Genomic DNA, 144179 nt, shown 5'->3' on the forward strand with positions numbered 1-144179 from the left:
ATTCATCTGATCCCTCATAGGTTGGACAGGTCATAGGCATAGATGTTACCTTTTGGAGGCCATGATTGGCTAGGATCTATGCACATCTTGATACACATACAAAAAACATTGTTTCAGCAACATCTCTCTCTTTTCTCTCTGTTCGTCTTTGAGTTCTTGCATAGTTCTTAAGACATGCAGTTCTTCTGCGTGTTACAGGCTCATAGGAACAAGTTGTGGACATAGATGTGTCAAATATCAAGACTCGCAGCTGCCATTTGCTGGAGCTCCAAACAAGATTCACATGGAGTACCCACTGATTATCAACCCTATCAACGGGTGAAGAATTGAAGCCCACACATCTATTAATGAAGCACGTGACAATTAAAAAGAAAACTAACCATGAGTTTAACTTTGTTTCACACAATTCTGCCTCCACAACATCGAACACCCGCTCCCAATTGGCCACTTTAGGTGGTAGAAATGGAAAGCATAAGCATAATAAATAAGCACTAGCCATGTTTTTACACAATTTCCTTCACCAAATAGCTGCATTCTGTACTCAAACTCAACCTCGTGATCCATACAATACTTTGCATAGCACACATGTACCGCATGAGTGTTTAGTACGCCATACAAAATGCACAAGCTTCTATATAAATTTGAAATTCCTATTTGTCCTAGACCTTACTAGACAGGCCCCTATTCCTCATTCAGGCATCCCATATGCTTTCCCATACCACATGCACACATTCAGTGTATACAATTGTATTCAATATACCATATTCTATACTTAATACTATTCAAATTAGAAAAATAGTGTCATACTTAATGTAACTTATCTTACCAGTACTTCCCATACTTGTGATATGTACCTATCGTTTTTTTAAAAATGGGAAGTAGGTATTGTATTACTATATCATATCATATCAGACTATATACATTAACACCCTGATAACATTAGGTATGACAGTTTTTCAAGTGCTTGATGGACTGTTGTAGCTAACGTTTCTAACCACCTTGCATCACCTACTCCAAAATAGGCAGTGCATGACGAGACTTTGCATGAAGTGTTGATCCCACCCTGTTTATTGGAAAATTGCCTGCCAATTATTGCTGCATCACAGATTGAGCAGCATCTGCATCCTACCATGTGGAACACATGGACAAAGAAAACTAACAGCTGCATTTCCCTTCAGACATTGATAACCTGTATAGGCTTGCCACTGCATTATGCTACTTCTTTATAACCCCCACTCTTACTACAAGCACCTGTCACTGATTTTGCTACCTTTGTCCGATAACCAGTATATTCATTATCACATTTTTCTTCTTCCCCCAATACTGCAGACCTGGCAAAATATGGTTCAGATTACAAGTGTAGGGACCTTGCTATCCCAGTGTAAACCAAGCTCCAAGCTCTGGGGTCGGAAAAGAACTATATTGATTGTAACAGTTAAAGGGGCATTGCATCATCATCAATTTGAAAAAAAACACTTTGTAAGTACCAAGTGAAGATGCTACCAAATGGTAACTGAACTGTTCAGTTTTGACAATGTGTCCCAAAAAAAGGTTGAAAGTAATAAGTACACCATGTCAAGCCTTATATTACCCACCTGATCATGCCCTACTAAATTGAATTTCTGGATAATCATGGCTAAATTCAGATTTGAAGCATAGAAAGGAAGGAAATCCAAGCTAATCTCGATAATAAATTTTTCCTAAACATCGTCCCAAAGATGAGACCACATAAGAAGTTCTTGGTAAGGCTGTCCAAAATAATACCCTCTAAACTCAAGATAGTTGAGTAAAGAGGAGATGATGATGTAGCATGTATTGGCCTAGAAATCTGGCCATATAGATCTTTTACAAAAAAAGAAAAAGCATAAGTTTGAAGCACAATGCCCTCAATACTGTGAGCATTAATTATGCATCATTACCATTGCACAATGATAAAATTCATACAAATGTCCTACATACCATGCTTTCTGACTCAAAACAGCATACATAAGTGAAAGGCTAGCTGCAAGGTCAATTTGAGCTTTTGACCACCTATTTCCTGGCACACATAGCAATGATGCGCTCCCCTCCTCACTCCCCTTAAAACAAGGAAAAGACCTCACAATTAATACCTGCCTCCTATGTGCAAATTTGATACCAGACTCAAGACTTATTTCGTCTGCTTATGCTGCATTGTAGCTCTCTGCAGTACAAAAAATAACAACTATACTGCAGAAACAACCAGGTAAAATCCTGGCACCTGCTGTGATACTCTAAACAAAGAAAAAAAGGAATACGTACGATAGGCAACATAAAGCATATATTTACAGCTCACACATTGTTTACAGGGTGTAACTGGTTACTGCCTTCGTTTCTTTAACTTGAAATGGTAAGGTCATATAAGTTCAAAGGCTCCAGAATGAGTGGGGACATGAGATCAGGGTCCCGAAACAGGGCGGCAGAGTCCTAGAGCACGGCCGGTTATTCGCCGCCAAGTCTAAACACTAGGAGCACTATGGAGTCACAAGAGAGGGCCCTAACTATGGGGATGCCATCAGCTTTCAAGTTTGCCACCAGAGGCCATGGAATGCAGAGCCGTGGAAGGAGGAGAACCAGAGGATGAGCTCCTCGACGAGCTCCTGCTCACGTCTGCGATACCTCCAAGTGAGGTCTTCCGAGATGAGGGAGGATCTGCAGAGTGGGCATGTGGTTTGTTGGTGGTCCAGCCATTTGTCTATGCAGCCTTGATGGAACACGTGGTTGCAGCGGGGCAAAAGATGGATGTCATCCCCTTTTACAAAATCCAACAGACAGACGGCACACTGTACGGCATGCTCTAGTGTTTCGTCGCTGTCGGACATAGCTGGATCGTAGCTTGCGACGGGGAGAGATGAACGGATTTCTTCCCACATGGACGGAAGGACAAGGCCGGAGCTTACCATGGATTCTTCCGGCGCAAGCGGCGTCAAGGCAGGGTCCGTCTCCTCTGTGCCGGAATCTCGCCTCATTCCGAAGATTCGCAGCACCGATTTCAGAGCCTCCTTGACGGCAGCCATGGAGAGGGCCGTGTTGATCATCAGAATGGCAAAGAGTCCGGCGGAAACGTTCGAAAAGCCGGGGAAACCCATTGCGAAAGGCCTGCAAAGGAAGACGGTTGCTAACATTTTCTTTCCGAAAGGGTGGTAAGGAAAGAGGTGAGGGTGTCGCAGAGATGAACTCACCTCCGTTGGTTGTCGGAGGGTGTAGCCGGCACTGGTTGGTTACAGGAGGCGTGCTCCCAATGATGTGAAGGAGCATGTAACAGCCCCAATTCTGCATGCGAAAGGACGAATGTGAGCTCCACAAACCCTAATTTGCACAGAGAAGGAGGTGGTCGAAGCTCAAGAATGTGTGTGCGTGTGTTGGAGCGCCGGGGAGGGGGAAGGGGGCGTGTGGAGAGAGGGGGATGGGTGTGTGTGAGAGAGGGCGCGTATTGAGAGCGAGAGAGAGAGAGAGAGAGAAGGGACGTGTGCGTGCGTGTGTGAGAGAGGCAGGGGCGTGTGCCTGTGTGTGTAAGGGACCAATTCTACCACCTTCCTTATAATAAAGTTCAAACCCATACATTTTACAATCACCTTACCTAAGGTATATCCTTACTACTTGGGGTGCATTCACCATCGAAATCATTGCCAGATATATATATATATCCATTCTAGACCCTCTGGATGCATCCTATGAACCTAACCTATTCCGAGTACCAAAATCTCTCACTGGTTTCAAAGAACTCGCAGAGCAATCATAATCCTTGCATATCACTTTGGTAAGGACATGCCTGTTTTTCAAAACACTTCCTTGATGCGTTCAAGCAAACTAAACCACTCAGTGTTTCAATCAACTTACATATACGAATCACAATCTCCAAATGCTATATTGATAAGGGCATGCAACACTTGATTTGGGGAGTTCACAATTTGCATCCTCTCAATCGCTTTGAATATAAGCGACAAATGGCATTAATTCCCTTTCTCTAAAGGTCTTATAAAAATGATATGGATGATAAACGTTATTACCAAAAGCTGGAATATTGAACATGGTTATACAAAATTTCTTACACTCAAAGACATATTGTATAAGTTTGTTCTATTGGCTTAGTTTCACAAAACAAGCACTAAAACAAAAAGATTCTAATTTTCTTCTATGCTATATTCAAAGTTAACATGAGGACACAATATGTGGATCTCCAAGTTTAAAGAAGAAATGTTTATTTTTTTAGTATACAACTATTAATATAGGGGTTGCTAGCATACTTTCACAAAGTATTTAGTTTAGCATACATACATATTTTCATGAATATGTGTGTGCACACGACGCACATGTGTGTGCATGTGTGTAAGAATTAGCAATAAGTTAATTTTAATTATGTTTCTTTGTTATTTTTACATTTGTAAAACTTTTCCATATCTATGTCCATTGGGATTCAATGTATAAATACTAACAAAATATTCACTAAAAGTGCACTTTATGCTTGATTTGTGGACACAAACATCACATGTGAGAAGTCAAAAGGTATTGATATTATTGGTTTTGGTTTATTAATTATCTACTAAATCAAGGTTTTTATTACTCATCTTGTTAAGTCCAATTGGTTTGAGAGTACGACGTATGCGGCATAAGTGGCATGAGTGCAGCACCTCTCACTAGTTCCAAATAAAAGCCTGTTAAAATTTGTGGTGATGGGACATTATGAGTTATAAAAGGACTATAGTCCTTGATGCTTGTGTGCTGAAATCTGTGGTGATGGGCATTCCTTGTACTGGATGCATGTGTATTGAAATTTGTGGTAATGGGCATTCCTTGTATTGTGTGTTGAAATTTGTGGTGACGGACATCTTGTGTTTTAGGGAGAGTATTGTCCTTATATCATGTGTGCAAAGATCTAAAAGGCCTAATGCTATTTAAAGTTTGGTGAAAGTAAGTCATGAAAGAAGGTGAAAAGGAGTACAGGTTCCTAATGTAAGCAATGATGTCATGGGCACATGGGTTGATGGTAAGAATCAAGGGATGCTTGAGAGAGTCGAAGAGATAATTGATGATTTAGATGCGTCTATTTGGAACTATAAAATGATGTATTTCCTTTCTCTCATTTACACACTTCTAAGTACGAGATTGGATATGCAATAAAGCTTTGATCATTTATTTATCATTGTGCTAGTTGTAATTAGTATTTATGAATATTTTCCTTAATCAAATGTGGAGCCATTCATTTGTTATGATTTACCTACCTAACATTTGAACAGTCTTACCTCACCAAGAGTTGTATTGAATTATGATAAGAGTTAAGATGTCACATCAAAACCATATTAGTTCTCTACATTAAATAGCTAAAGACTGATTTATAATTCAATAATTTTTTAAACTACATTAATTTCCTCAGCGTTCTTTTTAAAACCCATGTTACTTTTTGAAACTATATCTCTTTTTCATATGCAATTGTCCATGTAAAGTAAGAATACATGCTTTAAGAGTATATATAAGATCAAATAGGATATAAATGTAGGAAGGTGCATGCAAGTATTATATTAGGTTGATTGCTATAAATTTTACAACACTCCCAAATTGATTTCAAAACAGGACATAGTCCAAGTTCTATGTTATGCATGACAACCTCCCTTCCTCTCTCTCTCTCTCTCTCTCTCTCTCTCTCTCTCTCTCTCTCTCTCTCTCTCTCTCTCTCTCTCTCTCTCTCTCTCTCACACACACACACACACACACACACACACACACACATGAATGCACGTGCATGCATGCACATATGTAGGTGTGTGCGTGCGTGCCCGCGTGCGCGCGCGCGCGCACACACACACACACACAAAACATAAACAACCACATCCATAAATAATTATATTTGTAACCTATACTTCTTAGCATTAATCTTGATTATGGTTATTCAACATGCTTACACGATAATAATCATGCTATGAATTAAAAAGGTTCCACACCTAATTTATGTACTTGAGAAGTTCTTGCTACTTAATATTGATATAATTCAAGTTTGGAAACCCATTGGAGTTATTACGTAGGATTTTCCATTTTATGGACTTTAAAATAACAAACTAATTTTATGTTTTTTTATATCTATAATAAACATTGCCATTGAGATAATCTAGTTTATTAGTTTGAAGGTGTGCAAGTGACTAGTTTTATAAAACTGTTATGCTAATGAAGCATATACATGTTTCTCTTTAAATGTGTGAGAATTTCCTTAGCATAGATACAAAATGTTAAACTTTTCCACCCTAGTGGGTATGTCTTGGTCACCTTCTCACATTAATTTCTTTGTATGAACTATTTACTCATATTTATTCACATTTCATAAACCATTTTCTTTGCATAAAATGTTGATTCATGTTTGTTCACTTCATCCTTGAATATTTTTCTTCATTACATTTTTTCAAATAGCCTCTTTACTCAATCATGTTTTTGTAAATGAATAATTTATGTTTGAATTGTTATTCGATACGTGGCTAGTCTGAGTAGTTCTTGGCACACATTTTCCACGAGCAACCATCTCTCGCACTATCTGATCCTCCTCTAACAATTGAAATCTACCAACCCTTGAGGTCCATGCCTCACTAGACCCATCATATGTCTCCGAGTATGGGACTAGGGTTCACACCCTTGGTGACTCCTATTTTCCCAGTGAGAGTAGTCCTTTACCAACCACCGCAAGTACTCAACAAACCTTGTACCCTGTAGATGCTGAAACTTTAATAAAAATCTACTAGAAGCTCATGAACCAGTGTTATTAATCCTAAATACAACTCAACAAGTCCATTTCAGCATGTTTTCCACAATCAAAATCCACGGGGTGTGAGTTCCAAATGCTATGTAGGAGGCCCTAGAACTATATATCCAATTTAAAACAATGACCTAATACCTATTTCCAGACCAAAACACCTATACACTACTTCCCCCCCAAGGTAGTTGACTAGCCCTATACATAACCTGAATGCAGTCAATCTAGTCCCACCAAGCTAGTGTAGCAGTCTACTACCATGGTATTGCTCTCAAACAAGTCGACCAACTAGGATGCGCTTTCACAAGTAAGCAACTTTGTAGTTTCCCACAAGTCAATTTATTCTAGATTAAATTAGGGTTTCCCAATTAGGAAACTCATTTTTGGGATTACTCTTGCCAAATCGGGTTGTCTAGGTGGGCACCATGCACATATGTTCCCTTCTTCTCTAATTGTCCGATGAGCACCATACATATAGGTTCCTTTCTTCTCTAATTAGGTTGTTCAAGGGAACCATCCATAGAGGTGCCCTTCTTCTCTAATTGTCCATATGTTTTTTACAATTTGGTCCTAATTGTGTATAAGTTATCCAACCTTTTTTAAAGAATGTGTGGACCTATCAACAACAATCGACATGTCTATTTAAATAAAGTGTGGACCCATCAACCATTAACCTTATTTTATCAAAGATCTATGCACATCAACCATTGTCCCTAAGTTTATGAAAACACTTTTAATGTCCTACTAGCATGCAAATACCCTTTTTTTCATTCGCATTATCGTAAATATTAAAGGACCATTTATAGTTTATGTTTACATTCATAAAGTTCTTTGTTTACACAATACACAGTGGCATGTACATTAGAACAATAGAGTCCATGGCTACAAAGAAATAAAATAGTCTCAATACTATTTCAATGAGAGCAAAGCAAAGTATCTTATCTCAAGCATTTCTTGAGTACATTCTAATGCATGGGTGTGTGTGTGTGTGTATCACCCGTGCATTAGAATGTACTCAAGAAATGCTTGAGGTAAGATACTCTGCTAATTGTGATCCATCTAAGCTGATATGCCAACACACCTTGAAGGAATAAAGCAGAATCATGAATAAGACTCCTCAAAAGAGTTGCACTAAATCTATATCCCTAGCAGAATCATGAATAAGACTCCTCAAAAGAGTTGCACTAAATCTATATCCCTAGCAGTACTACTTAGCACTTGTATGTCTACACCACCATCTTATGGTACATATTGTAATACATCTGCTAATACACTGAAGTAAAAAATATAGCCATTGTTGATATAGTCTCTAAGAAATATTTGTAATGTGAAGACACACCTGTTGGAGTGGAGATAAAGGTAACAACATATACACAAATGATACAGCAAGTAAGTAGAGATACAAAGAAGCACAACACTCAAAGTATACTGATCAGAATGAGTGAATTACAAGTGAAGTAACATGATAAGGTCACTTGCACACTCACTCATAAGAGCATGTACACACGCTTAGGAGAAAAAACCTCATAAGGAGGGAAAAAGTGTCCTAGCCCATTATTAGCTTACGTCCACACATCGCTACCATATAAATGGCTACAAATATCCCCATATAGTGATGATGTGAACATGTACATATATCATGTAGCTGATCCCAAATGGAGAATAAGCCCAGAGCTTGGCAAAAAGCTTCTAACTTCTCTCATGAGAGAGCCTTCGTGAACATATTTGCCAGATTTTTGTGTGTAAAGACATAAGCTCGACTAATATCTCCTTAAATGAGCCCCTCCCTAGCATAATGATAATGCACCTCAATGCGGTTTGTGCGAGCATCAAACATTGGGTTCCTCGCAATGGCCAATGCACTGTGTCAATTAATGAAGATAAAGGTGGGGGATTACTCCAACGACAAGATCCTCCAAAAAGCGTCTAAGCCAAACACACTCCACAGTTGTTGTAAAAGCTGCTATGTACCCAGCTTCATAGCTTGAAGTGGCTGGCCATAATATGGTGCATGGAGGAAGCAATTCCCTCTCCCACCCATAAACCATAGCTACATCAACACCCTTTGGGAGCCTTTGGCCCTGCCAACTCAAAAGCATTCACCTTGGCAGCTCAAAATCATTCACCCTGCTAGCTTATAAGCATTTACCCCAAGATCCACTAGCTTCAGCCAAGAAGGCTTCATTGCAGAGACATCCAAAGTACCCCAAGATCCACTAACATCGGCCAAGGAGGCTTCATAGTAGAAACATCGAAATTTACCCCAAGATCCATTGGCTTTAGCCAAGGAGGCTTCATAGAAGAAACCCAAAGCATTTACCCCAAGATCCATTGGTGTGGCCAAGGAGGATTTAAAGCAAAAACGTCCATATTATTTGCATTGGGAGTAGGAGGAGATAAAATAAAGCATTTACCCCAAGATCCATTGGTGTGGCCAAGGAGGATTTAAAGCAAAAACGTCCATATTATTTGCATTGGGAGTAGGAGGAGATAAAATAAAAAATGTCCAAAGTATTCAATAGAAGGAAAAACTAAAAGCAAAAATGTCCGAAGTATTTGGACTGGTACTAGGAGGAGGTAAAGGAGTCCGTGCTCCCACTCTGTGGCATAAACTATTTAAATTTTTTAAGCTTTGGAGCAGATGCTAGAGCAGCTGGTGGAACCTCAGGATTTGTACCATTGCACCTTGGAGTTGAGAGATCTGGTAGCAGGCTCCTACCCCCTAGATTTCATCCATAGTGACAAGAAGTTTCAAAATAGGACACATCCTAGGGGGATCCTAACATCCTAGGGGGATCCTAACATCCTCTTTATGAGCCAAACCTTCATAGTTATTCTCCCTAGTATTATTTTAGCACCCCAGTTGGACATGTTGTACCTAGTCTACGCTCGAGTGCCATATCCACACTAAAGTAGTGGATTGAACCACGAGCGTAGCACCTTAAGATTTTTACTATTACCATGAGCGCCTCAAAATTTTTACTATTACACCTTGGAGCTGAACGCTCTAAGGAGGAGGCTCCTACCCCTAGATTTTATCTATGTTGAGATATCGAGCTCATCTAGTGAGGCGGTGGACACTGATGACCCGCCTGGGGGATAGGCCCCACACTTACACCACTGGCATGGTTGGTGAGATCATGGGTGATATGCGGCCAGTGGGATGATAGGCTGTGTGAGCCATTCTAGAGACTGGCATAGTTATAGTGCCAGCTCATTTAGTTGGGTTCACACTATAGAGAACCCTAGTATATATTTGGTTGAGTACCTTTTCATATGGTGTGTACTCTTATCTTTGTATATGGTGTGTTGAGTGTTGTGTGAAGAACAAGAAGATTTTTAGCCTCTCACCTTGTGTGTTCTCTTTTAGGGTTTTGTGAGTGTGTGTGTGTGCTTGCAAGAGCTCAAGCTCTTTTCTCCCTGTATCTTTTCATGGTATCAGAGCCTGGTTCATGCTAAGGGCTGTGGTGCAAGCAAGAGAAGCACAAGAAGCGGTATGAGGGTAAGAGCTTCAACTACACCCTTGTTGGGAGCTCTACGGAGGCACCTGCAAACGATCTCTGATTGAGGAGCTTTCTTGACCTCCGTTTTTCAGAAATTAGGTGATTTCGAGCATTGCGACGGGTAAGTCATCGATTCTCTGCAGAACTCTGTTTTAAGAACTGCAGGAAGACATATTGGTTGTGCAGACATTGTGTGTGCTGCAAGGAGGTCAACAGTTGGGTGTATGTATGCACATTGAGGTCACTGGGGTTGTGACATTTGAGTGTAGTAGTACAGTACCGCAGCAGAAAATACAGTAGTTTGTGCAGGAGAAACCAGAGTGCTGTTTCTGGTAAATTTGTGTGTTGTCTGGCAAGATGTCAAATGATGGCATAAACCAGATTGTTGCTGAGAAGCTTGATAAGAATAACTTCCATGCTTGGAGGTTCAGGTTGACAAATTTCTTGATGGGAAAGGGTTACTGGGACTACATAGAAGGTGAGCATGAAGAGGCATGGGAGATATCGGAGATCAATCCGACTGCTGCAGATGTGAAAGAGTTCAAGGATTGGAACCAAGGAGCCAGAAAAGTTATGTATTGGTCTCTATCAGTATACATCTATTAGTATACAAGACACCATGATTGGGCACATATAGGATGCCAAGTCCACCAAGGAGGCGTGGGACACCTTGGTAAAACTCTATGAAACGAATACCAAGGCATGAAAGATACAGTTGAAGAATGAACATATTATGGAGAAAAAGAGTATGTCTGTGAATGACTATGCATTGAAGATAAAGGGTATTGTGGAATCCCTTGCATCTATTGGTGTTTCAATAGATGATGATGATAAGGTGGAAGTCTCTCTACGTGGTCTCGGGCCACAATACAAGGTGTTCAAGACGTCTCTTCAGACTCGAGAAAACATTCCCAATTTCACAGATTTGGTGTCTATGTTGATTATAGAAGAGAAGAGCTTGGGTGAAGACTAACATTCTTCACAAAACAAAAACAGTTCAGAGCAACAGGCCTTCTACACAAGTTCAGGAAGAGGACGAGGTAGAGGAGGCTGTGGATGCGGCCAAGGAGGTGGCCGAACAGGTAATTAGAATTATGGTCAGTAGCAACAACAACAACAGTCCCAGAATTCACAACAACAACAACACACAGGTGGAAGAGGCAAATTCAGAGGCAAAGGGAGTCAAAGAGGTCGTGGAAATTGGCAAAGGTAGTATAATGATACACGTGGATGCTTTTATTGTGGTAAGCCTAGACATGTGCAAGGCAGATTGTTATAAGAAGCAAGCTGACATGCAAAATGGGAAATTACAGCAAAACAACTATGCATCCTCGAGCAGTAGAAACAATGAGGATAATGAAAGGTTGTTTGTTATGCAGCACATCGTTAATGCCATGTCTGAAAATGTTGAAGCAGCACATAAAGATGATGTATGGTACGTTGATTTAGGTGCTTTGAACCACATGACAAGTCATGGGGATGGTTCCAGGAGATGAAAAACCTTGAAATGACAGGTTTTGTGGAAACAAGGGATGACACTGCTCATCCAATTGCCCATGTTGGAGATGTGCCATTGTCTATGCAGGATGGCAAAGTGAAGTACCTTGTAGATGTACTTCATAGATGTACTTCATGTTCCGAACATAACAAAGAATCTGGTTTCAGTTGGCCAGATGATTGAGCAGGGTTTGCAGGTTCGGTTTAACCCTGATGGGTGTTATGTTGAAGATTTCAAAGACAAGTGCAGGTTAGTTGCAAAAGGCAACAGAGTGGGCAGAATGTTCACGTTGAATGTAGACATGCCTGAAATGAGTGCTGCGATGTTTGCAAATGGTTCAGGAATGGTTGCAGACACAGACATTTGGCATAAAAGAATTGGACATGTGAATTTGCAGAGAATGAAGTCTATGTAGACTAAAGGAATTGTGATAGGGTTGCCAAAGTTTAAAGTTGAAGGTATGCAGAAAATATGTGAATAATGTCAATTTGGAAAGCAAACAAAGCATGTATTTCCACGTAACAGAAATGTGAGCAGAAATGCACTAGATGTTGTGCATTCAGATGTATGGGATCCTACGAAGACCATGTCTATGGAAGGCTGCAGGTATTATGTGACATTTATTGATGACCACACAAGGAAAGTGTGGGTATACTTCATGAAGGAGAAGGGTGAGGTGTTTACTCATTTTCAGAATTTCAGAGTTATGGTTGAAAAGCAAACAGGGAAATATGTAAAGTGCCTAAGGTCAGATGGAGGGGGAGAGTACTTCTCCAATGAGTTCTCTGAATTTCTGAAGAAGAATGGTATTTGAAGATAGTTTACATGCAGATACACTCCGTAGCAAAATGGAGTTGCTGAGCGAAAAAACAGGCACATTGATGAGATTGCACGAGCATTGATGGAAGAGAAGAATATGCCGCATAGCTATTGGGCTGAGGCTGTATCTACAGCAGTTTACATCATGAACAGGACTCCAACTGCAGCCATACATGATGTAACTCCAGAGGAGAGGTTTACTGGCAGAAAACCTGATTTGTCTCATCTGAAAGTCTTTGGATGCATTGCATATGTGCATGTGCCAGATGAGCTGAGAACTAAGCTGGATCCAAAAGCTAAAAAATGTGTGTTTATTGGATATTCCCTTGAGCAAAAGGGATACAGGTGTTATAACCCTGCTACACGTGAGTTGAGGGTAAGCAGGGATGTTGTTTTTGATGAGATGACAGCTGGTATGCTGCTGAAAAAGAAACTGTTGGGGCTGATGTGAGTGGAAATGTGGTTGTACAGAATACAAGTCAGCAATCACAGCCTTTGAGTGGACCAGGAGAGTCCTCATCTAGTGGTTCAGTTGATAGACCATGGAGTGACAGGAGGCTGCGTCATAATACCAGTCCTGCAAATATGATTAGTACATCATCACATAAAGGCACAGAGAAAGTGGTTGAGCCCCTTAGTATGCCTGACATTTCTGCAGGGCATTCTCATGTTGATGGAGAGTCTAGTGGCTCAAAGATGAGCCTTGATGAGAGGAGCTTGGGATACCAGCTATGAGAACACCTGGTGTAAAGAAGGTTATGGAAGCCATGAATGTAAAGCTGGGAAGATCTGGAAGAGTGAAGAATCCTGTGTAGAGGTTTACCTATGATGGTTATGTGGCACATCACTATGCATACATGACAAAAGTTGTACAGGTTGTAGAGCCCACATGAATTGATGAGGCTGTTGACAAGCACCAAGAGCATGGTCTGACAAGATTTCTGAATATCTTGTCACTATTGGCTTTCATGTAGCTAATGCAGATTTCTCGCTGTATGTGAGACACAGTGATAGAGGAGTTGTGCTTGTTGTCATCTATGTAGATGACCTGATCATTACGGGGGACCATGATGTAGAGATCTTTGATGTAAAGATCTTGCTTAGACAGAAGTTTGAGATGAAGGATTTGGGGGAGCTCACATATTTCTTGGGTATTGAGGTGATTAGGTTACCACATGGTATTGGATTACTGCAGAGACAGTATGGCTTGGACATTTCCAAGTATGGTATGACAGGCTGTAAGCCTATCTCAGTGCCATTGGATCAGAATGGCAAGTTGAGTGCAGATTTTGGAGGATCTTACTATGTAGGCGCATAGTAGGAAGCTTGATCTACATGACGATCACCAGGCCGGATTTGAGCTATGCTGTTGGGTTGGTGAGTCAGTTTATGCAGGTTTCTCGGAAGCCGCATTTGGATGCATTGAGACGCATACTGAGATATGTGAGGTCTTCTTTGCATTGTGGACTATTTTATGAAACTGGGACAGAGATATGTGTACATGGGTACATAGATGCTGATTGGGCTCGTAGTATCTCAAATAGAAGATCTACTAGTGGCTTCATGTTTTCTTTGGGGAGTGCTGCTATGACTTGGAGAACCAAGAAGTAGCCTACGGTTGCTCTATCTAGTACTACAGAGGCCGAGTACAGAGGTACTGCTATGGCAGCCTGTGAGGCAGCTTGGTTGAGAAAGCTACTTACAGATTTGGGTCTATCAGTGGATAGACAAGTTGTCATTTTCTGTGACAACATTAGTAGTATATACAGTTGTCCAGGAACCCAGTTTTTCATGCTCGCACGAAGCATATAGAGGTCCACTACCATTTTGTCAGAGAGAAGGTTTTGGCAGCAGGAGACGACCTTGTTTTTGGCAGGAGACGACCTTGTTTATGTCAACACACAGGATCAGGTCACTGACATCTTCACCAAAGCATTGGGTACAAAGAAGCTCCACAGATTCAGGGTTTCGCTTGGTGTACATGAGATGGAGTTGAGCTCGAGGGGGAGTGTTGAGATATCGAGCTCATCTAGTGAGGCGGTGGACACTGATGACCCGCGTGGGGGATAGGCCCCACACTTACACCACTGGCATGGTTGGTGAGATCATGGGTGATATGCGGCTAGTGGGATGACAGGCTATGTGACAGCCATTCTAGATACTGGCATAGTTATAGTGCCAGCTCATTTAGTTGGGTTCACACTATTGAGAACCCTAATATGTAATTGGTTGAGTACCTATTGATCTAATTATAGAGTTCCAAGACTTCTTTTGCTTAGAAGTACACTAACATGAAAGGTGTCCCTCCCGAAGTGGTCAAGCATACATTTCAAGTACTCTTGGATGATGGTTGAGGAAATTGATAGGCCATATTCATTTATGAGAGAACATACAAAATGGGTACCCCCATTGTGATAGTGTCCAAGAAAAATGAGAAGATGAAAGCTGAAATTAATCTCAAGAAGATTAATGCAAAGGACCGGTATCCCTTGGCATTCACGGAACATGTTCTTGAGCGGGTAGTGGAAAAGGAATGTTGGATTAGGGCTATGGTGGATCGTGCTGCTCCATGGTTGGAGAAAAGAGAGAGAGAGAGAGAGAGAGAGAGAGAGAGAGAGAGAGAGAGAGAGAGAGAGAGAGAGAGAGAGAACTGGAAACGGTAGGAGAGAGAGATCACGACTTAAGATGATTTTAACGATTTGATTGATAGATCTTAAAACAAAGTACAAGGCCTTTGCATATATAGTCCTTTCAGTATACCAAACCCTTTGACCCTTATTAAATGTGAGCTCCACCTATAAGAGGTGGTTCACACGTGAATACTATAAAGCACACTTACAACCATTAAAGGGATTGTTCACACACATACATGCTCCAATATATCCTAACAATCCCCCCTTCATAAAGAGAAGGTGGTGAGACCCAGAAGCAAAAGAAGTTGCTACCACCTACCCCATCCTCCCTACCTCACCATCTGCACCTCCCATGCCATGGTGAGGCAGTGAGGCTAGCACTTAGTCGCCCCCCTCGCTCCTAACCAAGATAAATGAAAAACAAAAGAAGCCTTTCATAACTGAAGGCAAACACACATACCTACATTTAGATTTTAGGGGGGCTATCCAGGGCAGAGAACCCTCATTAATATACATACACACAAAGGCAGCCCACTCATCATTTTTGGGCTATAACCAAGTGGAGATAGACCTAAAGGATCAAAAAAATATGTTATTCACAATAGAAAAAGGCACATATATATATAGGGATCTGTCTTTTAGCTTATCGAATGCCCTTGGAAATTTTCAAAGATTGATGTGAACAACATACAAGGAATATCTTTGCAAATTCCTCAAAGTCTTCATGGATGACATTTGTGTCAATTCTAAATGAAAAAGCACATTTTTCTTTGCTTTGGAAGTACACGGACATGAAAGGTGTCCCTCCCGAAGTGGTCAAGTATACAATTCAAGTACTCCCAGATGGTTGAGGAAATCAATAGGCCAGATTCATTTATGAGATACAACATACATAATGAGTATCCCCCATTGTGTCCCAAGAAAAATTGGAAGATGAGAGTTCACATTAATCTCAAAAAGGTTAATGCAAAGGACTACTATCCCTTGACATTAGGGGACATGTGCTTGAGGGGTAGTGTGAAAGGAAGCCTACAACTTCTTGGATGGATTTTTGGGTTATAACCAAGTGGAGATAGACCTAAAGGATCAAAACAAGATGGTATTTACAATAGAAGGAAGCATATATATATATATAATATATATATATATATATATATATATATATATATATATATATATATATATATATATATATGGTTATGTGTTAATGCCCCTAGAAGATTAATGTACAAGGTAATATCTTTGAAAATTCCTTAAAGTCTTCATGGATGACCTTTGTGTCAATGTTAAATGGAAAAGCACATTTTTGGTGCTTACATAGGGTTTTAAAAAGATGTAGTCTCTCTCAACCATCTATAGTGCCAATTCTAGGTTTCACATCATGGAGTGATTTTGGGACATGGACTATCCACTGATGATAGCAAGGTTTGACTCTTTCTTAAGATACTACCATCAACAAACTTTAGAGGTGATTTTGGGACACCTTCTCATAGAATATGGAGTAACCCTTATCTCAAAACATGGAATATCCGTTTCTTGAGCTACCACCACCAACAAACTTTAAGGGTGATTTTGGGACACCTTGTCTTAGAACATGGAATATTGCTTCCTTGAATTACCACCACCAACAAACTTTAAGGGTGATTTTGGGACACCTTATCTTAGAACATGGAATATCCCTTGTCTTTATAGTGCCAATTCTAGGTTTAACATCATGGAGTGATTTTGGCACACCTTGTCTCAGAACATAACATCCATCAACAAACTTTACGGGTGTCCAACCTTTCATGGGATGGCTATTACTATAGAAGATTAATAATCTAATATGTTGATATAGCTAGACCCCTTTATTAACTACTCATTGCTTTTGAATGGACCAAGGAATGCACCCATTTTGTGAGCTCCCAATTGGGATATCATCTTTCATGTGTAGCTTTTACCTGAATGAGTGCTAGCCCAACCTAGAGAGCATAACATGGATTTCCCTATTAGCTTTACTAGCTGCCACCAATTGAATGACAGAACATAACTACACCTATAAGCTTACAAGGAAGGAGTTCCCATGGTTTATGTGGTGGAGAAGTACTACCATTATCTTCTAGTGGCAAAACAATTTTATTTTCTTTATAGATCATCAAGTCCTTCCATGGTTTATGCAATTAAGAAGTATTACCATTCTCTTTTAATGCCAAACAAATTTATTTTTCTTTGTAGATCATTAAGCCCTTCCACATGTAGCTTCTACCTTTGTGAGTGCTAGCCCAACTCGGAGAGCATAACATGGATTTCCCTATTAGCTTTGCTAGCCACTGATAATTGAATAACATAGAATAGAACTACATAACTTGAGAGGGAAAGAATTTTCATGGTTTATGTAGTCAAGAATTATTTCCATTATCTTCTGTTGGTAAACAAATATATATTTTTTGTAGATCATCAAGCCCTTTTATATCTTGTAAAGAAGCCTTGTGTGCGAAGGATCATCAAGCCCTTCTATATCCTGTTAAGAATCCTTATGCTATGTGATGGATCTCACCTGATGGATTATCAATGGGATCCTACTAGAGTTTGACTTCATAATAGTGACTATGGAGAAGGCCTCAAAATATGTGTATGTTGAACATGTCGCTCATCCCAAATGGAGAACTGCTAGAAGGAGTGAACGATGACAATATTCAAACTATATGTTGTTCTTGAATGGGTTCTCGAATGTGTAGAAGAGATAATACACTACCTAACCAATGGGTTTCTCGAGGTAATACCCTTAAACATGGACAGAAGGAGATGCCTTATCAAGAAGACAACCCCCTATCAAGGGAAATTGTATAAGTTAGGCTAAGATGCGGGACCATGAAACGATGCCATAAAAAATTTGAGTACATTGACATTCTAAAACAAGCTCATTCTAGAGTGGATGTAGGACATTTTGCCATAGACACAACCATGAAGAAATTTATACTATCAAGCTTGTGGTGGCCTACGCTATTTGGTGATGCTAGTGAATTTGTAGGATATTGCTATGAATGTCGAGTCACATATGCATCAAATTTGTTGGACTCATTAGTCTTGCAACAAGAAGAAGCACATAGGCTCACTACAAGATAGCTTCCCCATGAGCTTGTGGTGGCCTACGCTATTTGGTGATGCTAGTGAATTTGTAGGATATTGCTATGAATGTCGAGTCACATATGCATCAAATTTGTTGGACTCATTAGTCTTGCAACAAGAAGAAGCACATAGGCTCACTACAAGATAGCTTCCCCATGAACTATTATACATGTGGGTAGAAAATCGTGTGACCAAAAGGAACAATGCAAGATCCATAGCCAAAATCATGTATGAAAGCATAATTGCTAGACTTGGGTGTCCACTTGGAACTAGTGAGTGATAATAGAGGAACAGACTTCATCAATGAGGTGATAAGCTTCATGATGTAAAAAGTATTTTATGGTCATACACCACAAGTCTCCACCCTATTACCTTGGAGAAAATGGCCAGGCCGAGAGAACATATAAAATCCTTCTTAACCGAGACCATAGAGGCTAGATGTAATGACTAGGAAGAGAAGTTTCTGCAACAACCCTATTGGCCTACTTCCTACTACAAGGTGGTGCGACCATTAACACCATGATGTTCAACTTGACCTATAAAACCAATATCATTATGCTAATAGAATTTTTGGTAATTGTTGTTAAGGAGAGGTTTGATTGTGGTAATTCTTGGTGGTCATTGTTGTCAAGGAGAGGTTTGATTAGTAATTCTTGGTATCTAACATATAGAACCAATGCCACTATGACAATGGAACCTAAGAATTATTGTTAAGGAGAGGTTTGATTGGTAATTCTTGGCATCCATCATACAGACCCAATGCCATTATGCCAATGTAATTATTGGTACCTGCCAACCTAATAATTATTATTGAGAGATTGATTGGTAATATTCTTATTGACCATCTCTTTAAGTTAAAAAGACTACAATAGGCTAGGTTGTTTCTCTATTGGTAGCATGATCATAAAAACTATGTGGAGCTATTCACACTAAGGACTTGGAGGCTAACAAACCCCCTAAAGTGAATGGTGTGAACATGTATTTGTTGTATAGCAGAAACTAGGTAAACCCACCTACCACATTAGCCTGTGTAGGCACATAAATCAAGGAAAAATGGTGGTAGAAGAAGATTACCAAGAGCTGCCAATTGATGGCGGTAGAGCCATACACATTCTTGAATAGCTAAGACTCTGTTGTACTTAGATTTATAACATGAAGTGGCTTATGTTGGAAACAGTTACCACGGATTGACACGTGAGTGTCAGATCATCATGCCCAATAGCTATCAGTGGAGGCAACAAGCATAAAGAAAATGCATTTTTGCTTCACTAAGTGCTAATGCCAAAACTGGGCCGATGTAGAAATTTGCTCACTGTGACACTACATACTGAATTTCAAGATTGACACGTGAGTGTCAGATCATCATGCCCAATAGCTATCAGTGGAGGCAACAAGCATAAAGAAAATGCATTTTTGCTTCACTAAGTGCCAATGCCAAAACTGGGCCGATGTAGAAATTTGCTCACTGTGACACTACATACTGAATTTCAAGACGGGTACTACATTTGTAAATAAGGCATCCACCAGATTGCCCGATAAGGGGAAACTAGATGTCCCCCTAAATTGGTATAAATTGGATACCCAAATGGTTATGCAAAAGCCCAATGTTTGCAATTGCAAATGCATGATGTAACATCATGAGTAAATCGCTAAAATTATCAAGGCCAATTTCTACTAAATTTGTGGAATTTCAGCAGCAGCAGAGCAGAAGGCTAATTCAGAAGTTATAACCCGATTATCATCTTCCAAAGCAGGAAAAGAAGGAAATGACTCCTTATTTAATGCAAAACTAATGAGAACGGTATAAGCAGAATAAGATGCATGTCCAGAGCCAACGCATGTTCCACTGCTGTCACCTAAGGAGACACCGTTATTACTGCATCATATCCAACAAACGCATCACCCACCATGGCATTAGAGAAATATGGGAAAGTTGGGCTTTTTTATTGGCATTCAGTGGTGGAAAAATAACTTATCAATGTCCGCTGAATGCCAATACATATGAAAAATAACTATGTCAATGGCTAAGCTGACAAGGTGGAAACATCAATGTAGTGGGCTGACAGAACAAATCTAACAAGTGGGGATAGCAGGGCATACATCCAACCGAACCATGAGAGCATAAGGCAACCTCTCAGCATGGAAATGTAAAAAGGATACGAAATCCCACATAGATTGATGTAATGAAACTTGAATCATGCATAGTGACAAGGCACCAATATAATTAATGTAACAGTCTAACTCCATTAGCATCCATGTCAATGAGTTGCAAAGGTGAGGCGACCCAAACAAGGAGTTGGTTCAGCATAAGTAATACATGTCAACGAGTAAAAGAGCACTGCATATAGGTGTGTCCAAGATATAGCACAACTAACGAGAGTCAAACGCATAAGTGACCACATACATCACCAACATCAATACATATCATGTGTCCCCCCTCAAATGCAACTGCCAGAAAGACAACTCTGCTGACAACTACGATAAAGCAAAATCAGCTAAGGACTGATCATCATCAGGATTAATGGCAGGCATAGTACTAACTGAAAATCCTAATTCAAAATACTGATCATCTCTAGGACCAATGTCAGGCATAGTAGCATCATGCAATTCTACATCAAATGAACCAACACTAATTGATAATCCTGCATGTGACAAGTATTTCCCCCTTCACTGACAATGACATACAAGAAGTATAATCACTGCATCTGAGTGTTAAGTCATTGGACATTTTTCATAGCAAAGAAATGAGAAAATTGAAGTATTATCTTACACAAGCAATAGCTTCAAGTGACTAAGAGTACCTCAAACGTCTACTCAACAATGCATGTGCAAACTTACCAAATTAGCAATCTGTAGGTTGGAAGTTGCAAGCGCAATTAGTAGGTTGAAATCAGTTGACCAAAAGCTGACAGAGAATCAATAAGAATATAGCAAACTTGGAATCAACAGGTCTGATGCTGACATCATGGAGATAGTAGGCCCAATGCTGATGTAGAGACAAATCCGAAGTTGATGAGGAATCAGAAGATCTGATGCTAACATGGAGTCACCAAATCTGAATGCTAACCTGGAGTGAGTAGATCCAAAGCTGACATAGAGTTAGCAAGTTTGAAGCCAAAGACAGAATCGTCACATGATTAGCCTGATGGACTTAACGCTAAAGCAGAAAACAAAGTTAATCTGAATCGACTGACTGAATTAACTAATGGAAGCTAAAAGCCAAAGGCAGAAGATTAAAATTTGGATGCCCAATGCAGATGACTTAAGTAGAAAAGGCAATTGCTGAATGGGTAAACCTGACCAATGGGGTAATTTTGACCAAGGAAGTAACCCCGAGTAACTACTGAATGTTGATGAAGGACTGAAAGCTATCTGCTGATGCAATCAAATGCTGAACGCTGATGGCTAAAAGTTGAATGCCAAATGCCACAAGCATTTAAAGCTGACTGCTGAATTGGATGCCATAATCAAATGCTGAACACTGATGGCTAAAAGCTAAATGCTAAATGCCTTGGTTGAAAGCTGATTGTTGAAACCGAATGGTTACATGGCTGAAAGTTGAAGCGCCGAACGGCTAAATGGCTAAAAACTGAAGTCGAATGGATGAATAGCTGAAAGCTGAAGCTGAATGGCTGAAAGCTTAAAACCAAATGGCTAAATAGCTTAAGCCTAAGCCAAATGCTGAATGTCATAAGACAAGCGTCAGAATGCTCAAAGCTGAAGCCGAAATCGCTCAATAGTTGAAGCAGAATGCTGCAATGTGGAATGCCTGAAGTAGATTAGCTGAATAAGGAAAGCCAAACGTTGGCTGACTCGGAAAAAGCTGACTAAAATAGCTGATGTAAAGCACGCTGAAGTCAAATTCTTGAATGCAAAATGCCTGAAGTAGAATGGCTAAATGAGGAAAGCCAAATGCTGAACAACTGACTAGAAAAGTCGTCATACAACTAATGGATGAGGAAAGTCTGATGCCGATAGAGCTAAAAGACAAAGGTTCAATTGCTGACAGGGTAAAACCGACGAAAGCAGCTAAATATTTGATTAATCATCAAGTACAACTGAGGCTAAAGCTGAATGTTGAATGTGCAAGTGCTGACTCAGGGAAGCCCAAGGTTGATATGCTGACTAGGCCAAGCTAATAAACATAACTTAATGGCTGAACAAGAAGAATTGATAGGCACAGAAGTCCAATGCCAAATGGAAAGCTGAATGGCTTATTGGGCTAAATTAACGGATGCTGAAGTCCAATGTAAAAAACCAAAAGCTAGTACAACAACAACAATAGTAGAAACAACATAACTCAACGGATACCAAAATCCAATGCCAAAGGCTTCTGAAAGCTTGAGCTGAGTGTAGTGCTAATGTGTGGGGTTGGACTGAATGTACGATAGCCTAGAGGAAATTGATCAATGTACAGAGAAGGCAAAAATCCGAGATCAAGAGCTTACTAAGAAAACCAATAGGTGGCCATGCTAAAGAGGAAGGCATCAAGGCCATTAGCAAGAGTCAAGGTGAGAGCAAGCGTGAACGTTAGCGGTGATAAAGATGACAACTGAATGCGAACATAGTTAAACGTTGATGACATTGCTCTGATACCAATGTTGGATGAGGGAGAAGATGCTCTGCACATTCACATAGACTATGACGTAAAACCAAAATGGTAATAGAGCTATTCTATAGCCTAGGGATACTAAATGCTGACCTTAGCAAGTACAGTCTAGCCCCAAGTAGCAGCATGTGGGATGTCTCAGAACCATGAAATGGATATTTTGAAGGTTGGCATGCTAGGCTAAGAGAGCTCGGAATGTTGCCGGTTCCAGCAAATTCTAAAGCAGAAGACCCCCTTCCTTCTGAAATGTCATTGGAGAATGCGAATGCTCTACAGATCCTGGCTTTCCAGTATTTGAGGCGCTTGAAGGCAAGGATAGAAGCTTGCGATAGATAGAGGAGAGGGCAACGAATTTAAGGTGACATTGAGACCTATGGATAATAGGATATTGTACTTTAAAAAAAGATCGAAACGAGGCCGCACCAGCACGCCCTCGTTTTGGGCTATTTTAGACCTATGGACGATAGGATACTGTCTTTTAAAAAATCCTGGAAACAAGGCCGCGCCAACATGGCCTCATTCTGGGATTTTTTAAAAGACAATATCCTATAGTCCATAGGTCTCAACGTCACCTTCAATATACGTCAAAGACAATATACGTAGGCCTCGACGTCACCTTCAATTTGTTGTCCATTAGAAATTCGTCAGCTTCAATTCATGTATGATTAAATTAAAGAATGCCCAAGATCACTTGGAAAGAGGCTGCGTCGATGCTGCCTCTCTCCAAGCCTTGCAACCTACGCATGGCAAGTCCTGGAACTAGCTCTGTTGCGCTCATGGGCCTTTCTGCAAGCTTGGTCTTCTACTACTCTCTACTACTCAGACAATGACAACAATGTAAAGATATGTTAGATTTTGATGGAGAGGAAGGTGTTGGGTGGCCTCCCCTTCACCCAAGAGTTGATCGCCTATGACACCACCCACGGGAACTTAGATCTCTACTGCCTTTCCTCACATCGTGCCCCTTGCCCATCGTGTCAGCCTTGGGGGGGTTCCTGCTCTATTGGCCTTTACTGCCTAGTTGAATTCATGGTTGCAACAACAGCAACACAAGAGGCCTCCTTTGTTTCAGATGCCCTAGAGATGCTTGTCGTACTTTATGTCTACAACCTCAATGCCTACTCCCTGATCGTTCTTAACCTCCTCACACTGGCTCCCATAACCCCTTACACCTACACCCCAAACACTTTGATGAGTTGCGCTCTTGGAAATATTTCACGTACATCTCCATATAGGCCCTTCCTGGTGGCACCTACAGCTCTTGTCGTGTTTTTTTTCAATCCTAATGCCATTAGTTCCTAGGGCCGCTAGAGATTTACAACTCCTTGAGTAGGTCCTAAAAGGTTGGGATGCCTTTTTTGGGGCCTGCAAAGCTTGCTCGCGCACTCGACCTCCAAAGGGTAGACTTGCGACTTGCCCCAGTACATGGATGATACATGCATAGCATTTTCCTGTAGTAGTGTAGTGTTGACTTGGATGGATGGAGTCAAGTGTATGCACATCTTGCTCCTCATCCTATTCCATTAGGAACTTGAAATTTCAATTCCTTTAAAAATGGGCACATTCTTTGCATGGGTGCTCTAGCTGTGGGGGTGGAAAGTGCAGCTTCAGAGGGTACAACCACCATTGAAAAAAGCCATTTGCAAGAGAGAGAGAGAGAGAGAGAGAGAGAGAGAGAGAGAGAGAGAGAGAGAGAGAGAGAGAGAGAGAGAGAGAGAGAGGATTATCACAACTACTACAACTTACATGGCCATGAAGTGCATCCATTGATCAACAAGGCAGAGGATCTCATTAATGTCGGCATCATGGGGTTTTGAGGTAGGCCACCCATAAGCTCTAAGGGCAAGCTTTGTTGATAGAATACACATGATCACCATTTTACTATTATATAAAGTAGACATATAGCATGCATAACTACTATAAAGTCCTCTCTATTAGCATGGCCATGATGGCCATGTTATCATGGGCAAAATGCAATGTACACTCTGTTTGAAATGACGGGGTTTTCTCGGACTTTGTCTTGCTCGTTCCCGCCCGCTCGTTGTTTGGTATACCTCTACATTAATCACTTTCAATTTCCAATTATCTCACATATTGTGGTCTTTCTTTTATTCTAATTTGTTAATTTTCTCTCCAAATCTTGCATCATCTCCATACATTAATCACTTCCAATTTCCAAGTATCTCACATACTTTGTGGTCTTGCTTTTATTCTAATTTCTTAATTTTCTTCTTTGATTGTCAGCTAGTCTCCGCTCTTCCTTTTCTTGCTTATGTCTAGTTCTCTAGTTCTCTTGAGTTGGTCTCTATTTCACCATCTTTTAGTTTCTTCTTGTGTTGTCAAATTTTTTTTCCTTCCTATCAACCACTCTATAGGTTAACATGGTTTCACCCACCTGACCTATAATTATAAGGCGCTTTTCTATCGTGCATACTCGAATGGACACTTATCTTTTACAAGACGATGGTGGAATGTATAAAGTAGCCTTACCATATGCTTAATGTCAAATAGGGAAAGTCTACACATTTCGTATACATAGTTGCTTAAGACTAGTAATAGAGGCCGAACCATTTTTAAGTTTTGTTGGTCTAGTGTGAAAACTAGTCATTCATATATATATATAAGTCATTTTTTACAATAAGCACAATCCAACCATTCCTTGCTATAATTTTCTTGTGAACTCTCCTCTTCTTGCTTGATTTTATGCCATTGGATTCTTATATGCTAGAAGGATGCTTGTTTAGATAGGTTTGATTGTAGGTTTCCCTCTTCCATTAGCTTCTTCTTCCCCTGTCTTTTATGAGAGAGAACCATTACAAAGGACCATCTCTTGTTGCCTCCATTTAGGCATAGATAGACCTCCCTTCACCCCCCTTGGCAAAGGAGTATTTTTATAGACAACATATTGAGGACGCAACGAACAGGCTAGCACACCCACATAGGGAAGTTGTAGTCTGTAGCTTTAAGGCAAGACAAATGATTAAGCAGGGCTAGGGCTTAGCTCTATTTATCTATCCATTCCAAGCTATTAGGGTGACCTAATATTACCCGATGTAAAACATACAATTTTGGAGTCATTTGTTGCTTTTGATCCTTCATTGATGTTTATTTACGTTAGGGCATTCTATTTTCATCTATTAGTAGGAAAAAACCATGGTTCCTTTAGTAATTTGTATGAAATTGGAGCCTAAGAGGGTTAGATTTCAAGATTAGATTTCATTTCTTTGAGTCAAGGATTAGCTTAGAAATTATAATTAGGAGTGGAAACATGACCATTACACTCCATTAATTTTGGATTAGAGTAGGATAATCAATTTTTATTCATGTATTTCATATTTTTTAATGCATTATTTGAATTGGTAGCTTAGAAGCATGTAAAACCAATAAAAAAAATACTTAATTACTTATATAAAAACCATTAACTAGGATTAAGATTCTTAATCACTCCTTCTCCAATCTAAAAAACCTCAAAAAACTATAAAAACCAGGCCAAACGAGCTCTCAGGTTAGGAGCCCAAAACAGCCCCGCAAAAGAAGATGTGTCAAATGCACGAGTCAACACATGTAAGCCATGTACCTAGACATGTGAGTTGTGAGTTAAGAAACGTGAGCCCAAAGATATAAGCCATGAACTTGGACTTGTGAGCCATGAGCCATGAGCCATGTACCTAGACATGTGACTTGTGAGTCAAGAAACGTGAGTCAAGAGATGTGAGTCTAGAGGTGAGTATACCTAATATTATATTAACCAATTATTACTACCTTAAAGACACATACCTACTCATGTCCTTTAAGAATTTTCTTATCATATAAATTGTTGGGAATAAAGGGCCACCGTGCCCGCCTAGTGTCTGGGCACCCTTCGGGGTTGTACCATTATTCATATACCTATCTGAAAAACCTTAGAGGTACATCATCATTGTACCCACATATTGTGTCTCTGTCTCTGTCTCTCTCTCTCTACCTGCATTGCTGTATCCATTGAAGCTCTGCACTCCGTGGTCCGTGCACTTCAAACTCGTATCAGAGCGAGACATCTAGACAGAGGAGCTCGTCGGCATTGCTTCTGCAGCACACATTTCAAGGCTTACAGGACAATGGCAGTCATGGTCTTCTCTTCATGAGGTAGCCTTATCATAGCTTCACATTTTGAAGCTTTGTTTATCTCAGCTTGTCTGGAGCTTTGTTTGAGGGCTTCTTGGGACATTCTTCTTGGTCCCTACCTTGTCAAGCAGCCTCGCATGGCTTTCTTGGAGCAGCAAGCAGCTCACGCAGGTTGCGCCTACTATAAACAGCATCAAAGAATGTTTTTTTTCAGCTTTCTTAACATCTCCTCCATCAGGGCAGCTCAAGGACACTCATCTGCAGGTTTTGACATTGGGCAAAGGTATTGGAGTGGTTATTGGTTGTTCCTCAACTTCTACATAGCCAGGTGGTGCAGCCCATAAACTGTTCACATGTCTGCAACAACAGACTTACATCTCAGCTTGGCAGCTCATTGGTGACTCATATGCTCAGGTAGAAGACAAATTGGGTGCCTAGCATTGATCTTAGGTACTGTCATTGGTCTTTGGAGCTTTCCACTCTCAAGCATTGGCTGTAAAACAAAGGTAGCATGCTGGAATTGAGAGGGAAATCTCTATTTTGAGCTGTCATTGCTCAATGGTTGTGCTCATTGGATGCCACCACACATGCTTACATGATGCAAATACATTGGGAGGTGTTATGTCTTTGACCTGAGGTGCATTTGGCCTAATTTTAGCTAAGATTTTACTCAATTTACACAGGGTTTTGTATGCTATAATAACAGGGGCTGAATGTCATTTTGACAGTGAATGACATACCTATTGCCTTTGGATTAGATTTTGGATGCTACTAATGTATTGTACATGCATATCATGAATGCCAATTATCTGGAGATGACTTTGGGGATGTTTTAAGCCTAATTTGGAGCTCGGGAAAATTGTCTTGGTTGTTGGAAAATTGCAGGCAGTAGGTACCATACCTATAAGTGATTTTTGGTTGGGTTGTATGCTCTCGGTGAAGCTCATAAAGCCACGGTTTTGGTACTGACATTAAGTCACATGCTTGAGCAGTGATTGGATATGTGTTATGCCTCATTTTTGAGCTGAAAATGGATCAGTTTGTGCAGACATCTTGCTGTTGTACACTGTGAACAGCAGAGACCATTTGCAGGCAGTTTGTGCCTAGACTTGTCTGCTGCTATTTGGTGATGTCTATATGCATGTTGCTAGTCTGAAATGTCACTGTTATGCTGAAATATGATCAATAACCAGAACTAAGATCTGGAAGTATACTGCTGGTTGGTTTTCTGCATCTCTTCTTGGTCACTTGTGTGACAAGTTAGGTTTGTTTTGGGTTGACATCTCTTGTCATTTTGGGTTGTAAGTGACAGCAGCCATCTTTTTGCACATCAAGAAGCTTGAAGGGGCACATAACTTTGCAATTTGGCAAAAGTAGTGCTACAATGTCTTGGTGTAGAAGAACAGGTGAAGCCTATCAAGACGAAGGGAGTACGACCAGCCGACATAGCACAAGACGATTGGGATGATCTGGATGAGCTTGCACGCTCTACCATTGAACTGTCAGTTGTTGCAGACTCTTTGTTGTTTAACATAGAGGGATTGGACACTGCCTATGCTAGTGGACGAGACTGGAAGAGTTGTATGCTCAGAAGAGTGCTCCAAAGTAAAGTCTGAAGAAACTGATGGATTTTGTGCCTGGAATAGGGCACTGCCATGTCTACTCACCTCAGTGAGTTTAATTCTATTTTCAGCTAGCTGGCTGCCTTGAAGTTCAATATTGATGATGAGTTCAAGGCTACCTTTCTGTTATACACTCTACTTGAAAGCGGGGATACTTTTAGGACAGCTATGAGCAACTCAAATGCTATGCTGCTATACTCTGATGTAGAGAGTTATATGCTCATGGAAGAAATAATCGACAGAACAATGCATCTAGTAAGTCTTCCAGTGCTTTGCATACTAGAGGCAAATCACAGCAGAAAGGGAAATGTGATAGCAAGAGACACAGTATGTGGGTACAATGATGATGTCCCTCTAAGGTTTTCCAGATAGGTATATGAATAATGGTACAACCCCAAAGGGTGCCCAGACACTAGGCAGGCACGGTGGCCCTTTATTCCCAACAACCTCCCCCGTAAAGGCAACATGCCTAAAGAAAGAGGGAAAGAATCAGCTAAGTCTAAGTATGTATAGAGTTGAAAATCTATACCTCTCCAACTCCCATCATCTACCCCGGCAATGGGCAAACCGCTCTGCTGGAAGACCCTTCGTGAGAAGGTCTGTAGGGTTATCCTCATCAGTATATACCTTGACTAGCTCAATGCTCTTGCTGTCAAGTACTTCCCTGATGAAATGATACTTCACCTGTATGTGTTTTATCTTTGCATGAAAGATAGGGTTCCGTGCTAACATGATAGCACTCTGACTATCACAATGGAGGACAGGAACCTTAGTGATACCAAGCTCAGCAACCAAGCGTGACAACCATAAGGCCTCTTTGCATGCCTCACTGGCAACCACATACTCTGCCTCTGTAGTAGACAGTGCAACACACTTCTACACCTTGGATATCCAAGAGACAGATCCCCTTGTGAAGGTAAACACATACCCTGAAGTGGACTTCCTGTTGTCCGCATGTCCAGCATAGTCTGCATCCGTAAAGCCAACAACAGATGCGTTCTGCTTACCAAAGCAGATGCACAAATCCCTTGTGCCCTTGAGGTATCTCATAATACCTTTCACTGCTTCCCAATGCTTCTTGCCAAGGTTTGCCATGTACCTGCTAACCGCTCCCACAGCAAAGGCAATATTAGGACGTGTAGCAACCAACCTTGATATAGGCCTAGTACATAAAATTTTATGCCAAAGATAGTCCTATTTCATACAATTGTGATCCCAAGGTGGGCCTATTTCATATATAAAGTACGTGAGCCTACAGATGCGATCTTGGAGACCAAAATGTAAGCCTAGAGATGCAAGTCTAGAGACATAAGTCAACACACGTGAACTTAGTCAATGTGAGCAAACATACTTGATCCTTTAAAAAATCTTTAAACTCACAAAAAAATGTGAAAAAAATGCATTTTTGTAGTTTGAGTAGAACAAGCATGTCTAAAATGAGTTTCACACCTGCTTCAAGAAGCAATACCAGAAGGAAACCCTTGATATAAACTTGATCTAGACTAATTATTGGAAATGATAACATAATCAACTATAATGCATCAAATCACTGTAATTGCCTGCTTTGGCCTCTCCTAGAAACATATTCACAACCAAGAGATTACCTTAGCAAGTTATAACCGTCTTGGGGATTTTTCTAATGGCCGAGCTTGAGCAAACTGCTTCAAGAGCTCCACATCTCCTTGGATAGCAGTTTCCATCACCGTTTCTCCTGTGAGTGTTTTCACACCATTGCATTGGACTACGGATCCTCATCTCTCATTTCACCTTAAACCACTCATATACACTCACTAGCATCCATTAGAGAAGGTGATTTGTATCTACATTAAATTTCACAACCATAAAGATGAGAGGGGTGTTGAAGGTGATTTGTATCTACATTAATTTCACAACCATAAAGATGAGAGGGGTGTTGAAGTAAGTGTGCTAAGATTTGTGATAGATATCTCCCAAGTTGTTGGCTACTTTGGGAAACAATTAAAAGATAGTCTAAAGTCCTGCATGTTTACATGTCTAGTGGGGTGTAATCCTATATGCATTAACAAGCTTGGGCATGTGGATAGAGATTTGTATAAGCCGAATTTGGTGGACTTGGATGCTTGAGCATGGCCAATGGACATTCATGTGTGGACACAAATGTTACGTGGTCCACTTGTCTAGTTGATCAACCTAGAAAACTATAAATAGGCTCCCTAGGTCTTGTATTCCTGAAGTCGTATGAGGGACATTGTGAGGAGCTAAATTTGTCCTAGGTCTTGTATTCACAATTCACCCATGAAAGTCATATAAGAGGAGCTCATCCATGTTAACTAAAAGGCTTGATGCTAGTGCAGGTGGAGAAAGTGAATATCATTATAACTGCACTTAAATTCCATAATAAGGGCTTGCCGAGAGAGAGAGAGAGAGAGAGAGAGAGAGAGAGAGAGAGAGAGAGAGAGAGAGAGAGAGGAGTGAAGGAGGGAGGGAGAGAGAGAGAGTATTATCATATGTATTTTCAAATGGTATAGACTTGGCTTGATATTAGCAAACGTAGATCAAGGGCCATAAGAACAAATAAGTACACAAGGTAAGACTCATAACATCATAATCATAATGTTAATCATGGTGTTTACTCAAAAGAGAGAGATCCCAACAAGTACATCCTTTGAAAAGCTTCATGAGCTTTATTGCCACCACCACACATATCTTGTTGAAATATACAAGTGAATAGGGTGTGTGCGGGAACAAGCCCTTGGTTAGAGGCTGTAAAAGAGAATGAGTAAATGTAAGAGAACCTGAAAAGGTGAGAAGAATCTACTGGGAGAGAATAAAGGGTAGCATGAGAAGATTTAGGAAGTGTGGAGATATTCTGGGAGGTATTCTGGGAAGTGTGGAGGTATTCTGGGAAAAGTGAAGAGGTGGAGAGAATCAGGGAAAAGAGGTGGAGTGAATCATGGAGAAATCAGTGGGATTTGATGCTTGATGTAAGCTCTATAAATTGAGGCATTGCCCTAGTGAGAATTTGTTGGTTTTTGATTATCCATGCCTATATTAAGCTATTAGCTAATTACTTTAATTACATCTTAATTTGCTAATCACTTTGTTAATGATGTTAATTCTAGTATTTGATCCACCATAGCTCATCACAATGCTCTAATTTCAACATGGTATGAGAGCCATGCCTAGAATCCATCATTTTGTGAGCTCATTATCTTGCTAATTATTTTGGCTAATTAGGATTAGTAGAAAATTATAATTTTTCCTCTTTTTTCAACTAGCCTCTGTACCCCAGCCAGTGGAGGAGCTCCCTCTCCTTGCACACATAAAATTAGCCCAAACCCTTCTAGCCATAGATAACCAACTCATTGCTACTCTAGCCAATCAAATCAGAAGCGCAACCGCCAACCGGATGAAGAGAAATCGCGTTTTTATCAAGCTCCGTTTTTCTGCACAGCAAATCAGAAATCCCACTTCATCAAATCAAATTGCTCTAATTCCTCTTAGCCCCGGGGGTTTTCAAGCATGCTCTATAAGCTGGTGAAGACAGAATTCAATTTTATTGTCTACAGTGAGATCCAAGCTCTTCATCAAATCTACAGGTGACTTTGGTAAAACAGAGATTAAGCTTTCAATATTGTCAAATCTTGTGTTTCTTGGCTTAATCCTCTACTAGACTCATTGCTATTGATGGCTTTGAAAGCATTTGAGCTCATTTGAAGTCTAAGGCACCAGATCTGGACTCCCGCATACTCTATTTTTTGCACACAAAACAGTGGATTAATTTGCTAATCAGTGATTAATCAATACTAATCACTATATTTTGGTGCAATTGAGGGTTCAAATTAACCATTAGATATCTAATACAGATCCCTATAACTATAGATTGCAATTCGGAGTTGGTTTGATACTCCAACCATTCCATACAAATTGGTTACCCTTGATTTAATGTAATTTGTAAAATTATGCTGATAAAATTTTGATAATCATCATTTTGCATTTAACCCTTGGTTAATGCCTGTAAATCTCACTCGAAATCAAGATTATTCACAGCCAAAGTTGCATATGGGAATGTGCATAAGAATGAATGCTATACGCATTATGTATTGGGCACATTGCATCAGTGTAAATATGGGATCAGACACTGCCCTTGTCCAAAATAAGGCAAGAGGTAAGACCTCCTGCATAAATTTGGATTTGCATTGCATAATGACACAAGATAAACATCAAAAACCCAAAGGAACTATCAACAAAACATTTAAACATGCTGCTCACATGGAGCAAAAAGACCTGACGGACAAGCTCATGGCCCCAGCCATGAAAAAAACATCTCCTTCCAAGAGGAAGATCACACCAAGAAGATCTAGAAGAAAAGCTTGAGGAAGACATGGACGTGTCAAGAGAAGCTGCCACGACAAGAAGACTAAGAAAAGAGAAGATGTGAGGCTCCAAAGAGTGAGGAGCCATGTGAAAATCTATGAGAGAGAGAGAGAGAGAGAGAGACCCCACAACCCAATGTAACCTGCCCCAACAAAGTAAAACCACCTCTGAGCCACCGATGATGTAGGCCACGTGGTAGATAGATGTATGTGTGAGCACTTTAGTCAAGGTTGTTGCGGGCACTTATAGTAGCCTTGAACACATAGAGAGAGAGAGTGTCAAAAGGACTATGGAGTTTAGGGACTTGAGGCACTGGGCGCGGGCTATCAAGTAAGAGAAAAACTTGGTACAAGGTCCAGGTGTGCTAAGTTAACTTGAGGGGAGGTGTAGACACTGGTCGCGGACTATTAAGTAAGGGGAGGCAAACTTGGTATAGGGTCTAGGTGTACTAGGAGTATTCACTTGAGGGGAGGTGTTGAAATATACAAGTGAATAGGGTGTGTGCGGGAACAAGCCCTTGGTTAGAGGCTGTAAAAGAGAACGAGTAAATGTAAGAGAACCTGTGAAAAGGTGAGAAGAATCTACTGGGAGAGAATAAAGGGTAGCATGAGGAGATTTAGGAAGTGTGGAGATATTCTGGGAAAAGTGAAGAGGTGGAGAGAATCAGGGAAAAGAGGTGGAGTGAATCATGGAGAAATCAGTGGGATTTGATGCTTGATGTAAGCTCTATAAATTGAGGCATTGCCCTAATGAGAATTTGCTAGTTTTTGATTATCCATGCCTACATTAAGCTATTTGCTAATTACTCACTAATTACATCTTAATTATTTGCTAATCACTTTGTTAATGATGTTGATTCTAGTATCTAATCCACCATAGCTCATCACAATGCTCTAATTTCAACATATCTTAGACTCCATGGCATCTACGCCTTTTTCACATCCACTCTTGCTCCCAGTTTTAAAGAAAAATACCAATATAGAACTTATTCAAAAAACTATGCTCCCTCCATCACTGCATTTCTAACACTCCACGCATGGGGAATGATTCCCTTACGTTGGCACGTGCTAGGGCCTATGCTTCAAGCTCATGAGACTAAACACGAACCACCTAATGCCTTATGTCTCACACTAAGGTTGCCCCCAACATCAATCAGAGCTAGAGAATGGAACTATGCTCTGCACAACACATTTAGAACATATGCTTGCATTTTCTTCATTATGAAGAGATGCCTTTTCCATGTCTTCTTGCATGAAATTGGCACCAAAACCATATCCATTATTCATTTTCTATCAATATTTTACGAAGTGTCTCGCTTTCCCATAGCATTGACACTTTTGCTTTATCGTTTTAGTGTTTTTGTGGAAGAATGTCTTCTTCGAGGCGATGCAAAAGTTCCCATTGGGGATGCTGATCTCCTCACATATGAGCGTTGCTTGAATTCCATTGAATCTGGATTTAGTAATTTCTTGAGGGTTGATTCAACTTCTCCAAATTTAGTAAACTCTTGAGGGTTGATACAAGTGCTCCAAATCCTATTGGCATGCTTGTCAAGATTATTGTGCTATTACATCTTTAATATAATGGTGCATCCACACTTGCATGTTGTTACAATTACACAATACACAATACTTTTCATGTGTATTAATGATTTACATAGGAGGATTCATGAAATTCCATTTGTAAGCAAAAAAAAAAAATTTCTTTAAAACTATTTTTAAAGAATTTTCTTTAGCATTAAATGTTTTAACAACTTCCCCATGCCCCCGTGATTTGGTTTCAATGTGAAGTATAGATGCATTTGAGAGCCCTAATGAAATGGTTGATAATACTTTTCTATTACACATTTTCCATGAATTTTTTCACAATTGAGCGTTTTATCTCCCCCATTTAGAATGCCCCACACACTTTTTGAGCATTTCACCACCTGTCTCCCCCATCTAGAATGCCCCACACACTTTTTGCCATGGAAAAGAGCTTGATTTTCATTCACCATGTGTAGAAACCATCTCGCCTTAACTTTGGAAATAAAAGAGTGGCCATTATGAAGTGAGAGGTCTTATAAGGCACATGGTTAGGAGTCATCATCTATGGAAAGGCGTTATTATATAAATGCTGCACACGAAGGGGTAGGGTCTTAGAGGACAAAAAGTGGGGTGCTACAACTATTGAAAGAAACTAAGGGGGTTTGTCTTGTATTGAGGCTACCCAATGGAGATAAGGCAAAGCCCTTAGAGGTTGGTTGAATTTACTTATTATTGCCTCTAGGAGCTGACCCTAAGAAGAGTGCACAAAATTAGTGGTTATGGAGTTCTTCATATGTTGTTAGGCAACACGGTGCTATAAGTATTGAAAAAAAAACAGGGGGGTTTGTCTTGTATTGAGGTTACCCCGATGGAGATAAGACAAAGCTCTTAGAGGTTGGTCAACTTTACTTATTGTGCGCCCACTCTAAGAAGAGTGCACAAAGTTGGTGGTTATGGAGTTCTTCATATGGTGCTATCTTTAGAGTGTATTTCTTACATAAAACTTTGGGGAGTCTGAGCTACGTGTTAAGGTTGTTGATTTAAACAAGGTCACCAACTTTTTTTTTCCTCTCTCTCTTAGTCATCTGCTACATATGCTTAGGGGGTTTGGATCAAAAAGACTCCATTTATGCTAAACTTCCCTTAGGGTGAAATTTTTAATCTTAAGGTAACTCCTAATTTCACGTTAATCATTATAAAACTAGATCCACTACTAATCTCCTTATTTTTCTAAGTGTTGAGGATCATAAGAATTTTGGCTTTGATACCATGCACAAAATCATGGTGGATTAGACGTGAAATTTGCAAAACTAGATCAAGGCCATGAGAATGAATAAAGTACACAGGATAAGACTCAAAATATCATCCAATCATGCTTTCCTCTAAAAATATAGAGATCCCAACCCAAGTACATCCTTAAATAGCTTCATAAGAATTAATGATGCACATATCTTACACTCCATGGTACTACCCATGTGACTAGAACATAACAAGTGACTAGCACTTTCCATGTGAGTCTTGGACAGCTTTCTCACGTCTACTTTCAAGTCTTACTTCAAATTTATAAATAGCCTTAGTATAAATCAATTGTACAACATACAACTATCCAAAGGACTATGCTCCCCCTTTATCGCCACATTTCCCAAAATAAAGTGTATAGTAGACTCTAAAGTAATATATATAAATACACTTAAAAAAGTTCATGTTTATACTAATGGATATTTTATTTTGGTTTCTTGGATTCAAGCATTCCACCTAATGAATTTAGGTAAAATATACATATGTTGATGAAGAGCTGTTATAATTTAAGCTTTTAATTGGTTAAGTTGTACCCTTTACAATTGCTCTGTGTAGTTGTAATAAGTAGCTTGGCAAACATGTGTTCATTGTGTTTTAACATCTTTGTTATACAAACAAAGTCTAGTAGTGGTAGCAGTAGGGACGGCAATATGACCAAACACAAATGGGTGCATCCATTATTTTCAAGGTAATTTTGAGGAAAAAGGATTCTTATGATTTAAAAAACAGTCTTGAGACTTATATAAGAATCCCTCCATTACTATTAAAAGCTTGGAGAAAGTTCATCTCTAGAAAAAAAAGTGACTATAAAAATGCAACAAGGACATTATATTAGCCAAAAAATATATATTTTATTTTATTAAACTACAAATTTCATGTGAACTCTATCATTTTAATTTATGAAGGATAACAATTTTTAAACAAGGCCATTACATCATATTTTTCCCTTCACTTTTACGAGTCAAAAACTATACAATGTTCATTTCTACTAGAGAGGATTTTTTTTAAAATATTTGTAATAAAGAATTTTCTTCTCTACAAAGAGACCTAAGCATCTTTAAAATATTTTTTTAAAATGTAAAGAATCTGCTCTCTTCAAAGGGACCTAAGCGCCTTAAAAAATTATAAACTAATAAGAATAAGAAAGTGTGGTTTTGTTGATAAGCTTGAGGAGATTGAATGCATATTGATGATTATGATTTTGTCCTTCTAGACAAGATTGAGATTGAAAATGAAAATATGCATGAGGATTTCTTGAACTCAAATTACATGTTTGCCAAAGCAAAATCATGTACATGTTCTTAGGAAGTTTGAAAATAATGAAACATATTATATATTAACTTTTAACACTTTCATATAAATTTAAATATGAAGTGTGGAGAGGAAACCATTCAAAATTGTGGCTATCGTTTGAACACCTGAGTAAGAGCATACGAGTTAACAAAATTTTCCCACTTTGTCACACGAGGAGATAAATTAATTGTGGGTGGTAGAGATTAAAACTTTCTACCATAGCTAATGGAGCGAGTTGGTCGTCAAACCATTTGGCCCACAAACTACTAGTGATATGCATAATATATGTTAGGTCCGTCTAGCCTTTGTGAAAAAGGTGACAAGCACATCCCACAAGGGCTTGGAAAAAAGTAGTGAACAGGATCAAACTTCTATTCCCATGTTGTGGACCCCTTTAAAGGATTATGTCTCACTGCATTGGTTGCTATACGCAATCCAATTGTGGGCTCATATGAATGTGTGTAAAGTTTCACAGTGGATGTAACTCGTGCGCAATAGCTCAAGAACAAAATGGTATTTGAAAACATGTTATTGCACATGTGCATGGTTGGTAAGATTTGAATTAGTAACACCCATCTTAAAGTAGCATGTGACCAATGTAAGTGTGTGTGTGTGTGTGTGTGTGTGTGTGTGAGAGAGAGAGAGAGAGAGAGAGAGAGAGAGAGAGAGAGAGAGAGAGAGATTATTATAATAACATATGCTATATTATGGCACATGATGTAAACTTCGTCTAATGATATAGTCAAGAAAATGATTGGTGGTCATTGTAGTTACTAGCATGTGATGTGCTACATGGCCATTCTTAGAGTTACTTCCTGTCTCTTAGCAAGTTACAGACACACAAATGCACGCACATGTGTGTGCCCACACACACACACTTGCACCCATGTGCACGTGCACACACACAAGACATATGCACACATACATTCTCTATGTGCGTGTGCTTGTGTGTGTGTGTGTGTGTGTGAGAGAGAGAGAGAGAGAGAGAGAGAGAGAGAGAGAGAGAGAGAGAGAGAGAGAGAGAGAGAGAGAGAGAGAGAGAGAGTGGACATCTTGCAACTTAGGCACATTGTAGTTGTAGTACAATATATTTTTGATGAAAGTGTTTTGAAGATGGGAGTAGGTTTTGTTTGCTTGTAAAGTTATAGTGTTCACATGAAATTTGCATTTTACTAGATTTTAATAATTTTGTACTACATCATTTGCTTACAAACATTGCCATCCTTTGGCATTGCCTCTTTTTTCTTTTTTATTTAAAAATGATGACCGTAGCTTAAGAAATAGTAACGACGAGAAGGTTTGCTCAGCTAACCATATAATCACCGAAGGAATTGTGGTGGTGGTGTGAACTCAATGAAGCTAAGCATTATTAGTGAAGGGCATAATGTGAAAATTCTCTTTGATGAAGGCAAATAACTCCACTGATAGTATTTCTCGATCAATTTCTTTTCTAGAAGAACTCTCCAAGTTGTAAATTAGTGATACATGTGACCTTGGACTTCTTTTTTGTTTTTTTTGGGGGGGGGAGGGGGGGAGAGGCGAGGTGATATGATAGACAAGGACTAAAGACCATGTAAAAACGAGATGAATGCATTATGTAATTCACCTCTTTTTTTAATTGTTGGCAAAAAGTTAAACATGCATAGCTACTCAAATGGCATTAGAAAGAGGGGACCAATGCTTTGGCCCACTTACACCTAGTCTAAGTTTATACCATGTTTCGAGTGAGGGAAATCCCATGCATCACATAAACACTACTTTTCAACGTTATCATGAATAGCCATCTTTCAAGTTCAAAGCGACCCCAAAGTTTCACTCAAATGACCTGAAGGCTTTTTCCATCCATCCAAACTACAACCTTCTTCTCTTGAAGCTGAGCTTGTTTGCGTTCTCTTGTGTAATTGACAACTTATTCCATTACAAGTTGCAAAATTTCCCCACTCGGCCAATTGGCAAGGTCACCATTGAAAAATATCATGTCAGCAACCCAATTGCAAAATGGGTGCGATGTGACCGACTTTGCAATTTCTTCCATCCTGCAGTGTCTTCGTGGAGAGAGAGAGAGAGAGAGAGAGAGAGAGAGAGAGAGAGAGAGAGAGAGAGAGAGAGAGAGAGAGAGAGAGAGAGAGAGAGAGAGAGAGAGAGATTAACGTCTCCTAAAGGCCGAGATGGCCCATGAGACCAAAACAAGGTAATACTGATGTGTGTGTGTGTGTGTGTGTGAGAGAGAGAGAGAGAGAGAGAGAGAGAGAGAGAGAGAGAGAGAGAGAAGGGCGATTAATAAAACGAGCACGGCAATAATATATATATATTTATATATGATTGACTCTCTCTCTCTCTCTCTATATATATATATATAAAATGGGCACGATGACAATACACACAAACACACATAGAGAGAGAGAGAATCGATCGACACATGATGGCTAATAAAACGGGCACGACAATTGTCGACGAATGTAGCCCACATTACATGTAAGCTGGTAAAAAAAAAAAAAACATATGGAGGGGCCCATGTGTGCTACCTTGGGGTGGGGGGATACGAGGTTCTACCATGAAACCACGTTGGTTTGTAAAATGTGGGCACATTGGTATTAAAAAATGGGCCACAGGTTGATATTAAAAAAATGGGCCACATATAAAAAAATCACATAAAAAATAAAATGACATAAAAAATGAACACAGAAAGTCAAGAAATCAAGCCGCGAGATTCGATCGCAAAAAACGGAGTTCATGAGTGTGCTAATTATTATCGATTCTCGGCAATTGTTGACGTGGTCAGACGACACGTGGAAGGATATGATTGACAGTAGACCGATTGTTGATGTCAGACCCGCACGAAAATGGAAAATTTAATTCGGGTTTTTAAAGGAAATATATGAGGGAAAACAATTCCTCTTTTATTTAATTATTGGGTTTTTAAAATAAGGTCCAAAACGAGTGGAAAATATTATTGCATTTTGGAAACATGGTCTTTTAAAAAAATCATTATTTGGGTTCTTCAAGGGTGCTTAAATTGAAAAAAAAGGGGTATAAATTGTTTTGGGCAAGAAATAAACTTTAATTTTGGCGTTTCAAAAAAAGTGGAAAATATTACTGCATTTTGGGAGTTTTTGGAAACATGGGTCTTTTTTAAAAAACATTTATTTGGGTTTTTAAAGGGTGCTTAGATTGAAAAAAAAATTGTTTTGGGCAAACAGTATGGTGAAATAAAATTTAAATTTTGGTGTTTGAAAAAAAGGTGCGATTGGTGAAATAAACTTTTAATTTTCGTGAAAAAAGCAAAAAAAGTGGAAAATGTGGCATTAAAGTGTTTTAAAGAAATGGGCAATAGTGGGTATTTTATAATTTGCGGAAAAAGGAGGATAAATGAAGCCGAGATCGTCGTCGTCCTCTCGTCATCAGTTCTAGCAGGAAACAAAAAAAAAAAAGAGCTTGCCCGCCATAGCCAGGAGCTTCAGTTCAGCTTGGCCATGCTAGTTGGGGCTTCTAATTCTCGTTTTTATCTGTTGAACGCTGTTGGGCAATTCCTATCCGTCTGTTTTTCCGCCCGTTGCGCCCACCCAATTTCACTCTCTCAGTAGCAAGTAGACCCGAGAAGAGTTCTGTGGGCTTCTGAAATCAGCGTTCAAATTTCTGTTTTCGGTGCAGAAAAAACAGTTGCAAAACTGCCCGTCTTCTAGTCGCCCTCGGGTCTGCCCAATTCTGGCCTTTTCTCGCCACAGACAGCATTGCTTTAATTTATAGATCAAATCCGCTTGCAAAGGCCCAAAGGGTGAATAGAGAAAGAGCTGTCGTGTTCCTTTTGCAGCCCAACTCCACCATCGATCTTCACATCCCAGCTTGCACAGTGCCATCACAAGAAGCGAGAAGGCATGGTGGGGAGGTCCAATGGCTAATAGCACGCGGGATTTGGCACAACTGAGTTTTGGCCAAGGCATGCAGAGCTTTCTCCAACCATCGATGTAATGTTCCCTTCACTCAAATGTTTTTTAATTTACACGCTCATTGAACCCTTTCAATTGCTGAAATTTGTTGAGAAAGCTGCCAAAATAAAGGCAGGTATTACTGTGTTAAAGTTTAACCCTATATTCCTGTGAGCTCTTAGCTCTTTGTATATGAACTGTGGATTATCTAATGTGCCGACACTCATCCATGATGTTTTCTTAGACACTGTGCTGTGTGATGTCATGGATGTGTATCATACCCATTCTATGGTACATTCATATTACATGTAATCAAACTTGAGTTGTGCATCTGATCACGCTCAACCAGTATGGCAAAGTGCTTGCCATGCTAATATGTTCTGCTTCCATTTTCTCATGTCAAAACAAATCTTAGAGCAGAAATGTGTGTTTTGAACTTGTGAATGAACAGAGAGAGAACAATCATTATAGTCGTTGTAGTACCAGGATCTTTTGAAATATACTGTTGTGTTTGAATGGGGACTTAGCTGCAAAGTCACTTATGGTTTAGGGTTTTATTTTCTTCTAGGGCCCCTGGCCTTACATAATCCCTTTCAGTTCCATGGTCGTTAGGGTCTTGGGCATGGCGCCCCTTCGATATTATCTGCCTTAACACCATGTCTCTTGCTCAGATTATGTGAGAAATGCTCTGATCTAATGACTTTTTTCTGAGCAAGTCCAAATAAGGCTGCTAGCTCTTCTTATTGGTTTGCTGGCTGTCATCAGATTGATATCAAGTCTCTCTGTCTACTAGTCCAGAAGCACTGCAATGCTTATTTGGTTTGGGTGATAATGCATGCATTGTACTACTGGGAACTGAGATTAGGCAACTGTTGGCCACTTGTGAGCCCTATTTGATAAGGGACAAAGGCCTGAGTAACAACAATTGTTAGGCATGCACATAGGTAGATTAGAGTGCACACCTCTGATGGGAGAATCTGTGCCCAGCGTAAAATGATATGGTGCTGCATTCATATATGCTGACAAAATTGCTTCTGCAAGACGATCTGACAACACCAGACATAGCTTCATTCCTAGCTTTTCTTTGCTGGAGGCTTGATCGACACCATGTTTGCCTTCACATAAAACAATTTGGTGTTGCATTCAAACATGCCGACAAAGTTGCTTCTGCAAGACTAACTGACACCAGCCATAGCTTCATTCCCAGCACGTTGATTGTAACTTGGTTGAACACAATGCTAATCAATACACTTAAATACACTAAGATTTGATGGACACTTGCTCAAATACAAGAAGTAAATTGCTGAATTGACAAGAGACACACAATGAGCCGGAACGCCCGACCCCTCCCTCAAATAAAGTATATTGATCTTGGGAGAATCAAGTACATAGTGTCATGGGCATTTCTGACCAGATTTCCATACCAATGCATATGAATACAGTATTGCAAACAAGTGGTTGTCGATGTAGACTTGCAATCCACACTACTCTCTCAAGTGCCCATGTTTCCTACCATCTGCTCTCTATTGTTCCACCAACACATGGTAGCAACAACAATCTGCAAGAGAGCACGTAGGACAAGAGAACACTACACAGGGTATGTGATCTTGTAATTTGGTTCCTCCCTCCTGCTACTTGCTCCCATATTTAAGCATAAAAGCTTACCAATAGCAAGTAGAGTCGATTTGACAGCGGAAGTCTTCGCCATGGAAGTCCTTGGAGTGTTGAGATCTTCGATTTGTCGCATTTCTTCGCGCCGACAAAAGTCTTCAGGAGGATGAAGGAAACCTTGGGAAAGCTTCCCCTATGGTTCAACTTGAGAAAGGAGGGCTGAAATTAGGGTTTTCAGCAAAAAGACCAGAAATTACAGCAATAAAGAGAGCTGTTTTGCTGAATTTCAGTCATTGGGAGTTTGTATGAGAGTGATTAGCATCCAGAAACACTCTTGGAAGCTTGAGAAACACCTTAGCAAGCTTGGAAAATGGAGTTGGGAAGGAGAAAGTGCAAAAAATGCAGCCCAACAGTCGTCATGAAGGAGGTGCCAATCTCTAGAGAGAGGAGGAGGAGTGAGGTGGTGAGTTGTCCAGTGTAGGTGGTAGGCAGGTGCTTTGTGGAGCAAGCTAGAGTGGACACATGGCTGGTTACTTTCTTTGTACAAAGGGGATAAGGTCTAGGCGGTGGACATTGGGATATGTCCACCTCGGGACATCAATGTGTGTGAACACGAGGCTGGTTATAATTTATAAGTGAGTTTTGGTCGCCCAAAACTTAATGAAGTGTGTACACACTCACTTACAAATTAGTGCTAGCTCCTAAGGCCAGGTTTATGACCGATACTTACCACCTGTCACATGCCACATAACCTTGTCAGACAGCAGACAGTTTCACACACGGTTCGCGGCCGGGCGTCCCCTTACCCGGAACTACACATTGGTCAAGCAAGCATGAAAACAGCATGCAATTTCAAGCACATAAAGATGCTATGCAATGTAGCATTGGTATGGACAATCCCTCTTCATGAGATTGTACCAAAATAGATGTGCTCTAGGCACGTACACAAAGTACGAGACCCAATGGAACACCAATCCACCAGGCATTTCCGGGCATGTACACAGAGGCACAAGTCCCATCGGAAAGCCAAGTCCACAGTATCACATGGGTGGCATCAATCCTCGGCATATACAACTGCCATGTGTTAGCACATTCATCCCCAGTTTCTGCCCATTTATGGTGCCCTTTTGGTCCCTTTTGCATGGCCCTTGCTTGTGGACTAGCCACCCCTTTTTCTAGTATTTTTCTAGGATTTTTCCCAGCTCTTATGACATTTTCCAATCGGCCTTGTCCAGTAGCTCTAGTCGGCCTGTTTTGCAGCTCCAGTCGGCTAGCCTTCCCCTACTATAAATAGTGGGTGCTGGCCTCTCTTTTCTCATTCAGTCTTGTACATGTTTTGCTTCCTCACTTATGAGACTTTTAGTTTCTTGCTTGGGACTGTTTTGCTTCAGTATATTCAGCATAGTGTTCTCCATATCTCTCTCTCTCTCTTGCACTCTTTGTTCAGCACATTCTAGTGCCACTCTGCCTCCGCTCTGTGCACTCTTTCATGGTATCATCGCTCCCGGTTTAGCGACCCAGTTTCAGCACTGTTTTCAGCACCCTCTCCTCTGCGTTTTCTCTCGGATTTGCAGCCCTTTGCTGTTGCGTTTTCTGGACAGCACCTGCTGGTCTTTTCGCCTATAGTTCGGCTTCACCAACACAGCCATCAGGTACTCTTTGATCAGCGTTTTCTTTTCCACGTGAAGATTGGACATAGGCAGCCTGTTTTTTTTCAGGACAACAGCCTTCTGTGTGCTGCGTTTTCCTCTCCAGTGGGCTTTTCCCTTTGCAGAGGGGGTCTGTGGTGTTTCAGGCTTTGGTGGCACCCTTGGTACCTGTGGAGGATACTTCTTCTTCAGAGATTGTGCATTTTCTTGAGGAGAGCCCAAGCTAGTGTCCTTGTTGTTGCCTTTCCCTCTCGCACCCTCTTATAGCATATTCTCGGGTGCTGTCTAGCCTCTTAGGGCTACGTTTTGGTGGGAGAAAAGACCCTATATCAACGTTTTCTGATTTGGACAATTTTTATCTTATGAGGGTTGGTTCTATTGATTGGAACAATGATGACAACTTGAGATTTGGCTCCCGTACCACTCTCTTGTTATTTCCTTGACGAGGCAGACAAGTTGGATGGTGGTAACTTTCAGTCATGGAAGTTGCAGGTTACTTCTATTCTCAGGGAGTATGGTTTGATGGAGTTTCTCTCGTACAAGAATCGGTGCTTGTCGGACCTTGCCTCTGCGGAGGATGTGTGTCGGTGGAGGAAGACTGACGGACAGATCTATGGCTTTCTCCTCTTGAATTGTCAGGAATCGGTTCTTCGACACTTCATCTATGCTCCTGATGATGCTTCTACTTTCTATGTGTGGCAGTTGCTTTGTGACCTGTATGGTGATGCCAGTGATCGGCAGATGCTTTCTGCTTCTGGGTGCTCTGCAGCCAGTGATCTTATGGATACTTCTTTTGGAGATGTTCTTGCAGTGAAGGATAGTGGGCCAGTTTTGCTCACTTGTTTCCCTGCCTTCAGTTTCTGTGCATACTTCTCCTTGCCAGGATGATATCTCTGGTAATGTTTTTGAGGAAGATAGTGGGCTATCCTTGCTCACAGCTTCTTCTGAGTGGGATTTTTCTTCTATTGCTTCGCCTCCGATTCTTTCTTCGTCAACCAGTAACCAGGATGTGTTGCTAGTCCCTTCGCCTTCTATGGAGGAGCCTGCTTCTACGCTGTGTGATGCTATTGAAGAGGCTACTACTACTTCAATTACCACTACAGTGGATGTTCCTCTTCCTCTAACTTTGTGTGAGGATTCTGGATTGTGGTTAGGTGTGTTCGTGACCATGCCTGGGGCACAATGGTACTTCTAGGGATTGAAGGATTGGGATTTGGATTTGGTTGGGGGCCTGTGGAGTCCCGACATTAGTTTTCAGAGGGGGCAGTTGAGTTCTTACATCTGGCGATGCCGACCTTCGAGGAGGGTGCTATTATACAGCATTTGGCTACTCTTGGTACAGCGTTGGAGCAGATGGACTCTATTTCTTTTGAGGGTATTATCTTCTTGGAGCTACAGGCTTCTAGGGATTCCTGTGACACTGTGTTTATATTTGGGTTTGGCACTGATATTTGGAGCAGCACGACGCAACCTACGTGGTTGTTCTCTTCTAGAAGAACAGTGTACCTGGCAGCTTGTTCTGTTACTTTTGTAGCTGAGTTGCTATGGACATTGCTTGTGGAGCTTTCCTGGTACCTGTTGTTGCTGCTTTCTTTTGTCTTTGACAGAGGATGACTTCTTCGGCTTCTCGGAGTTATGTTTAGCTGTTAGCACATTCATCCCCAGTTTCTGCCCATTTCTGGTGCCCTTTTGGTCCCTTTTGCATGGCCCTTGCTTGTGGGCTGGCCACCCCTTTTTCTAGTATTTTTGTGGGATTTTTCCCAGCGCTTCTGGCATTTTCCAGTCGGCCTTGTCTAGTAGCTCCAGTCGGCCTGTTTTGCAGCTCCAGTCGCCCAGCCTTCCCCTACTATAAATAGTGGATGGTGGCCTCTCTTTTCTCATTCAGTCTTGTACATATTTTGCTCCCTCACTTATGAGACTTGTAGTCTCTTACTTGGGACTGTTTTGCTTCAGTATATTCAGCATAGTGTTCTCCATATCTCTCTCTCTCTTGCACTCTCTGTTCACCACATTATAGTGCCACTCTGCTTCCGCTCTGTGCACTCTTTCACCATGGACACCAGTCCAATGTACATACATGATGAGAAAGCACGGGTGGACCGATTGGGTGGCCAAATGGTGACATCCCCCCCGGCTTCTAAACAGTTGTCCGCAACTGAAAAGCATCCAAATATGTCTGTAGCACATGCAGGCAATCTTTGAAGAACTCTTCATCTATCCATTTAGCATCAATGGGAAGATAGTTCTTAAACTTCACAAGGTAACGCCTGACAACTTTGCCTATAGCAAGCTTGCGTTCCTTTGATACACAATCTGCTCTGGCTGCAAGATCTCCTCAAGCTCATCCACTTCTGGTGGATCCTCAATGACTGTTTCACTGGAATCCGGTCTTACATACTTGCAAAGGAGACTCACATGAAAAGCATCGTGTATGTGCCAATGACTAGGTAATGCCAATCTGAATGCCACTTCATTGATCTTCTCGATCACTCGAAAAGGCCCATAGTACCTGGTTGCAAGCTTAGGATATGCACCCTCTTTGCCAGGCCTCTTTGCAAGTCTTGCTTTCTCAAATTTCAGCAATACCTAATCATTCTCTTTAACATCCAATTGCCTCTTTGCAAGTCTTGCTTTCTCAAATTTCAGCAATACCTAATCATTCTCTTTAACATCCAATTGCCTTCTATGCTTGTCGGAGCCTTTTTATGCTTGTCTTGTGACCTTGCAATGGCTGTCCGCACCTGAGCAAAAGCAATATCCAAGTCTCTTACATACTCATCAGCTGTTGTAAATATCTCATCCTTTGTGCGAAGGATGGGTGGCAAAACCACTTTACCATAAACAATCTCAAACGGGGCCTTTCCCGTAGATGCATGTACCGTGTTGTTGTATGCAAATTCCACAAGCGGTAAGTACTTCTTCCAAGAAGACTTCTGATCCGCCACATAACATTTCAAGAGATCCAACACGGCTGAATTTGCAGCCTCACTTTGCCCATCTGTTTGAGGGTGATAAGCTGAAGAAAAGTCCAATTTGGTGCCCATATTATCAAATAAGGCCCACCAAAAGAGACTTGTAGTCCTGGGATCTCTATCCCCCACAATGGACTTCGGCATTCCATGATGCTTAAACACTTGTGCAAGATATATTTTAACCATATGCTCAGCTTTGATGGTCTTTTTGACCAGCAAGAAGTGAGCTTGCTTGCTAAACCTGTCCACAATTGTCCAAATTGCATCATTACCTTGTTGGGTCCGTGGCAAGTCCATAATGAAATCCATTGTAATACTTTCCCATGGCTGTGTGGGAATAGGCAATGCTTTCCGCATACCTGGCCAAAAGAAATACCGCTCAATCATGTGCGTAGTAGGCATTATGCCTTTATGACCAGCATATGGAGGAGCATGGCACTCATCCAAAACCTTTTGCCTCATGTCAAACGCCACACATAGGCAATTATCTTTCATGAGATAACCCTCTTTGTTCACATATGAGGCATATGCATGACCAGCCATCAAATCAGTCCAAATAGTGGCAAAATCAGCATCCGTATGATACAAATCACGCATGGCAGACAAGTCCCCATGAGAGGCAACCGAGATAGCTGCTACATATAGCTTTCGTAACAATGCATCGGCCACTACATTCTTCTTTCCTGGGGTGTGCAAGATCTGAAAATGAAACATAGAGAGGAAATTGGCCATCCTCATATGCTTCTTTGAAAGCTTAGTTTGGGTAAGAAAATACCTCAAACTCTGGTGGTCTGTCTTCACAGTGAAATCAGCCCCAAGAAGATAATGTTTCCATATAGTAAGGGCATGAATTATAGCCAAGAGCTCTTTCTCATAAATGCCAAGAGATAGCTCTGCATCATGCAATCTACGGCTCTCATAAGCCATGGCATGTCCCTCTTGATTAAGAACAGCTTCTATACAATTTCTAGATGCATCACATTTCACACTAAAAGGCTTTTGCAAATCCGGAATGATCAACACTGGACTATGAGTAGTTGCATCTTTCAATTTGAGGAATGCATCCCTCTCTACATTAGTCCATTTGAACACGGCCTTCTTCTTTGTCAAATCATGCAAAGGAGAAGCAATCCATGCAAAGTGCCGAATGAACCTACGGTAGTAAGAGCATAATCCAAGAAAACTACGGATCTCATGCACCGAACTCAATTGGGGCCAATTCCGAATTGCATCAATCTTTGCAGGATCCATCCGCACTCTATCTTTGGACACAATATGCCCAAGATAATGTATCTCTGACAAGAAGAACTCACTCTTCTTTGCATTTATGAAGAGTTTATGCTTACAGAGTTCTTCAAAAACAATGGCCAAATGAGCTCTATGCTCTTCTTCAGTCTTCGAGAAGACTAGGATGTCATCAAAGAAGACACCTGTAAATTTCCTGTATCCACGGAATATGCGATCCATCATTCTATTGAATGTAGCCGGGGCATTTGTAAGACCAAAAGGCATAACAAGATACTCATAAAGCCCAAATGCTATCCTGAAAGCAGTTTTATGTACATCCTCAAGCACTACACGCACTTGATGATATCCACTCTTGAGATTAATTCGGCTAAAGCATGCCGATCCATCCAACTTGTCAAGGATGTCGTCTATGCGTGGAATCGAAAACCGATTCTTGATGGTAAGCTTATTCAAAGCTCTATAATCCACACACATACGAAAGGATCCATCCTTCTTTTGAACCTAGAGGACGGGTGAACAATATGGGGAAGAGCTTGGCTGAACCAAACCCTTCTCAAGAAGCTCATTCACCTGGTTCATAATCTCCTCTTTTTGGGATGCACTTACACGATAGGCTGGCCTATTAGGTGGTGGGCTACCCGGCACGAGATCAATGCAATGATCTTCCGGTCGTACAGGTGGCAACTCATCAACAAAACAATCATTGTGCTTTTGCAAAAATTTCAGCCTATCATTACTAAGAGTGTTTACATGTACATTATTTTCCTCAACATGATATCGTGTACAAAAATCTAGTACGCAAAAACACTCTTTTTCATTACTTTCTTAATTTGTACATGAGATACAAGAGGAATGGTATCACCCTCTTCACCAGCATCAATTACATGCTCTCGGCCTTTATGCATGAAGGTGATCCTGTTGGTCTTGTAAGCCTTGCACGGATCAATACGTGTATGCCAATTCTTTCCAAGCAATACATCACAGCCATTCAAAGGCACCACAAGAAAATCCTCATGATCCACATAGCCTTGAATGTGTATGTGCAACTTACAAAAAATAGTCATGACTTGCACTTCTCTACCAACAAAGGCAGCCCCTGCTTTAATTTGAGGACGCATGTCCTCCACTTCAATACCTAAAGCAGCTGCCATCTGTGTGGATATGAAATTCTCAGATGCACAAACGGGCTGATCCTTGAGCCGTCCCCAAGCTTTACATACAACCCTGTCTTTACTATCATGTGAAGTGTTGCCCTGCATATCCGGAACCATATGCACATTAGGCTTTGATGCATTTGCATTATCACGCTTCTTCTTATTTGGGCATGCCTTTGCAATATGCTCGGTGCTACCACAAATAAAGCATTTCCCCTCGCTCATATATTACTTTTTCTGCTCCGGAGTGAGACCATAGTCTCTCAATTTGAAGGGGCGCTTCTTGGTAGTGTTATTTTCAGCCTTTGGACAATTTTTATCTTGGTTTTGGTCCTTTTTAGGTGGCTGTCCATTATTTTGTAGGTTTTGGACAGCCCTCTCTTTGCGTTGAAATGAGGGTTTAGCTTTATTGGATCGACTTAATTTGAGTTCCAATTGCTCGGTGGCGGCGGCGGCGGCGATTAGTTGGTGTAAGGTTTGACCAGGATACATTTATAGTCTCGCTTTTTACACGGGTTGCAATCCCGATTGAAACCTTCTCTTCCTTTCCACCTCGGTGACATGTATAAATGGAGACACCTCCAAAAGCACTTTCCAAAACTTTTGTACATATGCATTTACCGATTCCCCCTCATTTTGCTTCACCCAATCCCACTTCATTGTTATATCATTCAATGCATTGGGAGGCAAGAATTGAGCATAGAACCTCTCCTTGAACTTTCCCATTATCTAACAGGATTCGGTGAGAGCTTCCCCATGAGCCACCAATGGGTAGCAGTGCCTTTCATGAACATGCTTACATACCGGATCATGGATTTCTGAGTGAAATCCTCATCACTGAAAGCAATATCAAATTGGGCGATAAAAGCAAGTGCCTTTGATGCATCATATTCCCCATGATATACGTCAAACTTCATAGATTTGTCTCCAGCTTTGAAGTCACGAGACTTTGATGCATGTGCCTGCATCTCAACATGTTTTCCCCCATGTTTGTCCATTGGGACAGCCCCTGTGACAACTGGCATCATTTTAGGACCAAAAGGTGATGCATAAGGCATAGATACATGTGTCCTGTAAGCATGAGGCATGGCTGGCCCCTCAACATGCATTGGTACATTTTCAGCCATAGCTTCTTCCTCACGAGCACACTCGAAGGCATGAGTGGCATGAGAGATTTGCGGAATACCTGTACCAACAAAAAATTACAGCCCATGTTGCATGTGTTGTGCGTGCACATTTTTAGCCGGCAATGGCATTTGACATACATTTTGACCACTACCATAAACATTGTATCCTTTCACGGGCTACATAAGGTATTCCTGCATGGCGTGACGTCACTGATTGTTCCTCTCCCATAGCATGGGCATTCATCCTCTTAGACATAAGTTCTTGTTCGGGCACCTGTGGGGATTCCAAGACATGTGGGATGGTTGCCTTTTCTGCATAGGCATCCTCGGTACGAGCCAAGTATGCACCTGCTGCATCCCTTGGTTGCATGTGCAACTCTTGAGCAATCATTGCCATTGCTTGATCCATATAAGATTCAGCTTTCTTGGCCTTCAAACGGTCATGTACCAATGGATTCTCGCGGCAGTAGAGATTCAATTCTTCTTGTTGTGCATGGAGAAGAGCCTGCATACGAGTAAGTTTAGTCCTCAAGACTATGGACTCTTCTTCTTGCATCTTCTCTTTGCCACGGGACGGCTGTCCCCCCACTTCCCTATCGTGCACCACATGAGTTTGCTCATCCTGTAAAGCATTGGAGGCATGCATTTCATTCTCCTTGCCTCTTGTGTTAGCATCTCCAACATTCACTGTATGGCTGTCCATAATGTTCTAAGTGTAGAGATAGCTAGTGTTCACGGTGATCGTCTCTCACGATGGAAGTGAAAGAGAACCGTATGCTCTGATACCAATGTAACGTGGTTGAACACAATGCTAATCAATACACTTAAATACACTAAGATTTGATGGACACTTGCTCAAATTCAAGAAGTAAATTGCTGAATTGACAAGAGACACACAATGAGCCGGAACGGCCGACCCCTCTCTCAAATAAAGTATATTAATCTTGGGAGAATCAAGTACATAGTGTCATGGTTTCCATACCAATGCATATGAATACAGTATTACAAACAAGTGGTTGTCGATGTAGACTTGCAATCCACACTATCCTGTCAAGTGCCCATGTTCCCTACCATCTGCTCTCTATTGTTCCACCAACACATGGTTGCAACAATCTGCAAGAGAGCACGTAGGACAAGAGAACACTACACAGGGTATGTGATCGAATCTGGCTCGGAGGAGCTCAGATAACTATCTTTCTAGCTCGCCCTCTAAAGTCTTGGAAAGACAATAGGGGAACATGCTAGGAAGTTTTGATCCAGGGACCAAGTCGATATGATGGTCCTCAGGACGTGATGGAGGGAGATTGGGCGGAAGATCGTCCCTAAGCATAATGTCCTGATGTCTTGACAGGAGATCTGCTAACTGTGGGACTAAAGATAAGATAGGTACTACTGATGAGGTAGAGGCTGTCTGAGCACGAACATGAAGTAGTGCTCCTTCCGCTCCCTTGCAGATAGCTCGTTGGGCCTGGAGGTGTGAAATCAATGGGATGCCAAGAATGCTTCTATCCCCACGAATCATGACGGGCTCAAGAAAACCTTTACAGATAGTAAAAGTGCCTTGCTCCCAATCGGGAATAGGCTCATATTGACGAAATAGTGAATTTCTAGGATCATGTCACACCCCAAAGAGGCGAGACAATGATATCTTGTTGGAATGAGACCTTGTGAACTTCAAAGGCAAACTGCTGTGCCTTCTGAGATATGTGGCTGTGGAGACCAAGTGTGAACCCGTCCACGTCCAAATGATATGGCACTAATGTGTAGCTCATCTTGTTAGCCAACTGGGGAGAGATGGCAGCCTCAGAGCTGCCCATGTCAAACAGGACTACAAACTGCCAGCCCTTGGCAGAGCCATAAGCTCGGATGAGGCTTTTCTGTGCAGCATCGTTCTCACCCTCCTGCTTAGCATCAAATACCACGGATGGCATAGGATGCATAGAAGGTAAAAGCTGAATTGCATTGGTGGTAGTAGGCGGGACTGGAGGAGCTGGAGATGCTATGGCAATTGTGGCAGAAGGTGCTTTGGAGGCTTGCTCCGCTTGCCATTTGCTGAAAACGCAAGGGGTACTAAAGGCTGAATGATGTAGATGCTGCGTTTTACTGCATAGAGGCTGAATTGCTCAAGCGTTGATGCTCCTAGATGCTGATGAGGAAAACGCTGAGGTATGAGGTGCTGAATTCTGCAATCGCTTTATGCTCCTTGTGTTGAAGGCTCCAAGCGATGAGGTCTTCAATGTTGATTATGATATGAATGAATAAATGGATGATATGCTGAGCTATTTATATGGACATGGGGTGCTGGTCGGCTGGCTACAAGGCTGGCTGACTGCACTCGTCCAAGCAAAATATATAAATGATGTAAAACATGCCCAATAAATGCTAAAAAATATTGGAACAATACTGGATAAATACTGATGACTGCTAGATGATTTCTGAAGGCTTCTGCAATGGTCTAGATGGCCTACATGCATATGGGATGAATGCTATGCATAAATGCACACATGTCTTGATGCAAACTCTAAGGCTTCTACTGACTCTACATGCATGAATGCATCTCTTCAAGTGGGTTAAGGGATTTGGACTGATTGACTGACTGTCTAAGGCTAAGAATGACCTACGTAGCTCGTGCCACTTATCCTGGACTGAGGATTACAATGGGGTCACAACGTACAACAATTATCATCCTAAAAGGTACTAATAATGTACAATGTTGCACTGATGATGATGAGCCATCTTGTCACCATGCACTATAGTGTAGAGTGCATGTGACACTTATTAATGTCCTCAAATGGAGGAGCATCTTTGTTAATCCAAAATGGGATTAATAGTGATACAATAGTGTCCATGTAATTGCATCATGGTACTCAAGAAAACAAAGACTAGAGCTATGAGCTGGGAATGTCAAATCCGAGCCATATGATACAAAGTGGGACCATCATCATCATACAACCTCTGGACCTAACCGGAGGGGGCCGTTGAGGATATCGAGCATTGGGTTAGCCTGTAGAAGGCTCTACAGATGAGAGAAAGAAAGAAAGAAAGAAAGAAAGTTTTTGTTAACGTCTTCCAAAAGACCGAACTTGGCCTATGAGACAAATCAGTGTACGTGTGTGGGGTATCCTCTGTCATCCCAACAAAATGAAAAAGTACTGAACTAAAAAAGCTGAATCTGGGTGTGCAATAAGTACAATGAGTGGGGGAGGTGATGGAGCTCTACTACTAGGAGAATGCAAAGCTATATGCATGGAGTATACAATCATGATATGCAACCTAGCTAGCTCCATCCTATACCATACTGGGGGTATAGAATGGTATACATCAATGAAGGGGGTGTCCACAGCTCCCTGAAGAACATGCCTGGGTCTGCTCTGAAGCGAGCCAGTCGCTCCGCACCCTCTATGTGAAACTGAGCTCTGATCTCTGTCATCTTCTGTGGTATAGGCGTGGTGTCTGAAAGCCAGGTGTCCTCTGTCTCCTGCGGGCTTTGAGTGTCTCTGCTCTCTGGAGAGTAATTCCCTGCTGTGTAGGGGCTTGGAGTGGGGTGGATCTCTGAAAAAATGTAGTAATCTGTGTCTGTCGTCCCCCCTCTGGAGCTGTCTGAGCCTGTAATGATGTCTCTCTGTGACGCTGTATGTCTAGAATGAATCTCCCCAGTATGCGCTGGTATGCTACCTCAAAGAGCTAGCGTAGGGAATGTGGCTCTCTGAATAAAATGGGATCTCTCTCTCTGATGGCTGTATATGCTCTGCATCTGCATACATAATGCTCCTCACTCTCCACCTCCTCTCTGCACAATCTGCATACCCTCTCCTCTCGGGGGATCCGTGCTGCTCTGCCAGTCTCGATCTCCAATCGATGTGATGAGACTCTAAGCTGACCAATAGCTACTCGGGAGCCGTGTGGTAAAAAGCCCTCCATGTATCTAGGCCTCTCTATAAATCCATCATCAGTGATACTCATGAAGTGATCTCTGTAGTATAGCATCTTCGGTGGAAGAGGCTATGTAGGTGATATCCATGTCTCTCGTGTATAGAGCTGCCATAGGTCTTGTCTCAATACTCTGTTCCTCTCACTATGAGAGAGACAGATATGTGGTGCATCCCTGTCATACTGGAATGGTGGTAGATGATCCATGTCTAGGCCATGCTGTGAGAACCAATGTGACCTGTGCATACCATGATCCTCTGTCTCCTGCCTCAGCCAGCTGTCTAGATGCCTCAAAAGCTCTGTATGACAATCTGTCCTGGGGCATCTCTCTGAATCTGTCTAGCAGGCATATAGTCTGGAATATGGCCTCTACCATCATAGGAGGCGCAACAAACTCTGCTCGGATAATGTCATGAGGTACTGACGGTTTACTGCGTATCATGCGTGCCATCATGAGGGCATGTGGTCTCTCTATCTGTGTCCACCAATGGGTAGCAAGTCCTGGCGCCCATACTGCTGCTCCATACATCAGTGCCGGTGTGACTAATGTGTCAAAAAGCCACCCTTTCGTCCGGGGCTCCTGAAAATGCGCCTGGTGGCACTGTCTCTCTAGCATAGCCAATGCTGCATATCCCTGTGTCAATCTGGCTCTGGCTGCTGAACCCATGGTGAAGCGCGTGGCTGCTGTGCAGAGAAGGTAACCCCTAGGTACACGTATGATGTCACCACCTCCACCTGGCGTCCTGCAAGAGTGAATGTCAGCTGACTCCTACCCTGTCTCGATGTATGAAAGACCATAACCTTGGTTTTCCCAAGGTTCAGAGTAAGACCCCTCTGTGTGCAGAAATCATCGAGTGCATGTAGATGCTGCTGTAGACCTCCTGGAGACTGAGACACTAATACAATATCATTAGCATAAAGCATAATATGTACTGAGGTACCTGCTAGATCAACTCCATCTCCGCCTCCCCGTGTAATGAAGTCAGCCACCTCATCAATGTATAACCCAAATAGCGTGGGGGAAAGTGGGCATCCTTGCTTCACACCAATGGTGCTAGCAATAGTCTCGGACATACCTCCTGGGCATCTGACTCGCCCAAAAACCTGCTCATATAATGCATAGATGCCCCATGTCATATCTGCTGGTATGCCAAGAGATTGCAGGCGCGCTGAAAGAGCCTCTCTCGTGGTACTGTGTCAAATGCCTTGCGAAAATCCACAAAGCAGCAATAGAGCTTTCTCTTCCTCACTCTAGCCTGATCAATCATACATCTCAAAGTGAATACATGGTCAGTGGTAGAGAAAGCTCTCCTGAGGCCTGCCTGCCCTGATGAGCGTAAACCTACTCGCTCAGCATATAAGCTAAGCTCTTGCTCCAACACTGCACCATAGAGTTTGGCCAACACGTGGCCAACCATAACCGTCCTGTAGTTGCTCGGATCGAGCATATCCCCTGTTTTGTGGATCGGCACAATGGTGTGCATCGTCCACTCCGTAGGCAAACCCTCTGCTAGTGCCCTGTTAAACAGGTGTGCAAGAAAAGGAGCCAAAGAATCTACTGCATATATGAGATGCTCACCCTGTAGGCCCATATGGTCGGCGGCCTATCCAGGCTATAAGCGGCGGATAGCTTCCTTTACCATCGCGAGTGGGTAAAGAAGCTAGCTGTGGTAGGTCGAGGCTCCTGTTGGCTGAGGTATAGGTGGCTACTGTGGGGCATGGTATAGGCCCTCTGCATATGTGTGCCATGTCTGTGGGTCTGCAATGGGTGTCGGTGTCCGGGGCTCTCTGAAGTGCCGCCATGAGATAGGGCTATCTCTACTCATGAAGAAATGAAAGATCTCTAGCTCCTGTATCTTTGCGAAGGCCCGCCTTTTGTGGCGAGTAAGTCTCCTCATCTCTCTCCTCGACTCCTGCTTTGTGATGGCTCCCAAGGCTCTCTGTATGCGGAGCCGTGAGTATAGGGCTCTACACTCGTCATCATACCATCTGTTTTGGGGCATAGTCCCAGATCTCGCAGGCTCTCCTGAGTGGACACGATGTGGGAAGCTCTGTAATGCAGCCGTGTGTAGGAGTGATGCCAGCTGGGCTGTAATGGTTTCCATAGGTGCCAGGGGATCCATGAGTAGGAGCCCATCCTCTACTCTGCCAGTGTATATGTCTTCCATGTCATGTGTGAAGTAGATGGTAGTGTGTGGCGTCGGTATGTGGGGGGCTGGTGGTACTGGTGATCCGGCTAGTGAAAATGCCAAGTATGTATGATCTGCCCCAATAGGACGAGGTGGGATGGAGAATGAGGTGACATGTGATGCCTCCAAAGATCCCATAATGTAGTCCACCACCGTGCCTCCGGTCCGTGTATGACCCCCATGTGGGAAGCATGTCAGCCCTCCTGATCCCGGCCACTGTAGCATCCCGTTATAAATAACGAGACGATGCCTGGCTCTCCTAACTCTAGTAAGTGGTCCCCATAATGTCCTCTGTCTGGTCCAGTGTCCTCTGATGCCCGACTAGCCCCTATCTCCTCTGGATCCACAGGGTGGAGGATCTCCATGTCATCATAGTCATACACCTCACACTGTCTGCTCTGTGTGTGGGCATTGAAGTCACCCGTAAAAAATACTTCCCCTAGTGTAGAATAATGCATAATCTCCTCTGAGAGACAAGTGAATGGCGAGGCTCCTGTCTCCTCCTCCTGTGGCATGTCCTCTGTAATGACATAGGAGGATCTTGATGGAGGAAAGTAACATAGGGCTATGTATATAACCCTGTCCTGTGAGAGCTGTAAGCTGATCCACATGTATCTGGCCTTTGGATCCTGTGCTACCACTCTCAGTCTCCCCTGTAGCTCCCGTCTGAATAGAACTGCTACTCCCCCTGACCCTCTTGAAGTACCCTGGCGTGTGGTACTCCTGTATGCTGACTCCCACTGGAATCCCTCTACTCGAGGTAGCCCTCTCTCTGGGCTCTGATGTGTCTCTGTCAGAACTATGATGTCTCTCCCCACCATAACATGCTCCAGTCGTCCAGGCTGCACCCATAGTGAACCATTACAGTTCCATACTGCCATGTGTATCCTTGTCAGTGGCCTGGTCTGTGTCCCATAGGCCCCAAACCGCTAATCCATGGGCCGGCCATCAATGATGACCTGACCATCTCGATAGAAGGCCTTCTTGCCTTCTCTCCTCGTGTGTAAGACTCGTGGCATGCAAGCTCTCCTATGCTCTAGCTGCATCCTCGTGAGATCATCATCCAAGAAAATAGGAGCTCCCTCTAAGCCTCGTAGTATGACCCTCTTCCTCATGAAGGTGACCCTCTCCGTCTCTCCTGCAAACTGTAGGATGAGGGCTCGCTTGCGTGTTGAGTCTTTCCCGGCTCTCCATGCTTTGGTGAAGGGGAGAGGGTCCTCTTCCCTGTAGCCTAGCTTCATGCTATACGTGTAACTCGAACGTTGAGGCGGCGGGCATGCCTCATCTTCTCCTCCTCAATGGTGGTGTGAATGATTTGATGTTCTTCCCTCTGAGTCTCCTCCCTCACTTCTTTGTGGATGTTCTTCTTCACCACCTCAACCCATCCTAACTGCTTGGCTTCGAGTTTTCCCTCCATGTCCTTTGTGATCTCCTTGGAGATCTCTTCTTTGATGGCCGCCGTGAGAGTGTTCTCATTGATCTCCCCTTCTTCCTTCTCGGTGTTCTTGACGGCTACCAGTTCCACTTTCAATGCACTCACCTCCTCCTTGAGTGCTGTGTTCTCTTATTCAAGGCCCGTGACCCGTGCTTCGAGGGCCATGATGTGCCGGTGTAGTTTGTTCTCCACCTCATTGAGGTTGGAATCGGATGTCTTCTTATTCTCCTTGATTAGTGCCTTCATTGTCGTCTCGAGGGCCTCGAGTTTCTCTTGGAGACTAGTGGCCATTCCTCGAGATTGAGGAGAGAGAGAGAGAGTTATGTTGCTGCCTTGGGGGCTTGAGCAAGGGTGGGTAGGTGGGTGGGGAAAGGGGGCCCCAGACCCTAACGGAGAGGGAGGCGGGCCAGCATATTGCCAGCAGTACTAGCCGCGAGTGGCGAACAGAGAGGGCGGCTACGCACAGAGGCGCGAAGCGAACAGGAAACAGCGAAGTGAAGCAAGCGGCAAACAGTTGCGGGCGGCGAGTGCAGAGGCGAGGGATGTCAAGAGAGAGGAGCAGCGGGGAGAAGGCGGCGGAGAGCAGGGGCGGCCCAGGGGGAAGGCGACGGCAACAGTAGCGAACAAAGAGCAGCGGGGAGAAGGCGGCGGTGAGCAGGGACGGCCCAGGGAGAAGGCGGCGGCGTCTGTGAGAGAGAGAGAGAGAGAGAGAGAGAGAGAGAGAGAGAGAGAGAGAGAGAGAGAGAGAGAGAGAGAGAGAGAGAGAGAGAGAGAGAGAGAGAGAGAGAGAGAGAGAGAGAGAGAGAGAGAGAATCTACTAAAAGCCAAATGGGCTTATGAGACTAAAGTGATACAATATTGTCCATGGGATATCTCATCATGAAATGGAAAATAAAATAGAACAAATCAAAACTATCTCACTGAAGTGATACAAAACTGTTCATGGAAATATCATCATGGAATACAAGGAACATGAAACATGAAACATGAGAGGGACATCAGCCCCCAATAGATGGTATACCACTCTCCAAAGTATCAAGCATGGGACTAATGTGTGTGTGCGTGTGTGTGTGTGTGCTTGTGTGTGTGTGTGAGAGAGAGAGAGAGAGAGAGAGAGAGAGAGAGCGAGAGAGAGAGAGAGAGAGAGAGCGAGAGAGAGAGAGAGAGAAATGAAATGATATATTAACGTCCTCAAAAGGCCAAAATGATCTATGAGACCAAAAAGGTTACAACAATTGGTGGATCTGATACAATGTCTGTGTAAGAAAAGCTAAAACAACTAAACAACTAACTGAAACTGAAACAACAACTATGAGGAAAAGTAAGGTACTAGGAGCTCCTAATGGATAACATCTGGGAAGGAAAACCCCAGCAACAAAGGTAAGCATCATATACATCACTATCCAAAGATGTCTCTCATCGGTCGATGGCAGATATCCTCAATGTCCTCCATGGTGAGTACTGTGACTGGACGTCTCCCATGCCGTGCTAGTATGGTCCTGATCCTCTGTTGTAGTCTCCGCCGGTGTCAGGATGGGCCTCTCATCTTGGGGCGCCTAGACCGCCCTAGCTCTATAGCCTGATCAATCAGTGTACCTCTGGTGCGGCTATACTTTGGGGCTAGCTGCAATGCTTGCTGGCCTGATTGCTCAATCTCTGGTCGAAAGAAGTCTGTAATCTGCCTCTGTGGGTGTCTCTGCCTCTCTGATCCCCTCCCTCTCAAGAGACCCTCTCTATGTCTACGCAGCTCCAGCAAGTATAATCCGAGGCATCTCTGATCCTGGTATCTCATGACTCTGGGAAGTGGTCCGAAACCCTCTCTGAACAGGCAGTGAAAACGGCCTCGTATCTCATAATATACTGGATAGTGACATATGTAATGTAACTCTGTCTCTGGCTCCATCTGGCACAACTGACAAATCCTAGCCTTAGCTGGTACTCCTCTGAATCTGCCAGTCTCAATCTCTAGCTGGTGTGAGGATGTGCGCATCTGACCAATAGCACACCGTACCCCATGAGAAAGATGAGTATCCATGTAGCTGGGTCTAATCACAAACCCATCCTCCGTGAGCTGGAGAAGATGATCTCTATAGAAAGCCATCTTCGTACCAAGCTCGTGTGTCGGCTGTATCCATGTCCTCCTAGTGTCCAGCTGAGTCAAGTCCTGCCTGATAAGTTTGGTAATCTCAGCCCGTGTGAGGGTGCATCCAGGGAGTACTGAAATGGAGGTAGCCTGTCCATACTAAAGCCATGCAGTTGGAACCAAGGTGTCATCTGTGCATACCAACATGATCCGTCTCCCTGTGATGCCAACTGTCGTGAAGACTCCAGGGCTAAGCGAGCATATCTGTCTCTAGGGAGAGCCCAACTGCTATGTATAAAGGAGACTGATCGAGTGAGTGCCTCTACTACCAATGGGGGGGCAGCCATCTCTGCACGGATAATATCATGTGGTACGGAGGCCTTGGCCCTAATCATCCGGGAAATCATAGAAACCAAGGGCCTCTCCATACATCAGTGCTACCAGCTCGGCTGTGGTGATCCACTAAGGGTCCCCATATCTCCACTCCATACTTCATGGCTGAAGTGACCAAAGTGTCAAAGAGCCAGAGCTTTGTTCGAGGTTCTTGAAACTGAACTTGCGAACACATCCTCTCTAGTCTCCCCAATGCTGCATAAGCTCTGGTCAATCTGGTCTCCGCTGCTCTCCTCAAGGAAAATAGTGGGCCACTAAAAACCACACCAAGGTAAGTATATGCATGTGTATACTCCACTGTCCTCTTGACCATATGTAAAGGTGGGTACTGACCTCCTAACCCACTGTGCTGTGGTGTTAAACACCAGCACCTTGGTTTTACCAAGGTTAATAGACAATCCACTGTCCTGTGCAAACGTGTGCAATGCATCCAAATGACGGCGCATCCCCTCTGGAGAATCTGAGATCAGCACAATATCATCAGCATACAATAACAGCGCTCTCCTAGTCCTCATTGTGTCAATAGCTTTCCTTACCATCTCAGCAGTAAAGAAAGCACATGTCTCTGGGCATGGCTCCGATGGGTCTAGCAGGGGCGGCTGTCTTGGTGCTGTGTACAGGGATGCTGCATACTCACCCCAAAGCTCTGTGGAGGTAATGGCTGGTGATGGTGAATGCTCATGGAATAGTCTCCATGCCTCGCCTGAGTCCTGACTCAGAAATAACTGATACAAATCCCTCTCTAACTGAGCAAGATAAGCCCTCTTCTTCCGTCGCACTAGGCGCCGGAAGATAATCCGTGACTGTCTGTGAGTGGTAACACCCATGAGCACCTCTCTCTGTAATCTGATCCTCATCTCTTTGCACTCCTCATCATACCAGCTGTTCTAGGGCATGTTCCGAGATCGTCTCCGTGTAGGCTGACTATGGGGATATGCCTCTGATGTTGCAGCATGAAGCGTCTCTATCAATATCTGAGTGAGCTCATCTAATGGCCGTCCCGGCCCCTCGGCACATAAGCGTCTGTATATCTCATCCGTGTACACGGTGTCAGTCTCCCTCGTAAAGGTATAACGAGTGTGTGTGGAGACCTGTCCCAATGGAGCGGTGCTGAACTGTATTGTGAGAGTGAAGGACAAGATAGCATGATCCATTGCTACTCCAACCGGCCTAGTGCCTATCTCAGTGGGGTGATACAAAACTGTCCCTGGAAACTCATCATGGAATACTAAGAACATAGAAACATGAGAGCAACATCAGCTCTGAGTAGATGGTATACCACTCTCCAAAATATCAAGCATGGGGCTAATGAGTATGGCCGAGAGGTCTCCCTCAGCTATGTCATGTGGAACGGTGGCTCGATGGCGGTGGAGCATGTCCGGGATCTGGAGCTGATGAGGTGATCGTGGCCGACAGGGGGGTCGAGGGCGTCGGGCATGCTGGAGTGCAAAGGCTCGGTCTGAGGTAACTCCTCTCGGCAAGGTAGGTCCAGAGCAGCTCGTGGAGGGTCCACAAGATCCACTATGTCGGTGTCCTCCACCTCCTGGGTCTGGAAGAAATTGGTGATGGTTGGCTGGCGAGGGAGGGGGCAGGGTGGCTAGGGCCGAGGCTCTCTCAAGAAGGTGTCCCTGTGTCTGCGAAGCTCAAGCAGGAAGAGGCCCAGGCAACGTTGGTCCTGGAAGTCAATGATCTTGGAGAGTGGACCGAATCCCTCACGAAATAGACAGTTAAACCTCCCGCGGATCTCATAGTATACTGGGTAGCGGCATATGTAATGCTCCTCCGTCTCAACCTCTGGGGGGCACAGTCGGCAGATCCTCTCCTCTCTGGGTCTCTGTATGAGCTTCCCGGCTCTGAAGATGCGCTCAGCTCTACCTCTCTCCACTCTGAGGTAATTATTAGTGTCTTTAAAAGACCCAATGGGTCTATTGTTGGGTATTTTGTCTGGAGTCTGAGAGAGAGAGAGAGAGAGAGAGAGAGAGAGAGAGAGAGAGAGAGAGAGATGAACGCAAAGGTGTGACATCCAACAAACGAAGAGTTGGAATAGTGTTGGCCCTTAGCCTGTGCCACGGGCCAGAGCCGCAACAACAGTCGAGTAACCGCCCTGCATGTCAGCACTGCCAATTTTCAGAGGGACCAGCCGAATGTTAGCTAGGGTACTTGATTACAAGAACGGTGCTTTCTTAACACCCAGTCGGCGCACCTTAATACCAAGGGAATCAAAGTACCAATGGATACTTCAAGCAGGCAGTATAAAAGGATGGGTCTTGAGCTTTGCAAGGCTGGTTGCCAATTGTATCATATTTCCTCTTTGAAATAAAGCGAGACTATTCTTCTGTTTCTTCTTTTTTGTATATGTGCTTTTCCCTGATTGTGCCTTTGTATAGTCATCTCCGGTTGTACATATATGTTATCGAGTAAGATTGTCTGTTAAGTCATCGTGTCTTCGTTCTTCTTTCAGTAGGTGATCATTGTAGCTTGCGGGCAGTGTCTGTTTTTGTGTTGTGTTTGTATCCGCCTGGTGTATGCTATGCGCATAACCAGAGATTCTGAGCAGATTGCTCGGGGGAATAAGCTATCTTAAGGCATATGTGGTCGGCATCCACATTCACATCTTCATCGAGCACATCCACTTTTAGGTATTCTGCGCTGGCCCATGTGCTTAAAATGTTGGGCCAAGCGTCAATAGCTTGGAAATGATGCTGAAAGATGATGCCTACTCTTCACCCACATATGTTCGAGGGGGGATCTTCATCTCTCCATAATTATCTATTTCTTGTTTTATGTTATGTCTTGGGTTCTTTGCCGGGTTGTCCTCCAAAATCTGAGTTATATATTTTGGATCCTTTTTGAATTTGTGACGCCTTTTTTCTATAAAAGGCTCCTCTCCATCATTCCCTTTTTAGGTGCGCGCGTAGAGGGAGGGGGTGGGTGGGTTGTGTCACCATTTGGCCACCCAATTGGTCTACCCGTGCTTTCTCATCATGTATGTACATTGGACTGGTGTCCATGGCAGTTGTATATGCCAGAGATTGATGCCACTCATGTGATACTGTGGACTTGCTTTTCTGTTGGGACTTGTGCCTCTGTGTACATGCCTGGAAATGCCTGGTGGATTGGTGTTCCATTGGGTCTGGTACTTCGTGTACTTGCCTTGGAGCACGTCTATTTCGGTATAGTCTCATGAACGGGGATTGTCCATACAATGCTGCATTGCATAGCATCTTTATGTGCTTGCTTGCAATTGAAATTGCATGCTGTTTTCATGCTTGCTTGACCAATGTGTAGTTCCGGGTAAGGGGACGCCCGCCCGCCCGCCCGCGCGCCCGCGAACCGTGCGTGTGAAACTGTTTGCTGCCATGGTTATATGGCATGTGACAGGTGGTAAGTATTGGTCATAAACCTGGCCTTAGGAGTTAGCACTAATTTATAAGTGAGCGTGTACACACTTCATTAAGTTTTGGGCGACCAAAACTCGCTTATAAATTATGACCAGTCTCGTGTTCACACACACTGATGTCTCGAGGTGGGCATAACCCAATGTCCACCGCCCAGACCTTATCCCCTTTGTACAAAGGGAGTAACCAGCCATGTGTCCACTCTAGCTTGCTCCACAAAGCACCTGCCTGCCACCTACACTGGACAACTCACCACCTCACTCCTCCTCCTCTCTCTAGAGATTGGCGCCTCCTTCATGACGACTGTTGGGCTGCATTTTCTGCACTTTCTCCTTCCCAACTCCATTTCCAAGCTTGCTAAGGTGTTTTTCAAGCTTCCTACAGTGTTTCCGGATGCTACTCACTCTCCTACACACTCCCAATGAGTGAAATTCAGCAAAATAGCTCTCTTTATTGCTGTAATTTTTGGTCTTTTTGCTGAAAACCCTAATTTCAGCCCTCCTTTCTCAAGTTGAACCATAGGGGAAGCTTTCCCAAGGTTCCCTTCATCCTCTTGAAGACTTTTGTCGCGAAGAAATGCGACAAATCGAAGATCTTAACACTCCAAGGACTTCCATCGCGAAGACTTCCGCTGTCATCGACTCTACTTGCTATTGGTAAGCTTTTATGCTTAAATATGGGAGCAAGTAGCAGGAGGGAGCAACCAGATTACAAGATCACGTACCCTGTGTAGTGTTCTCTTGTCCTACGTGCTCTCTTGCAAATTGTTGCTACCATGTGTTGGTGGAACAATAGAGAGCAGATGGTAGGGAACATGGGCACTTGAGAGGGTAGTGTGGATTCCAAGTCTACATCGTCAACCACTTGTTTGCAAAATACTGTATTCATATGCATTGGTATGGAAATCTGGTCAGAAATGCCCATGACACTATGTACTTGATTCTCCCAAGATCAATATACTTTATTTGAGGGAGGGGTCGGCCGTTCCGGCTCATTGTGTGTCTCTTGTCAATTCAGCAATTTACTTCTTGTATTTGAGCAAGTGTCCATCAAATCTTAGTGTATTTAAGTGTATTGATTAGCATTGTGTTCAACCAACTTACATTGGTATCACAGCATACGGTTCTCTTTCACTTCCATCGTGAGAGACGATCACCGTGAACACTAGCTATCTCTACACTTAGAACATTATGGACAGCCATACAATGAATGTTGGAGATGCTAACACAAGAGGCAGGACAATGAAATGTATGCCTCCAATGCTTTAAAGGATGAGCAAACTCGTGTGGTGTACAATAGGGAACATGAATATGTGGGACAGCCGTCCCGTGGCAAAGAGAAGATGCAGGAAGAAGAGTCCATAGTCTTGAGGGCTGAACTTGCTCGTATGCAGGCTCTTCTCCATGCGCAACAAGAAGAATTGAATCTCTACTGCCGCGAGAATCCATTGGTACATGACCAGTTGAAGGCCAAGAAAGCTGAATCTTATTTTTTTTTTTCCGGAAAAAAGATCCTTCTATTAGTTAATGAGAAAAGGCCATAAGGCTACAAAGCTCACCTCGCAAGGAGGGATAAAAACACAGTGAACTCCTGAGCTCCACCCCCGTGGTGGCTGGCCGCTCTCTGGGGGGGGCTACCTAGTATTACATGTGGGAGGTGAGAAAAGCCAAACTGGAGGCCTGTAGTGCCAAGTGACATCCTCGCCCCTCGTGGTGAGGAAAGGGCCAGGTTGCCAAGTGCGGAGGAAAGCCTTGCGGCGCCCTCTCATGCGATCCGAGTCGCCCTGGAGTTTCCCCCAGTGTCCTCTCAAGGTGTGAATGATGTCCACCCAGAGGGCCTGTATGACCCTCGCCGGTGGAGTCGCCTGGCGGTCAATGGCCTCCCTGCATCGGGCTCTCCAAATGTGCCAAGCCGTCATGCTGCTGATCAACTCCCATCTGTGCCCGACCCCCTCCTGAGGGGCTGCCGAAGAGAAGTCTGGCGTCGGAACCACCGCCATCACCCTGTCAGAGACCTGGATGGTCGCACTACCAGGGATGTCCTCATATCCAAGGGCCGGGCCGCTGTCCGTGGCCCAAGCCACCGCACCCCACGTCACCAGCATCTCACCTGGTGAGCCTGCAAAAACCATCCTGAGAGCGCGCTGCCAGACCTGCTGTGCCTGTGGGCAATCCCATAAGCAGTGCCGCTGTGACTCCTGTGCATGGCCGCACCGAGGGCAGGACGCTGGGTGACTGCCGAAAGCTAGCCAAGCCCCCACAGCCAGTCCTCTATGCGCTGTGAGCCAGAGAAACAGCGTCACCTTCCGGGGCCGGAAGCTGGCCCAAAGGCGCTGCCAGAAGTCCCGAAGAAAGGCAGGGGAGAGCCCCTGTCGCCGCCAATGCTCGGCCGCCGCCGGGGTGCTCGCTATCCTGTGTCTCTGAATCCGCCGCCCCAGCCTCGCTGTGTACTGAAAAAAGGGGATGCCTGGGCTGGTAGGGGCCAAGTAGGGATCTCGCCAAAACCACTCACCTGGATCCCACTGAAGGCGAATAAGAGGCCTGCTGTCCCAAGCCCATAATCTCCAAGAACAGTCCTCCCCTATCGAGGCCGGTGAGGGGTCTACATGCCACTGTCTCTGATGAAAGCCGACCACCCGCACCCTCTGAAGAATACATCCCTGGAGCCCATCCAAATCTAGTCGTGTCCTCTGAAGCTGGCCACCCTCTCCCACCTCGAAAGTGAGCGGCGCGACTCTCTCCGCTGTGCCGCAGACCGCTAGAAGGATCTCATGCCGAGTAAAGACACCCATCCACTGTGGAGGTGGAGGGTCCTGTACTGGGGTCCGCCACTCCCGGGGGATGGCCGCCTCAATGTCCTGTCTCATCAACTCTCTGCCCCTCATCCCACTGAGTCTCCTCTCCTGAGCCTCTAGAGGCAGCTGCTGAAAACCTATCCAGTCGTCTAGGGACTGGGCTGGGCCTGAGCTCAGCGGGCCCCACGACACGTGAGACCGCGATCCAACCATATGGCCACTGGGGAGACGAATCAAGGGGTTCCAGATCAAAGGCTGCCTCAGGCGCTCCTCATCGGTGCCCGGGGGAGTCTGGAATAGTGACGGCCTCAGATGCGACCAGGCCCTCAGAAGGCTAGCTGCAAAACGCTCCTCGAAGCCAAGGCCCACTCCTCTGGATCGCTGCTCTGTAAAGATCCACCTGATGCTGGGGGTCTAGGGGCCGCTAAGAGAAGGGGTGCGGCTGAGCATCCTGGAAACAAGAAACTCCTTCCACGGCTCAGCGCCTGGCAGGAGGCCACGAACTACCAACTTGCCAAGCAATGCTCGGCTTTGGCAAATAGGATCAACAATGCCCAAGCCGCCTCTCTCCCTCGGCTGAGTGATCACCGCCCATGCCACCTTGGCCCTGGCGGGCCGCCCGTCGCCACCGGACCAAAGAAAGTTCCTGATGAGCCTCTGCACCTGGCCAATGCACGCCCGAGAGAAGGCCCAGCAAGAAGTGATGTACCACATAGTAGCAAGCAGAACCTGGTTGGCCACAACTACTCAGCCAGCCAGAGATAAACGAGCGGTACTCCAATACAGAAGCTTCTTCCGAATGCTCAGAAGAAGGGGGGCTATCTGCTGCTCCGGAGATATGTCAATGCCCACATAGCATCCCAAATAACGCACTGTAGTGCCGGGGGGCAGCCACTGAAAACCGTCAACTGGCCTCCAAGTCGGGGGGGGGCATAGAGCTGACCCACAACCCACACGACTTGTGCCAGTTGATCAAAGCGCCCGAAGCTCTGCAAAACCTGTCCATGGCTAAGGCGAAGCGGCGGAGGTTCTCCTCACCTCCCTGAAGATAGACAGCAGTGTCATCCGCAAACTCCGAGTCTAGGAGCTCCTCCGAGGTGCGGATGGGAAGCTGGAGGCCCCGCAAACCTGTATCCTGTGCGGTCAAAAAAGTGCTCATGGCCTCCGCCACAAAAAGAAAAAGAAAGGGCGCCAAGGGGCACCCCTGCCGCCGCACCGAGCGCGAGAGCTGGAACCTCTCTCCGCGCACGCCCTGTATCAGCACCTGGCTATGAGCCGATGTGTAGAGTGCAGAGACCCCACGGATCCACTGAGGGGGGAAGCCCATCCTCTCCATAGTGCCTTCCAAGAAGGCCCAGTCCACCCGATCATATGCCTTCTCGAAGTCGAGAAGGAGCACTGCCAGATCCTCCTGTCGAAATCTAGCTAGAGCCGTAGCCTCCCAGAAAGAGAAAATGTTATCTAGAATGCTCCTATCCTGGATGAAGCCTGTCTGCGTGGAGTGGATGATGTCCGGAAGGTGAGGCTGAAGCCGCCTGCTGATCGCCTTAGCTAGGACCTTGTAGGCCGTGCCTAGCAAGGTGATCGGTCTCCACTGTCTAATCTCCAGTCTGTCTCCTCCCTCTTTGGGGATCAAGTGGATCAACCCCTCTGCCATGCTGTCCGGCATGACTCCTGACTCCATAATCTCCTGGAATGCCAATCTGAAGCCCCTATGTAAGAGGCCCCAGTACCTCTGGAAGAAAGCCACCGAAAGACCGTCCTCTCCTGGGCATTTGCCTGAAGAGCCTCCTCCAGTTCCGTATTCGAGAAGGGGGAGAGAAGGGAGTGCTGCAAATGGGCCGGCACAACCGGTCTCGTGAAGCTCCAGACTGCCTCCCGAGCCTCTCTCACCCTGTCATCTGCTGGCTCAGCAGAGAGAAGGTCCCTGTAAAAATCTGTGGCTATAGCCCGAACCCTGGGGGGATCCACCACAACCTGGCCATCAGCCTGCCGAAGACGCCTAAGACCCTCTCGTCTGAAGCGAGGCCCTGTCGCCTCGAAGAAGTCTCGAGTCACTCTGTCTCCAGCCTGTGTCCAAAAAGAAGCCCGAGCATGGAATCGGAACTCCACCCTCCTCTCCTCGATGGATCTGATCTCAGTGCGAGCTGACTCCATCTGCTCTGAGATCCAAGGGCTCGTAGGATCCCTCTCCTGGAGTCTCTGGAGGGACGCTAGACTCCTCCGTAGGCTCCTCTCCTGCTCTCTGAAGGCCTCCAGCCGGTCCAAGGCAGCCTGTCTGAGCATCTGGCTGATCTCCTGCAAGCCACTGGCAAGATCGCTGGCTGCCGATCCTCTCCTGAACTGCAGCTCCTGCCAGACCTGCTCAACTCTGATCGCAATCTCGGGCTCCTCTATGAGACAATCTGGAATCCGGACGCTCTGGCCCTGCTCTCCTCTCGTGGGGTCCTCGATCTGGAGAAGCACTGGAAAGTGGTTTGAAAACGAGGAGCCTGCAAGTATGCCCACTGTGCCACCTCTATCACAGGCCCACTCATCAATGTAAAACCTGTCGATGCGGGAAAGGTTAACTCCTGTGGCCCGTCTATCCGAGCGCGAGAAAGATAGACTCCCCTGCAACCTGCCAAACTCCGAGAGAGTCCACGGATCCTGGCCTCTCACCTGTAGCACTAGTTCCTCCCAGGCAGCGAGCTCCGGCCCATGAATGGTCTCCTGGCTGCCCCCCATCCTGTCCTCTGCATCCTCCAACATGTTGCAATCCCCTCCGAGGCACCAGTGGTCTGCCAAGGGGAGGGACTGCCTAATGGTGCTCCAGAACTCGGCTCTCCCGGTCGCCCCATTAGGGGCGTAGAAGTTGAGGAAGCCAATGCGGTCTTCCCCAACCCGAAGGATGATCCACTGCGCACGACCCTGGACCAGAATGCCAGAGTCCACAACCTCGGATAGAAGCTGCTCGTTGACTGAGATGCATACTCCACCCTGGTTCCCCTGGGAGCCATATGCCGGTGACCAAAAAGTGTGACTCCTGCCTGGCAAGATCTTCCCGCAGGTGCGGGTACGCCCGGCAGAAAGGTGGTGCTCCTGGATGAAAAGGATATCTATGGGTCCTCCAACGAGAGCCCTCTGGATCTCCTGGCGAAGTCTGCCCCGACCAATGTAGCAGCGATGTCCACCGAGACCCTGGATGTTCCATGAGAGGATCCTCATGGATGAGCTATGGCAAGTGAAGCAGCCTCCACTGGCTCACCCCTCTCAGCCGGCCCGGATGATCTGCCCTCCACTCTGTGAGTCTTGGGCGCCGGCTTGGAGGGAGAGTAATCACTGTCTGTCCGGGTGCGGAGTCTCTCCAAAAAGAGGGTGACCTGTCTCTGTGTCCAGCCCCACTCCGCCTTCGCCCTGTCCAGGGCATAGAAAGCTGAATCTTATATGGATCATGCAATGGCAATGATTGCTCAAGAGTTGCACATGCAACCGAGGGATGCAGCACGTGCATACTTGGCTCGTACCGAGGATGCCTATGCAGAAAAGGCAACCATCCCACATGTCTTGGAATCCCCACAGGTGCCCAAACAAGAACTTATGTCTAAGAGGATGAATCTCCTTGCTATGGGAGAGGAACAATCAGTGACTTCACGCCATGCAGGAATACCTTATGTAGCCCGTGAAGGATACAATGTTTATGGTAGTGGTCAAAATGTATGTCAAATGCCATTGCGGGCTGAAAATGTGCATGCACAACACATGCAACATGGACTGCAATTTTCTGTTGGTGCAGGTATTTCGCATATCTCTCATGCCACTCATGCCTTCGAGTGTGCTCGTGAGGAAGAAGCTATGGCTGAAAATGTATCAATGCATGTTGAGGGGCTAGCCATGCCTCATGCTTACAGGGCACATGTATCTATGCCTTATGCATCACCTTTTGGTTCTAAAACGATGCCAGTCACAAGGGCTGTCCCAATGAACAAACATGGGAGAAAACATGTTGAGATACAGGCACATGCATCAAAGTCTTGTGACTTCAAAGTCGGAGATAAATCTGTGAAGTTTGACGCATATCATAGGGAATATGATGCATCAAAGGCACTTGCTTTTATCGCCCAATTTGATATTGCTTTCAGTGATGAGGATTTCACTACGAAATCCATGATCCGGCATGTTAGCATGTTTATGAAAGGCATTGCTGCCCATTGGTGGCTCTCGGAGAAGCTCTCACCGAATCCTGTTAGATCATAGGAAGAGTTCAAGGAGAGGTTCTATGCTCAATTCTTGTCTCCCAATGCATTGAATGAGATAACAAGGAAGTGGGATTGGGTGAAGTAAAATGAGGGGGAATCAGTGAATGCATATGTACAAAAGTTTTGGAAAGAGCTTTTGGAGGTGTCTCCATTTATGCATGTCACCGAGGCGGAAAGGAAGAGAAGGTTTCAATCGAGATTGCAACCCGTGTACAAAGCGGGACTACAAATGTATCCTGGTCACACCTTACACGAATTAATCGCAGTCGGCACCGACCCTGCCACCTCCACCGAGCAATTGGAACTCAAATTGAGTCATTTCACCATGTCACCATCTTGGAATTCCAGCCTTTCATCATCCACGCATGACACCAACGCTGGATTATCATTTTGCTGATGGATGCAATGAGCAAGCTTGCGTTCCTTGTGATACACAATCAGCTCTGGCTGCAGGATCTCCTCAAGCTCATCCACTTCTGGTGGATCCTCAATGATCGTTTCATTGGGCTCCGGCCCTACATATTTGCGAAGGAGACTCACAAGAAAAGCATTGTGTATGTGCCAATGACTAGGTAATGCCAATCTGAAAGCCACTTCATTGATCTTCTTGATCACTCGAAAAGGCCCATAGTATATACTCTTTAACATCCAATTGCCCTCTATGCTTGTCGGCAACCTTTTTATGCTTGTCTTGTGACCTTGCAATGGCTGTCCGCACCTGAGTAAAAGCAATATCCAAGTCTCTTACATACTCATCAGCTGCAAATATCTCATCCTTTGTGCGAAGGATGGGTGGCAAAACCACCTTACTATAAACAATCTCAAACGGGGCCTTTCCCGTAGATGCATGCACCGTGTTGTTGTATGCAAATTCCACAAGCGGTAAGTATTTCTCCCAAGAAGACTTCTGATCCGCTACATAACATTTCAAAAGATCCAACACGGCTGAATTTGCAGCCTCACTTTGTCCATCCGTTTGAGGGTGATACCAATTTGGTGCCCATATTATCAAATAAGCTGATAAAAAGTCCAATTTGGTGCCCATATTATCAAATAAGGCCCGCTAAAAGAGACTTGTAGTCTTGGGATCTCTATCCCCCACAATGGACTTCGGCATTCCATGATAATTGAACACTTGTGCAAGATATATTTTAACCATATGCTCAGCTTTGATGGTCTTTTTGACTGGCAAGAAGTGAGCTTGCTTGCTAAACCTGTCCACAATTGTCCAAATTGCATCATTACCCTCTTGGGTCCGTGGCAAGTCCATAATGAAATCCATTGTAGTACTTTCCCATGATTGCATGGAAATAGGCAATGGCTAAGGCAAACGTGGTGCCTTTTGCCTATCAAATTTCACCTTTTGACATGTGATACATGCACGTACATGTGCCTCTATGTCATTCCGCATACTTGGCCAAAAGAAAAACCGCTCAATCATATGCGTAGTAGGCATTATGCCTCTATGACCAGCATATGGAGGAGCATGGCACTCATCCAAAACCTTTTGCCTCATGTCAGAAACCACAGATAGGCAATTATCTTTCATGAGATAACCCTCTTTGATCACATATGAGGCATGTGCATGACCAGCCATCAAATCAGCCCAAATAGTGGCAAAATCAGCATCCGTATGATACAAGTCAGCATGGCACACAAGTCCCCATCAGAGACAACCGAGATAGCTGCTACATACGGCTTTCGTGACAATGCATCTGCCACTACATTCTTCTTTCCTAGGGTGTGCAACATCTGAAAATGAAACATAGAGAGGAAATTGGCCATCCTCATATGCTTCTCTGACAATTTAGTTTGGGAAAGAAAATACCTCAAACTGTGGTGATCTGTCTTCACAGTGAAATCAGTCCCAAGAAGGTAATGTTTCCATTTAGTAAGTGCATGAATTATTGCCAAGAGCTCTTTCTCATAAATGCCAAGAGAGAGCTCTGCATCATGCAATCTACGGCTCTCATAAGCCACGGCATGTCCCTCTTGATTAAGGACAGCTCCTATGCAATTTCCAGATGCGTCACATTCCACACTAAAAGGCTTTTGCAAATCCGGAATGATCAACACTGGACCATGAGTAGTTGCATCTTTCAATTTGAGGAATGCATCCCTCTCTACATTAGTCCATTTAAATGTGGCCGCCTTCTTTGTCAAATCATATAGAGCAGACGCAATCCATGCAAAGTGCGGAATAAACCTGAGGTAGTAAGAGCATAATCCAAGAAAACTACGGATCTCATGCACTGAACTCAATTCGGGCCAATTCCGAATTGCATCAATCTTTGCAGGATCCATCCGCACTCCATCTTTGGACACAATATGTCCAAGATAATGTATCTCTGACAAGAAGAACTCACTCTTCTTTGCATTTATGAAGAGTTTATGCTTACGGAGTTCTTCAAAATCAGCCAAACGAGCTCTATGCTCTTCTTCGGTCTTCGAGAAGACTAGGATGTCATCAAAGACGACACCTGTAAATTTCCTGTACCCACGAAATATGCGATCCATCATTCTATTGAATGTAGCCGGGGCATTTGTAAGACCAAAAGGCATAACAAGATACTCATAAAGCCCAAATGCTGTCCTGAAAGCAGTTTTGTGTACATCTTCAGGCACTACATGCACTTGATGATATCCACTCTTGAGATCAATTTGGCTAAAGCATGCCGATCCATCCAACTTGTCAAGGATGTCGTCTATGCGTGGAATCGGAAACCGATTCTTGATGGTAAGCTTATTCAAAGCTCCATAATACACACACATACGAAAGGATCCATCCTTCTTTTGAACCAAGAGGACGGGTGAACAATATGGGAAAGAGCTTGGCTAAACCAAACCCTTCTCAAGAAGCTCATTCACCTGCTTCATGATCTCCTCTTTTTGGGATGCACTTACACGATAGGCTGGCCTATTAGGTGGTGAGCTACCCGGCAAGAGATCAATGCGATGATCTTCCGGTCGTACGGGTGGCAACTCATTTGGTAACTCATCAGCAAAACAATCATTGTGCTCTTGTAAAAAATTTAGCCTATCATTACTAAGAGTGTTTACATAAACATTATTCTCCTCAACATGATCTCGTACAAAAATCAAGTACGCAAAAACACTCTTTTTCATTACTTTCTTCATTTGTACATGAGATACAAGGGGAATGGTATCACCCTCTTCAACAACATCAATTACATGCTCTCGGCCTTTATGCATGAAGGTGATCCTGTTGGTCTTGTAAGCCTTGCACAGATCAATATGTGTATGCCAAGGCTTTCCAAGCAATACATCACAAACATTCAAAGGCGCCAAAAGAAAATCCTCATGATCCACAAAGCCTTGAATGTGTATGTGCAACTTGCCAGAAATAGGCATGACCTGCACTTCTCTACCAGCAAAGGCAGCCCTTGCTTCAATTTGAGGACCCATGTCCTCCACGTCAATACCCAAAGCAACTGTCATTTGTGTGGATATGAAATTCTCAGATGCACAATCATCAAACATGAACAAAGCAGGTTGATCCTTGAGCTGTCCCCAAGCTTTACATACAACCCTGTCTTTGCTATCATGTGAAGTGTTGCCTTGCACATCCGGAACCATATGCACATTAGGCTTTGATGCATTTGCATTATCACGCTTCTTCTTGTTTGGACATGCCTTTGCAATATGCTCGGTGCTACCACAAGTAAAGCATTTTCCCTCGCTCATATATTGCTTTTTCTGCTCCGGAGTGAGACCATAGTCTCTTAGTTTTAAGGGGCGCTTCTTGGTAGTGTTATTTTCAGCCTTTGGACCATTTTTATCTTGGTTTTGGTCCTTTTTACGTGGCTGTCCATTATTTTGCAGGTTTTGAGCGTTAGCTTGTGAAGTTTAAGAACTATCTTCCCATTGATGCTAAATGGATAGATGAAGAGTTCTTCAGAGACTGCCTGCATTTGCATCAGACATATTTGGATGCTTTTCAGTTGCGGGCAACTGTTTAGAAGCCGGGGGGAATGTCACCATTTGGCCACCCAATTGGTTCACCCGTGCTTTCTCATCATGTATGTACATTGGACTGGTGTCCATGGCAGTTGTATATGCCGGGGATTGATGCCACTCATGTGATACTGTGGACTTGGCTTTCCGTTGGGACTTGTGCCTCTGTGTACATGCCCGGAAATGCATGGTGGATTGGTGTTCCATTGGGTCTGGTACTTCGTGTACTTGCCTGGAGCACGTCTATTTTGGTATAGTCTCATGAACGAGGATTGTCCATACCAATGCTACATTGCATAGCATCTTTATGTGCTTACTTGCAATTGAAATTGCATAGTGTTTTCATGCTTGCTTGACCCATGTGTAGTTCCGGGTAAGGGGACGGCCTCCCGCGAACCGTGTATGTGAAACTGTCTGCTGACATGGTTATGTTGCATGTGACAGGTGGTAAGTATTGGTCATAAACCTAGCCTTAGGAGTCGGCACTAATTTATAAGTGAGTGTGTACACACTTCATTAAGTTTTGGGCGGCCAAAACTTGCTTATAAATTATGACCAGCCCGGTGTTCTTACACACTGATGTCCCGAGGTGGACATAACCCAATGTCCACCGCCCAGACCTTATCCCCTTTGTACAAAGGAAGTAACCAGCCATGTGTCCACTCTAGCTTGCTCCACAAAGCACCTGCATGCCACCTACACTGGACAACTCACCACCTCACTCCTCCTTTCTCTAGAGATTGGCGCCACCTTCATGAGGGCTTTTGGGTTGCATTTTTTGCACTTTCTCCTTCCCAACTCCATTTCCAAGTTTGCTAAGGTGTTTTTCAAGCTTCCAAGAGTGTTTCCGGATGCTAATCACTCTCCTACACACTCCCAATGACTGAAATTCAGCAACACAGCTCTCTTTATTGTTGTAAGTTCTGGTCTTTTTGCTGGAAACCCTAATTTCAGCCCTCCTTTCTCAAGTTGAACCATAGGGGAAGCTTTCCCAAGGTTCCCTTCATCCTCTTGAAGACTTTTGTCGTGAAGAAATGCGACAAATCGAAGATCTCAACACTCCAAGGACTTCCATCGCGAAGACTTCCGCTGTCATCGACTCTACTTGCTATTGGTAAGCTTTTATGCTTAAATATGGGAGCAAGTGGCAGGAGGGAGGAACTGATTACAAGATCACATACCCTGTGTAGTGTTCTCTTGTCCTACGTGCTCTCGTGCAGATTGTTGCTACCTTGTGTTGGTGGAACAATAGAGAACAGATGGTAGGGAACATGGGCACTTGAGAGGGTAGTGTGGATTGTAAGTCTACATCGACAACCACTTGTTTGCAATACTGTATTCATATGCATTGGTATGGAAATCTGGTCAGAAATGCCCATGACACTATGTACTTGATTCTCCCAAGATCAATATACTTTATTTGAGGGAGGGGTCGGCCGTTCCGGCTCATTATGTCTCTTGTCAATTCAGCAATTTACTTCTTGTATTTGAGCAAGTGTCTATCAAATCTTAGTGTATTTAAGTGTATTGATTAGCATTGTGTTCAACCAAGTTACAGGTTGGGTTGGGAGATTTTGTTTTGGTATGCCAATGTAAGCGGTCTTTGTTCCCTGTGCAGGACTTGAACTCTGAGTCCTTTGCACCGAGCCATGCTTTATGAACCTCTGAGCCATGCTTTCAGCCTCTGAGCCATTTTCATGAGCCACCGAGGTAGTTGCGGTGTCCATGTCTCGACTTTGCTTCTGTTGGAGTACGAGACTATTGAAGGTTATGCATGCAACTCCACCATCACTCTGAACTTCGAAGGGGGGCTTTTTGGGTATTTCGGAGTTAGTGTGGAGTCTAGTCAAGTGTCATTAGTGGTGTGAACACGCTCTTATTTAGGGTCAAAAGATAAGGCCCTTGTGCCTATAAAAGCATTGTATATGGTGGCTGTTTTATCAATCATAATACAATCATTCTTGTGTGGTGCAATCTTGCTCTGTTGGCTTGAGTATCACTCTCCCTCTTCCCTCTCTCTTCTACACACTCCACCATGATGATGATATTTCATCCTCCAGTCCATCAGTGATCTCTTGTGATATCCGATATCTATGAGACCAAAAAATAGTACAATGAAGTCATGATAATACTGCGGAGGGGCAACATCAGCTTTGTGTGCAGGGGAACAGAGGGGGCACACAGCAACAGCACGAACAACAGCAGCAGCAGCAGTTGTGCGCAGGGGAATAGAGGGTGCGCGCAGCAGCAATAGCTGTGTGCAGGGGTACAGAGGGTGCGTGCAGCGACAACAGCTTTGTGCACAGGGGAACAGAGGGCGTGCGCAGCAACAGCGCAAACAGCAACAACAGTAGCAGCTGTGCGCAGGGGAATACAGAGGGCGCACACAGCAGCAGCGCGAACAGCAACAGCAGCCCTGTGCACATGGGAATAGAGGGCGCACAACAGCGCAGAGAACATGGCAGAGCAGAAGGCAGCGCAACGCACCAGAGGGTAGGGGGGCAAATAGCTGTGAGAGAGAGAGAGAGAGAGAGAGAGAGAGAGAGAGAGAGAGTCTACTAAAGACAAATGGGCCTATGAGACCAAAGCGATACAATAATGTCCATGGCATATCTCGTCATGGAATGGAAAATAAAATAGACTCTCAGACACAAAACTGTTCGTGGAAATTGTCAAAAGTGCGCAGCGGAAAGTGTGAGTCATAGGCACAGAGAGAAAGAAAACGAATTTGCATAATGATGAAGAAGCAATGATACAATCAGCCCTGTGCAAGGGGTGGTCCCCGTAAGTGAGGGCATGATGAACAACTACTCCCGTAAGGGAGGACCCGGGCGTGGAAGCCCCTGTCAAGGTATCTACAAGTGAGAAAGAGCCTGGCCTGATATAGCTCCTACTAGAGCTGACTGACTGGCTCTGAAAAAGACCCACGATTGGACAAAATAAATATGTGAGAAATGGGTGGCCAACCCTACAACCAAGGGCCTAAACATGAGGAAAAAAATATGGTGCTGCCCGGGATAAATCTTGGCACCCTTGATACACAACTTGGACACACTACCAGGAGATGAATAATGCTAACACCCCCTCTCAGATCCTGGGAGAGAAACCGGTCCAAGGAGCCGGAAAAGGAAACCTCCAAAGCAAGTCGAGAAGTCGAGCTGCTCCCGCCTCTGCCACTTACTCCAAGAAACTGCTCCTGATCCAGAAGTCCAGCAAAATCCAAAAATGAACCAGCAGATGTCCATATCTCCAACCCAATATGTATCACACCAGTCCACACAATGTGCTCCCTCTTCAGCCCAAGAAAGGATGTCGTCTGACTCTCTACCTCCAAGAAAAAATCTGCTCCTTAGAGAACACCGCCAAACTATCTCCCTGTTGGCACTCCGTCTAGACACCCTAGAGGCCCACAATGTCTACATCAGCCCTGGTACTCAAGCCTCCAACTCTGAGCTTGTTGAGCACCAATCTCCAGATACTTGGTTTCTGGATCTCCATGTATCCCTCGATCCAAGAATGCCTCTCTATCCTGCTAAGTTCTAACACTCCAAGTGGAAGAAACATACCTCTAGCACTGTAGAAGCTGACAATCTTGTTGGCACCTGACCTTTAAAACCTGTATCCATAACTCGCCGTCGCGTGATGGGACTAATACTCCCACACCCCTATGAGTCACCCAATCACATGGCAACACCCTCTGAGCTCTTTGGTGTTAACTATGGCACTGAGCTCAAGAAAGCTCTCCTGCCAAAACCTCACACCCCTAGATAGCAAGCTCCCAACCAACTATTCACGTGTCCATGTGGAACCAAACATCCACAACTCACCATCCCAAAGCACAATCTGATGTCAATCATCTGCACCAAACTACTGCTCCACTGGTACCTACCTGTACCCAATGAACTTGTACACCTGCCATGCATCTTGTTCCCATCCTGCAACTGAGCAAGTACCTGTGAACCTTGACAACAGTTCTGTCACCAAATGACCTAGCCTGCCTCTGCATGAATGCCGATATCAACCTGTACACCAAGCTCCCAAATCAATCAATGCTCATCCTAGGGATGAAGACTCCTGTACCTGTACCCTGTAATCCAGAAGGCCATCTGCTTGGGGAATAGGAGTGGCTCACCTTGCCAAGTAACCACATCCCCCTCTCAGAGTGAACACCGTGAGAACCTAATGAAACACCTGTACAACAGCAAAACTATGCTGAACTGGCACAAACTCATAGACCCCCTCTGCTGTCGAGAAAGGACTACACACACCTCGAGGATGTGAATCCAAGTGTGCACCCATGAGTCTGAAAACTCTGACAAAGCAAAGATTGGCCGAGCAAGGGCTCAAGGCCATGTGGGAAGGCACCATTCCTGGAAAAGAACACTTGCCCACTGCCTCCAAAAAACGCAGATGAGATGATGCAAAAAACGCTGCTGTAAACAGCCGGCAGCACGTGTACCAAGAAGAAGAGAGGGACCTCTTCACAAGGTCCCATCACTTAGCTTTAGGGGATGCCGACAGCACCTTCTCCAGAGAAAAACGCAGCCAGCATGTCAGTACCTCCTCTGGCTGCCCCAGACCTGCAGAAAACGCAACCATCACAGTTTCTTCTCTGGCTGCCCCAGACCTGCAAAACGCTACCATTGGTGGCTGCCCTTCACCTGCTCACAAGGGCAGAAAACGCAGCCTTAAGGGTACCTCCTCTGGCCGCCCCAGACCTGCAGAAAACGCAGCCAGTAGGGGCTGCCCTGTACCTACTCCAGCCGCCCCAGACAAGGTCACAACGCTCCCTCCTCTGCAACCAGCAGTATCAAAAAACGCAGAAATCCTTCTCTCTCAGAAAAAACGCCAGAACACCTTCTGTAGAAGAGCCTCAACCCGGTGCTCTGATACCATGTCAAAAGTGCGCAGCGGAAAGCGTGAGACATAGGCACAGAGAGAAAGAAAACGAATCTGCATAATGATGAAGAAGCAATGATACAATCAGCCTTGTGCAAGGGGTGGTCCCCGTAAGTGAGGGCATGATGAACAACTATTCCCGCAAGGGAGGACCTGGGCCTGGAAGCCCCTGTCAAGGTATATACAAGTGAGAAAGAGCCTGGCCTTATATAGCTCCTACTAGAGCTGGCCGATTGGCACTGAAAAAGACCCACAACTGGACAAAATAAATATGTGAGAAATGGGTGGCCAACCCTACAACCAAAGGCCTGAACATGAGGAAAAAAATATGGTGTTTCCCGGGATAAATCTGGGCACCCCTGATACACAACTTGGACACACTACCAGGAGATGAATAATGCTAACAGAAATATCATCATGGAATACAAGGAACATGAAACATTAGAGGAGCATTAGCACCAATAGATGGTATACCACTCTCCAAAGTATCAAGCATGGGGCTAATGAGAGAGAGAGAGAGAGTATTATTAGCGTCTTCAAAAGACCCAATGGGTCTATGAGACCAAAAAGTAGTACGATGAAGTCATGAGAATACTGCGGAGGGGCAACAGCAGCTCTGTTCACAGGGAAACACAGGGCATGCGCAGCAACAGCGCAAACAGCATCAGTAGCAGCTGTGCGCAGGGGAACAGGGGGCGCACGCAGCTGCCAGCAACAGCAGCAGGTCTGTGCGCAGGGGAACAGAGGGTGCACACAGAAACAGCGTGAACAGCAAGAGCAGCAGCTGTGCCCAGGGGAACAGAGGGTGCACGCAGCAGCAGTGCAAACAGCAACAACAGCAGCTCTGTGTGCAGGGGAACAGACGGCGCACAACAGTGCAGAGAACAGGGCAGAGCAGCAGGCAGCGCTGTGTGCCAGAGGGGAGGGGCGCGAACATTGTAGTAAGAGAGAGAGAGAGAGTCTACGAAAGACCCAATGAGATTATGAGACCAAAGTGATACAATAATGTCCATGGCATATCTCATCATGGAACGGAAAATAAAATAGAACAAATCAAAACTATCTCGCTGGGGTGATACAAAATTGTTCATGGAAATATCATCATGGAATACAAGGAACATGAAACATGAGAGGAGCATCAGCCCCCAATAGATGCCAAAATATCAAGCATGGGGCTACTGAGAGAAGAAGAAGAAGAAGAAGAATGTATTATCGTCCTCTAGGAGCCGATAAACGGCCCATGGGACCTCCATGAAATTATTACAAAGCTGTAAGAAACAAAAAAAACAAAGCCTCTCCCTTCATTGGAGGGAAATACAAAGCCTTCTCCCTTCATGGGAGTGATATGGAGCTTGTCGTATGGTCGCATTGTGCTGTAAGGTAGCCATGATGTTTAAGAATCTTGGTGATATAAATGCCTACAGCAGCAAGCTTGGCATGTGTGTGTGTGTGTGTGTGTGTGTGTGAGAGAGAGAGAGAGAGAGAGAGAGAGAGAGAGAATTATCAGTGACTTCAAAAGACCCAATGGGTCTATGAGACCAAAAAGTAGTACAATGAAGTCATGAGTATACTGGTTTAAGAAAACTGAAAAGAAACCTTTACCCTGATAATATGTGAATACAAGATACAGATACATCATGGGCTCGTGTGGGTAGAGAGAGAGAGAGAGAGAGAGAGGCTTAGGTGTGTTTTTTTTTGGATAACAGAGACATCCCAGAAGCTAAGTGTTCAGAGATCTTTGGCCTTGGAAAGGCCAATCAACAGGTCAACCTAGGGTTGACAGGAGGAGTGGGATTTTTCGACAAAGGTGAGGAAAGTTGTTAAATTTGAGCTTTGTTTAATTCGTATTATATTTAACTATCGCGATCTTGTGTAGGTTTCTTTCAGAACCATACAGGTGCTCCCAACGTACTGCCTGCCATTCCTCTTCAGTTTGACGCACGGCAGGAGGTAGTGTTTGTTGCCACCTAACATCTTGACCTCCTGTAACTCATGTTCATGGGGTTTGTATTTGAATCTTGTGGTTTTGTTATGTTATAATGGTGGGCAGGATAATCGTCAGGCCTCTCAAGTTACCTCGTTGTCTGAAGCAAGCACAGAGTCACACTCTGCACAGAACACACTTGTTGTCAATAATAATAGCTGTATGGGCTTTGAGTCACCGCCTAGCCATCGCTTCCAGAACTGGGCTGATCGTAGTCCTAGAGCAGAGACCTCTACAAGTATGGAAGGAGAGGCTAAGGACGATAACAGGGTAAGTTAAACATCAGTTGATGGTGCATTCAGAATCTTTAAGAGTTACCACTATTTTGTGTATCAAGTTACCTGCTCTTTGACTGAAAAACTCGTTTCCTTCTACCTACTTTCAGCTGGAGAATGGGGGGCGTGGTGACCTGGTGATAGCATCAGGGTCTTCTGATCATGAACGTGGCAAGATTACAGACTCCAAGGTAATTTATCTTGGACACCCACTGTAGGGTTTCCAAGGTTCATTTCTTGATAGATGCGATGCATATATCCAGAATTGTTTTGTGCTTATTGTTAGTGACTGACATTGATTTGTAATGCGAAGATTGAGTCAAGAGGTTTACTTTAAAGAGCAATAAATGATGTACTCTGTAAAGGGGAGGGAAGCCTAATTTAAGAGGTCACCACATCCATTGAATAAGGGTGAAAGCAAGGCAAAAAGCTTCTTGTAGGAGGCATATTTGGCATATAGAGCACATGAATATCTGGTCAAATGGAACGATAGGCTTGAAAAAAGGTAAGAGATACGCAGTAGAGGTTTTTTGACTAATGTGAATTGTGGGAAGGAAGGGCTGGATATCGTGGATGAATTGAATCCTTGTTGCGGATGGTTAGACAAGATGTAAAACCTATAGGGCTAAGGACTGTGGATGTTTGAGCAAGGAGAAGTATCCAATGCTTCCAAGAGGAAGTATTGGTGCATTGTGATGCCCATGTAAGAATGCCTGCAGCTATGGGCAATGTGGGCTTTGGCAAAAGCAGGGCTAGAACCTTCTAGTAGGAGGCATGAGATTGTTTGTCAGGTTTTTGCCAAGGCTGGAAGGTAAAAGAAAAAGATTGCATGAACTGCATTTGCCAAGCATCTAAAACAAGGGGGCAAGAGACTGACGGCTGTATAGGCTGTATAGTTAAGATTTCAGAAGCACTGCAAGGAGAAACCTTAACTGTGACATGCTCTTCTGGATCTCATTTCTTCTTGTAATGCAAGGTTGCTCTAGGTGGCTGTTACGCATGGAGTGTTGGGATTTGGAGTCTCTTGTGTGTGAACACTCCCTATGAATGATTTAGATAATATCGAGATATTATACCTGCTGGACATAAGCAGTGATGTCATCCAGGAGAGCCTCTAAGGCTATAAAAGGATTGTACTTTGTGAACTTTAAATCATCAATCATAAGCATATCATTGTACCGGGCAATCATCTGCTCTTTGACTCTCAGTTAGTCACATCTCTCTCTCTCTCTCTCTCTCTCTCTCTCTCTCTCTATGTATATATATATATGTATATGTATATGTATATACATATACATGTGTATGTATATACATGTACATGTATATATATATATATATATATATATATATTATACTCCTAAGATCTTCTATCCTCCTCCTTCGCTTAGGCCTGTGTAACCCTAAAGGTCAACATTTGGTATCGCCCTCGTGTGGCCAGCCGACAGTACCTGTCCATGCTCCTCGTCACCGCTTCTCTGCCTCCTATGCTGGGCGGCACTAGTGTTCACAGCTCCACCGCCACCCAGCCTGGCTGATGGCTCCTCCCCATCTGGGCGGAGCTTGTGATAGAGCTGCCCCGCCTAGCCCAACCTATCCGGCTGAGTTGCGCGGGGGGGTGTGTGGCATTGGGCTGAGCTTCCCACTCTTGGGGCCTACCCGGCTGAGTCGCCCACTGGGAAGGTTTTTTCTTCGTGACTTTATTTTCTTGTTGGTCCTCATGCACACCTGTTCTTGTGTAGGAGTCGAATGCTGCAGGCAGAACAACGCACCTCCACCACCAGCGCTGTCCTGTGCCGCTTGTACACCTCTGCTTGCACCAATTGTGTGCCGCTCTGGCTGGCCCGCCAAACGCGCTTGCTTCTGCTACTGAGCATCGCCACCAACACGTCTGCTTCCCATGGTCTGTGGTCGCCACCAGCTTCCATGTCTGCTATACGTACAACCTTTCCAGTGGATGCTTCCACGCCTTTTTCATCTAATGCTTCTACACCATCTTGTTGCTGCTACTTAGAGCTGTCATTAGTCTTTTCCTACACCATGAACCTCAACAGAAGCAACATCTCTCTCTAAAGGTTCTGTGGCACGAATTTACCGTCATGGCAGACAAAAGTCAGGCTCTTGCTCATGCAAGATGGAGTTTGAGTGTTGTCAATGGGATGGAAGAGAAGCCTGAAGGTGCAGCTACTAAACAACACCTGTAGTGAGAGTTTGGGCAGAGAAGGATGATCGAGCATTGGTTCACATCGGTCTAGGACTTGTCGACGGTCTCATTCATCACGTCAACTTTAACAAACTATCTAATAGTTTGGGTAGCCAAGTACATCTCCAAGTCAATGTTTTCCATTAACGCCCAGAGGAGGACAGTAAGCATGGGGACAATCTCTCGAAAATCTATTCAGGAATAAGGTCACAAATTCATAAGTATTTTTGAAGAAAAAGTATTATGGTTTAAAAATCAAAGAACATCACACACTGCAAAAGCACCTCAGCTCCATAGGTTCCCTCCTCCAACAACTAGCTGCTTTAAAAGAGTCAACATTGATAAAGATGACAAGAAAGCAGTACTCTTGTGTGACTTGGTTGAACACAATGCTAATCAATACACTTAAATAAACCAAGATTTAGTGGACAACATGCTCAATACAAGAAGTAATTTACTGAATTGACAAGAGATGCACAGTGAGCCGGAATGGCCAGCCCCTCCCTCAAATAAAGGATATTGATCTTGGGAGAATCAAGTACATAGTGTCAAAGGCATTTTTGACCAGATTTCCATACCAATGCATATGAAAACAGTATTGCAAACAATGTAGTTGTTGGTGTAGACTTGCAACTCACACTACCCTGTCAAGTGCCCATGTTCCCTACCATTTGCTCTCTATTGTTTCACCAACACATGGTAGCAACAATCTCCAAGTGAGCACGTAGGACAAGAGAACATTACATAGGGTATGTGAACATGGAGTCCGGTTCCTCGCTCCTGCTACTTGCTTCCATATTTAAGCATCGAAGCTTACCAAATTGCAAGTAGAGTTGGTGATAGCGGAAGTCTTCGCGATGGAAGCGTTTGGTGTGTTGAAATCTTCGATTTGTCGCGATCCTTCATGACAAAAGTCTTCAAAAGGATGAAAGGAACCCTGGGAAAGCTTCCCCTTTGGTTCAACTTGAGAAAGGAGGGCTGAAATTAGGGTTTCAAAAAAAAGACTAGAAATTACAACAAAAATAAGAGTTGTTTTGTTGAATTTCAATCATTGGGAGTGTGCGGAAGAGTGAACACCACCTGGAAACACACTTGGAAGCTTGGAAAACACATTAGCAAGCTTGGATATGGAGTTGGGAAGGAGAAAGTGCAGAAAATACAGCCAAAGAGGCCTCATGAAGGGGGGCGCCTACTTCTAGAGAGAGAGGGAAGAGAGAGATGGGGAGTTGTCCACTCTAGGTGTCAAGTAAAGAGGACACGTGCTTTGTGGTGCAAGCTATAGAACGAACACTTGGCTGGTTGCTCCCTTTGTACGAAGGGAATAAGGTCTGGGCGGTGGGCATTGGGTTTTGTCCAGCTCGGGACATCAGTGTGTGTGAACATAGGGCTGGTCGTGACTTATAAGTGAGTTTTGGTCGCCCAAAACTTAATGAAGTGTGTACACACTCACTTATAAATTAGTGCTAATTCCTAAAGCTAGGTTTATGACCAATACTTACCACCTGTCACATGCCACATAACCATGTCAGCAGACAATTACACGCACGGATCACGTGCATGCGTTCCCTTACCCGGAACTACACATTGGTCAGGCAAGCATGAAAATAACATGCAATTTCAATTGCAAGCAAGCACATAAAGATGCTATGCAATGCAGCATTGGTATGGACAATTCCCGTTCATGAAACTATATCAAAATAGATGTGCTCCAGGCAAGTACACAAGGTACCAAACCCAATGGAACACCAATTCTCCAAGCATTTCCGGGCATGTACACAGGCACAAGTCGTAGCGGAAAGCCAAGTCCATAGTATCACATGAGTGGCATTAGTCCCCGGCATATGTAGCTGCCCCATGGACGTCAGTCCAATGTACATACATAATGAGAAAACATGGGTGGACTAATTGGGTGGCCAAATGGTGACATCCCCCTTGGCTTCCAACTCTAAAGAACTCTTCATCTACCCATTTAGCATCAATGGGAAGATAGTTCTTGAACTTCACAAGGTAACGCTTGACAACTTTGCCTGTAGTAGCAAGCTCGCGTTCCTTGCGATACACAATTTGCTCTGGCTGCAAAATCTCCTCAAGCTCATCCACTTGTGGTGGATTCTCAATAACCAGTTCAGTAGGCTCTGGCTCTACATGTTTGCGAAGGAGACTCACATGAAAAGCATTGTGTATATGCCAATGACTAGGTAATGCCAACCTGAAAGCCACTTCATCGATCTTCTCGATCACTCGAAAGGCCCATAGTACCTCGTTGCAAGCTTAGGGTATGCAACCTCTTTGCCAAGCGTCTTTGCAAGTCTTGTTTTGTCAAATTTCAGCAATACCCAATCATTCTCTTTAACATCAAATTGCCTTCTATGCTTCACGTCGGCAGCCTTTTTATGCTTGTCTTGCAACCTTGCAAAGGCTATCCGCACCTGAGCAAAAGCAATATCTAAGTCTCTTACATACTCATCAGCTGCAAATATCTCATCCTTTGTACGAAGAATGGGTGGCAAAACCACTTTACTATAAACAATCTCAAACGGGGCCTTTCATGTAGATGCATGTACCGTGTTGTAGGCAAATTTCACAAGCGGTAAGTACTCCCAAGAAGACTTCTGATCCGCCATATAACATTTGAAAAGATCCAACACGGCTGAATTTGCAGCCTCACTTTGCCTATCCGTTTGAGGGTGATAAGCTGATGAGAAGACTAATTTGGTGTCCATATTATCAAATAAGGCCCGCCAAAAGAAACTTGTAGTCCTGGAATCTCTATCTCCCACAATGGACTTCGGTATTCCATGATGCTTGAACACTTGTGCAAGATATATTTCAACCATATGCTCAGCTTTGATGGTCTTCCTGACCGGCAAGAACTGAGCTTGCTTGCTAAACCTGGCCACGATTGTCTAAATAGCATCATTACCCTGTTGGGTCCGTGGCAAGTCCATTATGAAATCCATTGTAATACTTTCCATGGCTGCGTGGGAATAGGCAATGGCTGAAGCAATCCTAGTGCCTTTTGCCTATCAAATTTCACTCTTTGACAAGTGATACATGCACGTACATGTGCCATTATGTCCTTTCGCATACCTGGCTAAAAGAAATACCGCTCAGTCATGTGCAGCATATGGAGGAGTATGGCACTCATCCAAAACCTTTTGCCTCATGTTAGACACCACACATAGCCAGTTTATCTTTCATGAGATAACCCTCTTTGATCACATATGAGGCATATGCATGACCAGCCATCAAATTAGTCCAAATAGTAGCAAAATTAGCATCCGTATGATACAAATCACGCATGGCAGACAAGTCTCTATGAGAGGCAAGTAAGATAGCAGCTACATACACCTTTCGTGACAATGCATCTGCCACTACATTTTTCTTTCCTGGGGTGGGCAAGATCTGAAAATGAAACATGGAGAGAAAATTGGCCATCCTCATATAATTCTTTGACAATTTAATTTGGGTAAGAAAATACCTCAAACTTTGGTGACCTGTTTTCACAGTAAAATTAGTCCCAAGAAGGTAATGTTTCCTTATGGTAAGTGCATGAATTACAGCCAGGAGCTCTTTCTCATAAATGCCAAGAGAGAGCTCTGCATCATGCAATCTACAGTTCTCATAAGGCACGGCATGTCCCTCTTGATTTAGGACAACTCCTATGCAATTTCCAGATGCATCACATTCCACTCTGAATGGCTTTTACAAATCCGGAATGATCAACACTAGACCATATGTAGTTGCATCTTTCAATTTGAGGAATGTATCCCTCTCTACATCAGTCCATTTGAAAGTGGCTGCCTTCTTTGTCAAGTCATGCAAAGGAGAAGCAATCTATGCAAAGTGCCAAATGAACCTACGGTAGTAAGAGCATAATTCAAGAAAATTACAGATCTCAATTCTGGCCAATTTTGAATTACATCAATCTTTGCAAGATCCATCTTTGGACACAATATGCCCAAGATAATGTATCTTTGACAAGAAGAACTCACTTTTCTTTGCATTTATGAAGAGTTTATGCTTACGGAGTTCTTCAAAAACAGTAGCCAAATGAGCTCTATGCTCTTCTTTGGTCTTCGAGAAGACTAGGATGTCGTCAAAGAAAATTTCCTCTACCCACGGAATATACGATCCATCATTCTATTGAATGTAGCCGAGGCATTTGTAAGACCAAAAGGCATAACAAGATAGTTATAAAGCCCAAATACTGTCCTGAAAGCAGTTTTATGTACATCCTTAGGCACCACATGCACTTGATGATATTCACTCTTGAGATCGATTCGGCTAAAGCATGTCGATCAATCCAACTTATCAAGGATGTCGTCTATGGGCGGAATTGAAAACCGATTCTTGATGGTAAGCTTATTCAAAGCTCTATAATCCACACACATACAAAAAGATCCATCCTTCTTTTGAACCAAGAGGACGGGTGAACAATATAGGGAAAAGCTTGGCTGAACCGAATCCTTCTCAAGCTCGTTTACCTGCTTCATGATCTCCTCTTTTTGGGATGCACTTACACGATAGGCTGGCCTATTAGGTGGTGAGCTACCTGGCACAAGATCAATGCGATGCAACTCATTTGGTAACTCATCAGCAAAACAATTATTGTACTTTTGCAAGAATTTCAGCCTATCATTACTAAGAGTGTTTACATGCACATTATTTTCTTCAACATGATTCCGTACAAAAATCAAGTACACAAAAACACTCTTTTTCATTACTTTCTTAATTTGTACATGAGATACAAGGGGAATGGTATCACCCTCTTCACCAACATCAATCACATGCTCTCGGCCTTTACGCATGAAGGTGATCCTATTGGCCTTGTAAGTCTTGCACGGATCAATGCGTGTATGCCAAGGCTTTCCAAGCAATACATCACAACCATTCAAAGGCGCTACAAGAAAGTCCTCATGATCCACATAGCCTTGAATGTGTATGCGCAACTTGCCAATAATAGGCATAACCTGCACTTCTCTACCAATAAAGGCAGCCCTTGCTTCAATTTGAGGGCCCATGTAAGAAAAAAAGAAAAGACCCTTCCGTGAGTTTCGAAAATTACATGCGAAATGACCCAATCTCTCTTTCTCGCTGGCTGGCTGCTCTCGGAGGAAGGCTATCTCATACAATGGGGGGGAGGGGGGAATAGCCAAACAGGTGGCCTATAGAGCCAAGGAACTAGTTGTCTCTGACACTGAGGAAAGGATCGTTGCTCCAAATCTGCAGAAAAGCCCATTGGCACTTCTGTTGAGACTCCCCCGTTTAGGGTTGAGCACAATCTTGCCTTACACTTAAGCAATTGACACAATTAAACAAGTTGAAAATGGCACCACAAAATGAAGCTTAACAAAACTGAAAATTGAAATCACTTGGACACTGTATTAGGGCCAGAAAGGGCCGCTCCCCTTGTAATAGATAGGTTCCCGCTACAAGCTTCACGGGCATTCACATTCCAAACTGTCCATAGGCATTCATGCAAATGAAAGCAACATTACAAACATGATTGTTGATGCAGGTGATTGCTTCCATAGCTTCCATTTGATTTCAGAGTCTCACTTCTCGATCCCTTATAGCTAATCAAATGCAACTATGCTCCATTGGCATCCATACACAAACATTGTGTGTGCCAGGACCGAGACATAGGACCATAATGACTAGTATTCGGAACTTGAGTAAGTGAAAGAGAGCTTAAATGAGCTCTTACCACAATTCTGCTTCTTGCCTTTGAGTACAACCATCGTATGGTTGATGTCTACGCTTGCAAGGGTCCATTTTCACTCTCGGCTGAAATTAGAGTTTATGTAAATTAAGGTTTTCAGCAGGTATTCAGACTCCAAAATTGTGGCTTTTGGGTGCAAAAGATGCCCAAAGTAGAGGGCTATAGATTTACTATGGTTGCCCCAAAATTAGGGTTTCTGACAGAATTAGGTTTTTTGTGAATTAGGGTTTACAGAAGACTTGAGGGCGATAGAATACTTAGGAGGCTCCATATTCATGAACAGGAGAGAAATTTTACAAATTGGTGATCATATGGAGACTAAGTGCCTGAATATGTGCTTGGCCGATCGGGAGTGGAAACTGGTCCAACCTCTTTATGAATTGTCCGCCTGAACTTTAATGAAGTGTGGACGTCCTCACTTATAACTTGGGCGGACACACTTATTAAAATGTGGACCTGTAAAACAGAAAAAATTACCATTTGCTCATAAAATAAGCAACATAGAGTAAAGTAGTATACTTACCCCCTGTCTACATCCCACAAGCGAGGTCAGAAGACAGTTTCACTCGCACGGCTCACAAGAGGGTGTCCCCAATTCATGAACTATACGCACAATTCACGCATGCAACAAAATAGTTCATGCGAAAACAGGTTCAAAATCTTACACACATAAATGCAATGCAACCCTTTTTCAAAAATCACACTTGGGAACTGGTAGTCTTGCCTGATGGTAAGAATGTGATTGGCACAAAGTGGCTTTACAAAGTGCAGAGAAAGTCGGATGGATCTGTTGATAGATATAAGGCTTGAGTTGTTGCAAAGGGTTACTCCCAGCAAAAGGGGATTGACTAAGAGGAGACCTTTGCACCCATACCAGAATGACTACCATTGGCGGCTCATATGGGATGGAAGCTGGATCGGCTGGACATAAAGACTGCCTGATTTGCATGAGGAAGTTCTCATGTGGATGTGCACATACCATGCCTAGATTCTCCATGGTTAATCAGGTTGGGGTCTTGTGTTGGGTCCACACATGTCACCTCCCTATAGTGATCCATTTTGTGTCGATTGATTCAAATTGCAAGTAGGATGCTTTCTATGTATTTCAGGCAAGTTCAAAATTGTGCTCATGATGCTGGATTCTTTTTGCTCTTGATAGCCACATGCACTGTTTTCTCACATTTAAGCTCCAAAATTTTGTTTTGGGACACCATGATTTTTGAACGTACATGTCTGGGTGTGACTAGTGTCTTGCACTCATTTATGGCATTGTGAGCTGCTCTAATTCTATGTCATTGTGGTTTGAGTGTTGGAGTGACTCGACTATCCAATATGTTTTCCTAAAGTAGATGCAAGGTTAAACCTTAACTTTATTTTGGGGGCGGGGCATGTGGGGGGGGGGGGGGGGGGGTGTTGTGTTTTTATTAGGTCCTTCGACGTTTGGCACAAAATCGCGAAGCAGCCCGCAAAAGCCGCTTGAGGAAGAAGGTAAGCAAGCTTGCAATGCTTTTGTGCAATACATAGCTTATTCTTTTTAATTTTACTGACCAAGGCATTTTCTCTTTATGCAGGCTTATGTGCAGCAGCTAGAGTCAAGCCGTGTGAAGCTTAACCAACTTGAACAAGAGCTTGAGCGACTGAGGCAGCAGGTGAGATGGCCTAAACCAGCATGTTAACGCCACATGTTTTCAACAGATATAATGAGATTCAGGATTTTAGGTATGCAGGTATCACTTTGCTCACCCTGTCTTTCATGTTAATTACAGGGAATGTATATGGGGGGATCCTCAGGAGATCATAGTCATCCAGGTACATGGCGGCTTCTTGTTGCCTTGATTAGTTTCCTTGACAAGCAACCAGTCCTTGACAAGCAATAGAGGATGCTTTTTTTGCCTTCCACAGTTTTTTTTTCTTCCAATTTTAAGAGAACATCATATAGTGTAGGATTGCATACAGCTGGACACATCAGCCTGTAGGTGACCAGTCATGCTTAATGCTATATATACTCCTCTATAATTATGTGCAAAAAATGCCAGGTAGAGTTGGGCTTCTCAGTGAGCACATAATTAATTTTCTTGCTTTTCTCAGCTTGGGTTGCTCTCAGGCCTGCGCTTGCTATAGTGCTGAGATGCTTAGTTTCTAGGTATGTGTTGGCATAGAGGATTCACTGGGCATGAGCAAGGTGGAGAGTGCTAAGACAAAAACAGTGAATGGAATAAAAGAGGAAAGGCACAACTGGGGCAAAACGTCACACATCAGCCTAGGCTGTGAGCCCTAACTATGAAAAGGGACCAAAGAGGCTATGGATGAATGAAGGTAATGCAAAATGCAGATTAACACAAGTAAACACAACTAACACATTTACACAAAGTAAGCTGGTTAGTTGGCTTACTTTTTCTAGAAATAGGACCTCTTTATTTCCATTCTTGACTTCTTCTGGCAGCAGCCAAGAGGGGGAGAAGGTCTAAGTCATAATGAGTAGTAGATTCAGTTCAAACAGCAGCAGTTAACGAAAATCAGTCCAAGGTTTCTGATTCAGCAGGCTGGGAGAAGGTTTTTTTGCTCCAAATTTGGAGAAGGTTTCTTGCTCCATTCAGAGAGAAGTTAGTAAAAAGTTTCGTTTTTGTTAGATCTAGCAGATTCTTTGTAAACATTCAGCATTTGTTCATTCTAGTACGTACAGTAGGTTAGGTTGTGAGAATACAGTCTTTTGCTGTCATTCACTTTCCTTTCTTCCTAATCTTTGTATCTTTTGAGTTTTGTGCTTCAAAATAGCTTGACGAATCACGCTTTCGTGAGCGCCATTGTGACATAATGTTCTAAGCAAGTGGCACACATCCCGTAATATGTATGTCTACACCTTCCTGGTGATTTTCCCCCAAATGTCACATGCACGCCCGTGCCATGGCTAATCTTCGGCATGAACTGGCTTAATCCCTGATTAGTGCAGCAGTAAAGATAAGCATTTAGGTCACCATTAGTAGCATAAGCATCAAAACCATCATCTTCATCATCATGGTAAGCATAAGCATCAGAAACATCAGCACCATCATCACATCATCCTCACCATCAGCATTGACAGCTTGGGAAGGGGCTTGAGAACCTGTCGGCAGCCTCCAGGACTCTGTCGGCTGGCAGCAGGGACTTCAAGACAGCAGGCGGCTAGATCTAGGCAGTGGCCAGCTCAGGGTACAATATAGAATAAGAAGCGCAGCAATGAATAAGATATTTATGGAGTATTTCAGGTCTTGCAATAATAATTCTTTCTATTTGTTATGATCCTTGGTGCTAGCCTTCATTATGGCTGAGTCTACCTTGTATCTCCAGAGCTCTGATAGAAACTCAGTTCACAGACCTTTGTATGAACATATGCTGTCTGTGTGCATGGGGTGTGTGTGTGTGGGAGCATATATTGATACCAAGCTCTACACCCACTATTGGGCACTGATGATGTTAGTGGGGATGTCGTAGTATCTAGTCCATACTATGCATGATGGAGTTGATGGTTTATTATCTTGTGGATGACTACCATGAAGTTATAAATTGCACTTTCTTATAAGGCGAATTTGGGCATGTTCCTGGATTCATCTAGGTATATATTTCAGGTCTTGCAGCAGGCCGACAATTGCTGTTCTGGCCGACCAGCAATTTTCTCACATATATAAGCATCACTTATAACTCAGCATAGATGATTCAGTCATTAAGTCATTAGCTCATCATTCATTCATTCCACATTCAGTAGAGCATATGTAGAAGGGGCCTAGGTCACCCCTATGGGGCTGACCATAGCCCTACATCATGTACAAGCATCAAGTTACCTTTTTGTACCATAGTAATACAAGAAAACCTTGGCACCTAATCTCTCTCTTCTTCTCTCTCCCTTTCTTAATCATGTGTTAATTAGCATCATTGTTCTTAATCATGCTTAGGGCTGTGTTGGGAAGGGTCTTGAGAACCTGTCGGCAGCCTCCAGGACTCAGTCGGTTGGCAGCAGGGACTTCAAGACAGTAGGTGGCTAGATCTAGGCAGTGGCCAGCTCAGGGTACAGTATAGAATAAGAAGCACAGCAATGAATAAGATATTTATGGAGTATTTCAGGTCTTGCAGCAGGCCGACAGTTGCTGTTCTGGCCGACCAGGAGTTTTCTCACATAATAGAAGCATCACTTATAATTCAGCATAGATGATTCAGTTATTAAATCATTAGCTCATCATTCATTCATTCCACATTCAGTAGAGCATATGTAGAAGGGGCCTAGGTCTCCCCTATGGGGCTGACCATAGCCCTACATCATGTACAAGCATCAAGTTACCTTTTTGTACCATAGTAATACAAGAAAACCTTGACACCTAATCTCTCTCTTCTTCTCTCTCCTCTCTCTTAATCATGTGTTAATTAGCATAAATGTTCTTAATCATGCTTAGGGATGTGGATTAGTACAACAAGGCTTCCGCGCATGCAACACCAGATAGCGTACTTAGATTTTTAAACAAATCCACATGACTGCCATGAATTTGCTTGTGTTCCTGCTCACCTTGTAGAAGTGCTTAATTTCTGAGTCTATCTCACAACCCCATCAAAGTCTTGTTTGTACATCTATAGAAGTGAATTGGCAAAACCCACTTAATTTGGAACACCCCTCTCCTCAATGGGATAAAGTGTGTATAACACATGCATAGTTACAAGAAATGTTTCGAGGTTTTGAAGGTGTTTTTTTGAAAGGTTAAAACTGTATAGTTCGAGAATACATACATAAAATGTGGAGAAAGTGGAAAAAGGAGGGAAGGAGAAGAAGAGGGGAAAAGGGGAGGAAGTGGAAGAAGTGAAGAGGAGGAGATGAAACAAGAAGGTGGCTGCCCTTAGCCTGTAGGAGGGGGCGATGGACAAGGCAGCCAGGGCTGTAGGAGAGGGGCAAGGCAGCTGCATACAAAATTCAAACTTGCACCACTTCTTCACCAAAGGAATAAGGTGTCAAAAATGGGGAGGAAGTGGAAAAAGGGGGGAAGGAGAAGAGGGGAAAAGGGGAGGAAGTGGAAGAAGTGGAAGGAGAAGAAGAGGGGAGAAGGGGAGGAAGTGGAAGAAGGGAAAAAGGTGAAGAAGAGGGTAAGGAATGGGAGGAAGAGGACGGAGAAGAGGAGGAATGTGCACATCCAAAGGTGGGAATCAGCAGGAGATTGCCAATGATTGAGTGAAATCAGTGTTCCCCATAAACTTGGGCACTTATTGTATTGTTGATCGTTTGTATTTCCCACACAGCATTGTACATTATTCTTGTATGATTAAGCTTGGGTTATCTGGATTTACACCATAATCAGCGTAGAGAGTTGTGTGTGCATAAGTGTTCAGTTGTTTTTTACTCTTTGTTTGCACTCTCACAGCACCAGTCGTCTAACAGTCACAACTCCATTTTTATGATGGTCATCCGATATGGTAAGTACCATGTAAACTAGCCAACAAACTGAAATAGAGTTTCCACAGAGAAAGCAATGAGTTTCAGTCCTGCATTGGTCTGGGGCTATCGCCAGGGTTCCTTTTTTGCCAGCTTTCCTTCTTCACGAATATTGAGGTGATCACTTCAAATAAATATAGTATTGTGATGTGAAATATTAGTCTGCGACTGAGTTATCTGCATATAATTGTTGAATCTGAATTTTTCTTTTTTGGTCCTTTTTACTAATAGGAGTTGCCGCATTTGATATGGACTATGCACGCTGGGTTGAGGAGCAGAATCGACAAATAAGCGAGCTGAGGAATGCTTTGGCTGCACATGTAACTGATAATGATTTACGTTTGCTTGTGGACAATGGTGTTTCTCATTACGACGAGCTTTTTCGGCTGAAAGGAATTGCAGTGAAAGCAGATGTTTTCCACATTGTATCTGGTATGTGGAAGACACCAGCAGAGCGTTGCTTCATGTGGATGGGTGGCGTTCGTCCTTCTGAACTTCTCAAGGTCTCTCTCTCTCTCTCTCTCTCTTTCTCTCTCTCTCTCTCTCTCTCACACACACACACACACACACACACACTCATGTGCAGGTGCACGCGCGCACACACAAAAACATAAACACAGAGTGACACTGCTGATCTCACTGTGCTGCACAGATACTCATCCATACGCATGCACATATACCCCTCCTCTCTCTCTCTCTCACGGTTTCTTGCACGCGCGGGCAAGCACATGTTTTTTTTGGGGGTGTAAAACAACTCTTTCTATTTCTTTACTGTATAAAGAGAAGAGCCCCCAAGATGAGGGCACTTCTTATACAATGTACAACTAAAAGCAGTGAAAAAACAAGTCCAGTTGCAACTGATCTAGATGTCGTAGCTGAACACAGTCATGTAAAGATTGACGCCATGATTGACGGAAGTACTCATACTTGTCAATTTGAGACGACTAGAAAACTAGGTGATTGTGACCAATCTAGATTTTCCAAAGTGCCCAAAATCTTGTCCATGCAAAGGAAGGAGCTTTTTCAATCAATTTCCTTGCCGATTTGCCAAAGATCCAGAAGTTTCTAGAAAAACATACCCCTGGAAATTTGGCAGTTAAACACACTAATAGGCGATGTAAGAACTCCTTGGAATCTGTGCATTCCATAACATACGTGGAATAATCTCATTCAGGCACGAGCATCATACACATTTAGCAGTAGCAATTTTTCCTTTTGCCAAATATGTGCCAACTGGGAGTACTGCAATACATCTCCATAGGAATAGTCTGTGTTTGAGGAGTTTACTATTCCATATAACTTAAATTTTGCTTCCACCATTTTCAATTGCCATATCCCATTTGCATGCTCTGAAAACCATGGGTGAGGGATGATCAATCTGTAAATCATTGATGTTGTAATTTGAGCAAAAGGAATTGTACTAGACACATGAAGCCCTACTCTATGTAATGTCCAGTCTTGAAGTCTGTTCTCTTGAGGGTCAAGGGTTGCATTTGATTGTTTATTTACTGCCATGTAGTCCTATAATGCATATCCAATCCCCGTCTAATTTGTGCTTGTGGAAATGACAAGACCCTTCCATCATGAGATATCACAGCCTGCTTAGTGTCTATACCTTTAGTAGATAGAAAATAAGCTCTTCTAGGAGTTGTAATCGGCAACGGAGCATTAAAGACTTTACTCCAATGTATATTTTCTTACCTCAAAGAATTTCCTATTTGTCAAGGTCTCCCAGATCAATGTAAGTATTGCAACACTTCTTTCCAATTAGCAATCAATTTGCTTGTGTATGGGCAACCTGAATCTTACCTTGCACATGCCCAAAGACTCTCCTAGTATTGTAGCTGCCATTTACCAAAGGAAGATGCTTTAAATTTTTTACACATTTCCGCTACCATGAGCATCCAAGGTTGTTCCTCAGGCAAGAAAGAAATTATGTAACATTGTTGCTTTTCTTGCCAACACTTGATAATGAATATTTAGGACATTCGGTCCACCATGTATTGTAGGTGAGCAAACCTTGTGATACCTTAGTAGTCTCAGTGCTTTTTTGTGCTTTTTTGATCTCCATAATACTTCCATTGTCTGTGACATGAAAGAAGAAATTTCCTTTTTTCACCATATCAATAGTGGCAAGAAAAATTGGATTTTTGCCATGAGAATGGATTATATAATGCGAAGCTTGACTTTAGACAATTTTCGATAATCTAGCTTCATTTCTATTGTTTGCATTACCCATTTAGTAGCATCCCGATGAGAGACATTCCAACCCAATGGATATCCCAACTGTTTGACAATTACATTAGGTGGGAGAATTTACCTAGGCCATAAGTCTTCTTCCTTTAAAGGCAACAATTTTGACTTCTTGAAGTTTATAAACAGCCCTGTAGCCTCTCCAAATAGCTCCAGATCCTGCATAAGTATACATAGATCATTTTGGTTATTTTTGGGAAAAAAGGAGTCATCAGCATAAGACTGAGCAACCAAGACACGGCCATGTGGCAATTGCAACCCATGTAGGAGTCCATTGTCAGTGAGTTTATCTATATAAAGCAAAAATGGATGAGTCGCTATCCGATATAACAAGGCACTCAAAGGGCATTGTTGCCTGACTGGTTTTCCCAACTCCCAGGGAGAGGACAATCCTTTTCCCAACATACATCTTTCCGTGCTATCTTTGTATAGCCGGTAAATGACATTAGACATTTTTTTTCCTAATCCAAGTTTTGTTATTACCGGTGCAATATAATCCCAGTGAATAGTATCAAAAGCTTTAGCCACATTAACTTGCATTAATAGTACATCTTGCTCTGTGTATTTTGCATATTGAACCAAGGTTGCATCCGTACGTACGGACATTATTATAAGGTACGTTTTAGTGTACAGTATGGTATTGTACCGTACTGTACATAGCAGTCCCTCCCTGATTGACCTTTGGCCCAAGATCCTCCCGTAATTACTGATTTTTTACCGCCCGTAGGCGCCCCTATAGCCACTTATTTATCCACCCATAGGCGATGCCGCCGAGGAAGCACCAAGGGGGGTTCCAAGACCTCTTGGTCCTAGGCAAACACCTTCATCACTTGAGCTATCACCTTATTGGCAAGTACGTGGCAGTTTTTAAAAACATTTTGGGCCAAAAAAAACCCTAGGCCAGTTTGTCGTCACCGATTTTAGCCGACTTATGCAAAGTGTGAACATAGCCATTCCTCTCATTGATACATACATTGCAACGAGAGATAATGATGATGTGGTGCCAGCTGGAGCGGTCATTGCCATTCCAGAGCCAGAGCTGAGAGTATGATAGCGACGGAAACATGTTGACAGATGGAGCTCTCATTTTGGTAATTGTGTTGTTGTTGAATGTTCAGAAATGAATTGTATTTTCATTCATTTTTCTGTATATATATATGTACACTATATAGTATATTTTTTATGTTTTTATGGACCTTACGTATTTAAGGTACCTCAAAATCTCAACCCGTTCCTAAGTGCGTACCTTACCGTACCTTTCCACCTTACCGTACCTTTCTATCTCCATATATACATTGGACATATTGTCTGTGATTTGTCTTCTAGGGACAAAACCGTGTTGTGCAAGATCCATATTTTTGATTGTATGGGTGATAATTTTAGTAATAATTTGTAGACCGCCGTCATCAATGTAATAGGTCTCCAATTTGCAATATTTTGACATATTTGTTTTTTTTGCACGAACTTAACTAGACCCTCTTGCCATGAGGATGGCATAATTCCCTGTAATCGTGATTGATTGATCATAAGCAAGAGCGGCTATCTTAGAACTACAAAAAGAATTCAACAATTAAATCATTACATCTTGAGGATTTCCGTTTGCACAAAGATTTAACTGCTCCAATTCCAAAAAGAAAGTTCAAGGTCTTGTGCTTCTTGTGCATCTATAATTCCTATCACATGAGAAAGTAGGTCAGCATGAGCAGTAGAAGCACTGTTTGTTAATGGAGTAGGTGTTGCAAAAGCATGTTGGAAATGAGTCACGCATTCTTGTTCTAACTGCATGACATTATGTGTTCATTCACCATTTGTCATGCGTTGTTTTTGCCTTGATGTATGCAAGCTTTTGAGAAACATCCTTATCGGATCTGCCACTTTTCCAACTTTCTTTGATTATTTCTTTGTAGGTCATGCCTAGCATGATGCATTCTTTCTTCTTCTTAAGGGGATAACATACAAATATGGGTGAGTTCTTCAAGAGCTTGCAATTGTCTTTTCAACCCATAGATTCTCTCTCTTTCTTCGCCTTAGTACCATTTTCCATAATTAGTTATAACTCCTTGCATGCGAACAACAAAATGATACCAAGCAACATCAATATCCTCACAAATCTCTGCATTCAAAGTAGGAACAATATCACCCACCATATCCTGAAACAGAGGGTGAGTGAGATAGCTATTGTTTATCAAACATAGCCTCTTTACTGGCAGTTGGTCATGAGCAATATTAGCAGCAAAATAGAGACCCTTCCATATAGGAGCATGATTTGAGAGTTGTACATTAATCAGATGCATTTTGGACATACTCCTCTGGATCAATACACGTACTTCCAACGCTTGTTGAGAGAGTCTCTACATGACTACCGAAACTTGCACCAAATAGACGATCAGCAATACATGGCCTTCTTTGACTGCTTCTAGGCAGTCAATTCCATGGGCCCTATATGGGAAAGCATGTGCATCCATGCGTGGGAGCATAGATGTTAAGGCGTCCATGTGCACACGCACACACACTCTTTTTAACTGGCTAAGCTACATGTTCAGGTTGCAATGATAGCAGCTCGTCTTCTTTATTCTTGAAAACACCCCACTTATAGAGGATATCTTGGCTGAAAGAACAAATGCAGCCTTTAACATCAGTGTTTCTTGAAGCAGATCTTAATTCCTCAGCTGGAACCACTCACTGAGCAGCAGCTATTAGCAGTATGTAATCTGCAGCAGTCCTCACAACAGGCTGAAGATGCATTGTCTCAGGGAATGGAAGCGTTGCAGCAGAATTTGGCTGATACCTTGGCTGCTGGCTCACTTGGATCTTCGAATGTTGCAAATTATATGGGACAGATGGCCATGGCCATGGGTAAACTTGGGACACTCGAGAATTTTGTGCGCCAGGTTCACATTTTCAGTCTTATTTTGCATGACTATATTATGCATGATATCATCAGAAATTTTAATGGTTTTGTTTCCACAGGCTGACAATCTCCGGCAACAGACTCTTCAGCAGATGAATCGCATTCTCACAACACGCCAGGCTGCACGAGGCTTGTTGGCTATAGGAGACTACTTCTCACGTCTTCGTGCTCTGAGCTCCCTTTGGGTAGCTCGGCCACGAGAATGATAGAATAGAGGACCATGGAGTAGGGTTAAGATCACTAGGTTGGTGGTTTATGTGAGTTCAGAAAGATGATGGAATAGAGTGGAGACCAAAAGGTGGTTAGTTGATGTAGCACTGGTTCACGTGGAACATTGCAGGAACTTTATGATGTGATTAGTTTATCTTAGTAGCATTGCTCACAAGGAGGTTTATGGTGTTGTTAATAATGTTGCTAAAATTGATGGGCCAAGCCAACGAAGCTCTTGGATGACAGCAATTCAAATGATGAGGAGCGACTGTTAGTTGGATCACTGCAGTGTTGAAAATTGCCTCCTTTATTGAATGGATGATAAACCTATGTGGTAGGTGCTTAAGGTAACTCTGTGCAACGATTTGCCAGATTGTAAGACTTTTGTAAGGCTTTAAGTTAATTAGGATATTTGTCAACATGTGTAGAAACTAAATAATCAGAAACACGTTGGTCCTCTTTGTGGCCACTGGCATACAGTGGTGCCACTTTTAGATCAGAAACACTTAAGGTTGTAAAAGGCATGTGCATGTACCATGCTCATATAGCTTGATTGTGTACAGTTTATTCTGGGGCTTCTGGTGTGCATAATGATCCTTTAGGCCTTTATTGAAGTCACCCTCAAGATGATAGCATAATAGATTGTGAGAATTTGGGGTCAACTACCCCCAAAAAACTCACTCACACGTCCTGGGTTTTTAACAATTAGGGCATACCCCTGGGTATATACCACAAGCAGATTTGATTTTGTTGGATTAGTGTGTTGCATTTTGGATGTGAATGCAAGGGCTGCTTGTCCAGTTATATAGAGGCAGTGTTCTGGCATGTTCCTGGATTCATCTAGGTATATATATAGAGGCAGTGTATCTGGCATGCCCAGTAGCTGGTTTTTTTAGGGCGTGCACATGTCCTGTGTGAACATCCACAATGGGATGCATTAGAAAGGTTTAAAGGGTTGAGGACAGTGCAAGTTTAGGATTATGCTAACCAATTCAGTGTGTCAACAATAGGGGCTAACCAGAGTCAAGAACTTGTTGTCAGTGTCCTAGAGTGAAAGCTTGATAGACTCGAGTGTCTGCAAGAAGCTGCTCCAGATTGAAGGTAGGTTGTGGAGAGCAGAATGGCATGTGCTTTGCTGCCTGGATGTGTGTGTGGTGATGCTGATCTCTGCACCTACTACCCAAATCACATTGACTTAATCAAATTTGAAAACACCAAACATAATTGAAATTGTAAATTTTACAGATTTCAAGGCTCGCAATGCAAATATTAAATGGATGGCGGAGGGTGAGGTCTCTGTTTGTTCCCTTGTTTGGCTCAATGTCTTTGCATGTGACTATCTTTAACTTATGTGAAACTACTCTACTCCACTGAATTGTGGGCCATTTCTTATGCCATTCCCATTCCCATTCCCATCTAGGTCTAAGAAGGAATGGAGGATTTTGATCCAACTTAATGGGTGCTTCTATTTTGATTCACACTTTTATGGATGCGCCTTCATATATAAGTGATGCTTACCCTCTTGGCAGGTTATTTTGACATTATTCCACACACAAAAAATGCTCAAGCTATTTGATCTTGGGAGAAACCACATGGATGATCAGTCTTCTATATTTCTAGAAGTTGGAAGTACGAGTCCTCTAAATTATTAACCCCTAGTTGCAAAAGTTGGAAGTATGGATCCTCTATATTTCTAGAAGAAGGAAGAGATAAAATATTGATAAAAGGTTTAACAACGAATCAGTTATGGCTTCCAAAGCCACCTTCACAATCTCCTACTCACAACAAGCCACCAAGAAGTCAAATAAAAACAAAGAAAGGCCATTGATTGCTAAAAATAGTGAGAGCAAACCGAAGTTTTCCTTCATTATGTCAATTTATTATTAAAAATGTGTCCTTGAGGACAATGCAACTATGGTAGCTATTTAGTGATCCCTATGCAAACCATGGGTGTGTTTCAAACACATTGATGGATTAATCTCTAAATTAGGTTGTCATCAAGAAGAAACTCGCAATCATCAGAGAAGCCTCTTTGCATAGAAGAAGATGTGAGGAACCACCTCTGCTTCCAATAAGTCACACATTAATTAACACACCTTTTTAATTATCTTTACTATATAAGGTAACCTCACACAAATTACTATCCCTATAATTATCCTATCCATACATGTAGTGATAGCATGTAAATGAGTAGTTATATATATTTTGGTTTGATTTGCATCAATGATGAGGCTTGGGTCTTCATGAGAGGGGCTACAGATGGCCAAATCACTTGGATGGATTTAGCTTTGTCAGATGCAGTGATGACCTTTGGTGTCGTCATCGTTGATGATTTAGGATTATTTTCAAGAGGGGCTATCGATAACAAAGAGGGGCTATTGATGACCTTTGGTGTCGTCATCGTTGATGACTCGAGATTATTTTCAAGTGGCTATTGATGACAAAGTTTTTGTGATGGATCACTGACACGTTCCCATTATTCCTTCCCTTGCGAGAACAGAATAAATTTTCTTTTGGGTCTTAGTTCTTGTGCATGGTGTTGCATTTACCTCCCTTGGGTTGAGGCTTTCTTTAGGGATGTTTCCGTTGTCTTGACATTTAGTCTTAACCTCTTTAGTTTATGTGGCTTTGGCTTTCTTGAGTTTAGGGGGTTATGAATCTTTTTTTGTTTCATGTTTCAAGACATTCTCCTCTACTCCTTGTGTAGTGTGTGCTTTTGCAGGCTTTTTGGTTTTCATTTGCACCTTAATGGAACTGTGGATAAGTGTTCATTCTTCACACACTCCAGATGTTGTGTTGGGTATTGTGAGGCATCTGTAAAGCATTAGGACAGTCTATGAACATGTGATCAAGAGCACATTGGTCACACATGGGTTGTGTGGTCTAGGAATTGTAGGTGCATTCCATATTGGGTAGTCTATAACATTGTGCGGTCCACATTAATAGAAGCACTGCATTGTTTGTCTAACTACTTTCTTAACAGTTTCTATCCCTAGTTTTGTTTTTATTTGAGTCAAGGAGACGGAATGTGTGCATGGGGCTCCTTGGTTTTGAGATTGTGAGCTTGGTTCATGTCGCAACATCGATTCGTCCATTGTATAATAGTAACACGTGTTCCAATTGCCATATCAATGATCCACGTGCAAATCATCAACACAAATAAATAAAATAATATTTTTTATTTAGTAAATATTAAAATTTACTTCAAAAAATGCTTAAAAATTACAATAAGAAAGAAAAAATAACAACTTAACTAGAGATTGCTGTAATACCACTGTTAAAACCGTAAGATCTCTCTAGATAATTGTTATGCATAAACATGACCACCCCCGAGTCCAAGGGATGCACACATGAATTATAATGAAATACATTATACCTTTACCTTGATGTCCCATACCATCAAGAGGTATAACTCCAATCCAGTAGCATGTAGCTATAGTGTGAAATGGAAGGTGAGTAGTTATGATCCTCTACACAAGAGAGCATAGCATAACCTAGCCTCAAGATAACATCAAGATACCATAGCATAGTCTTGGCCCCCCTTGAGTGTGCCCCATGTCCCTATTATATAGGAGAGCCCTCAAGTGACTCTTGACTCTCCGTTTCCCATGTGTGACCCTTTGGATGCCTGACCCTAACCTTAACCCTTAAGGTTAGTCCTAACCCATGCTCCACTTGTTCCCATGCTCCCATGCTCACAAGCCTAATGTGGGTTAGCCTCCTAGTATATGCACACATAATGTGCATATAACACCCCCTACCTGATGTAGGTTCTATCCTTAGAACCTTTTACCTAGGTCAAAAGACTTGGTCGCCAAACTAGGATTGCGTGCTCGGATGAAGCCCTTGTACTCAATTGACAAAGACTCAAGGACATTTATATCACTAAAATCTTGTATGTCATGTTGAGGGTGAAGGTCATGTACCTCATCGAGCAGTGTTAGTGGAGATAGAGTTGGTGCCGACATCTCCTCGAGGGCGAGAGGGTTAGTGGGAAAATCAGCGAGGCGATGAGAGAAAGTACAATCGACCTCGGTTTTGTTTGTAGGAGATACACTAAGAAAAGGATTAAGTAATTTAGTGGCAATGGAAGTAAACACTAGATAAGTAAAAGAAGTGGAGGATCTCGGTGTTTCTTCTTAACCCTCTCTTGAACTTGTTGGAGGTGGTTGGGTGGGGTTGTTAGTTTTCATAAATTCTTGGAGGTCAAGTATATCTATTGTGGTTATATTAGGATATTCAATATGCTCCTTATCCAAATTATAAACCATGTTAGTGAGCATAGCCTCCAAATGCTTATGCATGTTTCTATAGAGTTTTATAATACCAAACGGATGATATAATGTGGATTCATAGATATTTAGATGTTCATAGGTATTATAAACTTTAATCCACCCTTGGCTAGTTACCCATTGGTAGCTACGTGCAACAACTTCATAGTTGGCCGGTGTTAATGGTATGTCATCTGGTAGAAATAGGTCGAGTTTATCGACACTGTCATCCAGGATGTTCGATTGTTTTGCAACACTTGACACCAACTACGAAGGTTGAGCACTATGGGATGTAAGGGGAAGAAGAACATATTAAGGACTATATCCCCTCAAAGGATTCCCATTACCACGGTTGGGTCTACATCCCTTTCCGTGTTCTGATTAATTAAGGTCTTCGATGAGTAGATAAAAACAATGTTAGAGTCTGCGGAGGGGCCCAAGGAGTTACTGGTAATGAACCTATCTTCGAAGCACGTTTGATGAGTTGTCGTAATTCATTAGGTCTTCGATGAGGTTAATTTTGTATTGAAGAAGAGAGAGGGTTAGTGTAGATAGAAACAATGTTAGAGTCCCCGGAGTGGCTCGAGGAGTTATTGGCAAAACGCGCCTATCTTCGAAGCGCATTCGAAGCGCATTCAATGAGTTGTCATAATTCATCAGGTTGATCAATCCTTTGAGATCGTTGCAAGAGGGTGAGCTATCATTCTAGTTCTTGAATCTTGGAATCTTTGTTTTTAAGGAGTCCGGAGATAGCTACCTCAGGCACATCTTGAGGAGTGGGCCAACTCTTCATAACTTCCTCTTGTGCCATCCTTGAAGTGGTGGCTTGAGCATTAGCCTCTTCAACCTACCTTAGTTGCTCCTCTACCAAGATTTGGCTACTGGTTAGTTGTTGGTGTACATGTTCAAGTACCTGTTGATGGGGTTGACATCTGATCTATCTCCATTGTCTTTGCATTGATCACCTCATTGAGGGCTTTCAACTTTTCACCATGTGCCTTCTTTAGTTGTTCACGCTTTGTCTGGAGGCTTACCACCTTTTGTTCTAAGTCAACAATTATTTCTTTGTGCTCATTGATTTGTCCTTTGAACCCCACTTCCTTGGCTTGAAAGGTAGCGTATGCATCTCTCAATTGTTGTGTGTGCTGCAGCTCCTTTTCTCTGGTGGGTCGCCACTTCTTGCTGAAGTTGTTCTTTTTCTTGTTCTAATTTGGCCTTGAGCTCCTCATTCTCCTTGGTGGTACAGACTATGGTTTTGCTAAGAAGTTAATTGTGCCCATCCAAAGTTTGGAGCCTTGTCTCCTCCTGTTCTTTGGCTACCTTTAAACCCTTCAGGATTACCTCTCTGTGTGTGGCAGCGGCTGCTACAATGTGTTCCTTAAGAGCCTGCACCTGTTCAATGGTATCCTGGACTAGACCTCAACATTTCTATCATCATGCTACATATGAGTAGTGAGCAAGTGATAGTGCCATACCTGTTGTTATTGTTGGAACCATATTCCTGTAATTGTGGAGGCTGAGCCTTTTGTTTCATGAATTTGGTGCTATAGGAGGCTGTTGAGTCCTTTCATGGTCTCTTCTAGGAAACTATCGGCCTGTAGATTGTGTAAGAAGAACCCTTCCTTTATAGTTTCTTCAGCGTCCATTCTCCTTTACTTGCTGGGGCTTGGAGTTTCATCAATTCTCTTTCGCTTTATCAGCTTCTTGATCATTTTAAGCAGCCGCTGTGGGTGTGCTAAAGTGGCTTCCTCATTATTTTCACCCACATCTTTTTGTGGCAATTATTGTTTGTCTTTAGCTTTTGTGGCACCAATCTCCATTGAAGTGGTCAGATATGAGATTACGGAATCGCAGAGTGGCGAGAGGTTTTTGAAGAACAAATGTGCAGGGCTGGAAGGTGGTGTATGTAGTGTCGACTCTGGAGCGGCGCTCGCTGTCAAGCTTATATTCTCCATTCCCCTTGCTTCCTATTCTTCCAGAACCTACTAATAGGACACGATGTCCTGGGCAACCTCTTCTTCCAAATGCTATGTCTTTGATTGGAGGCTAAGTCACCAGTCAAGTTTCCCTTATTAAACTCCAGGTCGAAGGTTCCTAAGGATGCCATCTGTAACATTAGCATTAAGGCGTGTTATTGTTGAGCTCATGATCTTAGTATTGTGTTTTGTGCATGTGTGTGTGTGTGTTATCTTCTAAACATTGGTGCACGAAGGGAAGAGTGTTAGTGTGGTGAGCAATGAAGCAATAAAGGATGGGTGTGAATTAGTGTTTGTCTTATGAGTTAGTGTTATTCCATGAATTAACATGGCTAATTTCGTAAACTGGTAGAGTGTGAAGTGTTAACTTGTCAACTAGCTAAGCTGTGAAGTGTGAAGTGTTAACTTGTGAACTAGCTAAGCTATGAAGTGGAAGTGTGTGAACTGTTAAGTCGTGAGGGGTTAAAGTGTGAGATGTTAACCCGTGATCTCTTAAAACATGAACTAGCTAATTTGTGAAATGTTAAATCGTGAAGCTTTATATCGTGAAAGAGCAGTTTGTGAATCAGTTAGTTCGTGAAGTTTTACAACGTGAACTGTTAGGCCGTGAACTATTAGGCCATGAAGTGGATAAGCCGTGAACTAGTAGGTGTTAATTCATGAAGTTGTAGAGTGTGAAGTAGCTTAGCCGTGAAGTAGCAGTGCGTGAATTGCTAGTTCATGAACTGGAAAGGCATGAACGATTAACACGTGAACTAGCAGTCCATGATGTGGTAGTTCGTGAAATAATTTTAGGTCACGACTAAAAGTGTGTTATGTGTGTTTGTGGTTTGCACTTTGGTGTGAGCAATCTAACACTTAGAAGGTAAATTGGAGGATATCTATTCATTATCTACAAAACCAAGATTTTAGTTTTGACACTGTGAAATAGCGGACTGCTATTTCCCGTGTCCAATCCCTTATGCTTTTGTGAGTAGGTGTCATTTTTAAGAGTGCAGATGGGAGTGATGATGATGGAAATGGGAAGATAAAACAAGAAAGGAAAAGAACAAACGCAATCGTAGAGGTGTGTGCTACTATCGCACAAGCAATGCATTATAACCAACGATTGAAGCAATCGAAAGTGTGCTTTGAGCTCCTACCTGAGAAACGATGGTTGCAAGCAAGGTAGACGATGATGGTGCAGTGTTAGATGAAAAGAGCGCTAACAATGATCGCAATTGAGCAACTTGGAGAATGACACAGAGAATGTGTAAAAAGGAAAAAATGACGTATTTATTGTCAAGTCGTCGGCACCGGCGGCCATCTTAATTGGGTATGCCACATGTTTGACTATGATTCGTGGAGGCTTTTTGAACATTTCACGATGTGAACTAGCATGAGTCAGTTCACGAGTGAACTAGCTTGAAGTGTTTCACGATGTGAAACAGACTAGAGCGATTCACGATGTAAACTAGCATGTTCCCTTATGTATGAAAATATTGATACCCTATGGATTCCTATATGCTCAAACATTCTAAGGCCACACATTATGCATTCAAAGGAGTAAAAGAGTACATGCGAAACGAAAGAACATGTTTTGTGGCATGAAAAGCATACTCCTTTACCTTGTACCCACTTTCTTGGAGCTAGGTACCCCTTGTCATCCACCTTCCTTTTATTACCACCACGGGAACCAATGTTGTACTTGGGAGCTTGTGGGTATGTGCTGTAACCGCTTTAGTTCGGATTGAGAATTTTTAAGCATTTAGAATTCTAGACATATGGTATGTCAAAACATGTGTTCCTTTCCTTACCTGTGGTGACCATAAAGTCAAATTCCAAGAGTAAAAGCAACCAGCGTGTGATCTTCCCCGTGGTGCAAGGCTTATTCACTAGATATAATAAGTCCTAGTGATCAACAAAGAATACAAACTTGTTGGCCAACAAGTAATGTCGATATTTCTTTACAGCATAAACCATGGCCAACCCTTCATGCTCAATTGTGGTGTAGTTTATCTCTACATTATTCAGTTTTGACGACTGGCAAAGCAAATTGGGTAATCCAATTTAAATTCCCCAGGTTGTGCCAATACGCATCCTATAGTAAAATTTGATGCATCGATGCCCACATGAAATACAAGATTCCAATTGGGTGGTCTCAAAATTGGTACACTAGCCAGTGCTTTCTTCAACTTATCATATGCATTTTGATATTCCTCAGTCCATTCGAAGATGATGAGTAGTCTATACAATGGCTTGGCAATTTCAGCATAGAATATGATGAATCGTCGATAGTACCCAATGTGTCCCATAAACTGCTGTACGCCCTTGTAGTTTGTTGGTGGGGGTAATTCCAAGATCAACTTCACTTTGCTCTCGTCAATGGAAATACCATTCTTGGACACAATATGCCCTAAGATTACATCATGCTTGACCTAGAATTGACACTTTAAAGGGTTTAAGTATATACGATATAATCAACATCTCTCAAACACCTTCCTTAAGCAAGCAAAGTGGTCAGTCCAGCGTGAGTGTACACATAGATCATTGATGAATACCGCCAGCCACTTTTGCAAGTAGTCTTTGAAGGCCATGCACATTAGTCGTTGGAAAGTTGCTGGGGCATTGGTGAGGCCAAAAGGCATAACCTTATAAGCATAGGTTCACCACATCATGTTAAAGGCCGTCTTGTGTTGGTCTTTTGGTGCTATGGACACCTGATTGTTGCCTGAAAACCCATCTAAGAAGCTGTAGGCTTCCTCACCTGCTACTCATTCTAACACATGTTCCATGGATAGTGGTCTTTTCGGGTGGCTGCATTGACCTTTTTGAGATCAACACACACTCTTAGCTTTCCATTCTTATTTGGCACAATCATGATTGGTGAAAGCCAATCTGTGTACTCAATCTCATAGAGATGAAATCCACAACTGAGTTTATCAATTTCCTCCTTTACAATCGCCACATATTTTGCATTGACCTTTTTGAGATCAACACGGACTCTTAGCTTTCCATTCTTATTTGGCACAATCATGATTGGTGAAAGCCAATCTGTCTCATAGATGAAATCCACAATTGAGTTTATCAATTTTCTCCTTTACAATCGCCACATATTTTGGATTCATCTAATACGGTTTCTACTTAGACGGTCTCGATCCTTCCATGATCAAGATAGTGTGTTGAACCACCTCGGGTGATATACCCTTCATTTTTGTGTATTTCCAAGAAAAACAATCCTCGTACTCTTTGAGGAGAGCAATGATCTCTTCTTCTTCAGCAGTTGTTAAGTCTTTTGCAATGTAGATAGGTTTGGTATCCTCCCATGGCTCTGCAATGTCTACCTCCTTAACTTCCGCTGGTGGATCATTGTAGGACGTGGATTGGCCATTTTCCTTCTCTCTTTTGGTTGCGGTTAATTGGACCACTCTTTAACTTCCGCCGCTGGATCATTGTAGGACGTGGATTGGCCATTTTCCTTCTCTCTTTTGGTTGCTATTAATTGGACCACTCTTCGTTCATCAATGGTGTGGGTTTTGAAATGGTTCGGCACTTTACCCTTTTTTGGCCTTAGAGAGAAAATGTCTAGAGAGAGGTAATTCAAAATTGAGATATTTTTGGATACAAAAATTCTCCTGATATCTAAAATTAATTCCCCTGAAACAGAAGTTCAAAATGAACTTTCCAATGTACATTAGGAATTAATTAAATATGTGTAAAAGAGACCTTAGCCTAAGGGTCCACATTTTTAGAAATTTTTGGATTAAGGTCCAAATAAGGTTCCAAAGGGCCAATAGGATTAATCCAAGTGTTGGGATGATAAAAATGCAAAGAATAAAAGAAAATACCCCAAAAATGAGTAAATGCTCACATAAGATGAAGAGTTGAATGAGTACAGGGTTTATTAGTTAAAAATTAAGGTATAATAGTAAAAAAATGAGATATTTTGGTAAAATGATGCATTTTTGACCCCTCAGTAAGGAGGGAAAGCCACTTGAGGTAGGCACCTTTTTTATCATCATTTCTTGATATTTTTAATTCAAAAAAATCAAGATATTTCATCCCCTGCTCTCTCCTGATGCAAACTAAATCAAAAAGGGAGCCAAACTGATCCAAATCTTGTCCAAATTGGGTCAAACTGAAGCTGGAAACCTATAGAACCCAATTGGACTTGGTTAGTGACCTCCCTCACCTATAAGTAGACCCCCATTCCTTTGTATTTTCATATTGGAGTAACTTTATGCTAGTGTAATTTTTAGTCTAGTATATTTCTATTATCTCTCTACCTTGCCTCTTCATTGTGAAGCCTGGGGCTTCACGAAAACTCTTCTTTCTTGAAGATTACCCTATCCCCTTGGTGGCCAAGCCTCTTCCATGAGGGCTACACAATTTTTGCAAGGTAAAGAATCAAGCAAACCAAGGGTAAGCCTAAACAATGTTGTTTATGCTCTCTTTTTAATGTTATTCTTCTTCCCAACCTCCATCATGCTTGGGCAGTATTTTATTTTGTGGTTTTTCTCTTAAAACCATGCTTCTCTTGATTATGATGAATTAATGTTTATGTTTAAGCTTAGGTTTATACATAAACTAATTCTTAGGTTAAAAGTGTGATTTTACCCATTCTCAATTCATAGAAATTACAGAGAAGTTATGGCAAAATTTTCTTATTAGAAAATGAAGGTTTATACATAAATAATTTTATTATAAAAGAGGAACTTTGAGTATTATCATTTCATAGAAATTGCGGGGAAGTTATGGCAAAATTTTCTTATTAGAAAATGAACGTTTATACATAAATAATTTTATTCTGAAAGAGGAACTTTGAGTATTATCATTTCATAGAAAATGTGGGAAAGTTATGGCAAAATTTATAGCCTTAGATAATGAAGTTATACATAATAATTTTTATGCTAAAAGTGTAATTTTAATCAAATGAATTTATGCAAAATAAATTTTATGTTAAAAAAGGAGTTTTGAACATTATTCAATAGTCAAAAAAATAAAGAAGGTTATGCATAAATTTTATAGAATCATTGAATGGATGTGAATGGATGTGAAATGATGTGAATGGATGTGAATGGATGTGAATAGATGTGAATGGATGTGAAATGACGTGAATGGATGTGAAATGATGTGAATGGATGTGAATAGATGTGAAATGATGTGAATGGATGTGAATGGATGTGTCTGGATGTGAAATGATGTGAATGGATGTGTATGATGTGAAATGATGTGAATGGATGTGAAATGACGTGAATGGATGTGAAATGATGTGAATGGATGTGAATAGATGTGAAATGATGTGAATGGATGTGTCTGGATGTGAAATGATATGAAATGATGTGAATGGATGTGTATGATGTGAAATGATGTGAATGGATGTGAAATGATGTGAATGAATGTAAAATGATGTGAATGGATGTGAATTGATATGGATGATGTGATTGGATGTGAGTTGATGTGGGAATGATGTGATTGGATGTGAATTGATGTGATTGGATGTGAGTTGATGTGGAAATAATGTGATTAGATGTGAGTTGATGTGGGAATGATGTGATGAGATATGGATTGATGTAGAAAAATGTGGAAAGATGAGAAATGATGAGGAATAATATGAAAGGATGTGAAATGATGAGAAAAGATGAGGAATAATGTGAAAGGATGTGGAGTGATGAGGAAAGATGGGAATTTTGTTTGGAACTGTATTTGTATGTGAAACCTATTTTTTAAAGATTGTTTTATGTCAAGAATGTTGGGGAAGCATTTTGACCATCTTATGGATGAGGTTGTGGGGACCTAAGTGAAAATATGATGGTAAAGAAATAAAAAGACCTAAAGCCAAATATTTTTCAATAGCCCTAAAGGTTTTGAAGATGTTCCATTCGCCATCTTGATGAGATCAGATCTGTCCTTTCTAATTCTGGTTTTCCCCAGCTCTCCCAGCATTTCTTGGTGATCATGCTCACACCTGCACCTCCATCCAGGATAGCAAGTGCTTGGTACCCATTATGGTGAATTGGGATTGTGCCATTCTTGTCATCACTCTCATAATACTGGCTAAATTTGACAGGTATTTTGATGAATCTGGGAGCTCCCCTACCTCAGGCACACTAGGTTCTTTTCTGCTAGAGGTGATTGAATCTCTTCTATATTGGACATTAGGTTTATTCTTCCTTCTACCTAGTTCTTGACATCTGTCCATAATGCCGACGTGTTATGTAGCAATGGTCCCAGCGGCATTTTGATAGTTATGGACAATATGGCTGCGAGATTGCCTATGTTTCTAGGTTCTCTGGCAAGTGAGGACTCCTTCCATGTGTTTGTTGCATATTCAACCCTAGGGAATGAATGGATCGACAAATCTTGATTTACCTCCTTAAACATTCTTGCCATGAGGTCACTATGAGTCCCCTGTTCAAACTCCACTGGTATTGGAGTAGGCACATCCAACTTCCTTTCTTTAAATAGCTCATTTTGTGGATACACTGTATCCTTAGCCCTGTTAGCCCTCAATTTAGCTTCATTGCGTTGACAATCCTCAACAAAGGCCTTAGCTTCTTCCAGCTTCCTTATTTATTCTTTGGCATTTGGATATTCTCCAACACCTTTGGGGGGTTGTTGGTTCCTCTTTCAGTTGCTCATCTAGTTTTGGCACTTGGTCATCTCCTTCCTTTGATTGGGTGGATCCAATGTCAATGGTATCTTCCTCGGATCCATCCTGAATTATGACCATGGTATCACCCTTGCCCACCTTTTTCACTCTTCTCCTTCTTCCGGTCTTAGAGGTTGTCACACCTCTTGGATTTTTCCCTTTATCCACTTGTTTTGCTTAAGAGCGTGTCAATACATTCAGTGGCGTGATGTTTCAAGGCTATACACTTATAGTCATGATGGCGGCGTGGTTAGAAGTATAAGCAGGGCCATTGGCATGATATGGGTAGTCTTTGATCAAATGATCAACACCACACTTAACACATGAAAGTGTAGGCATGACGTTGGTCTATTGGCTGGGTTTAGCCAGCATTAGCCACATACTTTAGAGGACACTCCGCTACTCGATGAGGTCCATTACAATGAAAACAATGTATGGGTCCCCATCTCATAGTTAAGTTTATGTCTTTTCCTTTCCATTGTACCATGGTTTGAAACACTGGTACCGGCAACTTGTTTTGCAAGACATAGTACTCCGGTGTGATCTCCATGGGCTCTTCGTGGTAGTCGTTATTGACTTTTACCTCGCACATGATTTCTCCCTCTTCCAAGGCTTCCTCGATCAACACGTGGTTGATCTTGGCTTGTGGAGGCTGTGGTGGTAGGACAGGTGGCAGCAATGGTGACATGTCCTGCATTCTAAACATACCCCTTGGTAAGTAGGAGGTATTCGGCTCCCACGTAGCCACATTGGTTTGCATTAGAGAGGCTTCCTCGATCAACACGTGGTTGATCTTGGCTTGTGGAGGCTGTGGTGGTAGGACAGGTGGTGCGGCAATGGTGACATGTCCTACATTCAACATACCCCTTGGTAAGTATTCGGCTCCCACGTAGCCACATTGGTTTGCATTAGAGGGGCTGGTAACACTAGAGGCACTCTGGGTGTTGGTAGTTGTGCTAGAGGTTGGATCCTCGGATATCTACACATGGCAGTGTCATGGTTCCCTAGTCTTTGACAAATGAGCACAATAAAGTAATTGCCTTGGTCTTAGTTGAGGGCATTCAGTGCTCGTGTGATTTTGTCTACAAATAGAGCACCAAATCAACTCTCTCTGGGGATAGAGATGGGCATTCCCTGATGCTTCTATCCCATCCCTGACCTTTAACATCTCCAAGGTGGCATTACTAAGTTCCTCGATTGTCATGTTGCCAACTTTCTTTTTCTTGGATCCCGCGTCGGTCCTGATGCCTAAACACGTGATGTTGCCACTACCGAATCTGCCTTGGCGTCTTCTGGTTGTTGTGGCAACTCAAGCGTGTTATGCTCATATTCAATTGCCAGCTTACAACATGTGTCTAGAGTGGTCAGTCGAGCTAACACCAAATAATCATGCATCTTATGATCTCAGACTCCTCTCTGAAAGCAAGGCAATAATTGATCATCAGTTAGCCTTTCTCTCATTTTACATCTTGAGTTCAAGTGTTTGAGCCAAGAAACATAATCTCACATGGACTCATTGTCTTTTTGCTTGATGTTGTGGAGCTGTGCCACAGGACTCCACCTATAACAATTTTGATGTGAAGCTCGGTATGAACACATTCTTAAGCTGAGTGAAATTGACTTTATCCTTGGGCTTTAGGGTTCGATACCATTGGTGGGCTTTCCTTTCTAGGGTCAAAGAAAAAGCATGTATCTAGTTACATTGCTCACTGGCCCACATGTTTCGCAGGTTGACTCAAAGACCTCTATGTGTTAGATAGGGTCCCCATCTCCTGAAAACTTTTGCACCAGCTTTGAAATGATGTGTGGCTTCATTTGAGATGGTATGGATTCAAGGACAGTGCTTAGTTCCCTAATGTTTGGGCTACCACACCTCCAAGAAGGAACTCAATGCATTCACCTTTGGAAAGAGCAATAGAACACAACTGTGTGGGGCACTTACCAATGCTTTGAGCTCGTGTCCCTTGAGGTCTCCAAGTTCACTTTTGAGAAGCTCCAATCCTCAAAACTCCACCTCCACGCTGTCACCGTAGAGTCGATCACACCACCACACAAGGCAATCACTCTCTCTCACTCCTCCATACAAGCATACAACATACAAGTATAGAGAAGGCACATGTGGTAGAATGCTCTCTCTCAAGACAAAAGCAAGAACTCTCATAGCACAAAGGGGGATTGTGTCTATTCATTTTATGAGAAAATGCCTTATATACAAGTGGCCCTTATTCACACTTGGGCGCCCATAGATTACTTAACTAAGGCCTTGGGTGGCCAATATTTCACAGTGTACAACTTTTATAGTTCCTTTGCATGACACTTATTAATGTCCTCAAGTGGAGGAGCATATTTGTTAATCCAAAATGGGATTAACATCCCCTACTACCTGATGTGTAGGTTCTATCCTCAGAACCTATTACCGAGTTCTAAAGACCTGGTCCCCAAACTCGTGAATGATAAAAGTTCCGGCGTGACTGAAGCTTTTTAAGGGTTCTTCTTAATGCAGCGTGTGATCTCCAGAACCCAATTTCAACCATATCCTTGAATGTGACATGCATGTATGCTGGTAGACACCTTAGGCGATGATAATATAACATCATGTCTCTATCACTAGGTCCTTGATTCATGTCAAATTTCAGCTGATCAATACCATATCCGCATATCTTTCTTTGGGTTGATCTATGAGGACCACGATTAGTTTCAGGAATCAAACACTGGCTACAATTGCCGGGTTCGAAATGCGGCACCATGTATGTATCCAATTCAGCAATTGCTTTCTTTGCTCTCCTATATCTGTAAATGTTGCTGGCAAGAATATAGGGAAGTTGTAGCAAACATGTGAATCTCTTTGCTTTGCCTCTTGAAACTCTAATGGTGTCCTCCTTCTTTTCAGTGGCATGTACAAAGGATCCACTCTGTGTCGGTGGTGCACACATATATTGATGGCTATATTCTAGAATGGTAAGGTACTCTTTCCTCTAATCCGGCTGTATACCTAAATCTTCTAGTTTGGGGTTGGCATCATTTGTGAAAATGGCTGTATAACCCCCTCTTATGTGGATTGGATTAGCTTTTCTCCACCTGCGGAAGCAAAGCTGCTCATAAATGTAACAATTTTGATTTCCAATAGATCTGCCAAGTGTGGGTTTGCTAGCTTTATATGTCATGCCACATTTGACCATAACATGCCCTCTCCAGCCAAAGGCAATAGCTCTTCTAATTCTGGTCTTGGTGCTCGGAGAGGGTATGGCACATACGGCTACTTCGTTGGTGTAACATCCAAATAGGCTTTGGGTAGAATCCACCGAGTAGGTTCAAAAGGTGTTATTTACATCATTAACACCTCAATGAACATTAACTTTGGATTGAGTAGAGGATTCCCGACTCTTATTAAACCTTCGTACTCTACAGAGCAGACAAAGACTCAAGAATAGAATCATCAGTAAATGGCTCAAGTGTATCTTGTGGCAGAGTGTGACTAATCTCTTGAGTTGGCCTGGTGGAGACGGGTCTGGTGCTGGCAACTCCTCGGGGGCGAGTGTTAGTGGGAAATTCTAAGGGTTGAGAAAGAAGTCTAGAAAATATACAGTCGGCCTAAGATTTGTTAGTGGAAAATTCTAAGGGTTGAGAAAGAAGTCTAGAAAATATACAGTCGGCCTAAGATTTGTTAGTAGGTGGAGCACTTGGATATGTATTAAGTAATTTACTTGCAACATTTGAATATACAAGGTAAGTAGGATTAGGTGATGAACTTGATGCTTCTTCTTGACCCTCTCCGGAACTAGGGGGTGGGTGGTTGGGTTTGTGGAGCTTCATAAATTCTTGCAGCAGCTCAGTGATATCCTCTGGAGATATGTTACGATACTCAATATGTTCTTTATCAAAATTGTAAAGAATGGTGGTTAACATGGCTTCTAGATGTTTGTGAATATTCTAATATAGTTTAAGAATACCAAAAGGATGATATAATGTAGATTCACAAAGATTTAAATGTTGGTGAGTATTATATACTTCTAACCACCCATGGCTTATGATCCATTGGTATAGCTGTTAATCGAATTCTAGGGTTAACAAGATCTACCACCATTATCTTACATCAAGGAGTCACGATAGATACACCAAAGGGTCCTACACTCAAGATATGAAGCAATAGTGTCCAAAGCTACAGCTTGGACACGCGCCCGTAATGGTGTGATGGAGTATTTATTGGTGCACGGGAGATGGAGGTTTTGAGTCAATTGTGGATGAAGCGGGACACTTTTTAGTATCATGGTCAAAGGTTTTACAATATATGTAGTATAGAAAAATAGGTGCCTTGTATACACAATGGTGATTTGGATGATCGTAGTGATTGCACTCAACACAAGGCATTTCGCTCCTCAATGTAGAGGCATTAAGGATGGCTGATTTTTAAGGATCTCATCCTTGCTTAGAGATGTCGATTGTGGAAGGTTTTAAGCGAGGCTGCATAGAATTCGAGGAATGTCAATTCCGAGATCGATCTTTCTTTTGCCATTGCTTCACGTGGTTTAGATGAGGAACACCTCGTAGCATGATCATCTTCCAGCATGTTGTCATCTAAACGTATTGCTTCTTTACAACATTGATCGAATGTTTCCGGATTGGATATAATGATCAGGTTGTGTAAGCTGTTATTCTTCAAGCCCATCATGAAACATCTCTTCAATTGAATATTGTTTAAATTTTTCCATGACTCACAACGTGAGTCTAAGAGTTTTATCCGAAGGATAAAATCTCTAATAGATTCATTTGGTTGATGCTCAATTGAATAGAGTTCTGTTGTTGCACACCACCGATCATCTTGTCTGGAAAAGCCATGTATAAATGCTGATTTCAAGGTTTTGAAGTTGGTCTTGATCGCTGGCATCAATGTGATGAACCATCGACTAACTTTTCCCTCTAATAAGCATAGGTTCAACGCATGTACCTTGGTGGGGCAATTGGGATTTCCAAAGGCTTCACATCTGTGTTCAAACATTTGAATGAATTGAACATGGTCTGTTGTTCTGTTGTATTTGCCCATATTTTTTGAAATTTGTACGGTCGTATCTCTATATGTGTCATTGAGGCCGTATGTGAGTGCTTTTGTTTGGGAGAGACTCAATGAGTCTTTGGGCTACCCCCCTTCCTAGACTAATCAGTATGTTCAGGGTGTGGGCATTCAGGAAAGGGTTGGTACCTATAGGATTTGTGGGAATATTAGGTAAGGGACCAAAGCCCGGTGGGATTGAAGTGATAGGGGGTGTAAAACCCGATGGCACACTTGTTATAGGCATAGCCAATGGTATTGGGAGGTGCATTTGCGGCATAGATCTCATTGGCTTAAAGATGTCAGCCATTGGGTTCAGTCCTTGTGTGATCCCTGGCAATCCCTCTATCGTGTCAGAGTGCCTAATGCTCCTTAATGAGCAAACACATGTTTTTTTTTTTTGCTTTTTATATTCTCTCACAGCTCGCTACAGCCATAAGAGGCCTGGCGCTCTCTTCGTTGGGTCAAGTGGGTGTCCGTTCGCCCTAATTAACTTACGCGCTACACACACGACGACCTCTTAGAGATAATTTTTCAAAAAAAGCATGTGCTAATATCCTCCCAGATGGAAGAGGAGGTCCTAAAACCTATTTTCCATCAGTCTCAAGATGAAAAAAAATTCCAAAATTTTTTTCCCTGTTTCGCAGCATGTTTTTTAGGGTGTTTCAAAAGGAATTTTGAAAAACTTTGTATGAGACAGTTGTAGTATTTTTGGAGTACTACAACTTTGTTTCCCTGAGTCGTCCATGATTTTATCGTTTAGATCCTCAAAAAGGAGCCCGAATATGGTTTGTCGTCGTTTTTACGCTGTTTTTTTTTTGTGATTTTTTGTGGTTTTTGGGCTGTTTTTTGCCTCGATTTTCGGGTTGAATTTTGAGGCTGCTAGTCGGAGGCCAAAATGGTCGATTTTGACTTCAGATGGCCAGTCCAAAGTCAAAGAGCTCGATGTCAGCTTTTCGATGAGCCCTAGAGTGCCTTTATCGGATATATAGTTTAGGAGATACGGGCCTCCAAACAAGGGTGTTTTCCATAGTCTCTTTTTTTTTGGCCGACGGACCCCTTTTCACGCCGTGAAGCGGACTTTATGGATTTTATTCAAAAAATTTTGATTGATTTTTTTAAAAAAAGTTCGTGTGAATGAAGGAGCTCACGCTGTGAACCAGACTTCACGATGCATCGATGTGCACATGAAATATAAGGTCCCAATTAGGTGGTCTCAGAATTGGCGCGCTGGCCACCGCTTGCTTCAATCTTTCATATGCTTCCTGGCATTCTTCAGTCCATTCAAAGACAATGAGTAGCTTATATAATGGTGTGGCAATTTCAGCATAAAATATTATGAAACAACGGTAATACCCAACATGGCCTATAAATCTTTGCACACCTTTGTTATTAATGGGTGGAGGCAATTCCAAGATCAACACCTGACCTTGTTGTCATCAGTAGTGGTGGATATACCATTTGTAGAGACTATGTGTCCCAATATCACACCGTGGTTTGACCCAAAATTGGCAGTGTGCACACAGATCATCAATGGCAGTGTGCACACAGATCATCAATGAATACCTCCAACCACTTGCAAAGTAGTCCTTGAAGGTTGTGCACATTAATCGTTGAAATGTTGCTGGGACATTGGTGAGACCAAATGGCATGACTTTGTAAGAAAACATGCCCCACATTGTATTGAAGGTTATCTTATGCTGGTCTTCGGGCGCTATAGACACCTGATTGTAGCCTGAAAATCCGTCTAAGAAGTTGTAAGCTTCTTCACCAGCTACTGTCTCCAAAACGTGTTCCATAAAAGGCAATGGATAATGGTCCTTCCTACTAGTAGCTCCATTGACCTTTTTTAGATTGACACATACCCTAAGTTTCCCATTCTTCTTTGGCACTATTACGATTCGTGACAACCAATCCGTATGTTCTATCTCGTAGATGAAATCTGCAACAACGAGTTTATCAATTTCCTTTACAATTGCCGCATATTTAGGATTCATCTGGTATGGTTTTTGCCTGGTTGGTCTTGATCCGTCCATGATTGGGATTGTATGTTGCACCACTTCAGGTGGTACACCCTTTATCTCTTCGTAGTTCTAGGCGAAACAATCCTTAAACTCTTTAAGGAGAGCAACAAGCTCATTTTCTTCAGTTGGAGTCGTCCTTAGCGATATACACCAGTTGGAGTCGTCCTTTATCTCTTCGTAGTTCTAGGCGAAACAATCCTTAAACTCTTTAAGGAGAGCAACAAGCTCATTTTCTTCAGTTGGAGTCGTCCTTAGCGATATACACCAGTTTGGTTTGCTCCCCTTGTTCTGCAATATCAATTTCCTTGACTTCAGTTGGGCCATTGTATGATGTGGACAACCGATCTTCCTTAACTCTTTTTGCCATCAATCAGACCACCTTTCGTTCTTCAATTGTGTATATTTTGAAATGGTCTGGTACTGAAAGCAGGTCTAGTTTATCCTCATTCCCACGTTTTGTTTTCGCCATAACTTTCCTAGCCTCTCGCTCAACTTTTGTCAAAGCTTTGTTTCGTTTTCAGTGCCCAGCTTTCGTAAGCTTAGGTGTTTTTGGTTCGCGAAGGATGACTTCCTCCCTATGTTTCCCTTCAAGGGATATCTTACTCAATTCCTCACCCCAATCCTTAGAAACTCGTCGTGTACCTTAGTAGCTTCGAGGTATCTCAGCCAGTGGACAGCCGTGGGTTTTCTTCGCAAAGCAGAGTATTTCGTCGAGCGATATATCGTTTCTACTTTCACCATCTTCTAAGGCGTTGGGTGCTGGTACGGCCTTGTGATCTAGTCCCTTCTATGCTAAAAACTTCCCCCTCCGATTCCTCATCAATGGTTTGCCAATTGACCATACAGACAGAGGTAGTGGGAACAGTCCCAGATTCCACATATTTGGTTTCTCGAGGTTGCACTACATCTATGGTGGCTAGCACATGCATCCAGTTTTTACTAAAATCTAGAGAAGGAAGTGATGCATACATTTTCGTTTCCTCTTCCTCTTTGGAAATTTCCACCATGGACTGGCATATTTGAACGGATGTGGTTCGCTTGGTTGTGACCGAATCATTACAAATAGTTGCCCTTCCATGGGGTGTGATTTCCATGTTCTCAAATCTATCTTTAGAATTTGTGAATCCCTGCAAACATACGCATGGTCTAATGCCCAATTATGTACCAATTTGGATTCCCTCATGAAGGGTCTCCCCAATATTATGTCATATGAGTCTAGTTGATGTAGAAAGTCCATTACTACAAATGTATGATGGTAGCAAAACGTAAAGAGTTTGAGTCGCACATTTTCTAAAAGCCCAATGGGTCTTAGAAGAGGAGCATGCACTAGAGTATCTTCGTTAATACAAAATGGGAAGAATGTGTGATATATGCATAAATGTGGATGCACGTGGGGATGCAAGAATATATGTGCACACATAGGCTAAGGTTGGAGGCTTACCATGCATACACTCAGTGGGTGAGGGCAGAGAATCATTTGCCCATCCATGATAAAATCTTAGATGCCACCCCGATCTCCGTTATTATTGAGCCGTGTCTTTTTAGTTCCAACTTGTGAGCTGGTGTTATTGTGTGACGCACCACCCATGTGTTGTAGGGTCATGGTGGTGATCTATTTGATCCCCGAGGTTGCTCAGTGGTGTCACAGAAGTGTGTGTATGCTTCTTTTTGGGGTTTTGCACCATGGGTGGCTACAGATGTGGGCAAGGCTACTACACATGGGCAAGGTGTTGCCTCTTGCTATTCGAAGTCCAGAGCCTCTTCCGACTTTTCTTAAGGTGGTGTCAACATATGAGTCAAGATGGAAGCCATTGCGCTTTCATTCCTACTTAAGCTTTGGGGTTGGTGTTGGAGACATGGCTTTGGGTCTTGACACCCACTTGGATTTGTGTTTCCAAGTGATGGATTATACCATTGACCAAGCTTTTGTCCACCATGGCCCTCCTATCTAGAGATTTACCTAGAAGGATGTCGATAACAAGGCTATGGTGCTTATAACTTGTAATTTTTCCACAAGTGGGTAAGTATTATGTTTACTCACTAGCAGCTCTACTACAGTAGTTAGCCAGTGGTTGATGGGTAAGTATTGTGTTAACTCCTGAGTAGATACTAACAGTAGTGAGCTTACCCCCATTGATGTGATTAACTAACTTCATGTAGTTGTTTTTTTCTTTCTTTTTTTCTTTTTACAGTTAATATTGATTGATTAGTCATATGTGCAATTGCTAGAGTGTATCATCTCCCACCTTGTGTAATGATATAGAAGGGTTTCTACTATGAAAAACTAGGCTATTTTTTCATGGCGTGTGAAGATCTTAAGATATGTATGCCTAAGACCTTTGGTGATTTTGGCCTTCTTCATGCATGTGAGTACTGCAAATAAATTGCATGATGGGTGGAGGTTAGTGGATCATGAAATGCATATGATCATGAAATAACAAGGGTGAATATTCACACATGAATTCTTGGAGAAATTCACACCAAAATTATTTTAGACTAGTGTAATGAGGTTAGAGAAGATGAAAGATATGAAATTTGAACCTTTCTTTAGACTTTCAGGTCGCGCGGCCAATCTACTTTTTTATGGGCATGAAAAGCTTGAGATATTCATGTTGGATTTTTTATCACAAAAGTGGGTAAGAGGTACATAGATGTGTCCAAGAAGATGTAAATATATAAGTACATGAGTTTCTCCTTGATTTGAGAAGGTTTTTTTGCAGTGAAAAACCAGTTTGGTTTTTCACGTCCGTGAATATGTTGAGATATTGAAGTTGAAGAAAGTTTGATGTGCCAATATCAAAACATAATCCAACATCTAAAACCTACTAGTCCTTGAGGCCCATGCCTAAAATACAACATCCAATCACATCTGCCATGCGTTGGATCAATCTTATGCCTCCAATTGTGTCATCAGGTTTCAAACCCTTGGAGATGCCAGTTCTCACAATGATTGGTCCTATGCCAAATGCAACAATTAGTCCTACCTTCTTGCAAATGCATGAAATTGGTTTACCATGAACCTCACAATCCCTAGATTCCCAAATTGTATTAATATTAAATAATCTAGGAAGAAGGGGGGTGGCATAAGGATTGCATGGTGCCTTAATCAAAGAAGCACTTGCACATGACAGCCATCTAGAATCTTGGCCATAAAATTTCTAAGCTCATGAGAAAATATGATGGAATGATTGCTCCTATTCAATCTATGCAAATGTTTAAGCAACGATATCAAGCATTTGGAAATGCGCATTTCCCTACCAAGGTGTTTACACTAAATCTATGCTTAGCGGGTAAGGCTAGTAGATGGTTCTTCACGTTGATGCGTGCGATTAAGGTGAATTTAAAAACTCTAAAGATAATCTTTATCCACTAATTCTCGAGACAAGGTCCTAGGTGGAGCACTGCAACACAAAGCTCTACATGATAGAGTGGATACCTTAGGAAACCATACGATATTACATAATATGCATGAAAACATTAAGCTCACAATGTGAGGACTGGGAGAATTTGAATGATGCACGAATGAAGTGATGTTTTCTCATGGGATCATAAAAAACACTTTGTGTGATTTAATCATAGTCTCGAATCTGTATTCTTTTGATCAATGTTGTAAAGAAGTAATTTGTTTAGACGATAACATGATGGAAGATCCCATTGATATGAAATCTTCCTCATCTAAACCAATAAAAACAAGGAGCAAAGGGACATTTATTTTTGAGATGGCCATTACAAAATGCTATAATGCCTTGCTTTTGAAAGCTTTGAAAGTCACTACAAGGAGAGGGGATGCACTAAATTATCATCAAAACTTATTTCTGAGATGGCCATTACAAAATTCTATAATGCTTTGTTGGAAAGCTTTGAAAGTCACTACAAGAAAGGATATGAGCTAAATTATCATCAAACCTTACGATCTCTTTCTCTTGTAGACCGATTGTGTTGTGCATATTTTGAGTAGTACCACCATCCCAATTCACATTGCATAAAGCTATCCTTTTTATATTTTGAGTAGTACCACCATCCCAATTCACATTGCATAAAGCTATCCTTTTTATATTTTCATCATTGCAAAGCTTTTGGTCATGACATCTCATAATGTATGCGGGGGAATTCCGTGAGTCTAATGCTATTTTTTTCTATTTTTTGTGGTTTAAAATAAGCATTAATGGAAATTTTTATGAAAATACCACATATTTATTGTGGATATTTTTGGTAGAATGGATTCCCTAATTTTTTATAATTTTTAGGAATTTTTCCTAAATTTTTAGAAATTTTTTGAGCATTTTTATGGTTAAAAATGCATTTTTAATGCATTTTGCGGGTTTTCCGCGAGTATGTTTTCGACTTTCTACCAATTTTTTGCTGAAAAGCAATGTGGGGCAGTCAATTGATGCATTGGGTTTTCTCCTGTGCGCGTAAAGTTCTTCTCTTTCCCAAAATCTAGAGATTCTTTCTTTTTTCCTCTCCCGCGTGTGAACTCCTCTTAATAATAGGGATTAATTTTTAATTATAATTAACTTTTAATTATGATTAATCAAAACTTAATCAATTATTAACCTCTCTGATTAAGAGAGAAGAGAGAAGAGAAGGAAGAGGTCGAGAGTGAAATTTATTTGGAGAAGAAGGAGAGAAGAGATTGGAGAGGGAGACCCTACTCCCTCTCTCTCATTTCTGCGCGCAGGTGGGGGGGGGGGGGCAGCCACCGCCGAGCTTTGTATTAAAGCTTTTAAAATAAAAGCTTTATTTTTTTTAAAGAGATTTCTTTTTTATAAAAAAAGCTTTTGAAAGCCTTTCAAAAAAGCTTGGAAAAGCGATAAGAGATTTGGAAAAATTTTCCTTCTCTGAGATATTTTATTTTCCCTCTGGAAATTTATTTTTTTCTTGGAATCTCTTGGCTTTCCGCATTCCCGGGAAACTTTTTGGCTTTCCGAATTCTGAAAAATCTTTTGACCTTTCGGATTCCAGAAACTTTTGACCTTTCACATTCCGATTTCTTTTTTGTCTTTTCATTTTCCGAAAACTGTTGGCTTTCGTATTCCAGGAAAACCATTGGGATTCCGAAATTTTTTGACCGTTTGTATTCTAATGCGTTCGGGGTAAATTAAAATTTTCAAAAAAAATCTTGAAAATTAGTGGAAAATTAGACAAAGGTTATTTAAAATTTTGAGAAAATGTGGGGTTGGTGTTTGGCATGTGGTGTGTCCATTCGGGCGCCCGTGAGATCATTCAAATTCCTTTAAAAATATATTTTTTGACCCAAAAATTTAGAAAATCCATTAAAATTATAAATTTCATTGGATTTGAGAATTGTCAGGCAGAATTGGAAATTTCATGAACGATGGGATTCTCAGGAAAAATTAGGAAATTTTTAGATATTATTTTTAGAAATCCTAGAAATTGGTATTTTTTAAAATATCAATGGTATTTTGGCAAAATTAATTGCTAAAAATTTTCTGGAAAAATATAGATTTAGAATGCCATAAGATAGGTTTGGTGGAATTCAAAATTGTCGTATTTTGAGGCCCTATAAAATTAGGAAAAATTTAGAAAAAAATCATGATAATTCTTTTTCTTGAGAATTTAATATTTTCGAGGGTTATTTAATGTTGAAGTATGTTTTTACATGCTGACATTAGATAGATGAGGGCTATTTGCATATTATTAATATGATTATATCTCGTATTAATAGCTATTTTTGTTGGATTAATTCTAAACGATATTTTCATGATTTTTTGCCATTGTTTAGCCATTCTTTTTGGACATGTTCCATACTTTTGATGGCTAGAATCTGCGTTCAAAGTGTGTCTCACCTTTGACACTTTTTCATGATAATTTATTTTGCACTTGTTTAAGTGTAGTCTATGCTTAATTTCCTAAGCCTAAGGCAAATTCTTCCATGGGTTAGTTGATCGGTTTGTTTTGGTGGATTTTATTGGATGTTTTCCAAGTTTTATTTGGACTCATCAGGTTTTACATAGATCACTTGTGTCTAAGGGTTTTTTATTGAGTGTTACACACATGTGTTTCACTTGCTTACTTTGGAGTTTTGCTTGAAAATGACACCACGTTCATATACTCCGGATTGATGAGTTGGCCAGTAATTTTAATGCTTCTTTTGGCATGATTAATGACCATTAGATGGCATGCATTGATTTTTATGATCAACTATGGTTTTCATGGATTTGAGGAGCTTCTATGCTTTTATCCATGGTTTTATAAGGATCTTTTGATCTTTTGGATAATATCATGTGCTTTGAAGGTAGCATTTGCCTTCGTTTTTTGCACGTAATTTTGGACTATGTTCCTTGTACTCTTGTACATATTCCAACTTGGATACCTAGTTGCTTATATACCTAGGTGAGTTATTTTTCTACTCTAGCTTTATTGTGTTTACTGGGTAGTTATCATTAGAAAGGCGCCAATAATTCAAAATTCTGTTCTAATGATGTACTCGGAAAGAGTTATTCCTTGATGTGGTCTCAGGTATATAGAGACAAGTTTTAGTATATGAAAGTCTGGGATAAGGCCATCTTATTCCTTTTATACAGGATTTTATTCATATTTCCTAGACGGCATACTAGGGAGTTTCAAATTAACAAGGTATGTATGGGTGGTATCATGGTGGTATGGGATACTAGCGATCCCTCACATATATTATCTTATGGGATAATTTGGGCTCAAGATTGTTGCTTTGCTTACATCACTTAGCATGTTGACCTCAACATTCAAAAACAATCTCATTTTCTGAATTCATTTAAAGTTGTTGTGTGGGCATTCTCTAGATAAACTTCTTTTATCTATAGCCTGCATGTATTGATGAGTGTAATCTCGTCTCAACATTTTTACTTGTTGAAATCTCTTTCTTTAGAGTTCAACGAGTTTATCTTGTTGTGTTTGGATAAAGGAAATTTAGATTCTTCCTTTGTTGGCATTTCTTTCTCTAGTTCCGTAATTTAGGTGATTTATACAGTCCACTTGATGGTTTACGGATGTACATATGTGACTCATCTCGAGACGTTGATGACTCTCTATGTTGATATGGGTAACTCGGGACACCGATAATTCCATGTGCAAATGTGGGTACGTCGAGGCGCCGATGAATCCCTGGTTACTGCTGTTATAATGCCATGTTTTCCTACTTTATTCCGAATGGTTTACAACGAGGAAACTACTTTGAGTATGAATTGCTCTGATCGTCCGGCAGTCTGATGGGCAAACAGAGCGTATGAATCAGATTGTAGCGGATATGCTTTGTGCATATGTCTCTAGAAAAGCATCAAATTGGAAAAAATATCTTCCAATGATGGAATTTGCCTATAATAGTTTTATACATACGGCTATTGGTTTTAGTCCGTTCATGCTTATGTATTAACCCATGGCACCTATTGATGTCTAAGGACATCGAGCTTGATGCATCGAGGGATTTCTTGTGTGATATGTAGGAAATGCTGACCAAAGCTCGGGATTCTATCAGGAGTGCTCAGGATAGGGCACAGTTCTATGTTGATAGAGGATGCTCAACTTGGTCTTTTGAACCAAGAGCGTTGGTTTATTTTAATGTTCCTAAAGATTCTCAGACTTTGTCAATAGGAAAATGCTCGAATTTATCTCCTAGATATTGTGGTCCATTTCAATTTATACATCGGATTAGCACGGTTGCGTATGAACTTAAACTACCTCCACATGTTAGAGTTCATCCAGTCTTTCATATCAATAGATTGAAAGGGAAACTGGGAGGTGAGGATAACATAGTTACTCCTCAAGAACTCGTTGAAGTCAAAGAATTATCCTATGTTCCACATGAACCTGATAAGGTACTTGAATTCAAGAAAAGGAAACTTTATAGTTGACTAATCCTTGAGGTTAAAATTAGGTAGAAAGATAGGAAAATAGAGGATTCGACCTGGGAGTCGGTTGAGATTGTTCAGTGCAGTTCTCCTTCTTTTCATTGTAAGAGTGCAATGTTTTAAGAGAGGGGAAGTATGTTATATGCACATTATGTGTGCATATACTAGGAGGCTAACCCACATTATGCTTGTGAGCATGGGAGCATGGGAACAAGCTCTAGTGGAGCATGGGTTAGGACTAACCTTAAGGGTTAAGGTGGTAGGGTCAGGCATCCAAGGGTCACACATAGAAAATGGAGAGTCAAGAGTCCCTTGAGGGCCCTCCTATATAATAGGGGCATGGGGCACACTCAAGGGGGGCCAAGGCTATGTTATCTTGAGGCTTAGGCTATGGTCTCTTGATGTTATCTTGAGGCTAGGTTATGTTATGCTCTCTTGTGTAGAGGATCATAACTACTCACCTTCCATTTCACACTATAGCTACATGTTATTGGATTGGAGTTATACCTCTTGATAGTATGGGACATCAAGGTAAAGATATGATGTATTTCATTATAATTCATGTGTGCATCCCTTGGGCTCGGGGGTGGGTGGATGAGTTTATGCCTGATTTATGCATGTTTATGCATAACACTAGAGAGATCTTAGGGTTTTAACAGGGGGGATGTTAATCCCATTTTGGATTAACAAAGATGCTCCTCCAATTGAGGACATTAATAATTGTTATGTAAAGGCACTATAAAAGTTGTACATTTTGAGATACTAACCATCCAAGGCCTTAGTTAGTAAGTTTTGGGCACCCAAGTGTGAATAAGGGCCAGATGTATAAAAGGCAATTTCTCATAATGAAAGAACACAATCCCCATTTGTGCTATGAGAGCTCTTGCTTTGTCTTGTGTGTGAGAGAGAGAGAGAGTGTGTACTCTAGTGCATGTTCCTCTTTTATGCATGTGTATTGGGAGAGTGAGAGGAAGATTGCCTTGCATTGTGGTGTGAGTGACTCCGTGGTGGTGACAGTGTGGAGGTGGATGGAGGTAGAGATTGGAGGAGTGGAGCTTCCCAAAGCGAGCTTGGAGAGCCTCAAGGAATGTGAGCTCGAAGCATTGGTAAATACCCAACGATAGTTGTTGTTTATTGCTTCTTCCGATTGTGAATGGGTAGAGTTGTCTCTTGGGAGGTGCAGTGGCCCATAACAAAGTCCTGTGATTTTGGCATAACTTTGTTGAGCATAACGAAGCACTAACTTAAACCTACATTTCTCATTTTTTTATGTGCATTAGTCTAAATAAACCGCACTTAATATTGTATTTTATAGCATGTACTAATGTTGGTTATTCAAGGCTACTTGACTCTTGGGATACATGATTTTATTATGCATAGCTGATTGATGTTCTTCTTTGAGTAGTTTATGAAGTGGTCAAAAAATTTGACTATCAAAAAGCATGATCGGAGGGCTCCACAACAACGGATTGGCTTATTCAACAAAAGGTTATGGATAGAAGACCAATTTGATAAACTCACAGGGGAGGTGCTATCTGGCAAAGGCAAGAAGGTAAAGCTCTTGTATGAGCTTCACCATCAATAAATAGACACCTTTGTGCTATACAAATATGTAAAGCATAGCAATGTGGGTTGACTTGGATGAGGAGGAAAAGCATGGCTAATGTACTTGATTGGGTTGAAGAGACTTTGGATAGGGTGGTGAAGTGAGCAAGGGGACGATGGTTTCTCATGACAAAGTTTAAGTATCTTGTGGGTGCGATTTCCATGTAAGATACATGTACATGCAATTTCTATCATTATGTAAACAATTTACTTTACATGTAATGCCTAAATTCACACACTATCACTCTACTTGTTTGGGCAAGTATGATCTTATAGTAGTATGTGGACTTATGGTTGACGTCTTTGGATATCATGATTTGATTTGTGATGTATCATGATTGATTCTGGCATTGTTGCCTCATTTTAACAACAAAGTTATGCTAGCAGTATGGTTTCAAATCTTGTCGTGGATGGCGACCTTGGCTATATTAGGGTGCTCAAAGACATCAACGAGGTGGCTATAGGTCCTTCAAGTGAGTTGAATGGTTCTAAACACAATACTGTGGACACAATGCAACATTTAGAATGAATATAAATGGATTCTATGCCATCATCAACTCATTAAAAGTATTGCATCAAAGCATGGAGCCATTCATCTTCCTAGAGCATTGTGAACAAGCATTCTTTTATCTAAATGCAGATGATGGGCAATGGATGTATGTTATCCAACCACTCATTAATATAGTCACATAAAGAGATAATAAAAGTATTGCATCAAAGCATTGAGCCATTCATCTTCCTAGAGCATTGTAAACAAGCAATCACATACAGAGATAATGAAAGTATAAACCTTACAATGAGTCCCAAATACCAACCCTCTCAAGGGTCCCCTTGTTACAAGGTGTATTAATTGCTTTTATGTTACAAAGTACAATAATGAAAGTACAACCTTACAATTTCTTCCAAACATGTGGACTCTTATGGACCTTCTTTGGGCTGAGGAATGGACCTCGTCAGCTGCATGAGAGTGGTCCTTTCGATGCATACTAATTGTCTTGTATGCTTCTAGACTTCTCGACTAATTGGCTTCCCTAACTTTTGGACTTCCCAACTACTTGCCTTGCATTCTTGTGGAATTTTATCTTTCAAACTTCATAACTAACCAACTAATTGTCTTATATGCTTATAGACTTTCAAACTAATTGGTTTCCTGCCTTTTGGACTTCCCAACTACTTGCCTTGCATGCTTGTGTACTTTTGTCTTGCAAACTTCTTGACTAATCGACTAGTAGGCTCCTCAGCTTGCAAGCTTATGGTCTTCTAAAAATTTTGGCTTGTAAGCAAGGCTTACAAAAGTGCAAACTTATGGACTAACCACCATCAAACTTGGAAGCCCCAAAAGTTGTAAGCTTGCAAGCTGGTTAGCTCGTAAGCCCGTAAGCTAGTCAAATAGTCTATAAGTTTTCTAGGAAGCCCACATTCTTGTGAGCTAACCAACTTCCATTTCAAGAAGTCTAATCGGTTACTAATCGATTAGCTTAGAAGTTAGCAATGCGTAAACTTCCTAGCTTAGAAGCTAGGAAGTACGTATACTTCTTCTTCCACGACCTTGCCCATAACTCTCGATTGTTGTAGCATATTCAACAAGCCATTGTCAGACTTCTTAGTTGGATTTCTTCATTATCTCAACTAGAGGATTTGAAGTGAGATTTTCTTGTCAGTGAAGAATCTAATGGCCATCCCCATCCTCCTAGCACACCCACCAATGTGATGCACATACCTTTCAATTTCATTTTAAAAATCATAGTTGATTGCATGTGCCACATTACATAGCTAGCTTACTAAAAACTAAAAACTAAGAAGAGAAAGGGGAACAAGAAGAGAACAACATTACAACCAACCCTCTCAAGGGTCCAACTTGCTGCCAAGAGTTCTTGCTTCTATATTACAAAGAGATGAAAGTACAACACTTACAAGCTATCCTAGACCTATGGATTGTTATGGACCTTCTTTGGACTGAGAAATGGACTTGGTTGGCTACTAAAGACTAGCCATTTGGTTGGATACTTCACCCCTATCTACTACCCACTAATCCAGTCCACAGAAACCCCTATCTAGACCTTGTTCTTCCACCACTTTGCCCATGACTCTTGATTGTAGCATATTCAACAAGTCATTTTCAAACTTCTTATTTGGATTTCTTCATTAGCTCAAGTAGAGGTTTTGAAGTAAGATGTTATTATTAATGTGAAGAATCCAATGGCCATCCCCATCCTCCTAGCAAATCATTTGGATTTCTCCATTTGCTCAAATAGAGGTTTTGAAATGAGATGTTCTTGTTAGTGAATAATCCAATGACCATCCCCATCCTCCTTTGTAAGATCCCTAACCCCACTACGCAATGAATTTGGGGGTGCTAGCAGTGGAAGTAGCACTTCTTGCACGGGGTAGGGTCCCACACTCGAGGCCTTACCCACGGATATCCAGACAAGAGACTAATCCATCGGTTTTTCCAAAACCGAACTCGGAAAAACTTCCCTTGCATGGAAAGCATGGGCGATTCCTCCAGGATAACTTTTCTCTAACGTAGTCAAAAACCTGAACTAACTGAACTAATCTGACCGAACCCATAAGTCCCATAATCAGATCAGGGAAAAGATTGTACTTGGATCATAGAGACCAACGCTTTTTTCCTCATTGAGAGGCACAGCCGTTGATTCTGTTCCATAGAACAATTCTTATCCAGGATTTACCTCATCTATCGTACTATATAGAAATTGAGTCTCGATTTACGGATCCATCAGTCCAGCCTAACCCCATCCAATCCCATGGGTTAGCCAACCGCCCAACCACTGTAGTGATGGGATCCAATTAGGAATTTGTTTAGGTTTTGTCTCGGGTACCAGGGAAAAGAGTTCCCAAGCCCCCTAGCCGGATATTCATGCAAACATAAAACTAGTCACACCACTTACACACCCAATATGAACTTGCCTTTTTCAAAGATTCAACAATCTTTAAAACAATCATTTAATGAAACCATAGTATTACTAATCATAATCCTCTAATTATCTAGCTGAATCCTAATTTCCGATTCCTTCCTTCATCGGTGTACCTATGACATCATTTTGGCAACCAGAACGCTCACCACCTGTTCACTCAGGGGCCTTTTCAATAGTTCCTAGTTCATAGTACTCGACAATATAATCACATAAAAAATATCCAGATGGAATCTCCGTTGAAGATCAGCAAGATCAACCAACAGATCCATATAAAAGAGCCATGGACTAATCCGTTGAGGACCAACAAGGTCAATCAACCAGATCCATGCCCAAATTTAGAAAACAACTCTTACTCCTTGTTCCAATATCTTCCCCGACGTACTCGTGGGTATCTTTGGCGACCCAGAGCCCGAGCACCATATGGTCAGCACCCTCTAGGATCCTTCGCAGGTCACCTAGCGCTTCACTCATAGGCCGCTTCCTTGGTCCCTCATCCATTGTACCGAAAGCTCACCATTTAATCAAACCGAGGCTGGTCAAGACCTCGGCTGACCTCGCTACGCGAGACGTCCTCCGATGACTCTCTGTCAGCAGTTACAACTTTAACAGATAGGTCTCCACGACCTCATTCACAAGACGGTCAAAATGCTTCCCCAGCATTCTTGACATAAAACAGTCATTTAAAAACAGATTTCACAAACAAATACAGTTCCAGCAATATTTCTATCTTTTCTCATTACTCCGCATCCTTTCACATTAGATCCCATCTTTTTTTCATCTTATCATAATTTTATTTTCATCATCCCTACATCAAATCACATCCAATTGCATCATCCATACATCAATCCACATCATCCATACATCCATCCACATCAATCCACACGTCAATCCACATCATTCAAACATCCATGCACATCAATCCACATCATTCACACATCAATCCACATTATCCATACATCCATCCACATCATCCACATAATTCACTCATCATCATACACACACCAATCCACATCATCCACATCAATCCACATTATCCACACATCCATCCATATCTTCCGTACATCCATCCACATCAATCCACATCATTCAAACATCCATGCACATCAATCCACCTCATTTCATAAGCATCTTATCACATCTTTTTCTATCTCATCACTTATTTCCTCATTTTTTCTCATCAGATCTTACCCACTTGCATCTACCCATATATCTCATCACTTCACATACATTAACATCTATCCAGTTTACATCGCATCTTATCGCATTCATTTCACATCACATCTCATTCATTCACATCCTGATTCACATGCTAACACATTCATTCATGTCCCTTATCGTTCATTCACATTCCGATTCACATCACATCACATCCATTCACATCCCTTATCATTCATTCACATCCCAATTCACATCACATCACATCCATTCACATCCCTTATCATTCATTCACATCCTATATCATTCATTCACATCTCGATTCACATCACATCACATCCATTCACATCCCTTATCATTCATTCACATCTTATATCATTCATTCACATCTCGATTCACATCACATCACATCCATTCACATCCCTTATCATTCATTCACATCCTATATCATTCATTCACATCCCTTATCATTCATATCTAACCAATTTACTTCACATCTCATCGCTTCAATTCTCGTTCATATCCATCACATTTACATCCACATATATTCTCCCACATACATCCACATCCATACTTATCACATACACATCCACATCTATCCTTTCACATACATCCACATCTATCCTTTCATATACATCCACATCCATACTTATCACATACACATCCACATCTATCCTTTCACATACATCCACATCCATACTTATCACATACACATCCACATCTATCCTTTCACATACATCCACATCCATACTTATCACATACACATCCACATCTATCCTTTCACATACACCTACATCCATACTTTAACATACATCCACTTCTATTCTTCACATACATCCACATCCATCCATCCATTCATTCCCATCTATCAGATTCACATTACTTCTCATCACATCTATTCACCTCACATTCTCATCACTCCTATTCTTATCACATCCATCCATCCATTCATTCCCATCTATCTAATTCGCATCCCATATCATCACATCTATTTACTTCTCATTCTCATCACATCTATCCATCCATTCATTCTCATCTATTTGATTCGCATCCCATCTCATCACATCTATTTACCTCTCATTCTTATCACATCTATCCATCCATTCATTCTCATCTATTTGATTCATATCACATATCATCACATCCATCTACCTCTCATTCTCATTACTTCAATTTTAATCACATCTATTCTCTCTTCATTCTCATCTATCTGATTCACATCCTATCTCATCACATCCATTCTTAGAATGCAAGAGAATCCTTATTATTTTTTTATATAAAGATTCTTTACACATCTATTTATGCATAATTTTAATTTTAAGGAGAATAACACTTTCGAAATAAAAATAAATCTTTTATGCATAAATTCAATTTTAATGAGAATAACTCTTTTGAAATAAAAATAAATTTCTTTATGCATCATTCTATGCATAAAATCAAAATTGATGAGAATAACTCTTTTGAAATAAAAATAAATTCTTTATGCATCTATTTATGCATAAAATCAAAATTGATGAGAATAACTCTTTTGAAATAAAAATAAATTCTTTATGCATCATTCTATGCATAAAATCAAAATTGATGAGAATAACTCTTTTGAAATAAAAATAAATTCTTTATGCACCTATTTATGCATAAAATCAAAATTGATGATAATAACTCTTTTGAAATAAAAATAAATTTCTTTATGCATCTTCCTATGCATAAAATAAAAATTGATGAAAATAACTCTTTTGAAATAAAAATAAATTTCTTTATGCACCTTTCTATGCATAAAATGAAAATTGATGAAAATAACTCTTTTGAAATAAAAATAAATTTCTTTATGCACCTTTCTATGCATAAAATGAAAATTGATGAAAATAACTCTTTTGAAATAAAAATAAATTTCTTTATGTATCTTTCTATGCATAAAATCAAAATTACACTTTTAGAATACACAATTGGTGGGGATTACTCTTTTTTGGATAATAAAAGATAAAACTAATTTCACCAATTTTTTAAAAATTTTGCCATAACCTCCTTTGTATGGCTGACCATTTTTCAATTTTTCCTAACTTAAAATTACTTAAAAATTATCCCCAATTGGTTTACTTTTTGGATCTAGACTTGAATTAGGAGAGAGGAGAGATGAAATATCTCAATTTTTGATGATTTAAAACTCCATTACACATGTGAAGTAGGCACCTCATTCATGAGGGGGGGAATTCCCATTTTGAGGTGTCAAAAATCTAATTTTTTAGAATTCCTTTGGTCCTTAGTCCACTCTTCATCTTATGTGAGTATTTACTCATTTTTTGGGGGATTTTCTTTATTTCTTCTATTTATCTTCTCCATACATTTGGATGAATCTGATTACACCTCAGTGTGGGGAAATTTCCCTCATGAAGGAGGCGCCTATTTCACATGTGTGGGTGAGTTTTAAACTCACAAGTAATGAGATATTTTCATCTCTCCTCTCTCCTACTTCAACTAGATCCAAAAAGTAAGCTAGACTGACCTAAAAATGGTCAAAATTTGACCAAATTGATCTGGAAAATTCTAGAATTAGTTTGCTTGGTTAGAGGCTCACATTTTTCTATAAATGAAGCCTCTCCCTTTGTAAATGGTTAATAGTGTTTTATGCACTGTTACTCTACTCCTCCCTAGAGCCAAAAACTGTGAATTTATTAATAATTCATTAGTTTTTGACCATTCCCTCTTCTAAAGAATTGGTGGCCACTCTTGTTGCAAACAAGAGTAGATCCCTCAAACCATCAAGCCAAAGGAAAGCTCCCAGAAATTCATGTAAGTTAGAAATCTTACTTTTTCTCATTCCTTTTAATGGTTTTCTGATTTTTTTTTTGTTTTAAAATGTAAAATGATGCTATGCATTGCTGGAAACGCTTTCCCCCTCTCTTCTTCTTAAATTCAGCCTTTCTTTATCCTAGATAAGTAATCTAATTGTTGGAATTAAACCTTTCATATTATTTCTCCTAAAAAAGTGGAATTTGATTAGTTTAAAATGCTTTAAACCATTTGGGGATAATTTTTAAGTAACTTAAGGGTAGAAAATTTTGAAAAATGGTCAGCCATACAAAGGAGGTTATGGCAAAATTTTCTTAAATTTTGTGAAATAAGTTTTATCTTTTATTATTCAAAAAGAGTAATCCCCACCGCTTGTGTATTCTAAAAGTGTTATTTTTATTCTATGCATAGAAAAATGCATATTAGAAATATTTTTATTATAAAAGTGTTATTTTCATTAGAATTAATTTCTATGCATAGAAAGATGCATATTGGAAATATTTTGATTATAAAAGTGTTGCTTTCATCAAAATTTTATGCATAAATAGATGCATAAATGGATTTTTATAAAAGTGTTATTTCCCACTGAAGATGTTCTTATGCATAAATAGATGTGTATAGAATCTTTATATCAATAATGAGAATGAGAGGCAGATAGATGTGATGATATGTGATATGAATCAGATAGATGAGAATGAATAGAGAATGGATGTGATGGGAATAGAAGTGATGAGAATGAGAGGTAAATAGGTGTGATAAGATGGGAGGCAAATCAGATAAATGTGAATGAATGATAAGGGATGTGAATGAATGTGATAGCATATGAATCGGGATGTGAATGAATGATAAGGTATGTGAATGAATGATATAGGATGTGAATGAATGTGATAGCATATGAATCAGGATGTGAATGAATGATAAGGGATGTGAATGGATGTGATGTGATGTGAATCGGGATGTGAATGAACGATAAGGGATGTGAATGAATGTGTTAGCATGTGAATCGAGATGTGAATGAATGAGATGTGATGTGAAATGAATGTGAATAGATGCGATGTAAACTGGATAGATGTTAATGTATGTGAAGTGATGAGATATATGGGTAGATACAAGTGGATGAGATGATCTGATGAGGATAAATGAGGAAATAAGTGACGAGATAGAAAAAGATGTGATTAGAAGAGAATGGGAATACTTATGAAATGAATGTGGATTGATGTGTGGATAATGTGGATTGATGTAGATGGATGTATGGATGATGTGGATTAATGTGGATGGATGTATGGATGATGTGGATTGATGTGTGGATAATGTCGATTGATGTAAATGGATGTATGGATGATATGGATTGATGTGTGGATAATGTGGATTGATATAGATGGATGTATGGATGATGTGGATTGATGTGGATTAATGTGGATAGATGTATGGATGATATGGATTGATGTGTGGATAATGTGGATTAGTGTAGATGGATGTGGATTGATGTGGATTGATGTGTGGATAATGTGGATTGGTGTAGATGGATGTATGGATGATGTGAATTGATGTGGATTGATGTGGATGATGTGGATGGATGTATGGATGATGTGGATGATGTGGATGGATGTATGGATGATGTGGACTGATGCATGGATGATGCGGTTGGATGTGATTTGATGTGGGAATGATGTGATGTGATAGGGATCGATGAAGAAAATAAAATTGTGGGAAGATGAGAAAAGATAGGGACTAATGTGAAAGGATGTGAAGTAATGAGAAAAGATGAAAATATTGTTGGAACTGTATTTGTATGTGAAATCTATTTTTAAATGACTATTTTATGTCAAGAATATTGGGGGGGAAGCATTTTGACCATCTTGTGAATGAGGTCGTGGTGGAGACCTATCTCTTAAAGTTACAACTGCTGATGACGGAGAGTCATCGACGGAGGACGTTTCGCGTAGCAAGGTCGGCCGAGGTCTTGACTAGCCTCGGTTTGATTTAAATGATGAGCTTCCGGTACAGTGGATGAGGGACCAAGGAAGCGGCCTATGAGTGAAGCGCTAGGTGACCTGCGAAGGATCCTAGAGGGTGCTGACCATACGGTGCTCGAGCTCTGGGTCACCAAAGATACCCACAAGTATGTCAGGGAAGATATTGGAACAAGGAGTAAGAGTTGTTTTCTGAATTCGGGCATGGATCTGGTTGATTGACCTTGTCCTCAACGAATGAGTCCATGGCTCTTTTATATGGATCTGTTGGTTGATCTTGCTGACCTTCAACAGAGATTCCATCTGGATATTTTTATGTGATTATATTGCTAGGTACTATGAGCCAGGAACTATTGAAAAGGCCCCTGAGTGAACAGGTGGTGAGCGTTCTAGTTGCCAATGATGCCCTAGGTACACCGATGAAGGAATGAATTGGAAATTAGGATTCAATTGGATAATTAGAGGATTATGATCAGTAACACTATGGTTTCATTAAATGATTGTTTTAAAGATTGTTGAATCTATGAAAAAGGCAAGTTCATATTGGGTGTGTAAGTACATGCTAAGGATGGTGCTTGAAAGGGAAGGAGAAGGGTTACCATAAATATTACACCTAGAGGCCTAGATTTGGGTAAAAGGCCAAGCCAATCCACATCGCAAGGATGATAACCAAATTGATGGAACTAGAGATCCCATTTAGTATGGAGAGAAGTGTTACAAAGTTTACAAAGTCATGGGAAGGATTAATGATCCCACCAAAAATATCTACCCTTTTGTACTTTGCCTTGAGTGAAAGAAGAGCTGGTCAATGGTTTAGGGCAATAAAAACTACTTAAAAAGGTCAATTTCAAAGCCTTGATAAATGCCAAAGTAGCTCCCTAGCCATTTTTAATCGATTTTTTCTACTCATACTGCCAGGTTGCACCTACCTGCACGTAATTCAAACTTGCACTTTCCTAAGGAACATTCGATCCTCCTTATTTTTTATAATTTTTAATCTTTTAGATTTCCTTGTAGAACCAAATTAATTTATATATCCAGAGCATCTGACTCATCTGGACTACCCTTTTTTATTTGAAACTTCAATCAACAAAAGTCTTATTAACTCATCAGCCTAGCTAAGAGTTTTATGTGGCTTGTTTCTACCTTTTCTTATTTGCTGATTTGTTTTTGTTGGCACTGCTCTTATGTTCGTGTCAAGGTTTCTTCCTCATTTTCTTCAGTACATTTTACTAACATTGTATGGACATCCATAACCCTATCAGTGCAATCATGGTCTATGAACATCCATACCTCGTGGTTGGGTTTATCTTTATGATTTGTTGCTTGACATAGTAGAACATGTAGTTTTGATGCTGACGTGGATATTTCCTCGTCAGTGGACATGGAATTTCTAGCATCAAATACCACATACTATAGTGTAAGCCTAAACCCGTTCACTGGTTTCTCAACGTTGATACCATACACATTGTTAAGTGTGGCCAGTATAAATGTACCCATGCTTAGTTCCTTCTTGATCTTATAGGCTCATGTCCATCATAGCTTTAGCTTTCCTAAATGTGTACCCATCTTTGCATTAAAGTATAACACCCGATCCACAACATCAAAAATTTTATACTTGGTGTTTATGTCAACCCAAATCTTCCTTCTTCTTGGTGTTTATGTCAACCCAAATCTTCCTTCTTCTTTGAACTATTTATGCCATTCGGATTTTTTCCTTTCATCTTCCAATTTTAGTAATTGTTGAAGCCTATATTCTATTTATGCCATTCGGATTTTTTCCTTTCATCTTCCAATTTTAGTAATTGTTGAAGCCTATATTCAACATAATCTATGGGATTTAGCATGTTTGATATACAACAACAAACTCCATGGGAATAATTTCCTCTAATCCATAAGTTAGCTGAAATGGGGTTTGGCATGTGTAAGCTTTTATGAATGCCCATGAAGCTAAGTGCAACTTCTGATCCCAATTAGTTCTACTCTAGTTTAGTATCTTAGATATAATTCTTTTTAGGACTTGATTTCCGGATTTTGCCTAACCATTAGCATGTGGTAGAAAATAAGTTATAGACTTCTTGTGTATTATCAGATGGTTACCTATCAACTTCTTCACCATATCTTCTATGAAAATGTTTTCCTTGGTTAGACACCAATTCTATAGGATATCTAAACCTTGTAAAAATTTGCTCATATAGAGAAACTTGGCTATTAATGTAGCAAAAGTATCCTTCAAGGCCTTTACTTCCACCCACTTACTATAGCAATTTGTTTCAACTAAGATTTACTTTACATTTATCCTTTGAGATGTAGGCATAAAGGGTCGAACAAAATACAATCCCCACTTTGTAAATGGTTTCAATGGCAATAGAAGATTGCGTGGCATTCAAATAGATACAACTGGCTAACCCAATCTCTTTGTGCATTGCTTTGCTAATTTCCATGTATCCTTCTAGACTATGGGGGGGCCACCATAATCCTACTTAATAAGAATTTCATTCTCATCTATAAGGTTCCGCCCTTCCAAAATAGGGGAAACACTTAAGATAGTCCACTAAGTCTTATCCTGGTGAAAATTTCCTACTCATCGTGTTAACCTATGACGGACATTGAGACGTACTATGTTTTACGTCATTAATTTAAATATTCTGAGTCATGGGCCGGGCTTGTCGGCACCATATGTTAAGGATAAAGGGATTGGGTGATCGCTGATGAGAGGCGCACCTTGAATATCAGCAGGGTAAGGGTTAGGATCGGCCGGCCATGTATGGACGCCCATGTGTGAACGGCCAAGTCACCTATAAGAGCCAAATGTAACCCTAAAACTCTCATTCTCATGTGTTGAATACAAGAGTGCTCTTGCCTTATCCTCTTGGTTTCCTTCTCCTGCGTGTGAGAGAGAGAGAGAGAGAGAGAGTGAGAGAGCGATCGAGCACTGTGTAGCGGCACGGTGGTGGCGAGGCGGTAGAGCGGCGAGACGGCGGCTCCTCCTTCACGGGTGCGACGCAGGAATCCTTCACGGCGGCGGTTTGAGCGGTGAGTGACACACCTTTGCATTCTATTTGAGCTTGCTTTCCTGGTTGTATGCTTGCAGCCATTCGTGGCTCGCATACGGTGTTCGGCAAGTCCCCAGCTACGACCTGTGCGGCAAAAGTGCACACATCGACACCTTGACCATGTAGAGATTCAAGGATACGATTCATAGGTAAGACCTAGTTCTATCCCGCAGGGGGAGCGTGGTCTTCTAAAAATCAAATCACCCATAGGGTAATTGATCATAATTTTGACAACTACTAGTCTTGATTCCTAGAGACACGCTTTTTTCCTCATCCATGCAAGGCACAGCCCGCTGGCCTAGTCTTCTAGAATAGAATTGCCCGAGAACCTATTTATCTAGCGTAGGGCTTTCACTCTATTGGAAAGCTACTCGACTAATCGGGTCCACCCATCCGTAGGATGGTGCCATCCGGGCATTCCATCCTCCCACTTTCCACCCTACTCACGCGTCAATTTATTTTCTAATTAATCCTACCACACTGTTTGACATAAATAAACATGTTCTTTAATTAAGGCCCTTTCACAAGGTTTGTTAAAATAGCCTCTTTCCACAATACAATAATGCCAAAGACAAGATTTATTTAAAAAAAAGTTTATACAAGAATCAGTTCCATACAAGCCAACAAACCAGCTCTCTCATTCTTTTCCTTTATACTGCCGATGATCTAAAATTCGGCCTTCCAGCCTCTACATGATGCTGGGCAAAACCCTACGGGACCATACACCTCATCGTTCGCTGGCGAGGACTCAAGCCGGCCTGTCTCCCTCTCAGGCTCCGTCACTCGATCCTCCCGCCCCTCACAGGGATGTCTACGCACTAGGGTGGGCTAATTCACCGCACTAGCCTGGGCCCTCAGAACTAGGCAGCATCACAATCACTCGCCTCAATCAGCGAACCTCATTCTCCCAATGGTATGAGGGATACCATGGGCCAACTCCGGGCCTTACTAATATCTCTGCCATCTGGCTATACAAGCACAAGAACGGCGCAGCGTCAAGGCAGGGTCAAGGCAGGGAGAGTTGTACTTGTACTGTAATTTAGCCAAGATAACAATCCATTTACTCAACTAAACCATAGGACTAGAATCCATGTTACCTTCTTAAGAAAACAATCCTTTCACAAAGATTTTAGCATTTCAACTTGAGATTGCGATAAGACATTCTTTATTAAGGCATATGCTGTTGTTTAAAAGAATAGAAACTTTAACTAGTAAATCAATCAAATAGATCACTATTAACAATTAATAGAGAAGCCGGGGCCATACCTCAACCCCTAAGAATGATATATAATTGAAAAACAAAAAAATATATATATACCTTATAGAAATTTATCATTTATCATTACCTTTGCTCGCTAACAAGAGCTTTAGAACTTGACATATGAGAATAGAGTCTTCTAATATCTTCTCTTACGATTAAAATCATCCGATCATCCCCAAGCTTTATCTCCTCTTACTCGTACTGTGACTTTTCTCTCTTTCGAAGGTCTATGGCAAAATAGCCTTCTCTTGCAGGGCTACGGCATACTATTCTTTATTTAAAAGAAAAGCTATAGAGTTTTGGTCTCTTCCTCCGAAAGACCATAGCAATCTAACCTTCTAAGATATTAGATAAAAATGAAGGGATATACACATCTCAAGCTCTAGGATTACCTTCAAGCTCTAGGATTACCTTGAGGCTACTTGTTGCCTTCTTACAGTTTTCCTTGTGTAGAG

At 42.1% G+C, this 144179-nt stretch overlaps 2 protein-coding genes across 2 annotated transcripts; one reads left to right on the forward strand and one right to left on the reverse strand.

Annotated features, from left to right (window-relative positions):
• Positions 1 to 2285: 2285 nt before the first annotated feature.
• Positions 2286 to 3437, reverse strand: LOC147608187 (putative E3 ubiquitin-protein ligase XERICO). Its single transcript, XM_086789353.1, has 2 exons — positions 3201 to 3437; positions 2286 to 3117 (listed from the first exon to the last, which is right to left on the reverse strand). Exon 2 carries the CDS (start codon positions 3105 to 3107, stop codon positions 2541 to 2543), a length of 567 nt encoding a protein of 188 aa, XP_086645479.1. The 5' UTR covers positions 3108 to 3117; positions 3201 to 3437; the 3' UTR covers positions 2286 to 2540.
• Positions 3438 to 40475: 37038 nt separating this feature from the next.
• On the forward strand, positions 40476 to 101719 carry LOC147608188 (transcription factor TGA2.2-like). The gene is made up of 11 exons (XM_086789348.1): positions 40476 to 41089; positions 81852 to 81952; positions 82022 to 82095; positions 82196 to 82399; positions 82515 to 82595; positions 91758 to 91817; positions 91901 to 91978; positions 92096 to 92138; positions 96010 to 96281; positions 100686 to 100922; positions 101002 to 101719. The coding sequence occupies exons 1-11, from the start codon at positions 41016 to 41018 to the stop codon at positions 101146 to 101148; spliced, it is 1371 nt and encodes a 456-aa protein (XP_086645474.1). The 5' UTR covers positions 40476 to 41015; the 3' UTR covers positions 101149 to 101719.
• Positions 101720 to 144179: the final 42460 nt, after the last annotated feature.

Source organism: Cibotium barometz, chromosome 53 (genome assembly GCF_041138505.1).
Source record: "Cibotium barometz isolate CiBa-2024 chromosome 53, ASM4113850v1, whole genome shotgun sequence".
Taxonomy (NCBI): Eukaryota; Viridiplantae; Streptophyta; class Polypodiopsida; order Cyatheales; family Cibotiaceae; genus Cibotium; species Cibotium barometz.

Bases quoted from the DNA above. Each gene is read 5' to 3' on its own strand.
- LOC147608187 (XM_086789353.1), bottom strand. From the start codon at position 3,107: ATGGGTTTCCCCGGCTTTTCGAACGTTTCCGCCGGACTCTTTGCCATT.
- LOC147608188 (XM_086789348.1), top strand. From the start codon at position 41,016: ATGGCTAATAGCACGCGGGATTTGGCACAACTGAGTTTTGGCCAAGGC. The intron at 91,818-91,900 runs GTAAGCAAGCTT...CTCTTTATGCAG, and splicing joins AAAGCCGCTTGAGGAAGAAG to GCTTATGTGCAGCAGCTAGA. The intron at 100,923-101,001 runs GTTCACATTTTC...TTGTTTCCACAG, and splicing joins TCGAGAATTTTGTGCGCCAG to GCTGACAATCTCCGGCAACA.